This window comes from Rattus rattus, chromosome 4 (assembly GCF_011064425.1).
Source record: "Rattus rattus isolate New Zealand chromosome 4, Rrattus_CSIRO_v1, whole genome shotgun sequence".
NCBI classification, from domain to species: Eukaryota; Metazoa; Chordata; class Mammalia; order Rodentia; family Muridae; genus Rattus; species Rattus rattus.
This window is the reverse complement of record NC_046157.1, coordinates 48577044-48721222: the sequence shown is the minus strand read 5'-3', so window position 1 is coordinate 48721222 and position 144179 is coordinate 48577044. Positions and strand designations below refer to the sequence as shown.

The 144179-nt window shown below is 44.8% G+C and overlaps 2 protein-coding genes across 2 annotated transcripts; both read right to left on the bottom strand.

The window, feature by feature from the left end:
• Window positions 1-28905: 28905 nt before the first annotated feature.
• On the bottom strand, window positions 28906-38647 carry Psmg1 (proteasome assembly chaperone 1). Its single transcript, XM_032900372.1, has 7 exons — window positions 38459-38647; window positions 36913-37019; window positions 35386-35537; window positions 34742-34804; window positions 33054-33252; window positions 31484-31620; window positions 28906-29091 (listed from the first exon to the last, which is right to left on the bottom strand). The coding sequence occupies exons 1-7, from the start codon at window positions 38593-38595 to the stop codon at window positions 29017-29019; spliced, it is 870 nt and encodes a 289-aa protein (XP_032756263.1). The 5' UTR covers window positions 38596-38647; the 3' UTR covers window positions 28906-29016.
• A 703-nt stretch (window positions 38648-39350) lies between these two features.
• Window positions 39351-132625, bottom strand: Brwd1 (bromodomain and WD repeat domain containing 1). The gene is made up of 42 exons (XM_032900371.1): window positions 132470-132625; window positions 132338-132396; window positions 132210-132239; window positions 132053-132112; window positions 116322-116472; window positions 114359-114457; window positions 113885-114045; window positions 112484-112705; window positions 108651-108751; window positions 107618-107688; window positions 106717-106817; window positions 103026-103066; window positions 101890-101988; window positions 99285-99435; window positions 98030-98164; window positions 93015-93143; window positions 92624-92849; window positions 91029-91217; window positions 89321-89504; window positions 87031-87124; window positions 85590-85721; window positions 81796-81890; window positions 80122-80311; window positions 77648-77773; window positions 77457-77564; window positions 75391-75515; window positions 74512-74594; window positions 71794-71905; window positions 70755-70816; window positions 66210-66365; window positions 65586-65706; window positions 63755-63880; window positions 62236-62308; window positions 61965-62006; window positions 59966-60109; window positions 58819-58971; window positions 56359-56525; window positions 54748-54974; window positions 52060-52227; window positions 50956-51801; window positions 49524-50450; window positions 39351-41678 (listed from the first exon to the last, which is right to left on the bottom strand). Exons 1-42 carry the CDS (start codon window positions 132516-132518, stop codon window positions 41302-41304), a joined length of 6912 nt encoding a protein of 2303 aa, XP_032756262.1. The 5' UTR covers window positions 132519-132625; the 3' UTR covers window positions 39351-41301.
• Window positions 132626-144179: the final 11554 nt, after the last annotated feature.

Sequence of the window (144179 nt, the reverse complement as noted above, 5' to 3'; positions counted from 1 at the left end):
CAGTGTCAGATGTGTGTTGCTTGCTTTGTACACAGTATCTCCACCACTTTTCTTCTCAGACAAAAACTGAACCCAGCAACTGAGTCCCAAGTCCTGACTGTGGAGCTCTCAACACTGACACATGGGGCTGAAACATGAGCCAGCCTGTGCTAGGTGAGTGAAAAGGACTGAAGAAAACAGATTAAAGCCGCCCTGATGGCAGTTCATGAGTATAAACATTTACCTGAATGCTCTTCCTGTTTTAGTATGGCCGTCAGGTCTGGGGCAGGCATAAAGGTAGAGAAGGACAAACCCATTTCTAAATGTTTCAAAATGATAAATCAAGGTAACAAACTGTTAAGTTTTATCTAACCTACCCCTATTAACATGCCTTTTAACAACCTGACAGTGTCGCTGAGTTCTTAGAGTGTGTACACAGCATAAACCAGGCAAGGTGGCATATATAATCCCAGAACATAGAAGGCAAAGGCAGAAGGATCAGAAGTTTAAGGCCATCCTTGGCTACACAGGGAGTTTGTGGCTAGCCTGGGCTACAAGATCATGACACTATATGACACGTGACGTTAAAAAATAATAATTTAGAATTTTGGTCTCTCGGAACATAGAGACTACATAGGCATAGGAAGAGGTGGCCCTGCCCACTAGCCAGCAGGCCACTCCCTTCTCTTCTGTCCCCTTTCCATCCTATCTTTGTCCCACTTCCTGAGAAGCCTCATCACAGATAAACTCCAGCCACACTGCTGGATGGCACTCAGGACCAAGCCTGAGTCTCAGGCTTGTGACCCTCACAGTCTGCTCTTGGGAAACAGGGTCAGGAAGCAACAAGGGGGCGCTGTGAAAGTGGGGTTCCAGAGTGCTGAGTAACAAGAGCAGGTCTAGAAGGCAGGCAATACTAAGGGGGACCCTGTCCTGTGCTTAGGGTGAGGCAGCTTCAGTGAGGAGCTTTGCTGCTTTAACTGTAGCCTCCATGGCTGCAGCTGCTCTGCTCAGGTGCACCCTGCAGGCCAGATGTGCTCCCGTGTGCCCAAGGAGAGAAAGTGAATGCCAACCTCACTCCACATTTCAGCGATTGGGATATGGAGTCGGTAGAAATATTCAGAACAAGGAACTGGTGAGACACCTCGTGGGTGAAATCACTGTAGTCAAGCCTGAAACCTCACTTCAGTCTGGGACCCTCGTGATTCAAGAAGAGAACCAGTTCCTGCAAGTCGTCCTCTGACCTGCATATGTGCATGCACCCACACACACAGCACACATACACCACATACAACATACACATATGACACTCACCATACACACACCACACACACCATAGACACATACACCACCCATGCCACACACCATACCACACTCACCACATACAACACACACCACACACAAGACACACACAACACATACAACACACACATACCACACACCATACACACACAGTACACACATACACATAACACATAGAACACACACCACAATACCCACTGCACACATACACCACACCACACATACCACACACAACACCTACAACACACACACACAACACACTTACCACACACCACACCACATATAGCACATATACAATACACTTACATGCCACACACAATAACTATACCACACACACACACACACACACACACACACACACACACACACACATACACACACACACAACCACCACCACCACCATAGGGATATAATAAAATAAATAAATAAATAATCTTTTTTATTAAACATAGTCAGAGGCTGAAGACATAGCTCAGTGGTTAGTAGCACTTGCTGGTCTTACAGAGGACCAGAGTTCAGTCCCCAGCACCCACGTCAGGTGGCTCAAAAGCATCTGCAGCTCCAATTCTTGTGGCCTCTGTCAGTACCTGTGCCCGTGTGCTCATATGCACAAGCACACACATGTACACATCATTAAAAATAAATTTAAAACACGTATACCTATCCTGGAGTGTACATTAGCCTCTTAGAACATTTGAGCCAATGATCAGCACTCCCGACAAGAAGAAGGGCAGACTCTGAGACCCCAATTCAATGCCACTCTTCAGCCGAGGAAAGAAGGAGAAGGGAGGGGGAGGGGCTGTGCAGCATGATCCGGAGTCTGAGGAAGTGCCCAGGCGGGCCTGAGTGCAGCGTGAAGGGACCCAGGGCCTCTGACAGGCAGAAGCAGCCCTCTTTGAGCCAGAGGACACTGCAGAGCAGGGCCATCCCACAGAGAGAGCAGAAGTAAGGAAGAAGCCCCAGACTCTGAAGTCTGCAGGACTGCTTCCGGGACCCGCATGATGAGTCGCGCAGGGTGAGGGATGTGCTGCTCTGCCGTGCTATTTAAACCTTTTTGGTTGGGCGTCCTCATGGCTTACAGTCTGAAGCATCCCAGTGAATACCAACCCTCACCTGCTCGGACGGAAACTTCCTGTCTGCACCTGCACTGCTCACCTCTGCCTTCCCTGCCCTAGCGTCTGATGAAGCCTCCCATGGTTTATAGATGGGCACCTTCTCTGTGTTCTCATGGTTGTCCCCTGTGTGGGTCCAGATCCTGCCTTCTCCTAAAGGGACAAATGACTGTCATGGCTGATAGGAGACTCCGGACAGCCTCATCTTAACCACTCTTTTCATGTTCCTGAGAAGTGTGAGTGTGTGTGTCTGTGTGTGTGTGGTGTACATGGTGTGTGTGGTATGTGTGTGTGGTGTGTGATATATGTGTACATGGTGTGTGATCTGTGTGTAGTATGTGCATGTAGTATGGTGTGTAGGTGTGGGTCTGCGATATATGATATATGTGTGTGTGGTGTTTGTGGTGTGTGTTGTATATATGGTGTGTGTGGTATGTGTGGTGAGGCGTGTGATCTCTGTGTGTTGTATGTGTGTGTGGTATGGTGTGTAGGTGTATGTGATCTGTTTGTATGGTGTGTGTGTGTGTGTTTGTGTGTATTGGAGGGGGGTGCAAGTAGGCATGTGCCACAGCATGTACGTGGTCTGTAAAGCCAGGGAACAACCTCAGATATCTCAGATATTGGTCCTTATCTTCTGCCTTGTTAGAGACTTGTCTCTTATATGCTGTTCTATGTACACGCCAGGCTAGCAGGCCTCCAAGCTTCCTGCATATGTCTCTGCCTCCCGTCTCACTGTAGGAGCATTGGGATTAGAGATGCAGGCTACCTCATTGGGCTTTACATGATTCTGGGGATCTGAAGTCCTCACCCTTGCGCGGCAAGTCCTTTACCCACTGAGCCCTCTTCCCAGTCCCCGACCCATGCATCCTCATTTCGTGTACAATTTATAAAGCAGGGCTGGCTTTGTGAGGGACGGAGGGACTTGCATAGGGTCACACAGCTAATGTAGCACAAAGTGGAGCATCCTGCTGACCTGGATGCCACAAGGGCCAGCACCGGGATCCCACAGTGCGCCGTCCACCAGCCGTGACCGTCACCGTCAGGTACCTACAGTGACACCAGCCTCCACAGGTGCTCCCTCTGGGTAAGGGGCCCAGGGCTGTGTGTGGTCACAGGTTCCCCAGCAACAGGCATGTGTTCCGGGTAGAGAGCCTCCTTCCTAAACTGGGACCTAATCTATGGGGCAGCGTCTCCTGAACCAGCAACCAACCACCCAGAACACGGCCGTTTCAAGGACGCTGAGGAAAACTCTGTGGGTAATTGCTTGCTGCAGTTCACAGCTCTACTGCCCAGGTAAGAGCCAGGCACAGTTAGGTGTGACTGAAATCCGCCCCGCCCCCACCCACCCCCGGGAACTGGGAGGTCGGAGCTAGAGACAGACAGACTCAGATTGCGGTGGTCAGCCAGGCTATCAAATAAATAAATAAATAAATAAATAAATAAATAAATAAATAAATATTAAAATTAAAATTAAGCGCAAGGCCCTGGGTTCGGTCCCCAGCTCCGAAAAAAAGAAAAGGGAAAAAAAATTGAAAAAAAAAAACTGTTATGTTCAGTGGGAGCCCCTATCTCAAAAACCCGTGTGGAGCGTGATGGAAGAAACACCTGAGGAGCTCTGGCCTCCGTGTGTTCACCAGAACACACACTCACAGACACAGAAAAGGGAGGGAGAGAGAGAGAACACACAAGCAGGGACCACCGGCTGCAGCCTGTTCTTGGTGTGTTTACTATAAACACTGTAAACAGAGATCGTTGAAGTAAACATGGGTATACTCTGGAACTTTATTTTTAACTTTGCCGGGAAGGTGGCCATGAGCTCGGTGACTCACTGCAGCGTTCAAACAGAACGTTTCCTCACATCCCCCAAATTATACCCTCTATGTGGAATCAGAAATCACGGGCCCAGAAAACATCCATAATGCCTCACACCTCGAAGCTCGTCAAGAAAGGGGGCCAATGGGCTGGAGAGATGGCTCAGCGGTTAAGAGCACTGACTGCTCTTCCAGAGGTCGCGAGTTCAATTCCCAGCAACCACATGGTGGCTCACAACCATCTGTAATGAGATCCGATGCCCTCTTCCGTCAGACAGTGACAGTGTATTGTAGGACAGTGTATTCATATAAATAATAAAATAAATAAATAAATAAATCTTTAAAAAAAAAAAAAAAAAAAAAAAGAAAGGGGGGCAAGACCTGTATTGCAACGCACAACTAGTGCCACCTTGTGGACAAGAGGTGTAAGTGACACTGGAGGCCCAGAACGCAAGTCAACTGACACAGCCAGCTGAGGTCACCACTGTCTCAAGGCTCCCATGAAGAAACAACAGTGCTGACTCAGTTTGTCCTGAGCCTCTCTTGGATTGTCTATCCAAGAAATACACGCTGTGTTTGCAAGTTGCACCAGAGCTTGGCTGGTGAAGTGGGGGACGGTGCACCCATGAACAGGGGCTCGGGCGGCCAAGTGGAGATGCTAAACCCTGTGCATGCCTTCGTGTGGGCTGAGATCCGTTTTCAGTGGATTACTACAGCACCCAACACCATCCAAGAAATGTCAGACAAGTTGACCGCAGCAATTAAGTTGTCTGCCATCTGTGAGGGGCTTGGCTTACGGCTTGCTGAAGTTAAATATATTTTGAAAAGAAAAAAAAGCCAAGTTTCTCAATGTTTTGCCTATCTGTCAATCTCAGCCACGTTAGCCTTGGAGTGTCTGAAGGGAGGATTGTTCTCCCTCAAGGAATCGTTTAGCATTGGCGTGCTGAAATTTCAGAATCCAGGGAGCACTCCAAAAATGAATTACTCCTTGAGAAACCCCGATTCTAATCTTGGGGTTGGCAGAGCCAAAACCCCGCTAGAAAGTGAGCCAGGCTGCAGGACGAAGGTCTTCTATCATCACCCCAGATGGCAAGTTCTTTTCCAGAGGAGCCAGCCCTGCGTGCAAACCCAAGCTCACATTCCTGCCTCCGTTTCCTCAAGCCGTGAGTACCTAAAGGTGACAGTCAAACCCACAGTGCCACACGCACAAAAACCTTTACCTTCTGAGCTGCATCTCCAGGCTGAAATGTAGAAGGGGAGGGAAGACGAATCATCTGTAATCCTACTATGTGCCTGCTTAGAACAGATCAGATTCTTTCCAGTAACCCAGCTTTGACCAGAGCGACTTTCCATTCTTCTTGGAAACAAAGTATCACAGGACCAAGAAAAGCTTTGATGAATGTTGGATGTTTCCACTCTGCACAAGGCTGGGAAGACAATGTGTCTTCCTCGGGTGGTAGACGGTTCTTCTCATCTCAAGACAATGGGAAGCTAAACCCGGTGGCTCCCATTTGCAATCCCAGCACTCCAGGGATAGGAACAGAGAGTTGAGAGTTCAAGACCTGGATTACATAGAGAAACTCTGTCTCGTAGAATAAGAATAGAAGAAAGTTGATGAGGCTGGGGAGCAGTGGGGAGAATAATGGCAGAATGCTGATACGCTGGTTCCCTAGGAAGAAAGTCAAACCCCGATGTGAAGCTGTTTCAGTCTCCATGATGTAAATATGTCTACACTGGCCGACGTTGAGCCATCGATAGTCTAACAGGCGGTGGCAACACTCCTAAACCTCAGTAATTATTTCCCAGAAGCTGCAGGAGCCAGCCTTCGCTCAGAAGTGCCTCTGCAGATTGGAGAATGCCCGCCGCTGCCCGTGTGCATTAGTCATTTATGCATGTACGCCATTAGGTCAGCCAGTATTGATCGGATGCCAACAGAGGAGCTGGAGAAGAGAAGAGGGTCTGTCACTAGGACCCTCGAGGGTAGTGGCTGGCTCTATTGTTTGTTTGATCTGTTCAGAATATTCTCTCCCCTTCTGGATACAAACTTTGTTTAAAATATCAGACGGTGGGAGGAAGACGGTGCCAGGTGTTGACACAGCGTGACCCTGGGATGCAGTGTGGACTGGAGTGGACACTGATGGGCAGGAAAGCAATGTGAATGTGAGGACAGCCACTTGGAATAGGGAGTCACTTCCTTTGATTAAAAAAGACTAGGCCTAAAGGAGAGAGGGAGGGGAATATCAAGCTGTGGAGCAAACTGAAACCTGAATTGTACACACACAGAAGAAGAGAGAGAAAAAGAGAGACAGGGAGAAAATGTGGAGCAAACTGAAACCTGGATCAGAGAGAGAGAGAGAGAGAAGAGAGAGAGAGAGAGAGAGAGAGAGAGAGAGAGAGAGAGAGAGAGAGAGAGAATATCAATCTGTGGGGCAAACCAAACCTGGATCACACACACAGAGAGAGAGACAGAGACAGAGACAGAGACAGAGACAGTCAGAGAGAGACAGAGAATATCAAATCATCTGTGGAAGAAACTGAAACCTGAACCACACACATAAGCACACAGAGAAAGGGAGAAAAAGAGATAGAAAAAGAGAGAAAATCTGTGGAGCAAACTGAACCTGTATCCCATGTTTACACAGCAAGCACTTTAATGACCGAGATGTCTCCCTGCCTCCTCCTGTCAGGCCTAGTCTTCAATTTTACAGCTCATGAAAGTGATTTCTACTTTTTTTTTTTTTTAAAGATTTCATTTATTTTCTAGTGTTTTGCCTGCATATATGCTTGCATGCCAGAAGAGGGCATCAGATCTCATTACATGGTGGTTGTGAGCCACCATGTGGTTGCTGGGAATTGAACTCAGAACTTCTGGAAGATCAATCAGTGCTCTCAACCTCTGAGCCATCTCTCCAGTCCCTGATTTCTATTCTAAGTGAGAGTCCAGACAGATTTAGTTTTCTTGCTCATTCTGTATGTCAACTAGTCCACTACATGCGCATATAACACACACACATACATACATACATACACTCACACATACAAATATATGCACACACATACATACACACACATACATACACACACTCACACATACAAACATATGCACACACATACATATACACACACACATACATACATACATACATACACACACATACAAATATATGCACATACATACACACACTTACATACACACAGTAACACACACATACATGCACATTCACATGCATACACACAGCACAGCACAAAGAAGCCAATTTTCTGTTCTACGTAAGGAACAACATACTACCTGCACTATCAAAGGAGATGGACCCAAAATATTATCAACAGCCCCTTCCTAATTATGTAACTGTCCAGACACTATTTCATATGCATTCTCTGATTTCGCCCAGTGTCCTGACACAGGCAAGGGTGGCCCTTTATAGATGGGGCCGTTGAGGCTGAGGGACACCTGTAACTTTTCTGAGATCCCCGTAGGAGAAGCAGAGCCAACACCAGCTCCTGACAGGAGTGCAGTGACTGCTTTTCTGGCCTTAGAATGCGCCGCATTGAAAGGCAAGGAACTGGCTCACTGCTGAATATAAAAACACCACTCATGCAAGGAGCCGCAGGCTGGAGCATGACTCCGCTCACGTGGGAACCCGCTCTGCATCTCTGGACTTCTGGAAACAGATGGAGGATAGGTAGAAGAAGAGTTTTCCTCAGATTGACCATGTGGACCTTAGGGAAAGTTTAGTCAGTAAGAACTGAGAACTGAGGTGCATTCTAGAGCGCGCAGTTGACAGGCACAGGCACTGGATCAGTCAGCGGTAACAGAGGACTGAGTGTTTCATTCAGACTAGAGTAGGTCCTCAGCACACCCAAGGCCCTGGCTCCATCCCCGACCCCACAACAAGCTATCACCGTCTAACTGATGAAGGGAGTCCAGACCGCCGCAGACATGCACCCTCGGGCACGGGCAGCACAGATGCCTTTTTCAGGGATTGGCCCTTTGAGGAGTGGCCTTTGCAGGCAGCCAATCGTGCCCCTATAGATGTTGACGCTCATCTGAGTTGACCCCAACAGTGCCAGCAATGCCACGCTGGCTCAGTCGCACGGGGTTCCTTCTCCTCTCTCACAACCACTCTGTGCATGTGCCAACAGGAGTTTACCTTTCTATCCAGAATATAGGAGCCAAACTGGCCATCTCACAGCCCCCAGGAAGAATGCTGTGAGGTACCACAGCTGTGTGGTATCACTAGGTACCACATAAAAAAGGGAGCCCTCTTTCCTCTGAAGGGATCGGTCATCCTCCAAGTTGCACAGCAGAGCCAAACAACCATAACTCACTCCCAAGGCAGGAGACCTCTGCCTGGAGCTGTCCATTTCTCTGCATTCCACCTCTGCAGATGTCCCTCATGCCTGGCCACTCAGACAGGGCATGCTGTCCTTTTGCATATTATCCCAAACTCCACTCCACTTGGTGGGACATGCTCTACCACTCAAAACAAGAGAGCTACTAGGAATGCTTGGGCTCTGGGGAGCTGGGCAGGTGTCCAAGCCCCATTGGACTTTATGCTGCAATTGAGAGGCGTGCAGTTCCCCAAAAGATGCCCTAGATGACATCTGTGAGCTTCACCCCGAATCTTAGTCTATTTTCTACTGCTACAGCAGAATGCCCGAGGTTGAGAAATGTTATAAGGAAAAGAGGGGTGCTGGCTGGGTGTAGTGGCACACCTTATAATCCCTGCACTTGGGAGACACAGGCAAAAAGATTACAGGTTCAAGACCAGTATGGGGCGGCTACAGAGACACCGTGCTACAAGAAACAAAGGTGAAGAGGGAGGGGAAGAAAATGAAATTTCCAATCTCCCAGAAGAAACAGTTGATTACTGCCACACCCATCCCCTGGGGTCACCCATGAAGGAGCAGAAACTGGCAGCTTAAAGGTGGAGTGTCCCACCTGTTCTAGAGGTTTGAGGGGGCAGACGTCCAAAGGCAGAGCAAATCAGTGTCCCTCCCACGGCTTCAGCCAGCAGTGCATCTGGAGTTACAAGTGGTCTTTGTAGATGGCTTGCTCCACTCTGTCACAACTGTCACCAGGATTTTCCCCTTGTGTCTGCACCCCATCTGGCCTCCAGTCAGATTGTACAAGACCCTGCTCCATGGTCTTCTCCTCATCTTAATGAGTTGCAGCTACAGCAACGTTACTTCCAAATAAGGCCACCTGCATGGTGCTAGGAACCAACACCTCAGCATAGCTCCTCGAGACACTGTTCTGTGCTGATAGATGCAAGGCTGGCCCTCCACCCACGCACACACCAGCAACACGAGATGTCCTCTGTGGGTGAGAAGGGAGAAGAGGAGGAGGGAGGGGCTGGGGACTGGGGGGAGATAAGGAGGAAGAGACTCGAGTGACATTGGGAGGGAATAATTGTTGCAGGATAGTTGATCACACGGTGAACCCCGAAATTGTATCAGTTACTGAAAACGGCATTATGATACACAACAAAAGACCAAACCTCAACAAAAGACAGAGTGAGGCAGAGAATGAGAAGCCAGAAGATTGGAACGATCGGCTAGAGTGAGCTTAAAGCCGAGCAGAGCCGTAGAGCAGAGGCTGGGAGAGAGGAGGCAGATGAATCGGTCGGCCTGGAGAGGAGGCAGCCAGAACAGCGGAGTTGAACCAGCCAGCAGCGCTCAGAAAGAAGTAGAAACGATGAGTTCATTCAGCAGAAAGTCTCGGAGGCTGAAAACCTTCCAGGCCCAGATTAGATTGTATGGGGGGTAGAAGCTTCCAGGACTGGGACTAGGTTAGCAGACAGAGGCAGTGAGCCTCAGAGATGACAATTACGTCACATGAGAAAAAGGAGACATTTACACCTGACACCCAGCAACGTTTATAAATAATATGAGGGCATGGGGATGAATTGGAAGGGGGGAGGTGGGCAAAAAGAAGGAAGGGAAAGGGCAGAGAGGGGATGAACTTGATCAAAACATATACACATGTGTGTATAAAATTATCAATTAAAAAAAAAAAAAGAATGAGGCAGGGCTGGCGAGATGGCTCAGTGGTTAAGAGCACTGACTGCTCTTCCAGAGGTCCTGAGTTCAGTTCCCACCAACCACATGGTGGCTCACAACCATCTGTAATGGGATCTGATGCCCTCTTCTGGTGTGTCTGAGGAGAATGAGAGTATGCTCATGTACATAAAATAAATAAATAAATCTTCAAAACATTATTTAAAAAAAGAATAAGGGGGGGTTGGGGACTTAGCTCAGTGGTAGGCGCTTGCCTAGGAAGCTAAGGCCCTGGGTTAGGTCCCCAGCTCCAAAAAAAAGAACCAAAAAAAAAAAAAAAAAAAAAGAATAAGGGAGCTTCAACATAGTTTGTCAAGGGAACTCAATTTAGCCCACATCACCTACAAAAGGCAAAAGGAAACAGAATCTCTGGTCCTCTCCATGGTAGCAGGACTTCTTTATAGAGAACTATAAAGAAATGCACATTTTAAAAGAAAAGCACTTTAAGCTAAAAGCATAAATCAAATTTTCCCCCACAGCACGGAGCGATGGCACCTTCTCACACATTTATCATTTCAAAGCATTTCCTCCACAAAGCTCTTCTGAGAAAAATCCTTGGGAGGTTTAATCTGGCCAGAAGAAAAAGAAACGAATTCAAGAAAGAGACTAAGTAAGTTAGGCTCTGTATACATCTCATCCAAAAATACGTTTGTTTGTTTGTTTGTTTGTTTGTTTGTTTGTTTTTTAATTAACAAGTCGAAAATATCAGATTTTCAGCCCCGGGATACATCTCAGTTGGCGGAGTGCTCCCCCAGCATGCCTCAAACTGCAGGTTCGATCCCCAGTACACGTAAACTGCGTGCGGTAGTACACGCCTGTGATCCTAGCACCTCGAAGGCAGAGGCTTGGAGATCAGAAGTTCAGCTACATGCGTGTCTCTCTCAAAAAAGAAAAAAGTTAGTTTTTTGCTGTCTTGGGTCCAGTCCCCACAGTAGACCCTGAGGTAGAGGCTTGGAAGAGAGGGATTCGAGACAGCATGCAGAAGTAGGGTCCAGCATGCAGAAGTAGGGTCCAGCATGCAGAAGTAGGGTCCTGCTGTCAGAAACCAGCCCAAGTGAAGATCGGGCAAACAGGTAGTGAGGTAGGAAGCAAAGGGAAAAAAAAATGATGCCAAGATTCTTGTGTTGTCTGAAAGTAAAACAAAACAAAAAAACAACGGAATGGGTTTTAAACCGTAAAATAATTCAAGGATGTAGAAATAGGGGACTTAGTGAGTTGGGATGTTAGGCGAGAGGGTCCAACTCTAGTCTTGCCTACAGCCAAGGGGCCAGGAGGGGCCCAAGGCAAAGTCAAAAACCTACCCAAAGCGTTATGAAGGGTGTGGTGGTTTGAAAGAAAATGGCCCCCATAGGTCCTTAGGGCGTGGCACTATTAGGAGGTGTGGCTTTGTTGGTAGAGGTGTGATCTTATTGGAGGAAGTGTGTCCACAGGGGTGGGCTTTGAGATCTCAGATGCAGACCCAATATCTCACTGTCTCCCTGCTCATCAGCTACCCTTTCAGTATCATGTCTGCTTACACACCATGCTTCTTGCCTTGATGATAATGGATAGAACTTCTGAACAGTAAGCCAGCCCCAATTAAATGTTTTCCTGTACAAGACTTGCCATAGTCATGGTGTCCCTTCATAGTAACGGAAACCCTAAGACAAGGGGGTTTAATGTTTTTTTGTTGTTGTTGTTGTTGGTTTTTTGTTTGTTTGTTTGTTTGGTAAAACCATTGTGTGGTTATCAGTTGTGGATTCTAGAGATGACATCATGAATGTTGGCCATCTCTAGATAACTTTCTAAGAAGCTGGACCCCCTCAGCCTATATCAGGTCTATCAGGGTTGTGTCCAAAGAAGGAATGAGGACCACGTGCCCGGTAGGAGACAGTTCTCCCCTGATGGTTCACATGGTGTGGTCTCCAGGGTATGTGCTTCCTGCTCAGGCCACCTCTGTTCACCAGCTCTCACGCCCTGAGGGACAGGTCACCAGAAGCTTATGCACACTGGGCTGAACTCTCCCTATGGTGGTTGGTTTTTTAATCCCAACCCTTAAATGTATTCATGGTCTTTGACTCAATGTTTCCACTTTCAGAAAGAAAATGCTCTGAGCTTTAATGATGGCTCTCCCAGCATCACTTCTCCCACATGTGCAGGGCACACACCCCTAGGGGAGCTGGGCTGCAGCATGTGCAGGGCCCTTATAAGCACACACTCCTGGAGGAACTGGCCCACGTATGCTGGTCTGTAATTAGACTTGTGACTGTATAAGGATGCTCTTTCTGAGGAATCAGCTCAAATCTGGAAATAGCCCTGGCATGAATGCCAAAGGGAAGAGTCACGTGTGCCCAAAGCCAGGGTCGCTGACCTTCTAATATGCCCATGCTTTATGGCAGCAAGTGGCATCTCTAACAGGAGAGAACTGCAGATCTGTCAGGAGTCCACCCAGCCCAGGAGGGCCGAAAGGGTCCAGAGAAAGCAAACTATGATAGCACCTGGCTTTGAAGCCTCCAAGCCTGCTCCTTCCTTCAGTAAGACTGCTCCTCTTAGACCTACCCTAACAACACTATCAGATGGGGACTAAGTATTCAAAACATCTGAGTCTATGGAGGAAATTCTTATTCAAACCACCAAGGTGCTGAATTTGGCAGCCGTGACTAATGCTGGAGTAATTAGTCTTATTTGTGTGTACGAACATTAATGTAAATGTAACACGGGCACACATCTACATATGTGTACATAAATTACCAGGTAGCTATTTGTTGTGGTGGTTCTTTTCTTCTTTTCTCTTTTTTTTTCAATAAAAGTTTACTGTAACAAAATTTAAATGGCCAAGAAAAGTGCTACATGAAAGGTAAAAACACCACCCAAGCCTCTGACACTCACTGGTTAACCGTTGTAATTTGCTGATTTACGGGGTAGGGGAGGGGATTACACATACTGTCTTAATTACTTTTCTATTGCTCTGAGGAGACATCATAACCAAGGCAGAATATAAAAGGTAGCATTTAACTGGGGATTTCAGTGATATTTGAGTGATAATGTTCCCTCCCCCGTTGGCTCATAGGGAGTGGCATTATTTGAAAGGCCTAGGAGGTGTGGCCTTGTTGAAGTAAGCGTGGCCTTATTGGAGGAACTGTGTCACTGGGGATAAGCGTTGAGGTTTAGAAGTTTCAGCCAGGAGGGCTGGTTTATAGTTTCAGAGGCTTAGTCCAGTCTCATCAGACCACGGAGCATGGCAGCACAATGGCAGGCCCTGAAGAAGTAGGTGAGAGCTACTTCCTGATCCAAAGGCAGAGCAAGAGAGCTGAGCCTGACGTGGGCTCTTGAAACCTCAAAGCCAACCCACAATGACACTTTATCGAAGGCCACACCTCCTAATCCTTCCACTCCTTAGAGACTAAGCATTCAACTATAGGAGCCTATGTGGGGTGGGGGTTTTCTCATTCAAACCATCCCAGAAGCCCTTGGGGGACTAGTGCTTTGGGGATGGGCAGCAGTGTTTTGAAAAGAACCTTCTGAGGAGATCTCCACAGTGGCCTTAATGTGTAACCAGGTTATAACAGATATTGGACAATTGCACAGGTGGAGTAGAGAGAGTTGAGTCCTGCAGGTCCCAGAACACTCAGAATGGTCGTAGCTCAGGTTTGACTGGAAGTCACTGCCTCTTTGCTCTGCACTCTGGTGGTTCAGGGTTTCCAGGCCAGGTAGGACTACACGGTGAGACCCTGTCTCAAAACAAACGAAAACGCACAAATAATAACACTAAAACTAAGATAGTGACTTAGGAAAGCTCAGACAGGAGTACAAATTGGACAACCTGGACAATTTAGGAAGGCTCTATTTTGTTAAAAGCCTGAGGTAACAGGAGGGAAACAGAGTAGCATAGAACACATGAGGTCCCAATTCCATGCCTAGCACCACACCAACAAGATAGACACTGATGACAGACACCATGTAAGTTAAAACATCATGATAACCATTAACGTGAAACCCAGAGGCTTGAAGGGAGCATGTGCTCTCAGACACTTGGTCACAGCAAGATTATCCTTCAGTTTCTAAGAACCACAGTCACTCTGAGATACAAGTCCCAGTCAAGTGGAGGAGGGGAGTCCTTCTACACATCCACCTTTCCTAGGTGCCACAGGGTGCAAGTCTACCACACACAAACACTCAAGGAGAGGAGCGTTCATGAGTGTGCAGTTTACAGGGGCCACAGGAGGTCCACCTCAGCCCCACTGGCAGTCCATCACAATTAATAATGCAGGGTTGCAACTGCAGCCTGGTGGTGGAGGCTCATGCCACTAAACCCAGCACTGGGAAGGCAGAGGCAGGCTGATCTCTTGTGAGTTCAAGGCTAGCCTGGTCTACAGAACAAGTTTCAGGACAGCCAGGGTTACATAGGGAAACCTTGTCTCAAAAAAAAAAAGACATTGTTTTGAGGAAAGCTAGCTGCCAGCTGCCACCTCACTGCGCTGTAGATATTTTTCTTAGCGGTCAGAAGTTGCTAAGCTGAAGGTTGACTTTGCCTTTTAATCTAAGAGGTTATCGCACAGCTGGTTTTTTAAACTTTCCTTAATAGTATCCTTGACATACAGAAGCTTTTTAATTATGTCAGGCTTATCAATAGCTCTCTTTAGCCTCTTATTTTGTTGTGTTGCCATAATCTACAGCATGGCACGAGAGAGCTTTCCCGTCCTAGATTAGCTAACGTCCCATCCTCGCTGCCTCCTGAGAGAATCCCATTATTATGGCCGTGCGTCCCATTTCCTAGAATGCTTTCTTCACCACCAGGGTAATTTGTTTATATAAACTATGTTGCTGCTGACTGGCTTAAAACCTATTTGTTCACAGTTTTGCTAATCGGTGACTTTTTTAAGGGGAAGAAGTGAGACTTCAGCAAGTTATTTCACCTTTCCATACGCACCTCGAAGCACAGCCGTAAGATAAGCAGTGAAATTTCACAGGAAGCTGCTTTTCCTGGGTGCCACATCAGCACCTTCCCTGTGTACCTAACCCACTGCATTCCGGCTCTCACCGCTTTCCTGACTCAGACCACCACTTTTGTGATCTCGGGTGTTAATTTCGGGGTCACTCTGAGGCTGACCATCTGGTTTCTCTTTAATAGAGAGCTATGATTGCGCCAACAATGTCTGTTCACTTACAGCCATCTCACCACAGGAGGAGAAATAAAAAAGCAAAGCATTGGCAAGTCCCCACGATACCCATAGCACCCTCTTCCTTCAGCTCACAGCCAAGGCGATCCACACTGAGCACAGCGCTGTGCAAACCTGGGGGCTGCTGGAGATATTACCCTGGACATCACAACCAACGCTGTAAAGGTCTCCATGTTTTATCTTCATATTTGTGACCACGGCATCTCACGCTAGTGTTCACATGACCAGCATTGGGCCTTTCAAACATGGCTGCCTACGGTCCTAGTAACCTATACCTCTTTGTAGGGGCAATGTCTCTGGAGTCTGCCACACTGGTGCTTTGCTCAAGCCCAGCACTGACACCCATTCACACATGCAGTGGACATGAACCTCTGAGTTAATATGATGTGTACAAAACGGAATCCAGCTGATTCCTCCATGGCCTCTACTCACGCCTAGCGCAGGCCTTGTCTTGTCTCCTAAGATAACACATTATTAATCCTCTACAACCCCCTTTTTAGAACAGTTTCTTCACCAGCAGTGTCGTTTCTACAAAGTGTTTCTGCTCACTGGCTTGAAAACTATGTGTTCACAATGTTGCAGACTAGTGACTTTTTTTTAAGGGGAAGAAGTGTTTTGCCCAAGTTATGAGCCAGCTCCCAAGGACTCGCAAGTTCATCCTGGAAGGAGACAAGAGAACTGAGAAGCCTCTATCTAAGCCAACCCCTCCACGGTGACCTCACTCCCTCTTGTTTCCCTGATACCTGCCTCCTGCCTCCACAGACAGGGGTCTGCCCTGAGCTGCCATCAAAGCCCCAAAAAACTGACTGGTTACTCTCCGTGTGTATCTCTCTGTCTCTGTCTCTGTCTCCATCTCTGTCTCTCCCTCCCATCTCCCACTTACCCTGAGACACCAAAAGCACGCTGATAAGTACGACCAAATGTGTCGATTTCTGATGCTACCCCGTCGTGCCTGTGTGAAAGGATGGAGGACTTGCACCAGGGAGATCCAGACTAGGGAACAAGCTTAACTGAAGGATGCACGAGTTTGGGTGCAAATGACTCAAGTAGCTTTACGGTATGCTAAAAGCTTATTCTTTTAATTATGATATAGACTCATAGTAGCAAGACTATAGCTGAAATACGATGACATGGTTAGACTAGAAAACCTTCATTTCTTTGACCTAACATCTGGGTTCTGTTTCCTTCTATCCCATCATCCCACCTGTCTTAGGACACTGGTTCCCATCACACTGGCTGTGGTGATGTAGGAAGGATGGAACTGTACCTCCCTCTGTAGGAGAGAACGACGCCTGCCATACTCTGTAGAGGGAACTATGCCTTCCATGTGCTGTACAACACCTCCCTCCCCACACCCTGCACTGTGCCTATGCAAGGGATAGAAAAAGGGCAGCCTTAGGCAATGCAGAACTAAAGTTTCAGTTATTGTGGAAGATGGAACAACGGACATTCAAGGACAACTAGCAATTTGTGACACTCCCGTGAAGTAGAATGGGTACTTCATTTTAAATTCTACCTACTCCCTGAAGCCTAGGTGCCAGCCAGCTCTTCAGTTATCAGAATACCCAGTGATGTCTCCCCTCCAACCACTCAGTAACAAGGTACTCTCACCTCCCAAAAACTGCCCCCTGAATCTCTTATCTATCCCAGTGTGGCTGGATCCTCTTCTGCTTCAACACCAACAGGGCAGGCAGGCCTGCCATTACGCATAATAAGAGCAGCTCCTATAAGAATTATTTGTGTTGACCTTTATGGCTAACAGCATCTCCCAAACACAGACCTCGCCTGCAGAGTCCCTCCTGTCTCTCCCTTCCACCTACCAAGTCTTTCTCATGCTAGAGGTCTGGGAAGACACCTGAGTCCTCACATTCACTGCCACTTCCTCAGAGCCTTGGACAGACTTGACTTTTGTGGAATTAGGAACCAGGTGGGCCTAACACAGACAACAGGACCAGGGGCCAAGAGTTCTGTGTCCCTGTGAATCTGAGACTGCATGGGAATCATTTCTCTCCAGGCCCAGCCGCCTTCTACCAAATCCAAACAAGGTCGGTTATGGTCATGTGTGTCCCAGAAGGCAAAGCCGGGGCTTCCTGGACCCCTGTGGGGCCTCAGAGAACCTCTTAAGAATTTCCCCCATATTTATTCAAAGTACGTACCACGAAAACACAAAGCTCTCCGACCCACCCTCAGTGCGTGGCGGGCACCCCGGTTTGCAGCTGGCTTTTTATCAAGACTATATACAGTATCTGCTGGAATCCAGCTCCCTGCCCCCCAGGGGAACTTCCTGGCCTCCTTCCAAAGAAGGGACACTGGAGAGAACAAGAACTCCAGCCTGTGGCAGCTATGCTGTGAAGAAAGTCGGCCTGGGTGGGCCTGAGACTAATGTCCCCGGTTGATAGCCCCCGGGAGCTTTTGTACTCTTGGGAGGTCTTGGTGCCTGGGATACAGTGTGGCAAGAACATTGCTTGTTGTGGGAGAGCCTGGAGGCTGGACTCAAACAACCCCAGGGCTCAGGGTCACAGCCATTTCTGGGCAGGAGAAGCCTGGCAGTGAGACGGGCCGGGGGGCTTAGCCATAAACCCAGAAGTGAGGCCTCCTTGCATGGCCACAACAGGTCAGGAGGGAGGGAGAGCCAGTGCTACCATGGCTAGGAAGAAAGACCTTAAAGAGAGACCACACAGCAATCCACCCAGGCGCATAGCCTGAAAGCCTTCTGTGATCCCTCTAACTGGGGAAACTGAGGCCGCAACCCTGCATGCCCCCACAGAGCAATGCTGCTCAGAGAGCAAGCCTTCTGTTTGCCATGGCTGCTAACGAAGTATGCTCCTTCCAGGAAAAGATACTCTTTCCTGGGCCTCAGAAAAGCTATGAGAAAAAGTGGGGTTTGGGGGGAGAGGGGGGGGAGGAGGAGGGAGGTGGAGAGGAGGGGGGGGGGAGGATGAAGGGTGGGAATAGGGGAGGGGAGGGGGGAGAGGGGTGGGAATGAGATAAGGTGGGAGACAGGGGGAGAGGGGAGGGGTGGGGAGGGTGGGGTTGAGGGGGAGAGGGGAGGGATGGTAGGAGTGTGTGGAGGGTGGGAGTAGTTGGAGGGGTGAGGGGTGGAGGGAGTGAGGGGTGGAGGGGATGGTGGAGAGGTGAGGGGGTAGGGGCTGAGGGTAGAGGGGTGAGGGTGGAGAGTGGGAGTGGGTGGAGGGTGGGAGTGGGTGGAGGGTGGGAGTGGGTGGAGGGGTGAGGGTGAAGGGTAGGGACAGCTTTTTATGTTTCAAAGTCAACATTCTTTTTTTAACATATGTTTGTTTCCTTCTTTATGAGAGTGTGTGTGCCATGTATGCATAGGAAGGTCAAAGGTTAACTTTCCAGCATCTGTTCTCCTTCCCCACAACATGAGTTCCTGGGATCAAACTCAGGCCGTCAGCTTTGCAGCAAGCACCCCTAACCCCTGAGCCATCTTACCAGCCCTCAGACTAGGCCTAGTGCATGCAGGTGCCTGTGCTGTGTTTTTAATTGCCTTTGGGTGGTTGTGGAACAATCCAGTATTAATACAGTCCGATATTTAGGGAATATAGGTTATAGACCCAGGTTAGCCAGGTCCTGGAAAAAAAAACTTTGTTGATCAATACTGCCCCCTTGTGACCGATCCTCACTCATAATTTCAGTAGGTTAGAGAGGGCCGACAATAACTTATGGCTTGTTCAACCGCTCTGCACGTTCTAGCGCTCTTGTGTACCCAGAGGGAACATTTATATGAAATAATCATTTCTAAGTGAGCAAGAGTTTGATTTAAGAACACTGTCATCAAATATTCACCAGAGTTCACAGTAGCACTTGAGAAAATGTAGGCTGCTGACGTGCTGACAACTTCACTCCTTCACAGCCCTCACACCAGCCCCAGCAGCCGGAGCGTGACAACGTCCAGGGGACTTCAAGCGTAAATGCCTTCCAGCCTGGAAAACCCACCTGATGGATTTGGTCTGCAGTAACAAGAGACAGTTTCCTCAAAGCATTTTCAGGGATTCTAAAAACTGTCCATATGCAGAAGTTGATAACATAACTCAGTTTAGGACGTGTCATTCTTGGACTGAATCTTCACAATCACCAAATTCCACCCAACCCAACAGCAATCAGTCTCCTATATAAGCCACATGTGGGGCTGGGGGTTCTAGCCTCTGACCACAAACCTGACCACACACCTGAGGTCTGCAACTGTCACACCTGTGCCTTTCTCAGCCCCGCTTCTGCCGTGCAGTTTGAATCTTCAGTTCATGAAGATCTCCACGTGATGCACATTCACGTGTCCTCAGACTCAGCCGGACAGTGTGTGCACGGGTAGCTTGCAGGATGCTAGCTGGTGTGTGAACCCTTGGGCCCCAGCTGAGATTTGAGTACTCTAACAAGTTGATTCTCAAACTTGGCCACATGTTGGCTTTACCAGAGGGTTGAAGAAATGCTGGATCGCATCTCCAGAAGTCGACTGAAGTTGTATGGCATTTGGGCTGGGCACTGAGCATTTGAAAGTTCTTACAGATGGTTTAATATCCAGCAGAATTTCAGGACCGCCATCTCTGAGAAAGGAAAAGATATTAGAGATCCTTTGTCTTTGATTCTCAATAAGTTGTGTGACCGCTCGATGTCAATCCTACAGGGGTGGCTCTGTGGAAACCTCCTCGTGCTGAGAGACCACAGTAAACAAAATAAGACACTAACAAAAGATAGTGTGGCCAGTAGAGGGACAATCACGTTCTCCACGATCTCTGAGAACTTATATTGATGGAGGTTGCCTTTCAGCCTGGATTCCAAGCTGTCTGGGATGCCCTAGGGCAGGTAGCAGGCTGACTTCCAGATCCCTTCAAACCTGGCAGCCACAAGCCAGGAGTTTTTCTTGAGAAAGCCAATGAAAGAGTTGTAGCCCTTGCCTGGAAACTGCATTGAAACCACTGCTCTGGACTTTTGACTTCTGAATATTAGCAAACTGCAGTCCTTGTCCTTTTAGGTGGCAGGCTTAGGATATATTCAGGAAAGAATCTGGTTTTCCTAGTGTGCCTTCCCCAGTGCTCCATGACCTGAGTGAGGGTAAACAAATGAACCGCGTCTCTTACTTAGAAGATGAAGATGCAGGCTGAAGAGACGGCTCAGTGGATTAAGACCACGGACGGGGCTGGACTTGGCACATACCTTCAATCCCAAACCTTGAGAAGCAGAGGTGGATCTCTGTGGGTGTCAGGCCAACCTGGCTTATATAGCAAGTTCCAGGCCAGCTGAGACACATCCTGAGATGCTGTCCCAGGAAAAATACAATAATAAAAAGAACATACACTGTTCTTCCTGGGAACCTGAGTCCAGTTCACAGCGCCTGTCTGGAGTAGCCTACAGCCAAGGAAGAGCATCCTCCTCAGCCTCCATGGGCATCTGTACGCATGCGTACACGTCCAGCCACAGACATAATACACGTGCTCATAAATAAAACAAATCCTTATTTTTAAAAAGGCAAAGAATCGATTTTTGAAGTCATATGCCACACTGTTTACAAAACACGTAGACTTGTATACCACTATAAGTCAGGCGTTTCCTACCATGCCTTTGTTGGGTTAGACAAATCACTATAACAACTTACAGCATTTAGGGAAACAAAACTGTCCACTTAACAGGTGGGGGATCCAACGCCCTCTTCTGGCCACTGTAGGTGTCTGCACTCACAAGCACACATAAATTAAAAAATAAATCTTTAGGGGTTGGGGACTTAGCTCAGTGGTAGAGCGCTTGCCTAGCAAGCATAAGGTCCTGGGTTCGGTCCCCAGCTCCAAAAAAAAAAATCTTTAAAGAGTTTTCCTTTATGCTAACTGTTTTGTGGCTCCCCCTGAAATCAGTCTGCCATGTTCACCTGGTAGCCCCACTGGTGAGTAAGATGAGAGTATCCAATGGGACAGCGTATCCATCTTTTCGAGTCACAAGCCTTGCTCACTCCGAGCCTGAGGATTTCTTCCCCACACCCAAGAATTCTCCCCTTCTTGGTGGACACCAATTGTGCATCTTATAATTTGTTCAGTCCTGTGACTGGCAGGATTAGTGCAGACCCCCCAGACCTACGGGGTACAGACCCCTACTTCAACCACAAGTCCAGAACTGCTGTATTTCTGGCCACCTAGTGAGGTTGGTTCCTACTGTGCCTGTCTTGGGTTAGATAAGTTACCATAACAGCTTACGACATTTAGGAAAACCTCTGTTTGTTTCCCATTTGATAACAGAGGATACAGCTCAAGAGGTGCCACACTGAAGAATTGGCAAGGGCCAGGAATAGGAAGAGGTGTACCTCCCAGTACCTCCTTGCTCACCCACTGACGTCTCCAAGAACCACAGTTTGAGTGCTCTGATGGAGGCTTCAAGAGGGCACGACAGATTATTAGCTCAATATCTACCTCTCTTCTCCCTGGAGGATGTCTTCCTGATGCTGGACCCCAAACCTGAAACTTCCTAAGAGTCCACCAAGAGGCCCTTCAGAAAGAAAAGAACAGGTTTAGGTGGTTTCTTCTTCCTTTTCTTCCTCTTCCTCCTCTTCTTCCTCCTCTTCCTCTTTCTCCTCCTCCTCTTCCTCCTCCTCCTCTTCTTCTTCTTCAGATTTATTTAGTTATTATGTATACAGAGTTCTGTCTATATGTATACCTACAGGCCAGAAGAGGGCACCAGATTCCATATAGATGATTACGAGCCACCATGTGGTTGCTGGGAATTGAACTCAGGATCTCTAGAAGAGTAGCCAATGCTCCTAACCTCTGAGCCATCCCTTTAGGGGATTTCAACATTTAGGGGGTTTCAAGTGACTTAAGAGTTTCTGCATCAAGAACCAGGGTAAAGAGCTGGAGAGATGACTCCAATGTGATGCCAGCAACCATGGCTCATAACCATCTATTATGGGATCCATGCCTTCTTCTGGCATTGTACACACACACACACACACTCACACACACACACACACACACACACACACACGTTATATATTATGTAATATATATATAATATATATTACATAAATAAATCGACCTTTCTGAAAAAAGAACCAGGTTGAAAACCAAATATATTTTTCTTCTTGAGTGTCCCATGGTATCTCCCACTAGGACACTTACAAACAGCACAGGCACAATAGTTCATTCTTCAAAACCTTATCCTTGGTCCCCCATTGGCATGAGAAGACTGTCTTTAAGAAATGAAGTATGGGGGTTTGGGGACTTAGCTCAGTGGTAGAGTGCTTGCCTAGCAAGTGCAAGGCCCTGGGTTTGGTCCCCAGCTCCGAAAAAAAAAAAAAAAAAAAAAAAAAAAAAAAATGAAGTATGGACTGCAGAGATGGCTCAGTGGTTAAGAGCACCAACTGCTCTTCCAGAGATCCTGAGTTCAAATCCCAGCAACCACATGGTGGCTCACAACCATCTGTAATGAGATCCGATGCCCTCTTCTGGTGTGTCTGAAGACAGCTACAGTGTACTCATATATAATAAACAATTTTTTTTAAATCATGTGACTTTCTCACAGCACTATCCCCTCTGGACTGAAGGCCTCAGGTAGGATGCTGTGCAGAACATAAAGCCACCAAATGACTCAGGCTGTGGAGTGGATGAGTCAGCTTCCTACTATGGGAAACCAGCTGACTGCTGCATGGGAGACAGTGGAGAGTTCCCAGCAGGCTGTCTTAGCAACAGATCACAGGAAACAACGATTCTCAAAGACAGTGAACAGGTTTTGTCATCAGGTAATGACACGGAGACATTCCACTTTGGAGTACTTGCCAAGCACTATGAGAAAACTCAGCACCCAGCCATGGTCAGCCTACGAAAGGACAGAGAGGCACATGCCTCGCCTGGACCATGGTCCTGCCATGAACTAGCTCAGGCACGGTACCCAGTGCTGGTGTGTGGGAGACAGAATGGGCCAGACGCCTGCTGGATCTGAGGACTTCACCCAGGCTCACATCTCCTGAACACAGAGGCATTCTGGAACCTAAAGTAGAAATCCAACCTCTGCTGGGCCAGCCCAGAAACCAGCCTGGCTGCCAGCCCACCAGAGAACAGTTCTTCCTGGCTGTGTAGGCCCACGGTGTGGTCAAATGTGCCAGCTCTAGCATCTGGAGCAGCTGGATTCTACCTTGCAGTGGGGGATACTGCATGCCCTGGGCCCGCCTCAGTGGCACTGCAGAAACCTCTGGCAAGGCCTCCACAGACTCTGTCGGGCAGGCTGAGCTCCCCGAGGGCAGGCCATTCTATTATAACATGCAGTTCTGCTGCCAGTTCTCTGACCTTCAGCCTTTCTGACTTTGCTGGAACATCTACCAGGAGTGTCAGCCTGACCTGGCCTGCTTCTGAACCAGAGACTGGAGAAATCCTTGCCAGGATGGCTTGAGGCTGGAACTTTGAACCAGCTTGGCAGAGCCTCCTACCACAGGCTAGAAGTTAGCAGAGCAGAGAACCAGTTCTGGAAACTTCTGAATTCAGGCAGGAAGAACGTATGTCTGGAGAGTCAACTACATAGCAATACCATAGAGTACACAGGATCCGTGACCGAACACGGAGCATCAGTAAACATTTCACTGGCCAAACTCAAACTGGTGCCGCTGAGTTCTAGGTTGTATGCCACGCTAGGGCAACGGTGGCCTGAGAGGCTGTGCCTCACATGGCAGAGAGCGACAGAGGCAAGGGATCTGGTTCTTCTTGGTGATCTTGCGACAACCACCTCAAGGAGGTTTCTCCTTTCTCAGGTCTCAGCTTTGAAGACCTAAGAACCCTGACATTCATAGGCCATCAGTCACGGTGGCTTTGTATGCACACAGGTGTCCCTACCATGTGCTGCCATGTCCCTTAGGGGTCAGGAAAGCCTTGGCAAAGACGTGTCCACCAGCCAGACCCACACACAAAGGCAAAGCAGCAGTGACCACACAGAGTGAGACTGACTCCATTCCATACGGGCAGTGTGGTGCTTGGATGTAATTTCCTGAGCTTTAATATCCTGGTTTGGAAAATGGGCATCTCCAGGCTTGGTTGTTCTCTGACCACCACATGTATACTGTGGTATACACATGCCAGGAGCCTGCCCAAGTACCAGTTTTCTCTGGATAGCAGCCATGGGGAAGCATTCATGGGAGGGAAAAACTTGTTTTTCAAAAGTAAAAGTTGCTTACTATTAAATAATGTTTACCTTTCTTGACTCTAAGTTATCCTGAAGCCCCCAGCTGCAGGCCTCTGGTGATTAACACCCAATTGTTAAACATCAGGGGATTAAGAAGTTCTTTGTTGGGGTTGGGGATTTGGCTCAGTGGTAGAGCCCTTGCCTAGGAAGCGCAAGGTCCTGGGTTCAATCCCCAGCCCTGAAAAAAAAAAAAAAAAAAAAAAAAAAAAAAGAAGTTCTTTGTTCTTTTCCCAACAGGTCCTTCACAACCCAGCCTGCCTGAGGCTTGGAATTTACTAACTCCTTGTCAGCTATAGAAAGTTACTCTTACAGGAAGAAAAAATTCACTTTGAGGTCCTGAGTTCCAATCCCAGCAACCACATGGTGGCTCACAACCATCTGTAATGGGATCTGATGCCCTCTTCTGGTGTCTGAAGACAGCGACAGTGTACTCACATAACAAAAATAAATAAATCTGTAGAAAGAAACAAAGAAAGGAAGGAAGAAAGACAGACCCCCGAAGGACAGGAGATGGGGGAGACTGCTGTTTTGAGTGTTATTTTGAGCCAACAACATATTGAAACCCAGCAATGAACAAGGCCCTGACTTGGTGGAAGGACCCATGCGTAAGTGTTCTCTGACCTCCACATGTATGCCATGGTATTTAAATGCTTGCACTCATACACACATGGACATAGTCATACATATCAGAGAAAAATTATTTTTAAAAAGAAAAAAAATGCAGGTCCAGCCAGGAGCCCCTGTCCTACATGGAGAGGCGGTTCTGCTTGCCCTGAGAGCTGACAGACCTAAGTACCTGGATGCTGTGTCCTTCCTACCACAGGCGTTTAGCAAGAGTCAGCTCCCTTCCTGTGGTTGTCACAGTAGCTTTCCCTGTGGTAGATGAGGCTTCTACAAGTGATGATGTAGTTGCAGGGGGGAGATTTAGTCATTATTTGTCCTTTTCTCAACTAACCAAGGCTGTCACCCACCCTTGGCGGTGAAAGTCAGGATTTCCCACAAGTAACTAGGCTGGGCTGTTGCATCCAACCTTCTCTCTGTCCTCTCACAGTCTGTGAGAGTGGAGTCAAAGCACACACTGATTGCCCCAGGCAGCCTTCAGGAAAGGCCATCAAAACGTTCCCACTACGGGGTTGGGGATTTAGCTCAGTGGTTAGAGCGCTTGCCTAGGAAGCGCAAGGCCCTGGGTTCGGTCCCCAGCTCCGGAAAAAAAAAAAAAAAAAAAAAAGTTCCCACTTGCCTCTTCTGGGTATCAAGGAGCGCCATTTCCCTGAGCTTTCACTAAAATCAAACCTGTGGAGAACACTGGTCAAGGCTTTAATTTGCAGTTATGACTATTTAAGCAGTGCCTGAGAGGTCTTAGATTAAATAGGTCATCAGAGAGGGCACTATTATGTCTCACATGCAAAGCATGTGTGGTTGACTATAGTTAGGATGCCAGGAATCAGTTCCAACATGGAGACCTAGTGACAAGGCATTCTAAAGTCAGATTTTTAAATGGAGAAGCTACACAGGATCAGGTGAGCCGGTGTGGTATGAGCGTTCTGCATCCTCCTCCTCAGGGCGTCTACTGCGCCCCAGGCTGGAAGGAAACTCTTACGTGACCTGAGCTAGTGTGCAGACACTTTATTCAGGCGAACCAGGGCTATATATGAACCTTGGAGAGTGGGAAAGGGGTTTTCTTAGGGCAGTTTCATTGGCTGGGGTTTAAGGTACTGTGAATGCCTCATTTGCATGGAGAGGTACTCCAGGAACCCCAGGTACTTCCTGAGGAGGTTCTTATGGGCAAAAAGGACGTTGAACTTGTAGGTCTGCCAGGGACTACTCAACCTTCCCCAGGTAGAGGTGTGGGGGCTCAGGCTCAGAGAGGGGAAGGCCTGCTGGTAATGGGAGTCCTCCATTTTGCACCAAGCTCAGAGGCATTATCTAGACATGGTAGACTGAAACCTTAACTAGCAGAGTTTCCCCACAGGACATGAGTCCCTTCTTTTCTAGGAGGCTCTTCACTCAGCTCATCTGATCGATTCTCAAAGCCTCGTTCATCAGGTGAGTCCAAACTGAAAATCTGCCACCTGTTCTCCATGAAGCCGGAGCGCCAGGGATCCTCCATGGTCTCTCACTTCCTCCTTCCATACCTGCCAGATCGAAGCTGTCAGACTTGAATGTGATTTAGGAACGACTGTCCACTGGCATAAAAGATTGAAATCTAAATTTGAATGTCCTCTCTGGCTGTTTACCTTGCTGGAACAGAATACCTGAAACTAGGAAATTTATAGCAAACAGAGGTTTACCTGGTTGTAATTCTGGAGGCGCTAGCAGATTTAGCATTTGGTAAGGGCCCAGACTCCACTTCCAGGATGGACCCTGAATACTGTGTTGTTCGGATTGGAGGGACACCACCCCTCACACAGCAGAGAACAGAAGGAGAACAAGAGGGGACAAGCTCACCAAGCCCAATCAGGGACGGAGCCCTCAGGGGCAAAGAGCTTTGAAAATGACTCACCTCACCATAGTTACAACAGTGACTAAATTTCCACAGCAGGGGACAAAACCTAGACCTGTATTTGAGTTTATCCTGCTTCTTTCTCTTCTTAGATAACCTGCATTCAAATTAGAAACCTACAGCAAAGTGCAGCAGCACACGCCTTTAATCCCAGCACTTGGGAGGCAGAGGTAGGTGGATCTCTGGGAGTTTGAGGTCAGTCTAGTCCACATAGTGAGTTCTAGGACAACCAATGCTACATGCTACCCTATCTCAGGGGCAGGGGAGACCAACAAATCAGCAACTTACTGGCAGAAGTAGGTCAAATCCTATAGTGTGCTCCATGCAGAGTGAGTCAGTCCTCACCATTCTTGGTTCTTCGGCCCCACTGAGCCCAGACGTACCCCTCTTGCTCTGTGAGCTCATTCCCTAGTCCTGTTTTCCATCTCACTCATTGCCTGGGGCATTACCAAGGCGAGGCCCACTGGACAGAGCAGTCTATCTGCAGATGTCCTATGTCATTAACCTCCGGCCGAGGCCTCCCACTGCCCTGAGCTCTGTGCTCACCTGCCGAGAGCTGACATCTCCAGCTTGACAAGGCCTGCAGCAAGCTCTACTTCAGCTGATGCAACTCCCCTTCAGCCGCTCATCACCTGCGACTCGGTTCCTTAATTTCTGCATTCCAAAGACTGGCAAATCCTATTGGCCAGATGATGAGTGGGGAAGGAAACAATGAACGGTCAAGGGTTGAGGATTTCTGGGGACAATGTGATCAACCCTTTCTAATTAGGGTTCTACTGTTCTGAAAAAGCACCATGACCGAGGCATCTTTTATAAGAACATTTAACTGGGGCTGGTTTACAGGTTCAGAGGTTCAGTCCATTATCATCAAGGCGGGAGCATGAGAGCATCCAGGCAGGCATGGTGCGGGAGGAGCTGAGAGTTCTACATCTTCATCTGAAGGCTGCTAGCAGAAGACTGGCTTCCAAGGAGCTAGGATGAGGGTCTTAAAGCCCACACACCCACAGTGACACACCTACCCCAACAAGGCCACACCCACTCCAACAAGGCCACACCTTCTAATAGTGCCACTCCCTGGGCCGAGCATATACAAACTAGCACCTGGCAAAGTCAGCCAGAGGAGCAACCTGTCAGCAGCACTCACTGAAGAAGAGACACATCTGTCAGCTGCACTCACTGAAGAAGAGACACATCTGTCAGCTGCACTCACTGAAGAAGAGACACATCTGTCAGCTGCACTGCCTAAAGAGAGGACACTTTTCTCTGGGTTTTACTTTGAGCAAATAAGACCTTGTTAAGTCAGCACCAATTGTTTTGTGCACAGAATAACCGAAATCTATATAATCTCACAGATGTCCAGAACCTCTCCTATCCAGGAACTAACTTTAACATATGCTGAATTTTTTGGACCTAACTATACTTTCCAGTGTTGATACAACCTGTTGATGTCTAGAGCTTTTCAAAAATTTGTATCACCTTTGGAAGAAAGGAAGGAAGGAAGGAAGGAAGGAAGGAAGGAGGGAGGGAGGGAGGGAGGGAGGGAGGGAGGGAGGGAGGAAGGAGCTGGAGAAAGACTCGGCAGCTAAAGCCCTCGCTGTTCTTGCAGAAGGCCAGGGTTCAGTCCTGGGACCCACATATTGGCTCACAACCATCAGTAAGTCCAGTCCCAGACACTGCACACACACATACACAGAAAATAAGAAGAATACTTTTTTAAAAAGAAAATGACCAAACACTAGTGAAATGAATGAAATAATGAAAATGACTGACTTGGTAATATTTCAGTTATAGACATGTCATCATTAAGAAAATAGTTACAGTTAATTTTAAATTTTTTATTACCCTCAAAACATCCCAGGCCAGAATAAAGTACAAAACAGCAGTGGCTGCCCCTGGACAGGCAGGTCATGGCTACATCTGTGGGGTCATGTGTAAATGTTGCTCTGAATCTCATTTGTAGTCATCAGCTTCTTCAGTATTTCTGTGCTTTCAGGGATGTTCTGGAAAGAGAAAACAGCTGTCACCAAATACCAGGCCCCACGTCACATACACTCATGTGAGCTGCCTTTTGCCTTCTTCAATGGAAAGGGCGCAGTGAAGTGGTTCAAGCTGAGGGCATGTCTGGGGGACTGTCCTGATTGATCATCCATGTAGGAGGCAGCCCACTGCGGGCAGCACCACTCCCTGGGCTCATAAGGAAGACAGCCGAGCACAAGCCTGCTAGCGAGCAACCACCAGCATAGCTCCATGGTTTCCGCTTCCATTCCTGACCTGATCTCCTTCCCTCAGTGATGGACAGTGACCCAAAGTGTGAGCCACGTAAGTCCTTCCTTCCTAAAGACGCTCCTGGTGAGAATATCTCATCACAGCAACAGAAACTGAACCAGAGCACACTCAACACATTCCTGCCCAAACCCTCCAAAGACTGTCGACTGCTCCACAGCTGCAGTCCCTCAGCACCTCATCTCTCACACAGACCCTCCAACCAACCCTCACACGGTGGCTCATGTCCTCCCCACATTCTGTATTCTGCTTCTCCGCTCACTTCTCCCCATTAACATCTGATGTCAGCTCCACTGGACCTCTCTCAGGTGCCTTTTCTAGGGTGACTTCTGGTTCCTTCCAAGCAAGCCACTCTCCATGCTTCCCAGCATGTGCCTGCCATCACGAGCCAGCACCTCCTCCTGTCTATGGAGCTTCCGAGGTGAGGCTCACATAGTAGGGTCCAAGATAACTCCTATTCCCAACCATAAACCATGCACTAACTCAGGCCTACTGTATTTAGTCCATAAGGCGATGGCACTGAGGCCAGGGACATGGCTCAGCTAAAGTGTCCCCAGAACATGAGGGCCTGAGTTGAGATCCCCTGAGCCTGTGTGAATGCCGTGCATACTGACTGACAAGTACCTCCATCCCCAGTGCTGAGAAAGAGAGGCAGCAGGACTCCTGGGACAGACAGGCCTATCAGCCTGGCCAGAGCCACAAGCTCCTGGTTTTAGAGAACAAGGTGAAGAGCGATAGAGGAGGACACCCAGCAATGACCAGACCTGACCCACACACACTCACCCAATGACCTACCACAAACACACACACACATTCACCCACACTCACATCCATATACTCACTCACTCACACATTCACCCACACTCAGACACACAGACACACATACACACCCACACTCACACACACACAGACACACACATACACACAGACACACACACACTCACACACACACATCACACACACACACACACACACTCACACACACTCACACCACACACTCACACACATATATAGACACACACACACACACACACACACACACACACACACACACACACACACACACACATACAGACACACACACAAACACACACACTCACCCACAATCACACACACACACACACACTCACTCACACATCCACCCACACTCACATACATACACAAAGACACAATTCACTCACACTCACACACAGACACACACAGACACACCCACACTCACATATACAGACACACACACACACACACACACACACACACACACACACACACACACACTGATGACCTAAACCATACCAACCCCCTCCCACACACACCGATGACCTACCATAAACACATACACGGCACTGAATTCCACCTCACACCCACACATACTCACTAATCATTTGTTAAAAAAGAGAACAGAACCAACAAGGCACAGGGCACACACCTCCAATCCCAGCACTGGGGGAGGCCAGTGTGGGCAGCATGGTGGACTGCTAACTCCAACAAGAGACAAGGCTCCAAGGGTTGTCATCCCACCTGCCACAGGTGTCATGTTACGGCAAAAGCAGGAAATCTATCTCAAGTTGATATGACACTTGATTTTTAATCTCAGAGCAAGTCCTGACACTTACTGAGAACACCAGCCATAGCTGAAACAGACAGCCCTGGCCAGCCCTGAGGGACACAGCCTCAGCCAAATGGGAGAATGCAATTTAGCTAGCCACACAAGCCCACTGGAAAAGGAGCTAAATCTGAAGTAGCTCAGGGATGAAGAGATGGCCCACAGGTAACAGCACTTCGGGCTCTGGCAGAGGACCTGGGTTCCTCTCCCTTCACCATGTCAGTGGCTAATAACGCCTATAACTTCCACTCCCAACAGGCACTTGCATGCCTGACCCACATGCATAAATAAAACTAGGGCACATGGGATGTCACTGTACTACTCTAATGCACACACAGAACCAAAGCCTCCACCTCAATGTGGAGGATCAGCAGGAGCACGGCAGGGAAACAATACGTTCTAAGTGGCTCACTGCGAAGCTCCAGCCATGCGTGCTGCTCAGGCATTTCCCATCATGCAGTTCACTGTGATAGCTCAGCTATTAATGGGGAGAGCAGCAACCTTACCTTCACCAAGCATTTCAAGCTCCTGGAAGAAAAGATGGGCTTAAAAGCTTCGACCGTGACAAGGTCCAACTTCATCACATCCGTGTAGCACACATACAGAACCGCAGGGATTTTCCACACTTGACAGAAGCTCAGAACTACAAACACACAAGGGAAAAAACTGCTCATTCTGTTTGGTTGGTTGGTTGGTTTTGCTTTTTAAGCAGGGTTTCTCTCTGTAGCTCTGGCTGTCCTGGAACTCACTCTGTAGACCAGGCCGGCCCTGAACTCACCAAGATCTGCCTGCTTCTGCTTCCCACGTGCTGGGATTAAAGGTGTGTGCAGGTACTGCCCAGCTCTATGACAAGATTTCTAAGTTAAATGTTTTAAATAATAAAAACTGTTCTGAGAAAGTCTACTTTTGCCTCTTTCAGTCAAGGTACCTACTATCACGTTGACCCAATTAACCAACTCAAAACCAACTCCCTCCCTAGTAATATGTTTTGTAAATATTATCTTTATTTTTCATTTTCTGAACATCCATCATAATTGTAAGAGCTGAAGTATTAGAATAGACTTCATGCTCTCTGTAAGGGGACACGGAGAGTAATAGATAAGGCATATGTGAACTAGTTTTCTCTTACTAGTAACTGTGACACAAACGGCAAAGCACTATGCTTGAAAGTGCATTTAGCAGAAACACAGCGCTGAGAGCAATGGCACCCTGTTCTGACATAATGTGTGAGCAGTACTGTGACGTCAGTAGTGTCAGCATGACAGGGTCACAACGACCTGGGAGACAAGGCTCTGGACATGCCTGCCGGGTCACCCAGGCAGACCCTCTAACTGTGGGTGCCACAGTGCCAAAGGCTGAGGGATAAAAGAGAAGGAGCTGAGTAAGCTTCACCTTACTCTACTTCCTGATGCAGATGCAATGTGCCCAATGGCCTCAGCGCTTACTGCCATGAGGGAACGTGTCCCCTTCAGCTGTAAGCCAGAATAACCCTTTCTCCCATAAACCACTTCTGCTGGATATTTTGTCACTAGAGAAGCAACTCATAAATAAGAAGGATGATGAAAATGTTAAGAATAACCAAGGGGCTGGAGGGATGGCTCCGCCGTTAAGAACTGCTCTTCCAGAGGTCATGAGTTCAATTCCCAGCAACCTTATGGTGGCTCACAATCACGTTTAAAGACAGCAACAATGCATTTGCATATATAAAATAAATAAATCTCCAAAAAAAGATTAACAATCAAGCGTCAACATCCAAAACTTTCTACTTTGACAATTTAAATTGCTAACTCTCACATACCAATAACCTACGTCTAACACTGGGTCCCACGCTGAGACTGAAGGATCTGAAACTGGAAAGAGGCACAGCAGCAGAGAACGCAAGCTGCTGTCAGACTGTAAGCCAGGGCACCCTGAGAAGCCGACTCTCACGTACATGCCAGCACAGACCCAAAGAGTCAACAGCAACGAGCCGCCAGCCGAGACCAGACAAAGCACTTCATAAAGTATTTACTTATAAAGCAACAGCCATCCATAAAGCCTGTGACACAGTGTGAAGGCTGTGACCTTCAGTCCCACCTGCTGCAGACAGGCCGTGCACAATGTTCGGCTGTTCCAGCAGTGGGCAGCAGACGATATCTTTGAATTTCTGAGTTTTTAGGGCTCTCAGGAAAGGAGAAGAAAGGTTGTAGGTAGACTCGGCGGTCTTATACTCTGTGATGTGTCGACACGTGAGAACTGTTACCTGCATGTTCTTTCTGGGTCGGAAGCCGAAAACCTAAGAGAACATGAATTTTATGTTAAATTGAATTTTTTCTCACAATATAAACATTGCAGCAGACAGCAACATTTCATGTTGCAGGCGTGCAGCGGACTGCTTGTGACCACGCTCTGAGGTCTAGCTTCGCTGCCTGTGACCACGCTCTGAAGTGCAGCTAAGCAATCTTCATTTCATTTTCTTATCTCTGACCTGAGTTGTGACTGCCACCCCGAGCGATGATGAGCTTTGTTTTGGTATCCACGTTCAAATGGACAGAGGTGGTGTTGGACACAACCTCCTCACTGAGGTGGGATAAGAGGTAAATGGTGAAGCTCTGGGCATGCACTCACCATCTGACTGCTGCCGCACCCTGTCCCCACACAAATATACACTTGCGCTTCTACGGAAAACAAGTCTGTGCCAGCCATGAGGAATGTATGCAGCAAAGTATGGACGCAGTGAGTATTCCTCAGTCGAACGCCAAAAACTTTGCCTGCCTAGGGACAAGGTCCCATGGGAAGCTTCGTACCATGAAACTTCACAGCTTTAAAATGTTATAGGCTCTGTTTAAGCTATATATGAAACATGAACTTTTGTTTAAACTTGAGTCAACTTATCCCTGAGACATGTCATTCCAAATATACAAATATTCCAAAACTTTAAAAAATATGAAATATAAAACATTTATATATGAAATATAAAACATTCAGGAGAAGGCATGTTCAATATGTAATAGATAACTGCCCAAATTATAGTTTTTCTCCTAAGTCCCTGAATTCAATTTTCCAAAATGAGGGCTTGTAACCACACCTAATGCTAAGAAACACGGGTGTGGTGTGCACTTGGGTGTGTGGTAGTGAACGGTGGCTGCCCTCAAGGCCCCTGACGCTTTCCTCTCCTCTGTGCAGGCGACAGCAGAGTCTGACATGATGACAGGTACCTTGCTGTGCTGCTCGTTTTAAACATGTTCTTTTATTTTTTTGCTTTTCTGAGATGATTTCTCTGTGTAGCTCTGTCTATTCTGGAACTTGTTCTGTAGACCAGGCTGGCCTTGAATTCCCAGAGATCCACCTGCCTCTGACTCTGAGTGCTGGGATTAAAGGTGTGCACCACCATCACTTGGCTACAAACTTTCCTTTAAAAAAAGGGGGTGGGGAACTGGAGAGATGGCTCAGTGGTTAAGAGCACTAACTGCTCTCCCAGAGGTCCTGAGTTCAATTCCCAGCAACCACATGGTGGCTCACAACCATCTGTAATGAGATCCGATGCCCTCTGCTGGTGTGTCTGAAGACAGCTGCAGTGTCCTCATCTATAATAAATAAATATTTTAAAAAACAAAACAAAAAACACCACTCCATAACAAAACTCCTACAATATTTTCTTAAAGAAACAAAGTTCTTATCTAATATTTGACTGCAAAGATCTAAGTGACAAGACCCCCGCCCGCAACGGCTGGTACACAGGACTAGCGAGTCAGGTCCTCTCCCTCAGGTCCTCTCCCTCTTACCTTCTCCAACCACTGGAACTGCTGATCCTCAGCAATGTAGCAGCTACACTGGCAGAGAAGAACCTGAAAGGAATTTCCAGAGTTCAGTGCACACACCCCCGGTCCTGCCATTATATGAGCACCTCCTAAACACTAGAAACGACGTCATCACCTATGGAGCAGAAAGCCCCCAGAGGCCCATGTGTTCACTCAGAGGGCCAACAGCCTTGAGGTCACTAGCTGTGTCGGTGAGAGGGTGTGGCATCCAGCTCCTTTGCTCCTGGCCCTGGCTTCGGCTGTCGGCCCCTGCAGACCTGCCATGGAGCCCCAGCTCTCCCCACCTCGGCAGGCCTTCGAGCAAAGGGTGGAAGGGTCCCCAGTCAAGCACTGGAACCTGCAGGCCAAATCAGCCTTTTCTCTCCGTAAGCTGACTGTCAGTAAGGCATCTGTTACAGCAATAGGAGGTAGCACAGCAGGTTGCTCGTCTGCTGAGCCTAACATTGAAGAATGAGGCCTGAATACCCATGAGACATTAGAAACGAATTATCAGGATAGAGAATACCCTGGGTGGCAGGGGAGAGGCCTGGCACGAGAACCTGCTTTGCTGTTGAGGGCTTGTGCCTACATGACTGTGTTTTAAGAATTTTAAGTCAAGTCTCACATACCGAGGGATCTGATTTCAGTTGATAAAACACACAGAAAACATCTGTAGGGGACAGGTGGACAGTGTCTGTAGTTCTGCACCATTCATTCCAGAGCTTAGCACAACCGACTTCTTCCCAGACTCCCGAGTTCATAACAAAGGATGAAAGGAACGCTGTGGAGAGAAATGTTCATGTGAACTGGCGTCTGCTGCGTGAGCTCTACTTCCTACTCAGACTGAAGCTCAGCCACCCCAGAGCTCACCACTGAAGCAATCATGAGACCGCCCGTCTGCCTGGGGGCTGGAGAGACCGTTCAGAGTTCACTCTGACGACTTCTCTTGCTGTGCCTCAGTTTGGTTCCCAGCACCCAGCCCTGGTGACTCACAACCGTCTGTAATTCTAACTCTGGGGATCTGGTGCCCTCCTCTGGCTTATGCTCTTGAGTAAGCCCACACACAAAAATATGCTCATAATTAAATTTTGTTGTTGGTGTTACACACAAAAATATGCTCATAATTAAATTTTGTTGTTGGTGTTTTGTTTTTCAAAACAAGGTTTCTCTATGTAGGCTTGGCTGTCCTAGAACTCCATCTGTAGACCAGGCTAGCCTTGAACTCATGAAGTCCACCCGTCCTGCCTCCCAAGGGCAGTATGGATTAAAGGAGTACACCACCATACCTGGCATAAATTTCTTTTTAAAACATTATAGACCATCCAACTGGGCCACTTTGGAGCAAACAAAATTTGAGGCTGAGGAGTGAAAGTCTACATTCTCCACACAAAACTACAAACAGGGACTGGAAAGCCAGGCGACAATGTCCACAGAGTTTGTACTAGTCTCACAATGGAACACTCCTCTAAAATAATTAGGCAAGCAGACCTTTATATAACGGGTGAGCCTACTGTTACTTACACAATCTCTAAAGTCCTAGGGCTCACTTACAGAGCAAGAACTCTTAACTAGAGTTCCCAAATGATCTCCTCAGAGCCTGTTAACCCACTGAAGTTATAAAGGTCTCCACGTGTACTGACATACAACACTGTTCCAAGCAAACTCACATTATTCCACCTTCAACCTACCAGGTCAATAAATGCATTCAAAGACCTTAGAACTGAAGTGTTCCAGATGCTTGCGATTACTGCTAGACGTGTGGACACAGCAGGCTGGAAAACGGGGCCTAGAACTGTAATTCTGAAGCTAAGCGTGTTTCCTTTAAATCTCATTACAAAGATGGAAAAACAGGCAATCTACCTTACTTGAAATAAAATGACTGTGGCTTTTTAAGACAGGGCCTTGTGGAGCCCGGCTCGGTCTTGGAACTTCTCCGTGCTCCCATCTGCCATCTCCCGCCTGCTGAGGGCTAGGGTTGCACAGCGCCCAGTTCATACAGTACTGGGATTCGAACTCAAGATCCTGTGCTTCATAGGCAAGCACTGTGCCACCTGAGCCACACGCCCAGGGCCTACTGTGATCCTTTTAAAATACATACGAGATGTAGGAAGAAACATTCTTCCAACAGGACGTCTACCCCTGACACTGGCGCTTACCCGTGGCGTTACTTCCTACTGCAAGGATGAACTTGGAGCAAGGGTGCTTCTCTAGGAGCACAGCCTCCAGACATGTTTTTGTCTGTCTTCGGAGAAGCTTCACCTCCCTGACAGCAAGAGACAAAAGTAAACAAATGTCACTCACTGTAACGACCGTCACACTGGGAGAGATGGTAATAGAATGACAGACAGACAGGTTAAGAGAAAAGTGACAGATGCTATATAGAGCTGGATGCACACATAGATGGAAGACAGATGAGATTGACGGTGGACAGACATGTGACTTATATAGATATGGTAGGCAGGTGCTATATACCAACATATATACACAGATGGGTAAATAGGTAGGTGACAGAAGAGAGATGAGTGGATAGCTGGATTGATAGATGGTATTAGATAAAAGAATCGGTGTCCTGGGTGGCCTGGCGAATGATGAAATACACTTTCTCTTTATGAAATACTGTAGGCTCAGGCAATGACTACTCACAGACTCAATGAGTAAAACTACTAACAAACTTCATACAAGCATCTCAAACACTCCTGCCAGCAAAATGCTTAACGTGGCCAAGTGTCCAAACAAACGTTGAAACATTTAGTTGTGGCAAAAGCAAGTGAAGCCTGACCATCGGACAAGTCGAGGCTCTCGGGAAGAGTTTGGAAAGGGAGAGGGGACCCAGAGCTAACCCTGTAGCACAGCTTTCAGTACCCAAATCCTGACAGGAGAGAGCTGGTCACCCAGGGGTGTTGACACAGAGGCTTAAAGGAGGATCAAGCCACAGTCAGAGATAGCAACACCAGCTAACACCAGAGAAAACCAGGTGAGAGGCAAGTGCAAGAACCAAAAATGAGGGGGGGGGAGGTGGTGAGGGGTTGTTGTAAATGAAACAAAGTGCCAAAAGTGTCTGTAGTTGACAGAAATCACCAGAAAGTATATTTTAAAAATCTAGGTGAATTTGATTGTGGACTGGTATGACACTGAAAACTTGTTATTAGCATATCTGGGGCAGGGAAGGTGCTAAGTTGCCACCACAAGCATGACAACCCAAGTTCTGATCCCAGAACCCACCTAAATGTCGAGAGTGAAGGTTCTGGGAAAACAGGATAATCTCTTATGGTCTGGAGGTCAGCCAGTGAAGCAGAAACAGTGAGGTCTGGGTTCAATTTAAGATTTCTCAAAAAGGTGGAAAGCGCCACCGGGCACCCAACTCCAACCTCTGGTCCAGCAACAAACAAACAAAATAAATGAATCCGCATAAAGACAGCATGCTTAGGAAGAGTTTCCTTACTGGAAACTAGTAGGGGTGGTGTGAGAAAAAAATGGATGTGGTAAAACCTTGGCCAAGGGGCCGGCATAACCTCATTTCTGTGTATTTAACAGTAGTTTTGCAAGAAATACGGCGGACACGCGGCGTAACCTAAAGCGTAAGGTGGAGGGAGGGCAAGCATTGCTGGGTTGTCAGCGTCCCAGCGTGAACGCAGGGCACTCGGCAGGCCAACACCGCCTGATGCTCGCCCCGCCGGTGGGGAGGCCTTCCCGGTGCCTGACCTCTTCCGCGCAAGCTTCCGCCGGACCTCCCGGTCCTCCGGCGTGTCCCGCCTGCTCTGGTCCTCCTCCTCTTCCTCCTCCTCAGTCCCAGCTCGGCATGGCCCCTTCACCACCTCACCAAAGAACGTAGCAGCCATGGCACCTCAGCCCCGCGCGGCCAGACGGCGCCTGCGCGCCGGCCCCAGCCACGCCCTTCAGACCACGCCCCCGACCCGCCTCTGAGCCAGGCCACGCCCTCAGCCTGGGTGAAGGTCTCAGAACTTCCGGTCCGCCGCGGGATCTGTTCCGCGGCGCGCTTCCGTCACCCTGCTGACCCGGGCACGCAGGGCCGGCTCCACATCCCGCCGCCCGCCTGCAAGGACCCACCCGTGGAGGAAACCCAGAGCTGCGGGTGAAGCACAGAGAGCTCCAGGGGTGATGACTGCAAGCGGATCCAGAGGACATGAGTGAGGCTGCAAGGCTAGGCTTTTTAAAAACCTGGCCATGTGTAACTCATATACACTGTTTTCTATTTTAATGACAGGAAGAATGTGTGTTTCTGGCTTGTGTGCTGGAAGACAAAAAAATTCTACCGAATACTGCTCCCACAAGAGGAAAGCAAACGACTACGAGGAAAAAGGAAACTGGAACCTCAGTGGGAAATAAAAACACATTCTAGATTTACTTGTGAGGAAATAGGGTCTACCTTGCCTAAATAGGGTCTGTTTAGTAAAATATAACTAAAGTAAGTAAATATTTGGGGATCGGGGACGTTTTAAAATCAAAACTCTTGGGAAGTTGTTTAAAATCTCTCATGATGTAGAAAAACGATTAAGTCTATTAGGGGGAACATATCAATTTTAACATAAATACTTTTTAAAAATAAACCTCAAACACTAATAAAAAGCAGATTAATACCAAATAGGACATTTTACATGTAGCTATAGCACACATTATAAAATTATAACTATGGTGTCTTAAGACTCAGACTCCAGGGTTAGTGGACATACGTGAGCTGAGAGACAAATGTACCTGGCTTTCTCTTTGTGTGGCTAAGCTGATATTTTGCTGATAAAGATACTTGATTGATCTCAGTCACACATGAAAAGAGCATTAACAGAAATCTGAAACATGATTCTAAACCATATGGAAGTGGTGGCTCATTGGCCAAGCTTTAAATTCCATACACATTTCCAGGAGAGGCTTTACAATAAAGAGACCAAACACTTTAGAGGGTAAGTAAAAATTATGTTCCAGTTAAAGGCTGAACCAGAAAGGGATTCCATTAGAAAAGGCTGGACAGGATCAGATGGTGACAGAAAGTAGCCCTATCGCGGCAAACCGTAAATTCAAACCTTCAGTTCACACTGCCAAAATTCACATGTCTTCATAAAACTGACATATTTTCATCTCATGGCATTTCTTGAGGATATAATTGCCCAAAAAGTAATTCTATGACATTTGGGATCAAATTTTTCATCAACGCTCAACAGAAAAAAATAATAAAAAAAAAAAAAAAATCAAACCATGCACCAAAAAAGAGAGCAGTAGTTCTTCCTGTGCTTGTAGCAAGATGCTGAAGAGTGAGTGACAAAAAGACACACACTGTGTTGGAATATTCTGACTTGTGTTTTTGTTTGTTTCAAGCAGGCAGGCAACCAAACACAAACAAGTTTCTCAAGTAATCTGGACCCTTCGGCCACACATGTCACTGGGAAATATGCATTACTGTTAATGAAGAAAGACACACCCCTAAGGTTCCATTTGTTTTTTTTGTTTTTTTTTTTTTTTTTGGTTTTTGTTTTTTTTTTTGATTTTACACATGCAGATTACCCCTAAAGTCACAGCTATGTTTAATGGGAAAGACAAACTATTGAGGAAAGATAAGTTTCTCCAGCAACATTAAAAGACTTGACAGTACATTCACAGGTCACGTCTGGTGACCTTAATGTCAACCAATAGCTATGAACAACAGACTAAAGTTCGCACACCCTCAGTAGGCAGAACATTTGTAGCACAATGACCAGATTCTGTGACAGTGGCAAAGGCCACACTGGAGGCCAGATTCCTGACACTTGGCTTGTTGGTGAGATTGGAATGAACCTGCAGTGTTCACACTTCTGACTTTTAAGGAGCAGTAGAGAAAAGGTGAGAAACGGGATTTAACTGCTAAAGAGATGAGTGCATCTTGTTCTATTTTCTGACTATAAGTCTGGCCTCTACATCTTTGCTGCTACATAGAAGAAATAAAAAGTGTAATAGTCACATTGAGAGCTTTCTTAGAAAGATACATTCCCTGAATTACTCATTACCAGGTGGCTATCATTCAGTATGAATTCAATGCTATAAATAAGACATTAATGACAGTCTTTCTCACACTCCTCTTCAGAAGTCAGTAACACCCCAGCATTGACTTCCCCAGTTCTTTCTGTGTTTAGTCCCTGAGGATGTGCACTACATGAATTGGATCCAGTTAAAATTCAGCAGTCATAGGCTCCCTGCCTCCCTCCTTTGGAAATGGCCGAGTTTTCAGACCGTGAGGGTAGACCATTGAAATTAGCATCGTTTCCCCATATATCCCGTACGCTTCTATTTCTCCTAGAGGACCACGCTGCTTCAAGCCTTTACTTTACATTAAGTGGGTTCTTAGGCCTCTCACCTGACTACACACAGTCCTTGCCTCCTACCTCCTTGCAACACCCTGTGCTGTACTGTGTAGGGCTGACTGGAAACCATCGTCCCATTTTGACCCAGAGTAATGGCTTTCAGAAAATTGTTCAGAAGGTCCTGGGATGGTTTAGGGTTGGGAATGGACTGCAGCTGCAGGTATCGGAGGCTCTGACACTTTTGGTACCCTTTCTACCTCAGGGTGATTGCTGGGCTTTTTCTTTCTGGGATCTGAACCGCCTAAGATATAGCTCCTTTTCATTCTCTGAATGTATGGGTGCATCATCCTCTTTATAAACACTCAGTAACTTTTTCTTAGCCGCAGCAGAGGCTTGTCGATAGGGCAGTTTTCTGCTGTTCGTCCTAATGCCGACATTCTCTGGTCCTGAGACCACTTCCTTTAGATTACACATCGTCTTTATTTTATTTGCAGCAATGGCAGCACATCTGCGGGGGATTTTCTCGGGCACCGTTTTTGGTTTCGGGGTGTCACTATGCATCTGTACTGCTTCCTTCTCATTAAACATACATGGCCTCGTTTTTGTATGGGGTTCTCTGTCTTTACGAACAGATTCTGAAAAATGAGTGAAAATTCAAGTAAATACAGAAATCTTGTCACAAGACTGTACTGTATACATTCCTCAACAACAGCCCTGAGCCAGTCTTAATTAAGTGAACGACTTAAAAGCTGATTTGACAGGCATACATTCCATTTGCTTCCCTGTGTGGACCAACCATTGCCATTTCCGGTAATGGCCAGCAAGAATGAGGTGAAAACCTTCAGCCTCATAAAGCTACTCACCTACAAGTACTTCTAAATGTTTGGATTTAAATGAGAGTGACAGCCTGGTGATGGTGGTGTCATCATCGGTGCATGCCTTTTAGTCTCAGCACTGGAGAGGCAGAGGAAGGCGGATCTGAGTTTGAGGCCAACCTGCTCTACAGAGTGAGTTTCAGGACAGCCAGGGCTACACAGAGAAACCCTGTCTAGAAAATCCAAGAGAGAAAAGGAGAGGAGAACAGAACCCTGTGTTCCTATTTCTGAGCTTCATTTCTAATCCTATTTTGAAATGTTACGTAGCACTCTGAAGTAACTTAGGAAAGGAACACTTCTGACAATGGACTCCAAGACCGGCATTTCCTTTATTCAAGTACTTAAATTACCAAGTTGGTACAAAACTACTGACTCGACAAAGTTTAGTAAGGCCTTAATCTTAACTTCTCTCCAATATTTAAAACACTACACAACTGGTAAGCCTGAACTTCAAACTTGTGGCAGAATCCTTCTGCCCACGTGGGAATGGTTGTCTTAGCAATCTACAAACACTATAGGCTCAAGGAAGGGTCCTTTAAGGAAGTAAGTCCTTTGATGAGCTACATATGGTGAAGGGGTTATCAGAACCTGAGCTAGGCAAAAGACCACTGAATAGGCAGATCGATCCCTTTCATAGATCGTGGCAGTGTTCAAGGATGGTTGGAAGTCAGAGTTGTCTGCCAGACATGGGAGCTCAAATCTTGTATTTCTGCAGAAGTCTCAAATTTCAAATGCTGCAACACTTCATGTGTCTGCTACCAGCTGAAGTCTGGGGACTTCTTAAAACTAGTCTTACAGTCCTAGAAAGTCAGACGTGAATGTGACGGCTGCATCAGTACAGACTGTAGAACACTAAAATGTCACTTAGGCATGTGGAGGACTTGGCAATGTCTGTCTCTGGTATACCAGAGTCCCAGGAAAAGGCAGCCTTTGGGTGAGCTATTAAGCTTGGCCTGACTGCTTGCCCGTATCACCTGACTATAAATAAATATATTTTTGCACCAGGTGTGGTGGCACACCACCTTTAATCCCAGCACTCCCACATGCAAGGAGGCAGGCAGATCTCTTAGTTCTAAGGCCAACCTGGTCTATAGTCAGTTCTAGGACAATCAGAGCTACAGAGAAACAGAAAGCAAAAGGTAGCAATGGCTGCTCTCCCAGAGCCCCAGCCTGTTCCCAGCTACCTGAAAGCTCAACCTGACGTCTACAACCTCTTCCAAACAGGAGACTATTCCCTCAAAAGGTCAAGGTTATGTAACTTCCATTGTTTTTGCTAGGCTGGTGTGACGTGACTCCAGAAGCATGCTCTTTCACTGGGCTCTGTAGGGACAAAGTGCCTTCCTGGTTTTACCTTCAGAGGACTTTCTTAAAAAGTTGAAAAATTATACGCTGGTGTCTCCATTAATACCAAATGTAAAATGAACAGTAAATCCATTTTGGGCAAATGGTAGGATATAAGTATGCTATAGAAGTGCATTTTTAAAATATAGCAAAATTAAGGGAAGCATGTACCCTCTTCTTAAGGAATTCTACTAATATTAGCTAAATAACATCCATACACTGCATATGAAGAAAACTAAGACAGTTGGTTCATTCCAAGTAATGTGTAGTAGATAAAACCCATCACAATTAAAAATCTTTCCCAAGAAATGATGTTTGCTGTAGTTATTTCAGATGTGATGGAAGAACCTGTGCTGGCCGCTTACCAATCCGGGTAAAGACAAACTCTTAAAGAGACATTTTAATGCTCGTTTCCAATTGACAAAGGGGAAAAGCTAACGATCTGCAGAAAAGAAAAAATTTAAAGTAACCTGGTAAAGAACTTCAATTAACTTCTGTCCTAAGTAGGAAAAGTCTAGAATTCCATCTACAGGAACTCCAGGTGATGAAAATCTCAAGTTCAAAGGTTAACAAATGGGAATTCCACAGAAAACATGAGGGAGGCTGGAGGCTGCATGGGGACTCAGCACTAGCCAAGCTGCTGAGAGCACTGCTGGGTAGTCCTGAGAGAAACAGACAGGGCTGGCAAGATGGCTGGCTTCAGGGGTAAAGGCTTGCTGCAGAGGCCTGGAGCAACCCGGGCAAGCCGTGCAAAGGTGGAATAGTGAACCCGCTCACAAGCCATCCTCTGGCCTCCACATCATGGCATGCATGAGCAAGCACACACACATCGTAGACACACAAGTACAACAAAAACTTGTTAAGCTGCCAGTCCATGAGTGCGTTAGCAACAACAGATTAATGTAAGGTTAGTCACACTCACGGCCAGCTCAGAAGACCTTGAGACATTGCTGTCTCCTGAACGGGTTTCCCTCAGCAGTTTCAAGTTTGCATTTAAAACAGTTAATCAAAGATCTGTGTTCTAGAACAGACTGGTAAGGACAAACACTGATATGGGCAGGACTGTTTTGCTTAAAATGTTACTCCCCACTTTCGAAGGACTATTCATGTTCCAAATGTACTCCGACACCTCCCCAAGTGTAAAGTAGAAGTCAATAGTGTGGAAGCATTTAATAATGTTAAACGGGTCGGCATCTCGTAAATATTTAGATCAAACCTGACAAAAGATGTGCAACCCAAAATGGGAGTTATCCTATTCCTGTGATACATGTTACTGCTATTACTGGTGGCTGTGGCTGGTGGACAGTGAATCAAGGGGGTGCCCTACAGTTGTAAATGTCTAGAAACTAAAGAGATGGCTTAGTGGTTAAGAGCACTGGGTGCTCTTCCAGAGAGGTCCTGAGTTCAATTCCCAGCAACCATGTGCTGTCTCACAACCATCTGTAATGAGATCTGATGCCTTCTTCTGGTATGTGTGAAGACAGAAAAAGTGAGTGTACGCTATACATAAATATTTAAAAATACATATATAAAGTAAAGGTCCTTTCAACTTAAAAACACTGATGAAAATGGACAAATGTCTAAACTCCCTGTGTGACTGAAGGATGGAGGTGAGCCGCCATAGTCCATGCAGTCTGTAACAGACCCTGTTAAAATTAGGAAGTTAAAGTTGGCCAATTCAAAGGCTTTAATAAACCGCTTGTGGTAGCTCTGCCTTTAATCCGATAGTGAGGGGGCAAAGGCAACTGGATTTCTTTGAGTTCCAAGCCAGCCAAGGCTACATATTCTCTTGAAGACAACTGTGTCTCAAAAATGGCTCAGCAGTTAAGAGCACTGGTTGCTCTTCTAGAGAACCTAGATTCGGTTCCCAGCACCCACCCAACCATCTGTAATAACCCCACTCCCAGGGGATCTGATACCTACACCTCTCTGCTGGCCTCTGTGGGCAGTGCACACACATGGCACAGACATGTATGCAGGGAAACACATAAAATGAAATTTTTAAATACTAATACAGGTCAAAAGCCTTAATTAAAAAAACCAGCCAACCAAATAAGAAAAAAAACCACACCCCCTAGTCTTTAGCATGCATTCAGGAAGCACAGCAAGCCCAGCTATAAAAAGCTTCAGTGGAGCCTAGAGAGTCTTGTCACACTCACAATCAAGTCAACGAGAGGCAGGGAGTCTGTAGCACCCAGACTTTGAGGCTCAACCAACAATGTCATGAATGAAGCCTTGATCAAGAAGACTCCAAGTAAGGAGGTAATTTTCTAATCAATGTGATATTAGATACAGGCTTTGCAGATTATACAAAAGACTGTTGTGTTTTGTGGGTTTTTTTTTTCCCCCCGGAGCTGGGGACCGAACCCAGGGCCTTGTGCTTGCTAGGCAAGCACTCTACTGCTGAGTTAAATCCCCAACCCCTTTAATGTTGAGAATTCCCAGGTGTCCTTAGAATACTTGTAAGAATTTAAAAATGTTAAGATGTAAGAACAACACAGCCCCAGCATTAGACTCTTTACTTCAGTCCTCCTTAGTGACAATGACTGCATGTGGACTCACAACTAACCTAGTTTAGTTAACCAGCATTAGACCCTTTCAGTCCTCCCTTAGTGACAATGACTGCATGTGGACCCACAACTAACCAAGTTAAATTAACCAGCATTATACTCAGTCCTCTTAGTGACAATTATGAGCTGCACTTGGGACTCACAACTAGCCTAGTTAAGAGTCCACACTGCCTCGTTTTCCCTCTGCTTTGGTGGACTTGGTTTGGTCAGTGTATTCTGGAACACTGGGTGGACTATGGTGCTGACTAGTTTCTGCTTTATTACTCCCGGCTCTCCACAGCCAAAGCTGAGGGTCTAAATAAACCTCAGCAGATCTCTGCAATATGCTGGCTTAATGATCAAAGAATGGAGCTGGTCACTTCAATCACTGAAGGACAAGGCCAAGCCCTCCTCGAGCCTGTGGGTTGTTCCTGGCAGAATCAGGACACTGAAGGGAGAGGAAAACAGCACCTCGTGCATCTTTAATGTTCTGCATTCTACTCCATTACAAACCTCAGATGTCTTTTTCCAGTTGACACAATCACATTGAACTTGCAGTGGCGCGAAAGTAAAATCCAGGTCAATTTTCGTATCATACAGTACAGTGACTTAAGAAAAAGACCACCACAGAAACTGGGACTGTGGTGTGAGCCCATCCTTCCCCTAAAAGCCATATAAGAGGGCAAAGGCTTAGTGACATCGGACTGTGGACAGTGTAGCTGGCGGTATCTACCATATGGACCTCTCTGCAATGTAACCCTCTGGTAGTGATGAATGGATCTATTTATAAACCTGATGCATTGTTGCTCTAGGTCTTGAAGTGCTTTTTAAAAACATGTCTTATTCAAAACCAACTTCTCTAGGTGCAAACTCCATTACAGAAGAGACCTGTGTCACAATTTCCAAGATCACACTAACTTCAGACATTATTTGATCAGAGGTTTTCCACTTTAAAAATAACAACAATGACCACCCTAGGAATTACCTGGAAACGAGATACATTTTCTTTTTATTCATAAATTACTACACATTGTGAGTACACCTTTTAAAATAAGATATAGGGGAGAAATCCTTTTAAATCTTTTTTTCTTAATATGCTTGGTAATAGTAATCTTTCAACGGAAGTAAAAAAAAAAATCAAACCTGAATACTTCAAACTTCTTTTAAAAGTTATGAATGAATAAAATCACAGGACTTTGGACATACAAAACTAGAGTGGGAAAAGGCTCCTTTTACATACACACCACTAACTACTTCAAGTGCAACAGAAGCTAGAGCACTTATTTCTGGACCAGTTCATATTCACCTTATAGCTTTCTCAAAAAGACTGATCCTAACATTAAAGTACATCTGTGCATTAAATCCCTGCGCATTTCAAACACCTAGTGCTCAATGTAAACATTATAACTATTGTTAATCATCCTTAATGGTACAGGAGTGTGTCACATATTCAAAGTTAATGTTAGAAATAGCACCACAACCAAAAAGAAAAAAAAAGAAAAAAAAAGCAAAACCCCACACATAACTTCCTCACAGGCCCACATCTTGACTTCACAAGCTGAAAGCCGCTGTCAACACTCTCAAGATCACCAGGTCCACTTGTGCTCTCTGACAGACCCTAATCTGACGAAACCAAACATGCTTCTACACAACTGGACCAAAGGTTCAGAAAGGAGTGTTTGACTAGACAATCAATAACCAGTTAACACTTCGTCCCCAAATGAGAACAGCTCTGTGAATAAAACCCAAGCGTGGTGAAAGAGTGCACATCATCTACACCTGTGGACTCTGGGTGCCTTTTTGCAGATAATGATAACCATGGAGGTAAATCCTGAGGGCCATAGGGAAATCAGGTGCATTCCATCAATAGTCAGATAGCTGACCCAGTCTGTCCCTTACATCTGTCTAGCGAGACATGGAAAGCAGCTTCACAGAGGTCTCTATATGAGAGAGAGGCACCTATCAGCTATAGCTGGGAATGCCCAAAACCATCTTACCTCTTGCATGAGAACAAAGAATACTGCCTACCATGCCCAATGAAATCCATGAGACATGACAACAAAGAGGACACTGGAGAGCAGCACATGCTTTCCTATCTGTCACCTCAAGAAACGGGAGAAAAGAGTGGCTTGTATATGAACCAAACACAACTAAGTCAGAGAGCACTTCAAAATGTGCATACTGCAGCATCCCTTTCACTCATGGGAAGCTCTGCAAGGAGAAGCCCACTGGGAAGAGCAACACACCAGTAGACCAAAGATAATCAGTCCATTAAAGACAAGACCCTGGCTAAAAAGTAAGTGTTCTGTGGTATCTGGGAGGAGGTGACGCTTCACTTCCAAAGGACTTCAGAATCGCTTTGTTTCTTCCATTAGAGGTCACTAAACTAAGATTCACTGAGTGTCCCAATCTCAGGATGCTCAGGGTGCAGTGGGCAGCAAGGCTCAGGGATGGAGAGGACACTCAGCTGTTTCCCTACAGATAGGATTTGCAATTGCACTCTCAACTCTATAGTTTTGACAAAGGGAAATCTACATAGAATTGAAATATCGTTAGCCCTACGCACTCTTATTAAAGAACACTTCCCCTAAATCTAAGGCACACAAACTTCTCTACTTCAGAGTAAGATTATGGAAGAGCAAGAATTTGGTGAATCCTAATGAAAAGTAGATCTTGGACAAAACCCAACAATTTGTTAGTAAACAATCTAAAAGAAAATATTATAACTATGTTCTCACCTTAGACCTTTAAAATATGCACTCCAAACGTGTAAAATAATTTATAAGCACTTTATAAATTCAAGTTTATAAACATGAAAGTCATCAGATTTGCCTTAAAAGAAAAAAAGACAAGAACTTGGGGGGGGGGAGTAGAAGCCACGTCAATAAAAATGACCAGATATAATGTATAATGTATACTGTATCTACTCAAGTCTCCAGGGAAAGGATTTGCTTTTAAAAAAAAAAAGAAAAGAAAAGAAAAAAGAAAAAAAAAAGTGGTAGGTGCCTTGCCTACTTAATCATGGTCACACTTGCCATGATTATAACGTCAGTATGCACATAATATTCATCAAGATTCTGTAAACATAGGTCATGTGGATTTTTCTCCTACTACATGGCAGGGGTTTAGAAACTACCACCTCGGGATAAATTCAGAAATAACTGTGTGACACTGCTACCACAAAAGTAATGCTCACTGGTTTGGATAACCCAGCTGTCTAGTGTTTAACGTGTCTCCCAACTCTTGCTGTGTGTAGTCAATACTGTCAAAGTAGATCTGCCCCCAGAATGAAGCATATTTTGGCACCTGTGCTGAATGCTGCTTCAAAAACCAGCAAGTGCAAATAAAAGTAACAGTCATGATTTAGTCACATTCACAACTTTTCATAGAAAAATATAAATATATTCCCTGAATTGTAAGCCAGCTTTCACAGTACATTCCAGTCAGTCTACTGAGCACACTGGCTCTCAAGGTCGTAAGGTGCGGTCAGTGAGCTCTAATGTGCTCTCTATGCTTCTATCGTCTTCCCCATCATGGTATCTCACCGTTCTCCTACCCTGATTTCTCGTTTTTATTTTTGAGCGCCGAACAACTCTTTTAGCTTTTGCATAGTCCAAATCCTCCCAGTCATTGTCATCCACATTTAACCTAGGACATTTACTCTGTCTTTGATGTCTTGCAGGTTTGGGTGGGTTAGATGTGGAGGGTGGTTTACCTTGGCTAAGCACTCTTGTTTTCCCTTTCCTTTTCTTCCTCCTTTGGGTTTTTGTGTTATCAGTACAGTCAACATCAGATTCAGTTACTGATCCCAAGTCTGATGACTTGGGACTGGTGTCAGGTCCACATCCTGAACTCCCCATTTGTCCAGGCATGTCCTCACCATCTACCTCAGGATGCACTCTCCTCCTCTTCACCCCGACCTCTGCTGCGGCCTGTAGACTGGGAGTAACTGGTGCTGTCCTACTGAGTGGGGCTTTCCCATATGTCCTGAGCCTTCTGCCGTTCCACCTTCTTAACCCATAGTTCAGTTCTTCTTCAAAGTTATTCTCTCCAATAGCTTTCTGGGCCAAAACTGACTCAGAAGACAAGCTAATATCACTATCCTGGGTGTGGCTTTTGGGATCTTCCTGAGAAGGCCCAGCAGAGGAGTTTTGGGTTTTAGAAGGTGGCCTTATGCAGACACTGTCCATTTGCCTCTTCTGAATGCTTTTTGTTTGTTCAAAACTGGAACTCCCTTCAAAATCCAAGTCTGCACTTGCAGCCTGACTGGCATTCTCTGCACTCCCGTGGTGTTCAGGCTCAGCGAGCTTGCTCCTGCAGGCAGACTGTTCTTCTGGCACTCCACAGCGTGCGTGTTTCTCCTCACTGCTCGGGACAGACTTTGCTGTGGTACAAGCAAATCGAACAGGCTTTTTCCTTCTCCTTTTGCTTCGAGTGCACACACTTTCTAAGCTGACATCTTCTGCATCACTTGTGAGCTTCGTTTTATCAGTAACCATACTAGCACTTCGAGTAATCCTGGAGGGACTGGTATGGTCTATGGGTGACTTCTGGATTACCTGTAGATTACTTTCTGAGTCACTGGAACAGAACCTTTTCCGGGAAACTTTCTTTCTTTGTCCATTCTCTCGTGATACAGAATCTAAAAATTAAGAGTATTCTTTTAATATTTGATATAAGAATTTCTGAAGTAATAATTAAATGTTTAACATTTAAGACACTTTGAATGCAGATTTCTTACCAACACAGTGAGGTTATATTATTAGCTGGCAAGAAATAAGCTGTTCCTTAGTAGTGATTCCCCCACTAATGACTCTCACAGTCCTCGCCAAAGACAATGTGAACAGGTAGGCTGAAGAAAATTGTTCTATCACTACCATGGTGCGCCTAAGTGTTCATTGCTATACAATGTCCATTACCAATATTCAAAGTAGAATCTTTAATGGAACAGTTAAGGCTAAGACTGACTATTCCATGACTGATGGTGATTAGGCACTAAGCGTGAGAACAGAAAGGGCAAACAAGGATAATGTTCAACAAGAAAGAACAGTTGGTCAAATGAAGTCTACAGGAGGGAAGTCTATGGTTTTATCCAGGGGAAGAGGAGAAAGAGGTAAATTAGTGACCAGGGAAGGGTCTGAAATTACCATTCACATTGCTGTGTGATTTCTCTTTCACTGCACTGCCATCGGAATCTACATCAGTCTCAGGTCCATGATGTGAGAGACACTGGGGGACAAGAACGGCTTCCCTCAAGGCTTCAGAAACTGGGCTTCCTTCCACTTCGGGACCTCTCCTCTCTCCATACTTTTCTTCACAGTCTTCTGAATCACTCAAGATCTTGGTTTTCTTAGACAAATGTGTATTCTTGCATAACGCACTGCTTCCTGGTTCAGAATCGGCTTCCTCAGAGATGCTATCTGCCCCAAGTTTCTGCCCGGATGTTAAAGGGTCAACAGTGCTGCTGGGTCCATGATCCGATTCATGACATCTGGAGTCCTCCTCAGAAGACTCTATTGGACGAGATTTGGCTTTGCATGCTGCTGCAGGGTGGGATGTGCAGCCATTAGCATGCCAGGTCTTCCGGGCTGCTTGCAAGTCACTGTCTGACTCAGAGTCACTGATGCAGTTCTGGACAGCATGGGGACTGGACATCAACAGTGCTTGGTTCCGGTCTCTCACTTCTTCAGTCTCTGACTTAAGACTCTGATCATCAGAGTTGTGTAGCAACTTTTTCCTGGCCACTGCTGATGCGTTTCGATGTGGCAGCTTCCGTCCAGAGCAGGGGCTCTCCGAGCTCGAGTCTTCTGCGTCACTCATCAGCTTTATCTTGCTGGCGGCAACAGCAGCACATTTCCGCAGAACCTTCCGGCTGCTTCCAGCCTTACTTTTCAGATTTTCATCTGTTTCCACTGAATGGTTATCAGAATCACTTAAATAGACTCTCTTTCGAGTGGCTTTCCTGCCACATCCATTTTCTAAAGAAACAGAACCTGGAAATAAAAGTAATATGATTAAAGAAGTTTTTCTTAGTGCAGTCACGCTATGCTACACATACAGGTCACACTGGCCTCTTTCCTACTATCTGTCCTGCCTCAGCTTCCTAAAGTGACACCAGGCCTACAAAGTCTTCAAATGCTTCTGTAGGGATCACCACATGTTGAGCTTAAGAGACACTACCCTATCTAGATGAATTCAATTATGCCAATCAACAACGCCAAGTGAAACCCAGACCACTCGCTCACACTGACCAGCTTTTCTCCGAGCAGCTCTTGTTCTGGTCACCCTGAGATTGCTGCTTCTCAACACGCCACTGCGCAAGGAGCACTCTTGAGCTCCAGAGCTCTCTTTGCTTTCATCTGAACTATTTGAAGCTGAAGAAGATGAAGAGGTAGCTAAGAAATCTTCCATTTCACTTCCTAAAAAAAAAATAAATAAATAAAAAGAAAGAGATATGTGGACTCCTGTCTGTACCCACATGAGCAAACATTGCCTTATAACCCAAATATTTGATAATTTAATTTATATACTTGGTGTTCAAGAGATGGCTCAGTAAGAGAGCACTTGCTATTCTTACAGAAGAAAGACCCAGGTTCAGTACCCACTACCCTCATGGCAGCTGCCCATAACTGCCTGTTCCAGGGGATAAAATGACCTTTTCTGGTCTCTGTGGGCACCAGGCATCAGATTTATTTATTTACTATGTATACAATGTTCTGTCTACATGTATGCCTGCAGGCCAGAAGAGAGCACCAGACTTCATTATAGATGGGGATTTGAACTCAGGACCCCTGGAAGAACAGTCAGTGCTCTTAACCTCTGAGCCATCTCTCCAGGCCCATAATGCTGTGAAGAAAAGCTGACTTTAACAACAACAACAACAACAAAAGCAAACAAACAAAAACCTTTGGATTAAAAAGTACACAATCAGTATTCCAAATTAAGTCATGCTTGTGTATTTAAAAAATGACCACATTCTGAGCTAGATTCAGAAAACACTCATTCATGAGTAAACCTCCATTTCAAACCTAATTAGCCCCACTAATTATTTTACTTTCTACAACATCAAGAGAGGGTTCCATGCTGGAAGGTACAATCAGGGCCCTTGTCTCAGGAGGCAGTTTCAGATCTACAGCAATTTCCTAACAATATAGCTAGCTGTGGCACATAAATGGCATTGGGGGAAGAAGGGGTGGCAAACAGTGAGAGAATGGAACACTTTAAACCAGGAATAATAATTGTTTTCATTGCCATACTGGGTGTAATGAGCATCAGACTGGTTTTCTATCAACTTGATACACATTTGGGAAATTTCTCAATTGAGAAAATTCTCCCTCCCACCAAACTGCCCCGTGGACAAGACTGGGGAATTTTCTTAATTGATGACTGATGGGGGCGGGGGGGTCTTGAGAAAGCAGGCTGGCATTGTCAGGAAGGGCCAGCCAGTAAGCAGGGCTCCTCCATCGGCTCCTAAACTAGCCCCATCAGTGATGGAGGATGCCTGAGTACTCCACACCAAACACCTTTTCTTCCTGGCAGAGGCAGAGGCAGAGGCAGAGGCAGGGCAGGACGAGGGAGCTCAAGAGAGGCCACTGGTGAAAGTGTAGCCCAACTATAGTTTAAGCGACAGTGCCATGCATGGAAAACCACCAAAAGCAGCAGTGGCTGTGCAGTGGACCTAGTCAGAGCCTAGGAAGACAGGCTCTGTACTGCAGAGGCGTCTTTGGTGTTCTCTGGGGTCCCAGACATAAAGCACTAAACCGTTCACACCGGGAGTTTTAGTTCTGCTTTGGCCTGAGCGTGAAGGCATGTCACTGACTTTTGACTTTACAGGAGCCCACAGTTCAGCGACTCTACATATTTTAGACTCTGAACTTTGAAAGAGACTTTGGATGTTTTAAGAAACTTAACATTCAAAGTATTTGAATGCTTAAACATTGAGAATTTTTACAAGTTGGGTTGTTTTACACCATAAAATTAATATTCATATGCCATCTCAGGAACAAATGAGAAAAAACAAAAAAGTTTTACTTGAACACTGATATATCTGTGTAACAAGCAAACAAGGAATGAAGAGTGCTAGTTAGACACAAGCTAGAGTTACCAAAGCAGAGAGCCTTAACTGAGAACATGCCCCAACCAGACTTGTCTGTATATCACAGCAAAATAAATCCTCAGACAGACAGAAGGCCTCCCAGCCCCCTATCCCTGCATACTTGGGGACTCTGTCCTACAACTGCATCCACAGCATCCTGTAATGTAAAGTGCATCAGCGTGACCTTTCCTCAGGCCATGTTAGTCCCAACCTATGCAACTGTCTCTCAACAGCACACAGCACTAAATGTAGTATGTATACTCCATACCTGAAAAGCCATAAACTAGGACATCATGGGAGTCACACCCTCACTGCACAAAGCTATGCAGGGTTGCATCTTTTCAGTGGTCAAGACAGTAACAGCCAAAGAGGTGACAATGTACTACTGGGTATCACCTCTCAAATGACTATCTGTATTGTGACTTTTTTTGTCATTTAAAATATACTTTGTAGCTGGGCAGCAATGCACATGCCTTTAAACCCAGCACCTGGGATGCAGGTGAGTTCAAGGCTAGCCTCATCTACAGAGCATATTTTAGGACAGCCAAAGACAGAAACCCTGCTAAAAAACAAACGAGAGAGAGAGAGAGAGAGAGAGAGAGAGAGAGAGAGAGAGAGAGAGAGAGAGACAGAGACACAGAGAGAGACAGAGACACAGAGAGACAGAGAGAGAGAGAGAAGAAAGAAAATATACTTTGTGAAATACAAACCTTAGCAAAAACATGTAAATCTTCCAACTATGTTAACTCTGTCTAGACCTCAGTGCCAAGGCTGCTTCTAACCCAACAGCATTTAGCAGCCTACAAACAAGGATGCTTAAAGATGAGTGCATTCAATTCCTCACCAAACAGCACAGAGCCACTCCTCAATGTTTCAGCTCTGTGTCTTCTCACTCTTTCTAAAGATCCTGCAGAATCTGAAGAGTCCCCAGAAGTACAGCCCGAAGAGACACCAGCACTTGTCTTGCGGGTTGCAGACAAAGGTACCTTACTTGAGGTAGACTGAGAAGGAGAACACATCAACTGTGGAATTACTTTTGTCTGAGATCTGAACTGCTTCTGTTTGACACTTCTGGAGAAAGATGTAAACAAGAGAAACAATGATTAATAAAACAGAAAAGTAAATAGCTAGAGAATACCAGGACAAAAGAATGCTACATTGTTTCTTAATGAGAGAAGACACCACCACATGAACCAAGTATTAAACTATGCACTACCATTCTGCCGTGGGTTGTTACTGCAAGCATTTCCTTATTCTACACTTGACAGTTACAGTCAATTTTGAAGAAATGAACAAATGATCCAACTAAACAGAGAATCTGGTCCCAAGAAAAAGACAGGAAAAAAAATGTTTCAAGAAACAAGACATTAAAACCTTTCCAAAATTGACAAATTACACTTAATACCCACAGAAATGGATAAATTCCCAAGCAATATAAACTCAGTAACTCCCAACCTGCTCCTCTGGTGGGAGGGAGGGATGGATTTGGGGGAGAAGGGAAGGAAGGAGTGCTCTTGGAGGAAAACAACATACACATAAGAAGAGCAGTTCAGCAAAGTCAGGAGGTAGCATAATAGGTACAAGAATTCACTATGCATCAACATTATTTTTCAGGGCTGTAGAAAAGACACAATGGTTAAGAGTATGGCCTGCTCTCCCAGAGGACCCAGGTTCAACTCTCAGCACCCACATGGCAGGTCACAACTCTCTGCAACCCAAGGCCTCCCAGGGGATCTGACGCCATCCTAGTTTCCAAGGGCACCAGACACACATACACATATACATCTGATACACATATTTACATGCAGGCAAAGTCACCAAATGCATAAAGTAAAAAGTAAAATTTTAAAACATTTTAAAAATTACCGAGAACATTTTAAAAATTAACTTCAGCCAGATGGAGTGGTGCATGCCTTTAATACCAGCACCTGAGGGGCAGAGGCAGAGGCAGAGGCAGAGGCAGAGGCAGAGGCAGGAGGATCTGTGAGTTCAAGGTCAGCCTGGTGTACAGAATGAGTTCCAGGATAACCGGGGTTACACAAAGAAACTCTGTCTTGAAAAACAACAAAACAACAGAAAAACAAAAAAACCCTTCAATAATGAAAGTAAAGTTAATAGCACCACGGAGGACACAAAGACAGAGAAGTCCACTGTGGGTGCATCTGCCTGGTTTAAAGGGATTCTTCAGACTGGACCAAGAACAAACCCATAACATCAAAGACGGAACATGCAGACAAGTGTATAACTGGACATTGAAATATAGAGAGGACATATAAAACATATCATAACAGGGTTTCTATTAAAAACAACAAAAAAAAGTTACAGGTTAAAGAATATGAAGTTAAAGATATGTATATAAAAGTTCAGAGTATAGATAGAGCAGTACTCCAAAACTATGAGTTTTATAAAAAACACCTTAAACTAAAAGCCAGTTATGTTCAATCCCATGACTCACCTCATGCTCCTGTCAACTGGAACAGCACCATTACACTTTTGTCGTTGCTTGAATCTTTGGCTTCGACGAAGTTTCTCCTTGAATTTTTGACCAATTTTAAAATCAAAGGAGATTTTCTTCATTTTTTCTTCAAACAAAGCAGACAATCTCAAGGTCATACTATAAATCTACAAGGATACAAAAAGAAAACCAGAATTACAAACTCAGTCTGTTGCAGGTTTTCAGAAACAGTGGTCAACAATGCTACTCTACACTCTGCACCACTCAGGAGTCCAGGGGTTCCCTCCACTGTAACACGGGTCCCGACCAGCTCCACAGTACACACCTCTCCTCAAGCTGACCTGGAAGTTAGCTCTAACACTGCTATTTAGGAAGCAAAACAGCAGTGCGTGCCTGGATCAGGGGAACAAAGCGTTTTTACATTAATCTGCTTACAATCTGGTATACCACACCTCAATCCAAAATAACACAGGCTTCCACCATACACAGGAAAGTGTGCCCTCGACTTCACGTACCTCATGCAGCCCAGTCACTAAGAAGGCAAAGATGACCTTCAATTCAATCCCCCATCTTCCCGCCATTACTTTTTAAGTACTGGGCCTGTAAGCCTGTGCCCCCACGCAGTTCATCACATACAATATGGGGAATTAACCCATGCTGTCATGCATGCCAGGCCAGCAAGCTACCAACTGAGTTATATCCCCAGCTCAACAATTCAATAATTATCAGATCATTAAAATAACACCAAGCTATATGATTTACAGAAGGATCCACATTAAATCCAGAAATGAGTGCACAGGTTTAATACTCAAAAGTTCAGTGTCAGGCAGAGCAATCTCCCAGCCAATCCTTTGAAAGCATGAGGACCTCAAGTTCAAAGCCCACAATCCACATTTAGAAGCTGGGGAGGAGGACATAGCAGGGACAAGCTTGGTGGTCAAGCTTATAATAATAGGGAGACAGGCACAAGTCCCTGAGGCCAGCTGGCTAAAAAGCCTGGACAACCTGTAGTAACTGGCTTCTCTCCTCCCACTCTGCGGCTTCTGGGAATCAAACTCAGGTTGCCAGACTTGACAGCTAACCAGCACAAGAACGCAACAGCAGAGAATTGGGCATATGTGGTTATTAGGAGGACCTACTGTCCCAGAAACTTATCAACATAAAGGACTGCGCTCTAGGGGTTGGGGATTTAGCCCAGTGGTAGAGCGCTTGCCTAGAAAGCGCAAGGCCCTGGGTTCGGTCCCCAGCTCCGAAAAAAAGAAAAAAAAGGAAAAAAAAAAAAAAAAGACTGCACTCTAGTAGGCTCCTACATGTCTGCCCTGCGACTCATGAGTGCTCGCTTCCTCGTTCTGTCTTGGAAAAGTACAACAGCCATCTCTAGTACTTCATAAACTTGTCACTCAACAAGTTAACAGGGTCATGTGAGCCACTGTATGTCTGAAATATGATGGTCTTGAGCATCCTCACTTTCTGTCTCCTCACTAGCTGTCACTGGAAATTTAGTAACCTATTGGAACTAAAAGTGACAAGAAGGGAAAGTGTCAGCACACAATACATAGTAAACACTAAAAAAATTCTCTTGAAATTCAAAATGAGATGGATGCTTTCAGTATTACTGTTCAACATTATAAAGCACCATCCTGGGTCTCACTTATCCATGGTCCAGTAATATTTGTGGTCACTTTCAGAAACAGGCTACACTTAAAAGTCTGAATAGCATGATCTAATCTCATGCTATCGTCCCACAATTCATTTGGGACATGAATCATCTTTTTTTTTTTTTAAAGATTTATTTATTTATGTTACATATACACTGTCAATCTCTTCAGACACCAGAAGAGGGCACATCAGATCCCATTACAGATGGCTGTGAACCACCACGTGGTTGCTGGGAATTGAACTCAGAACCTCTGGAAGAGCAGCAGCCTGTGCTCTTAACCACTGAGCCATCTCTCCAGTTCATGCATCAGCTTATGTCCACAGCATCCATATGGACATCACTCAGCTCACAGCAATAAAGACTGTACTCATACAACCTCACTCTAATTGTTTACTTACTGGTACATATGTAAGCAATCTCTTACCATGTCTAACCTATACATTTAAGTTCACTAACTTCACCAGCTACTTCTGGTCACACTTAACATCGTGTACACACAAGTGCATTGAGGAAAAATACTACTGGGGTTGGGGATTTAGCTCAGCGGTAGAGCGCTTGCCTAGTGAGCGCAAGGCCCTGGGTTCGGTCCCCAGCTCCGAAAAAAAGAAAAAAAGAAAAAAAAAAGAAAAAATACTACAAATACTACTTATGTGCACTGGCGGCAGCTCTGTTCATCCCAGACGTGTTGTGTTTACCCAGTTTACTCAGTTATCGTTCATGTTCTGTCAGCTACTAGCAACTAGAAAAATACACAGGTCATACATACTTTGTTAAAATGAGGCACAGAAAAGGCTACCTACCTTTGATCTTTTGTTGGGTGTATATGCCTTTGCATTGCTAAATATCAACCGAATGTCTTTGCAAAACTCCACAGGGCTATCGTAATTCCCGGCCTCTAGAGTTTCCCTTACTGTTCCAAAATCCATCGGAGTGTCTATAATATCTCGGTAATCCTGTTTTTAAAATGATGAGTCACATATGAACTTCATGTTCTCCAAAAGTAAACACATAAAGGGCTAGAAAGATGGCTCAGCCATTAAGTGTAAGTCCCAGAACACCCATACAGTGGCACACAAGTATCTGTAACCTCCAATCGCAGGGACTCAACAACTCCTCTGGCTTCCATGGGCAGTACAAACATGGTACACAGATACACAAGCAAATAAAACACACATAAAATACCCATACACACAAATGTTATTAAAGTAAACTATGTTATCTTAGAGCTCTAAGACATTCAAAACAACAGAAGAGGGAAAGAATTGAAAGACTTAAGGATTGATGTTTAAAGTCGATTATATTTTTTTTTTCTTTTTTCTTTTTTTCGGAGCTGAGGACCGAACCCAGGGCCTTGCGCTTGCTAGGCAAGCGCTCTACCACTGAGCTAAATCCCCAACCCCAGGATTGATGTTTAAAAGATCTATAAATGCAGCAAAGAATAGTAGGATAGGAAGTATCAAATATTAAGATTTTATTTTATCTTAATTTATATGTTAGGATATGTGTACAATGCCCAAAGAAGGTTTTAGACCATTCTGGAGAGACAGGTTACTCATGACCTGCCTGACATGATACAGGGAACCAGACTCCAGTCCTGTGCAAGCACTCCTAACTGTTGAGCCATCTCTGCAGCCACGGTAAATTAGTTGTAGTAACACCTGTGCCTACAGCAATGCTTGTGTATATATCTCCCATTTCACACTACACTGTGCAACTATGTCTGAATTCTTAAGTGAGTTACTATGTCTACACTACAACTAGCCTAGTGGGGTAAGGGACATACATTAGCCTAAGTAAAGGATAGTCCTCTTACTCAGTTAGTTAAGGTTTAACCTAAGTAAAAGCTAGTCCTCTTACTCTGTTAGTTAGTTAAGGTTTAACCTAACTCTGCAATACCACTGTTTTACCCACATAAAAATCACCAATATTCGGTGCAAGGATGCTTACTGGGTACTCAACCAAGTCCACGGGCTGTCTGAAGGGCTCCGAGTCCTCACACTGGAAGATCAGAATAAGCAAGGCCTTGCACTGCCTCCTCCAGTCGCTCTCTATACAGCTGCTGGCTCTACTCCTCCTTTTCCAGTTGTGGACCTGAAAACATATTTATTTGTAGTTATTTCAGCCTAGGTAGGCAATGGGGAGAGGACATACACTTTATGGTGTTTGATGTTGGCTTTAAAAAAAAGAAAAGAAAAAAAAGAATTGGGCCTTTTTGTTTTCCGTATTGTAGATTAAGTTGTAGCAGTTTTCACCTTGTTATCTAGCTGGGAAAAAAAAGATTTCTATAAAATTCAGGCCTGTCTTATGATGTGCTCCATACACTTCCGTAAAATGGAAATTACACCGAGATCAGTTCCTAGAACAAGATGCCACAGCAGCAGCAGGTGCTAGCTAGACATCTAACAAGAAGTTCTGCCAAGGCTCACATCTGTACATCTTGTTCACAAAATTGAAAATGGGGCAGAAAACTGCCTAGGACTACAGCTTCTTCAGATGGATAAGGTCCATTGTAGACAGCAATTAAAGATAGTAGCCCTGATGCAGTGCCTCAGATACTAGGATTAGCTATATGGACCAATGTAACCACAAAGAAGACAGAAGAGTGTGTGTGTCAGAGATGGCAAAAGCTATGATCTTGTTTGAATCAAAGTAAACAGAAAGTATGCGTTGGGAGAGGGCTTTACAATGTGGGCAAGGCAAGAGCGCGCGCTCTCCCCCCCACCCCCTTAGAATTCCTATCATGGAGTCAGCATAACTTTAGGGAGAGTCATATCACACTTCTACTTGAAGCACATGCACCTCTGACTAGTGGAGCAGCTGTGTCACTGGCAACAGCGGACACTGCCAAAGGAACACAGAGGAAAGCGTGGCAGTTCTGTTGGAAATGAAGCAACACGGAAATGGAAATCAGACAACACAAATGCATGTCTAACTCTTCGATGTTAATTAAGACAATCACTGTATAAGAGATTGCGTGTTTGGCTGCTTGACTTGCTTTTTGAGATTCTTACTACACAGTCCTGGCTGGCCTGGAACTAGGTATGCAAATCAGGTTGGCCTCAAAAAGACCTGCCTGCCTCTCCTGAGTTCTGAGATTAAAAGGTATGTGCCCTAGAATATAAATGTAGAGTTAAATATATATTTACTTAACTCTAAATTGAAGGAGCATCTGGGTGAACTTCTGAGTGATGTGTTAATATATTTTACCCATTCTGGTATGAATAGTCTACTCATTCATTTATTGCATTAGTGCTAAAGCTTCTGGTGACAAGCCACATTAGAGTTCTCGGTTTCCTAAGTGTAGTTCCATGCTCTGTCCCTTCTCCCACAGAGCCTCATCTTTTCAACAAATCTCTATTTTAAATAAATAATTCAGTTATCAAATCCTACTCAACATCCTCCTGAAAAGATCTCACCATTTTCCTTCACTGTTCCCAGAAAACCGTCTCTGAGCCTGACGGCATGCCACTGAAGAATGCTCTCATGCTCTCGCCAGCACTCCCTTCACTAACATGCAGCCATGAGGGGCCACCTTGTCCTGAAAGCCGTAATCACCCACTGTGGGGACAGCTGCTGCTCTACCTGACAGTTGTATACACTGCTTGGATTCTGTGCTCTGCTGCACAGGTCAGGTCAATGCCCGGCCCTACTTGCCTTTACTGGGTTTTTTTGTTTGTTTGTTTGTTTGTTTGTTTTTTGCGGCTGGAGTGGGGGTTGGAGGGTCCATTATTTTACTTCATCTGTGAGAGCTCCATTCCAACAGCAACTATCAACTCAACATTTTTCAAGTAACCAGAACTTAGTGATTTCTATTTCTCTTATAAACCAAACTAAAATACCCAGAATCATCACATAGTTTTTCAAGACCAGAAACTGTAATCCAGATAAATATTTGGTTTTGAACAGAGAACACAGAATCCAAAGTTAGCCATGCACAGCAACTTACCCTCCTCCTTCCAGAAGACGTTTTAGGAAGATCACTATCGTCCTAGGATAAATCAGAGAACCTTACTATGGAAGTCTCACCAGAGATCATCATCAGAGCAAATGTGTGTCAGAGACATTGCTTAACCATGGGAATTTTTAATCAATTCCTACCTTCATAGCAAACTGCAATATATCACAAAATCTGAGGTTGGATGCCCTACGTTTCTCTATTCTCATTTTTAAGTCAGTGTCTGATCAACATGCCACTATAAAGTTAACTCCATACATACCAAGTCATCAGCACTGTCGCCATCACTGTCAGATGTGTTACAGAGTTCCAATATGTTTGTACAATCTTGATTCCTACAAGTGAAATTTCCAGTTAATCATTTGAAGCAGGCACTTCACATGAAAATACAAATAGTTCCTGCCTATGAACACCGAACTTCACCAAAAGAAGGACGATTTTAACCAGACCTCTGTGAAAATACTACATTAGTACCCTAGTTTAGAATAACAACAAAGTCAAGTTGATAGTACAAAAACAATGACACTCCAAGCAGCCTGTCTAGGTTGAGCACACACAGCTTTTCCTAGGCATTACCACACAGTAATGCTGATACTGCAAATACCAGAAGAGGAGGAGATTTCAGATAGAGGGTAAGAGACAAAGCAAACCCTCACAAGTCAGCAAGTGGGCAAAGGGGAGGTGCTAAGGATGCCTACACAGAAATGACAGAATAGGCAAGAGTGGTATACGTTAATCAGGCTTGCTGGAGAGGTGGCTCCTAGGTTAAGAGCACGCACTGCTCTTATAGAGGAACTGGGTCCAGCACCCATACAGTGGGCTCACAACCATTTCTAACTCCCAATCTAAGGGATCCAATAACCTCCCTCTGCTGGCCTCATTAAGCACCAAGTATACACGATGCATAAAATACATGTAAATAAAACACTATACACATCAAATTAATTTAAATGCTTTGCTTTAAATTTTTAAAAAATATAAAAGTTAGGGATAAAGAGATGGATCAGCTGACCAGCTCAGCCAGGCTATGATCCAGGGTGTGGGCTGGCCCGCCCCACTGTACATCACTGTGGACTGCTGGGGCACCGAAAGGATGGTCCTGCTGATCCACAGCTGTAGATCTCTGTAGATCTCTAGGACACGCGGCACCATAGGAGAACTGAGGAGGGCCGGTGAAGAGCCAGTATTGATGGTGTGGCTCACTGCAGGACAATGGGAAGACGGACAGATGTACAGTGGGACACACCGTGTACACACTACAGCTCCCACAGCAAAATGTTCTCTATGCTTTCTGTTTGCTTTTTATGTTCTTTTGGGTCAGAGGTTGCGAGGGCCAAGGATGACAAGGGGACAAAGGAGAAGTGGACTGGAGTACATGACTCAATTAAAAGTTAGAGGGGAAAAGAGAGAAATGGCTCAGTGGTTAAGAGCACTGGCTGCTCTTCCCGAGAATCTGGGTTTGAGTCCCAGGAACCACATGGTGGGTAACAATTATCTGTAACTCTCGTCTCAGAAATCCAACGCTCTCTTTTAGTCTCCATAGGGAGTTGGCAAGTAAGTACACAAACAGACGAGCAGGCAAAATACCCATATATGTAATAAAGAATTAAAAAACGCAACTGAATTGGTCACACTCCTTTAATGAAATTATAATCACAAGTATGCAAAGAAATGCTGCTTCAAGTATAACATGCGAAGAATTCAGGCAGTAAAAATGGGAAGCTGGATGGCTATTAACGCACAATGTCAGTCACATTTGTGCCGTGCATGAGGTCACTTACTTGATAAACTTCAGAAGCTGCTCGGTTATTTTTTTAGCTGATCTTGCAATTACACTTTCAGGTTCATTAAATGTTCTTGCATTATGCTCTATATATCGGACTTCCCAAATTAATGCAGATAACCGCCTTAAACAGAAAAGTAACTTATTTTAAAAATGAAAATAACCAACATCTAGCAATGTGAGCCTATTCAGTGAGTGACAGCACACCTTCAAGAAATCATTAGTGCAAGGGTAATAAATAACTTAATGTTATCATCAGAGCATTACATTAGACAGTGAATTACAGAAACTAATTAACTACTTAAATCATGCACGTGTGTGCAGTCTGTCTCTGTGTGTGTGTGTGTGTGTGTGTGTGTGTGTGTGTGTGTGTCTACACGAGTGTGCGCACACCTGTCTGTCTGTCTCTCTCTCAACAAAACAGCCTTTCTATTTTTCTACCATGCCTATCAGCACCTTTTGAAGCTGTTAAAACTTAACAAATGGGGCTGGGGAAATTACTCAGTACATACAATTGCTTCTTGCTGTACAACCATGAAGTCCTGATTGGATCCTACAACACCCATGTAAAACTGAGGTAAGCACGGCTGCGACTGTCTCTAACTCCAGCACTGGAGATAAGAGACAGGCAGATCCCAAGAGCTCACTACAGTCAGGTGGCCCCAGTGTCTTATGGAAGAGACCCAATATCAAGGGAGTAGGGAGAGTGCACCAGAGAAGTCCGCAGAGCAGTCTCCCCGTGCTCACCCATTCCTCACTACAGAACAAGTGTGCACTGTCAACTTTTGAGTCAGTTTTATTACAAATAGGTTTCTAATTCAAACACACATATGACTACATATATAGATATAGATATACATGCTATAATTGTGGATTAGTATTTATATGTACTACAAAAATTTCATCAAGTAACAGAAGTATAAAAACTGAAATACCATCAATTACTATAAAAACCATTACAAATAAGTGACTTTTAAAATTACTGATGATGTAGAAGTCAACAACAAAAAGCCAATCCATCTGGGAAATAATCCTGACTCAGAAAGGGCAGGTACAATTATTAACTCAGGAAATCTTTTAAATGTAGCAGCTAAGATTTTAAATCAGAGAAAGAGGGCAAGATTCTAACCATCCCAATCTTGGCTACAACTCAAGATAAGCATTAAAGATTTGGATCACATTTCTTTTACTTCAAAAAAAGGCATTTACATCACAAAGTAGTATATACCTAGATCTCTACATACAGTATCAAAAAAATGAATTATATTGTTTCCTAAGTTTTTTTCCATTTTTCCTGAGTAATAATATAAAAGTTGTAATTAAACTAGAAAGTTCAATGGTTAAGAGCACTTGTTGCTCTTGCAGGAGTTCATTTGCAGAACCCACATGGGGGATAATCACACCATCCCTAAGTACCTTCCAGGAAGTGCGACTCCCTCTTGGAACCTGCATACACAGAGACAAATAAAAAAAAATTTTTTTTTTCCTTTTTCTTTTTTTTGGAGCTGGGGACCGAACCCAGGGCCTTGCGCTTGCTAGGCAAGTGCTCTACTGCTGAGCTAAATCCCCAACCCCGACAAATAAAAATCTTAAGAAGTAAAGTTCTAGTCCACACACCCAAACAACTGAGGAACAAAGTTTGGTGTGTCACCTTATGTCTGACTACCCACACCTATTCAAAGACATGGAACAAGCACCACCCAACAGAAAAGTATATTCGCCAGCACCCAAAGCTTACACGCTAATTACCAGCAACCTGCACATCTGCTACATTAGTGACTGTGGCCTCACAGCTTTCTGTGGCACTTTTGCAATGATTCACTACGAACCTGTAAAATCGATGAACAAGCCTCATTCGGATTGTATAGAGATCGGTAGGATAGGCCACCACTGTGCAGTACTTTGGATATGTACACAGGTCCACCGGGCCTGCAAAAGCTGCTGCTATATCTGGAAGAGAAAGGAACAGTCCAAGATTCTTTTTTTTTTTAAAGATTTATTCATTTAGTACACTGTAGCTGTCTTCAGACACACCAGAAGAGGGCATCGGATCTCTTTACAGATGGTTGTGAGCCACCATGTGGTTGCTGGGAATTGAACTCAGGACCTCTGGAAGAGCAGTCGATGCTCTTAACCGCTGAGCCATCTCTCCAGCCCCAGTCCAAGATTCTTTTTTTTTTTTTTTTTTGGTTTTTTTTTTTTCCGGGCTGTGGGCCGAACCCAGGGCCTTGCACTTCCTAGGCAAGCGCTCTACCACTGAGCTAAATCCCAACCCCCAGTCCAAGATTCTTAACAATGAATTCCTCACCTATAGGTGATATTTAGGTACAAACTATTTCAGAGTTCCACTTAATGTAGCCCCTGAACCAAGAAGAATCAAGTAAAGGACGGAGCCTCAATTAATTCTTTTATGGAAAACTTAAAACTTGGGCTTTCAGCCTGAGGAAACTCACCAAGGTTTAAGAGCTGGTCTATGCCACTGATGATCCGCTCACACTCCTCATCTCTTGACCTCTGGCCCCATTCACCATCTTGTGGTTTGTAGAGCAATTTCTCTAGCTCATCTGAAGTGACAGAGATGCTTGCTCCCAATTCTTCTGGAGGATCGACTATGAATTTCATTTTAAAGACAATGAAAGAAGAAACAGATGAGCAGGTAGAGTCAACTTTTTTTTTTTTTAGAATTATTTATTCATTTTACACGCATGAGTGCACTGTAGCTGTCTGTCTTCAGACACAGAAGAGGGCATCAGTTCCCATTACAGATAGTTGTGAGCCACCATGTGGTTGCTGGGAATTGAACTCAGGACCTCTGGAAGAGCAGTCCGTGCTCTTAACCGCTGAGCCTCTCCAGCCTGAGTCAACTTCTAAATTCAATGAATACTACACTCAGTCCATCGGAAAAGCTCTCAAACTTGGCTGCCTCTGCTGTTGAAAGCAGACTCAAGCTGGGTGGTAATGGATCACACCTTTAATTCCAGCACTTGGGAGGGCAGAGGCAGGTGGATCCTCTGTGAGTTCCACAACAGCCTAGTCTACACAGAGTAAGTCTCAAAACACTGGAGAAAAGAAAAAGCAGATCTTCAACTTTCTAATTTCTTCACTGATGTTGCAAACTTTACGTGAAGCAAGCACAAATTATCGCCCAGTGAAATCTGAAAAGAACCACCACCACCAAGGCAACCTTAGCCCAGAGAGTTCAGAAAGCAAATCTCTGCAGACAACTTAAAGTTCAAAGAGTAATTCCTAAAAGCTCAAGACATGGTCTAGAGATGCAGCTCAACGGATACAGAGCCTGCCTAGCTCTTTGTGGGTTTCACCTCAAACCCTCATAATACCAGGTGTGATGGTGCATACCTACAATGCTAGTGTGTGTGTGGGGGGGGGGGGGGTTTCAGAAGCCAAAGGCCGCCCACAACCATGCACGCATGCACTCATACATGCATGCATGCACGCACGCATACATGCATGCATGCACGCACGCACGCCTCAATACATAAATGGCTAAAATATACACACACTCTCTCTCTCTCTCATGACAAAATGGATAAAATAATTCCACCAACATAAAGGGCTAATTCCTTTAACTGAAGGAAGCACATAAATAGAGACTGAAATAGTAGGGGTGGAGATAAGACCTCTTAGGGAGAAACTCAAACATAATTCAAAATATTTATTTTCATTAAATGCAAGTTCTAAAACACAGACAAGTAGTGGCATCTAGCCAGATGTGGTAGGCATACCTTCAACCCCAGGACAGCCAGGGCTACCCTCTGTATAGGTAATGATGGTTTTGGAATACTAATTGACAGGAGTGGATCATGGTCTTATGAAAAACATTCCAACAGATTCTAATCTAAAGGCTTAATGCAACAGTGCTCATGGCAACTCTCAAAATATTTAAAATTCCAGGAATATGCTTTATAGAACATCAGCTGCTGATTTCTTTGTGTGATCTTTGAAGTTGTGATCAGGTAGAGTGAAATCTCACTCTTGTTCCAATTTTGGAAGGAAAAGCCTTAAGGTATAAACGGTAAACGAACCTATAACGATTTCTGATTTCCATGCTGCCATCTTCGAGCAACAGAAAAAGATGAGAAGATCCAGCTCTCTCCTCCAGTCGAGCAAGATGCCCAAAGAAAAGAAGGCCAAGGGGAAGGAGGCGGCCCCAGCCCCCACCGTCGTCATCAAGAAATAGGAGGCCAAAAAGGTGGTCAATCCTTTGAGAAAAGGTCCAAGAAAACGCAGGACATCCAGTCCAAAAGAGATCTCACACGCTTTGTCAAATGGCCCCGCTACATCAGGCTGCATTGGCAAAGAGCCATCCTCTATAGGCGGCTCACAGTACCTCCTGCCATTAACCAGTTCCCCCAGGCCCTGGACAGGCAAACAGCGACTCAGCTGCTTAAGCTTGCCCACAAGTACAAGCCAGAGACAAGGTAGGAGAAGAGGCAAAGGCTACTGGCCCGTGCTGAGAAGATGGCCCACGCTGAGAAGAAAGCTGCTGGCAAAGGGGACGTCCCAACTAAGAGACCACCTGTCCTCCGAGCAGGGGTCAATACAGTCACCACCTTGGAGGAGAACAAGAAGGCTCAACTGGTGGTGATTGCCCATGATGTAGACCCCATTGAGCTGGTGGTTTCCCTGCCTGCCCTGTGTCGAAAGATGGGGGTGCCCTACTGCATCATCAAGGGAAAGGCCAGGCTGGGGCACCTGGTCCACAGGAAGACGTGCACCACTGTTGTGTTCACACAGGTGAACTCGGAAGACAAGGGTGCTCTGGCTAAGCTGGTGGAAGCTGTTAGGACCAATCATAATGACAGATGTGACGAGATCCGCTGCCACTGGGTCCTAAGCCTGTGGCTCACATTGCCAAACTGGAAAGGGCAAAGGCTAAAGAACTCACCAGTGAACTGGGTTAAATGGACACTAAGTTTTCTGTACATAAATATAATTACAAAATTATCTTCCCCCTCCCCCCCCAAAATACAACAGCAAGATTTAGCACTTCTGTAATCTACTTCACAGTTATGTTCAGTAAGAAAAGCAGAGGATCTAGGAGAGGCACCGATAGAGAGGACTTCAGTAACACTCATTTAGAAGCCACGGATGGCACTCCGCAGTCACTGTCACTTCCTGATCTTCCCAACAGCCCCAGTTTAACTCCTAGGACCTACCCTCAGTGGCTTGTAAATGCTTTTATGTCTAGGTACCGAAAATCTGACACCCTCTTGTGGCTTGACGATGCCAGCACTAGGATGGCATATTCACATCATGCAACCACACAATAAATATTAAAATATCACCCACACACACACACAGGGGGGGGGGAAGGAGGGAGGGGGAGGAGGGGAGGGAGGGTGAGAGAGAGAGAGAGAGAGAGAGAGAGAGAGAGAGAGAGAGAGAGGAGGTGTGTGTAATTATAAGAAAAGCTCAAAGGAAAACTGAGGGACATGCCAGGAAATACCTGATAACTGCCCTGTAGCGAGAAGAGTCAGGCCACAAAAGGCAGAGGAAGACTAGGAGAGCAAAGACTAAAGGCTATGGCTTGAACAATTGCAGCCAGCACCGTCCAGGAACAACAGTAAGACAGGACAAATGGAAGCAGGCCCTACATTAGTGCTGTGAAAGTGATGACTGTCTGACTAACAACAGACCTGACCAAGCAGATAAAACGGCTGAACAGTTCTTCCTAATACTTGTGCGTCTGAAATTATTTAAAAACAAAGGTTTTATAAGTACATTAAGACAGTGATAACAAAAGTATATATTGAGAAAACTCTGACACATTGTGGACATGGGGAGACACTCTTGAACATGACAATGGAGGAAAACATGTCTGTGACTAGAAGATGGTCATAAGGTACTACTAGCTACACGCCTATAACTATTAATATTATGTACGCTAACAAGCGTCAAAGTTAGCTAGACTAGTCTACACAGCATGGTCACTGGCTCTGAATATACATACCTTACTAAAAGCAGGCACAAACAGCACTTAAGGAGACTGGCCACAGACTGAGAACCCAATCACTTTAGACAGGTTATATAAAATCTTCAGCATTAAACATCTCCTTTGCAGAAGTGTCACTAAAGCCATTGCCATCAGGGCAAGAGGGACACAGCTGACACGGGACACTAAGTGCTGGAAGGGACATGGTTTACTGATCTTGCTGTCTTTACATACAGTAAAATGTTTTTTCAGACCAGTACATACTAGCCTAAGTTATAAACAATATCATATCACAAACCAGGTGTGGTGGTGCATGCCTTTAATCCCAGCACTCAGAAGACAGAGGCAGACAGACCTCTGTGAGGTCGAGGCCAGCCTGGTCTACAAAGCCAAGTCCAGGATAGCCAGGGCTCTGTTACAGAGACAAATCCTGCCTTGAAAAACAAAACAAAAAGGGTATATCACAAGGATCATCACTGGTGATTTCACGTTATTAAAAAAATGGAGAGGTTTTGGAATAACAGGTGTCCTTGTTAAATTATGTAAGTATAAATGATAATTAAAGTAGTGAAAAAATGTTAACAGTTGCTATTCTGAAAGGCAGAGCAGGAACAACTCAATACAGCCTTCACAAGGGGCAACAGACATCAGCAAACCTGACCACCCCAAAGAAAATGAACTCCAGCTACTACCATGTCCTTGCAGAGTAGGGGTCAGTCAGTCAGTGCTGGAGAAGGGACCGCACTTCAAGATACAGTTCAAGAGCACAGATGGGCGGGCAGAGAGTGAGTTAGATCTGCTCCTCTTAAGGAAAGCAGGACAAGACAGGATGAGTGAGTAAAGAAGGGACACATGTGCCCAGGCAAAATGGTCATGTGACAATCGATGCTAAAACACCCATAACACAGATGCCAAGACCAAAAGGAACAAGAAAATAGGCAAACTGTTTTCTTCTAGCCAAGTTCTAAGACTGTGACAGCTTCAGGAAATTTATAGACAGTCACAAACATGTCCTACTATGTACACTGTTATGACAATTACATACCATTGTCAGGAATTGGTTCCATGTCCCATGGGCTAAGCTTTTCAATCTCGGTATTGTCCCACCTGTTTAACAAAGAACAAACAAAGCACCGGTTAGCCTTTCCCCAAAACAACTACAGAATAGCAAGGCACCAGATACAGAGGAAATATGGAAGTCAGCGGTCTCACTGCAGTAAGTACATCTCTAACATCGATGTCAAAAGAGTTGAGAAAGGGGTTGGGAATTTAGCTCAGTGGTAGAGCGCTTGCCTAGGAAGCGCAAGGCCCTGGGTTCAGTCCCCAGGTCCGGGAGGGGAAGGAAAAAAAAAAAAAAAAAACACAGAACCAAAAAAAGAGTTGAGAAAGATACAACAAAAGCAAAGTACTGCCACTGTGGTGGTTCACAGCGTGAGCGGCAGCACAGGGGGAGAGTGCCAGGACAGCCAGGTCGACATAAGTAAAACCCTATCTCCAAAACACAAAGGCCAAGACCCAAACCCACAAACAAAGTGCAAAGCCTGATGCAAGGGCTAAAAAGATAAGCCAACAGTTAGGGACACTGGCTGCTCTTCCAGTGGACAAAGACTTAATTCCCAGCCCCCACATGGCAGCTCACAACTCTCTGTAATGTAACTCCAAGTGGCCTCCAAGGGAACCAAGCAAAATGGTGTGTACATACGGTGCACACAGGCAAAATATCCACCCACATAAAAATAAATTATGACAATTTTTGTAAGGTTTACAAAAACATCAGAATCTCTATGAGACCTTTCTCAGAGTGAGGTAAAAATACACAAGACACTGTGGAAGCATGAATGTCAGGTTTTGATCTATACAGTCAGCAGAACGGTGAAGGCCTTCTGTATTTTACTAATGATACAGTATCAATGCTGAACTGTGACTGACTCAGAAATATTAGACACTCTGGAGCTCAGACTGAATCAATGGCTTAAAATGACACTGGCCTAAAGCATGTTAGTTACCTGTGATCTGAGATGTTTTCTGTAAACAAACCTAACACCGTAACACTGGAAATGACTGTCAGGATTCTGTATACCAACCTAACACTGTAACACTGGAAATGACTGTCAGGATACTGTGGTTGATATGGCTCTTGACTCAACACAGTTCCAAACCACCAAGCATCATCAATTATAGATCGAAATCTGTCGCCTGTAAAAGAAATGATCAAGTCTGAGGCATGCATTTGCAAACACTATGTACACCTTTTACCTATGAAATACCGCAATACACAAAGAACAGAGATCAAGCATAAAGTTTAAGAAAATTCAAAATCCTCAGGGTTAAGGGCACATCACAGAGGGTGCTGAAGCTCTGTATTCCACCAGCACACGAGGAGAGGGACAAGACTAACGTCACCTCACTACTGTGTGCGGAGGATTACGGCCCCCTTATGCTTACTTGTCGCTACAAACACAGCATAAAGTGTGCTCTAAAACCTATCAAAAACACAGGAGCAACTGGAGTTTGGGAGCAGTGAGACAGGTTAATGGATGAAGGAAGCACCTGGCTCCATCCTGAAACCCTGAGCTCAATCTCCAGGTACTCGGGAATGGCCTTCCTAAAATCCTGACCTCACTGGAGCCTACTTACAAGCATAAAATAAGTAAATTTTAAAAGAAAAAGTTAAAAATCAAGTCTGAAAGTACTCTGAACCATTAAAAATGCATTATGATTATTATTTAAAAGAACTACATAGCCATTAATCAATCCTACCATTTTATAGTAATTCAACAGTAAGAAAGCCAATCCTTCTAACAGGCTTTTGCAGAGGATCCTCTACAAATCAAACAAAGGGTAGAATGGGTCTGGGGTAGAGCTGTGTCCTATCCCTATTATCCCTATCCCCTCCCCCCGACACACACCCACACCCACACACAATGTAGTTATTAACCTGCAGGAGTGGCTTAAGACTAAAGGATTTAAATGTATCCTACAACTACAGTGAATCCTGATTGGACTTCATTCAGTCAATTAAAATTCCACCCATTTCATCTATGCCTTGTACACATAAGCTAGCAGAGTGTTTTATAAACAGCAAATTAAGTCACCCACATCCAGCTCTCTGACCACTCTTGTGAGTTCCAGGCCAGCTATAGCCACAGTGAGACCCTGTCTCAAAGGACAACTTTGAAGAGATAGATGGCTCAGTGGTTAAGAGCACTGAGTGCTTTTCCAGAGGTCCAGAGTTCAATTCCCAGCACCCACATGGTGGCTCATAACCATCTGTAATGGGATCTGATGCCCTCTGCTGGTGTCTGAAGAGAGCTACAAGATAATCGTGAACTGTAAAGCTGACAGCAGAGCAAGCAACTTCCTCTAAACACAAGGACTATGTGGGGCTTGGGGGAAGGTGTGATGTGGGGGTCAGGACAACTTCCAGGTGTCACTGGCTCTACATACCATGTGGATTCTAGAGACCAGACTCCAGCTATCAGGCTGGGATACAGGGGGACCATCTAAGCCATCCTACTGATCCAAATGTCTGCATTTCTTTTTGTTTCCAAGATTTAAAAAAAAAAAAAAAAAAAAAAAAAAAAAACAGGGTAGAGGTGGCAAGTGGGGTAAATCCATAAACAAAGAACATGCATGCATGTAGAAAGGAGAGTGTGGGTGTCAAATCCCCTGGAGATGAAGTTACAGACAGTTATGAGCTGCCTGGCATGGGCGTTTGGAATTCAACTCCGTTCCTATGGAAGAGGAACAAGTGTCCGTTAACAGTTGAGTCGTCTTTCTGGCTTGTCTACTTACTAAAGGACCAGTTCCTCAAGTCCTATCACTTAACTCACATTCAGTTTGTCTTATCAAAAGTAAAATACTGTGAGCACTCCATAACATGTTTTCTTTTTTTTCTTTCTTTTTTGAGCTGGGGACCAAACCCAAGGCCTTGCGCTTGCTAGGCAAGTGCTCTACACTGAGCTAAATCCCCAACCTCCCACAACATGTCTTCAAGACAAGGTCTCTCTGTGTAGCCCTGACTGTTCAGGAACTTGCTCTGTAGACCAAGCTGACCTCAGACGCAGACCCACCTGTCCCTGCCTCCCGAGTGCTGAGACTAAGGGTGTGCTCCACCACCACTCAGCTTGCACCACAATATATTTTGTGTTAAATTAGGAATTATTTTTTTAACCATCAGATTAAATGGTTTATAAATATTTTAAATTTAAGGTAGTTCTAAACCTTCCAAATGCTGCATCCTTTAATACAGTTCTTCAAGTTGTGGAGATCCCAGCCATAAGGTTATTTCTGTTACTACTTCATAATTTTTTGCTACTGTTAAAAATTGTAAATACCTGATATGCAACCCCAATGAAAAGACCATTCATCCCCCAGAGGGGTCTCAACCACAGGTTGAGAAGCAGTTTTAAATCCTATTGAAGTACAAAATAAACAAGTACTATATTAAAGATAACTGCATACAGCTAAATGTGAGGCACATGCCTTTACCACAGTACTCGGGAGGTAGAAGCAAAGGCGGGTGGTTCTGGGAGTTCCAGGTGAGCCAAAGCTACCCTGCCTCTAAAATGAGAACAAGATAGTCTTTTCCAATCATGCACAAAATAAGCAGAAGCAATGTCATTAGCTAAGAAGTATATAAGGAATAGGTACCAGTTAGCGCAAGCACTAAGCAGACACATTTCAAGGTCACTTATGCTTCTAGAAATTGTTTATATAAACCATAAATCAAAGTACTCTGTGCGAGCAGCAGCTCGAAGGCTGTGAAGACTTTGTAACTCAGTAAGGACAGACAGACTTACTAGGCTGCCAGTTTCTCTGTCTTGCTTCATCATAAAATTGGCGCAACACAAGAAAATCAATAACATCTGGCATATCATGATATCTAAAAGAAAATTAAAAATTACCACAGTGGAAAGCAGCAATATTCAAAAGACTCAGGTACTATCTTATCTGTCATCTCAAACTTCTGGGTACATGTGCACAGAAAGGGTAGATTTCAGGGGACCATCTTGAGTATCATTTCCTAAATGCCACCCACCTCGTTCTTTAAGACTGGTCTGGAGCTTGCCTGGCAAGCCAGTGAGTACCAGGTATCCACCTATCTCTTCCTGCCCAGCTTGGTGGAACTTGGGCTTTTCTCGGCTGAGCCATCTTCCCAGGCATATCTAACCATAGCTGATAAAGGGTACTAGACATGACTCCTTTAATAAGTGCTTTTAGGGCAATATAAGGACTAAGTTCAGATTGCCAAGGTCCACACAGAAGTCAGAGGTAAATGCTAGGAAGGCAGAGAAAGCCAGAAAGGTAGATCCCTAGCTGGCTAGCCTAACCAAACAGTGAGCTCCAGGTTTAGTGAGGGACCCTGTCTTCATTTTCAGTCTCCAGAACAGCAACGTGCAATGTATACTCAACTGAGATCAGCACATCCAATCCTCAATCATGTGTGACTAGGAGCCACCATGTGACAAATTTCCTGCAGAGCCTCTCATCTTCTACCTGTGTGAGCACTGTGAAAAACCACCCAAGCAGCAGATTCCCTGCCTAACTGCTGCCTGGATGGCCTTTGCACAGTGATCCACATGCCTAAGGCAGCTAAAAGGGAAAAGCCTATGGATGTAAAACTCTACATCTAACTAATTCAGTGGAAATTATACCCACCTATATGTAGAAATACATACCTAATAGAGAAAGATTTATCTGTCAGTCTGCCAGTTGCTGGATCTATAAATGCTAGTTTGAGGCAACAGAGCGTAGGTGGTCCAACCTCATACCTTAGTCCAACTATTTTGACCAATTCTTGATCCTGTAATAGACGTGTACTTAGAAATGGCTCTCAAAGGCAGTTTGTCAATACTGTAATTCTCTATGTACTACTACTAGACTAAGCCAATTCTTACCTTTGCTTCCAAACGCTACATGTAATCTGCCACTGGCTGCTAATCTGCAGGGCAGTATCTTACGCAGAAACATGCTCACTAAGCAGTCACTGTACTCACTCAAAAATGTCACAGGTGTGAGGAGAGGAATTTCAAAGAGGTGCAGAATCAGTACAATAAGCAGTTACCAATATGACATTTTATTGTCTGTTTTTCTACTTATTTATGTGTGTGTATGCATGTACCAAAGCATCCATGTAAAGGCCAAAGCAGTGCGTGTAGGAGTGGGCTCCCTCATGCAACCACATGAGAAGTGGGAACTGAACTCATATCTGCAAGCTCTCTTACCTGCGCTTCTAAAGATTTTAATTCCTCCTTAGAATAAACATCTTTATGTAATTTTGTGTTACACAATAGGATTTTGCTTATAAGTTGTTTTTTTCAAGTTTTAGCTTATGTGTTTTGCCTGCATGTATCTGTGTGTCACATGTATGCCTGGTGACAGCAGGACAGAAGGGCATCAAATTTCACAACAGCCTACTTCAGAATTGCTTGAGCATACTTGCCATCCAAGCAATTTAGAGGGTGCAGGAAGGGGAAGTTCAAGGCCAGCCTGAGCTACAAGAATGGTAGACATAGAAAAGGACAGAGAGAAAGAAAGCACAGTTGGAAAATATATAAACAGATCTCAATCAGTAACATTTAGCTCGCAGCTAACTTAGGCATTATCTAAGTGAAAGTTTCTCTAAACCCCCTCTTTCCCCCTAAAACATGCACATCACAGGATTCTTATACTAAGGAACATGAAGTCACCAATTAAAAAATCTGTACTTAAGAGGCTGTTATCAAAAGCAGCTGCCTCAAAAACCACACACATGAGAAACACGCTCAAAAGGCACGAGTGACACTCGGGGACTCTTCCCCTTCAGCAACACACTCGCAGGTAACGCAAACACCACTGACAGTCCTGCAACCGTCCCAGTGTGAACTTCATGCTTTAAAATGACATAATCATGAATATGCAAATACTAAACCCATGTATGAGAATGTATTTGTATTGCATAGTAAAGTAGACATAAAGCCAAAAATCACAGAAACCAGGCCACAAAATTCAATACTTAAAGTATGTTTTCAGGACTGGAAATTGGCTCAGTGGTTAAGAGCACTGACTTCTCTTCCACAGGATCCAGGTTCAATTCCCAGCAACTACATGGTAGCTCACAACTGTCCATAACTCCAAGATCTAATAACACCCTCACATAGACATACATGCAGGCAAACATAATAAACTTAATTTTCTTTTATTTTCTACCTCACTATATATAAAAGCATCAGTAAACACTGCTGACATTCTAGTGCTACTCTGTCCTAAGCAACAAAACAGACTGCAGAATGCATTTCCTCCATCACTCCGAGTTCTACGCTTCAGCAACAGGCAGTGCAAGAACACAGCGCAGCTCAACGTGGCCACGATGATGAGCACGTGGCTCCCATGCCACTGTGTGTGCATGGCCACAGGAACTGCCTTCTTCATGCATTTATGAGCTTTCTACTTCTTGTCTAGGATACCAGGAATAAGACTGGCTATAAAGGCCTGAAAGCCATTTACCTTCAACTCTGATGCCAATTACTCCACCAGGAAGCAGGCAGGGGCCACACGACCACCTTATCAAGTGTCTGAATGACTGATTAAAATCTTTGCCATTTGCTAAAATGGACACTTTCAACAAGAAGATATTACGAACAGATTGGAAAAGCAGCATTCCCTCTGTTTATGACAGGGAATTCTCTCCTTTCCAGCTCTTGCTACCATCTGTCCCCACATTCATATTCTACTGCACGTGCTCTGGACCTTAACAGTGACCTACCCTAAGATCCATTTTTCTCCACGGCTCCTTATTAGGGTTCAGTTCATAAATGTTATTTCTTCTGACAGCTTCAATGTAAGCTTCATGACCCTGACGAAAGTACATCACCTGCAAAGGGAAGTGTATGTTTACGGCAACCACAGAACTTTCACGAGCACCTCCCCACACACACACAAAGGTTTCTGTCTCACCTCATCACCCATCTGAGGAACAAAAGGGGACTTGCGAAGTGTAGTGTCAGTTATCCACACAGGAGGGTGAAACTCATACAAGTGTTCCATACTGGCAAGTTCTGCTGGCGCCGTCCTCCGCAGACTCTGCAAGAAGAAGAGAGTAAAGCTTGGTAGAAAAGAGGACATTTAACCATTTAATTAGAAACTAGTACTTCACCATCCACAGTAGGGTTTTTGAATCAATACACACAGAATTTATTGCTTTTTTAAAAAAATTATGTCTGGATCCCACCCTCCTGTTACCTGCAGCTTCTACAATCACCATGGAGCTATCTAGACCCAGTCCAGCACTCTCTCACCCCGGTGGCCTGTCCCACTAGAGGAGCTTCCTTGTACGTGTCTTCTAGGCATAAGCCACTCTGCCAAGACTGCACTGAGTTTGAACACAGCCTAGTAATAATTAGGAAATCTCCTTTTGTGACTGTTTTTTACTTTAATTTGTGTACTGCATGTGTGCATGCACACACCTCCAAGTTCCAAGGATCAAACTCAAGCTGTCAGACTATGTACTTTGTGGCTAGCACTCTTATCTGTTTATTTTAGTATTCTGAAACAGGTTTTGTTTATCCCAAAATGGCCTCCAGCTCAGCATGTGCCCAAGCATGACTAGTGCTGTTTGCCTGCCTTCACCCCTGGCTGCGGAGATTACAAATAAGCAAAAGCATGCCTGCCCTACGGTGCCAGAAATGGAACCTGAACTTCACGAATGCTGGGTAGACCAGAAACCAACTGAACAACATCCCCAGCCCTACGGACAGGTCATCTCTTCAGTTAAGGTTTTCGAGATGGTACACTTTCAACACATGTTCTCCATACTTGTTCCTTACTCCTCTTAGGCTCAGGGAAATCCAATGAGTCACTGCAAGTAAGATGAAACAGAATCAACAGTACACGGCTGGAGCCATACAGGAAGCACTAGGGTGTACCCCTCGACTTACTGTTGGACCCACAGCTCTACACATGATATAAGAACAGTGAAGGAGGGCTGGAGGGATGGCTCAGTGGTTAAGAGCACCGACTGCTCTTCCAGAGGTCCTGAGTTCAATTCCCAGCAACCACATGGTGGCTCACAACCATCCATAATGGGATCCGATGTCCCCTTCAGGTGTATCTGAAGACAGCAACAGTGTACTTACATACATACATAAATAAAATAAATCTTTAAAAAAAAAAAAAAACAGTGAAGGAGCTAACTGCAGGGAAAGGCACATGAAACAAGAAGAGTCATGGCCACGGCCACAGGACTAGGCTTGGGGGGAGTCCCTGAATATTCCCACCATCAGACCTGTGACTCAGGAACCAGAGCACCTACATTTCTGACCCACCCAAGCAAGAAATGAGAAATGCTTCTTCTTACACCTAAGTTGTCAGGGAACCTGTTACCCAGAAACAGTACCTACTGACACATAAGAAAGAAAGCAGGGCTGCACTCACAGGAAAACATTTAAGATAAAAATAGAAACAAATATGGCAATGAGAGGCAAGCGGGGGTGGGGCACAGCCTTAACCCAGCACTCTGAGTTAGAGGCCAGCTGAGTGCCACTCAAGAGGCCAGCCAAGTGCCAAGATGGCCAAAGCTACACAGAGACAAGAACCATGTTGTTGCTGCTGATGTTGGTTTGACTGCTGTCCTAAAACCCCTCAAGTCTGTCTTGGCAGCAAACTCAGTTCAGATCTAAAGCTACATCAACACTACTCAGAACAATAGGAACTTCCTTCCTCTAACTCCTTTGCAACAAACCCCTAAAACCCCGCTTCTGAGAGAGACCGACAATTATGAAAAGGAAAATCTTAGGAACATCTGTTTACATAAATAAAACTCAAGGAAAGTTGAACTGGCGGACACTGAGCCAGGCTGGAGCAGTGCAGCAGTGGAGGGCATAGCTTCATGGACACAGTAAGGGGCTCTGAAGAGAACACCCACAAAGTCATGGGGCTTATGCACCATCACACACTCTACTGAAGATCTGTGTGCACAGTGTGAGGTGTGAGGCCCCGAATTCAATCTTAAACTAAGAGAAGAGGGCTGGAGAGATGGCTCAGTGGTTAAGAGCACTGATGGCTCTTCTCAAGGTCCTGAGTTCAATTCCCAGCAACCACATGGTGGCTCACAACCATCTGTAATGGGATCCAGTGCCCTCTTCTGGCCTGCAGTCACATATGCAGGCAGAATGCTGTATATAAAATAAATAAATAAATCTTTAAAAAAAAAAAGAGAAGAAACAAGAGAAAACTAGAAAGAAGGCAAGAAATGCACGCACACATACATACATACGTACATACATACATACATATATACGTACATATATATGCCCATGAATGAGTGAATGGATGAATCAGGAAAAAAAAAAAACAAAAACCCCTAGATGTAGAAAAGAACACTGTATAGAAGTAGAGGTTCACATTCTTTTTTCTCAGTTTGTTTTTCTTACCTCCCGTTTAGGCTTGCTTTCTTTCCTTCTTTTCCGCCTTCGTTTAGGAGGAGATATGTTCTCCATGGACATTTCGTCCTCTGAAGTACTGCAGAATCGAGTTACTCGACGTCGACATGATGTTCTTAAAGGAGGCTCCAAGTGGACCCCCGTGTCGGCTGTCCAATCAGAGTACTGAGATGAAGATTCGCTGCAAGAGGAGAAAGCTTTAAATCTCATGGGACCAGGATTTAAGCACTAACAGCAAGTTCATAACAGAACCCCTGAGGAATAAGGAGATGAACATGGAGAGAGGGAGATGAGAGCCTAGGTTTAACTTGAACATCCTGCTTAACACTACCAGCTAAGAACCATAGACTACAGCTATGACAAAGACAGAGGAAGAAATGTCAACAGGGCTGAACAGGTGGCTCAAGTGAGAGCACCAGCTGCTCCTCCAGGCCTGGGTTTAATTCCCAGAACCTTCTTGGTGGATCCAAGGCATCTGCTGTCTTCTGGCCCTGGGTACAGACTACATTCAGGCAAAACACTCATACACATAACACGAACAAAGAAACAAAGAGCTCTTCACCAACACTGGAAAGAAGATAATGTGGAATATTTTTGTTTAACCCAAGATAAAGTAAGGAGCTTATTACGTTCTGTGGCACTGGAGGTCTAAGCCACAGCCCTGTGTGCACCAGGCAAGTGTTCTACTCTCAGCCACATGTCCAGCACCTTCTTCTGTCAAGTACCCTCTAAATGACAGCTGATCAAAGGTAGGCCTGTAGCCAAGCAGTAACTTCCCTCTCAGAAAGCACACACAGTTACTAAAAAGTACCACAGAGAACCCTACCTAAGAAGAGCCTCATCACCTCCATGACACTGGCAGATACAGATTCATTAATCCACCTGCATCACAGAACACCAATGCAAACACCAGGTGAGCCAGCCCAAGGGAAGCAACTCACCCCAAACGGAGCTTAAAGTGAGTGCAGGAAAGGAGCACCAGACACAAGTCACGGTAAGGACGGCTGTGCAGGAAGTTCTCGCCCACAACCAAGCTTCACCATACAGCAAGGGATCAGGTCCCAACAGTCAGGTACCAGTTACAACACAGCAAAGGAGAAAAGCTGAGGCAGAGAGCACCACAGAGAGAGACGGCAAAGACTAGATGGCCTGGGGCTGGAGAGATGGCTCAGTGGTTAAGAGCACTGACTGCTCTTCCAGAGGTCCTGAGTTCAAATCCCAGCAACCACATGATGGCTCACAACCATCTGTAATGAGATCTGAGGCCCTCTTCTAGTGTGTCTGTAGACAGCTACAGTGTAATTATATATAATAAATCTTAAAAAAAAAAAGAAAGAAAAAGAAAAAAGAAAAGACTAGATGGCCTGTGTACTACGGGAATAGAGAAGCTTCAGGGACGGTTGTGTAGTTTTGTAGAGGGAAGCAGTATGAAAAAGATGCAAGTTTTCATTCTCCTCACTCTGAAACCTGGTTCCTAAAGACATTTAGAACAGTTAATAATAAATACATGGAAGGCTGCCCACACATTTAAATGGCCTAAGAATACTTAGTATCAGCATGCTTTACTAAGAATTGGTAAAGCATTGTAGGGTGTGGTGTCCTATCCAGTCCAGAGCTAGTCAAGCACTTGTCTTTGTCAGAGGCAGGGACAGACACTCACGGTACCTCGGGCTATCGCTGTCACTCCCACTTCTTCTGTCACTTCTCCATTCATCATCCTCTGAAGAACAAGAACCTTCACTCTGATCACAAGATGTTTCCTAGATGGTCAAAGGGAAAAAAAAAATCTTGATCTTACAGGTTGCATAACACACAAGACTGCTACATCATGCCAACAAGACTAGCAGGCTTAAGGAACACAAGATATTAGTAGAAATGCAATTAAACAAGACCTACAAAGCAAGGCACTGTTAATAAACAAACCCATAAAGGGCTTTTGAGAGAAAGTAACATTCATCAGGCTAGCCTCCACCTAACTCTGTACTGAAGAAAGGCTTTGAACTCCTGATCTTCCTCGAATCACAGATATCAACACCAAGCCCAGCTCCTAAATCCTTCTATTTGTCAAGGTATTTCCAAAGAGGACTTGTGAGGCTGACAGCCACCATGCTCAGGACAGACTCTGGCTTTGGATGTTAGTACTGAGGTACACAGGAGCATCTCTGCATTGGACTGCTGTTTTGCTTTGGACCACAGAGATGAGATGGCCAGTACCTTTCAAAAGTGTGATTTCCTACTATGTCTTTACTAATGATGCGACTGGCAGATGCTTTCCCATTGAAAAAAGGATTATTTTTCTATTACTCCATTTCAACAGCTCTTTATATACAGTGACTGCAAGCTTTTCAAGTATTTTTTTCACTTTGTTGTTTTTTTCTATTTATCTAATAACTAATAGTTATCTTTTCTGGTGCAATTTTGTCAATTTCCAACTTGACACCTGCACATAAAATAACATTGCTATATGAGAACGCCTATGTATTCTATCTTCAGGCTCTACAAATGTTAAACTCTTAGATTTACATTCAGTTTGTGACTCACTCTGAGCTGTTATTTCCTCTTTCTTCACAGACAGGGCCTCGGCCTCAGTGATCCAGGCATGGACCACCAGAGCTAGACTGAGCAAACTCATGTCAAAGGTGGCTACAGATGTTTGTGCAGTGTGTGCCCAGCAAGCACTGAGTTGTCCTGTGGTCAGCTGTCCACTGGTCTGTTTGGGACCAACTATGTCATTGCCATGACCTTTCTGTCTGTTTTTCCACCAATACCACTTTCTTGAAAACCACACTTTTTTTTTTTTTTTTACTTTTTTTTTTTTTTGGAGCTGGGGACCGAACCCAGGGCCTTGCGCTAGCTAGGCAAGCGCTCTACCGATGAGCTAAATCCCCAACCCCAAAACCACACTTTAACAAACCACAATAACAGCCAATTAACAAGCCACAATGACAGCCACAGTCTGTCCTTAGTACATTCTGCAATCCTAGCTTAGCTGTCCTGGACTTTTCTTCTCTCCATGTAACTTTTTTTTTTTTTTTTTAATTTATTTATATGAGTACACTGTAGCTGTCTTCAGACACCAGAAGAGGGCATCTGATCTCATTACAGATGGTTGTGAGCCACCATATAGTTGCTGGGAATTGAACTCAGGACCTCTGGAAGAGCAGTCAGTGCTCTTAACCACTGAGCCATCTCTCCAGCTCCCGTGTAACTTATTTTATAAGTTTGCCAACATCTTCAAAAGCAACTGTAGTGGATTTTAGCTGGCATCACACTGAACACACAGATGATGGAGGACACAAACATCTTGAAAAGGATGTGAGCCAACAGTGCTCCTTTGTTGCTGATGAGAGCGCAAATGGTGTAGGCGCACTGAAAGACTGTCTGTCTCAGCGCCAAACAAGCCCCTCACCCAATCTTTGTTTTTCAGAAAGCTCCTGAGGTAACAGTTTATGTTCACAACAATGTGCACACCAGTGCTTCTCATCTCCATGTATACTTGTCAAAACTCAAACACTGAAGTATTTATTATGCTCAAACAGTGACTACTGAGGGTACACTGAATGGAATATGGTAAAAGTAAATGAGCTATCAAGCCAGAGAAGTCATAGAGAATATGTCAGTGTGTGGTACAAAGGCAAGGGGCCAACCTGAAACACAATACAATCTAGCATTCTTTTAAATGATTTCCTAGAAAGGCAAGTTAAGGAGAAACAAAAGTGCTGTGGTAACCATACGTGGGGTACATGCTCCAGAGTCCCAGGTGCTGAAAAGCTGAGGCAGAGAGAAATACATGGTTGAACCAGCCTGGGCAGTTCTGGTTTTGCTGCTGCTGTTTTAATTAAAGTGCTGGAAGAGGACTTGCCTAGCCTAGCAACAGGCCCGCCTGGGTACCATCCTCAGCACCACATAAGCCAAGAGAGAACCCAGCAGCAGAGAGACCAGGAAATGTCAGCTAAGCTACACAGTGAGCATGGGGCAAGCCTGGAGTACAAGAGATGCTGTCTTTAATCTAAAAATAAATAAAAGTAAAATTGAACAGGGCTGGCAAACAGCTCAATAAGTAAAAGAACTCACCAACACAGCTGATAACCTAACTCTGGTCTCTGTGCCCAAGCTGTGGCACACATTAATTCATATACAGACACATATGAAAATAAATACATAAATGTAATGCTTTAAAAAAAAAGAAAAAAGGCAAGTGCCCAGTGAGGGTGGTGCACATCTTTGATCCCAGCACTGCAGAGGCAGACAAGCAGATGCAAGTTAAGGCCAGTCTGGACCACAGAAATGAGCTCCAGGGGGACAGCCAGGGCCACACAAAGAAACTATCTCAAAAATCAACAACAAAAGATGAGGCAAAATGAGGTTCACTGGATAAAAACACTCCTCGGAACCTGACACACAGCAACTCACAACCTTCTATAAACACAACTCACAACCTTCTATAAACTACTGTTCCAAGCAATCCCAAAACCCTCTTCAGGCCTCCAGAAGCACTTTTTAAAAGAACAACATGATGTACACATATACTTGCAGGTAAACCACCCACAGCCATAAAATAAATAATCTTTATTAAAAAAAAAAAAAAAGAATTAAGACAGGGTCTTGAACTCACTACGTAGAACAGTCTGGCTTGGGACTTACAAAAATCCCCTTGCTATTCTCTCCTTGCTATTGCTGACATTAAAGGCAAGAGTGATCACACTCGGCCTAATTATTGGAACATAACAGCATATATAACACATATATATGCCACAAATTCTAAATACATTTCCACTCAATGACTGTCTGTAGAAAATCATATGATCACCACCTCAGGACACCAGGAAGCCTTGCAGGCACAACAAAACCGTTTCTTTCTCCAACAACTGACCCAGGGTCAAAACCAAACTGGTACCACGTCATTTTCATCTTAAAGTAAAGAATTAATTCAGGGTCAGTGAAATTGCTCAAGGGATAAAGGTGCTTGCTGTCTGGCCTACTGACTCAGCTGGATCCCAGAGACCACAGGCAGTCAGCAGAGCACCTTGACCCCAGCTATCGGGTGATTCCACCAACATACCATGGCATGCCTAGACCTCAAAATAAGTAAATGTAAGTTTTTATATATATATAAAAATATTACATTAATGAATTAAGACAAACTCAGCAGAACTTGTCAGCACAGGCTGCAAGCATGTGGGAGACAGGAAACTCCCTCAAAGTCTCCCCTACTTTAGGATATAGGAACTCTCTTCCTTAAGGTCAAGAGGTCAAAAGGGCTGAGGGGTAATCTCCCACAATCTGCCTTCCATGCCTAGCCTCTTTAATCCCTAACATCTCTCTCACACACACACACACACACACACAGAGAGAGAGAGAGAGAGAGAGAGAGAGAGAGAGAGAGAGAGAGAGAGAGCGCACTGACTAAAAAAGTCAAACAAATCCATATCAGGTAACCCCAGTGTCTGGCTACTCACATGTCGGACAGAGCCGGAAGATTCATTTCCAGAAGATAATTCACACTGGCCAGCATTTCTTCTACTATAATTTGCATATTTACGCCTACATGTCCGTTGTCTAGACTGGGACACCAAAACCATCGAATTTGACTAAAACATAAAGAAACATAAGCATCATTATAGCAAAGTAGACATTGTATGGGGTGAACTATAAATGACTTTAAAGGAGACACAGATTAAAAATAACTTTGGCTGGGGCTGGAGAGATGGCTCAGAGGTTAAGAGCACTGACTGCTCTTCCAGAGGTCCTGAGTTCAATTCCCAGCAACCACATGGTGGCTCACGACCACCTATAATCAGGTCTGGTGCCCTCTTCTGGCCTGTAGTTGCATACATGCAGGCAGAAAACTGTATGATGTATACATAATAAATAAATAATTAACTTTGGCACATACTGTTAACTCCAGTTGGGATTTTTTACTTTTGGTTCCTTGGAAAGCTTGAAAAGGCCCCAGCAGCTCACGTTCACCACACTGTCTGATACACTAGTGTTAGCGTGAATGGCATAAAGCCACAATGAACAGGGTGTCAAGGGCTGGAGTGTACTCAGCTGGTAAATGCCCAAAACCAAGTACAACCCTTAGAGTAAGGCTGGATTCCCAGAATGCCACAGACCTGCATGCTGGCACATGCTGTGCAATCCCACCACTCTAAAGAGAGAAGCTTACTGTATCGTTGGCTATGCGGCCATTATTTTAAAAAAAAAAAAAAAAAAAAAGATAAAACTCAGAAGCTTAAAATATGGCTGGGTGAACATGTACAGCTCTTCCCAGCACACATGTCTAAGTAATCCAACGCCTTCTAGCCTTCAGAGGCAAACACACACACACACAGTAAAACTTGAAAGAAAAAAGTTTTCCAGGCAGTATTGGCACATGACTTCAATGCCAGCATCCAGAGCTCAGCTACCTGGGATGCTATGGCCTCTACTATGCTCACCAAAGAGTAAATCTCCAACACCTGAGCCTTAGAGGGCACAAACCACCCTAACCCGAGGGCAGGGCAAGGCAGGACTGACACTGTCGGAACTTTAAGTGTGAAGGAACCTCCATGGCAGCTCTGACAATGGCTACCTCACGAAGTCAGTCAGCAGCTGTCATTAAACCTTAATTGACAAGGGTCCTTTAATGCCACAAGAACTTATACTAAGAACTCAACAGTTCAGCAAGGCGGTGGTGACAGAGGTGCTCCCAGGAGGCACAAGGCAATCTCACAAAGAAACCATTAAAAAAAAAAAAAAAAAAAAGAACAGTTCTATGTTGGCTTTAAATGCCCAACAAAAGACTTTAAGCAATAAATACTACACTTTAGAAACCTATTGGTATTTTTATAAATCACAAAAGCCACTGAATTTTGATTGTATAATATCCTCATTCCCAAGAAAGGAGACTCGAGTTACCTTTTGTGGGAGCTGGAAAGTCTTCTTTTTCCTCCCTATAACATACAGATTTCGCTCCTCCTCGCCTCTCTCTATGCGAATGTCTTCCAACCTCCTACAAAATGAAGTATTGCGTGACAGAGGCTCTTGGACATAGTAAATCACTGCAGCTTCAAGGCCGTTCTGTTCACAGCACACGTTAAAGGATCTCAGTCATTAAAAGGAGAACGAGCTCCAGCTGCCCGAGCTCCAGCTGCCCGAGCTCCAGCTGCCCGAGCTCCAGCTGCCCGAGCTCCAGCTGCCCCAGCTCCAGCTGCCCCAGCTCCAGCTGCCCCAGCTCCAGCTGCCCCAGCTCCGTCTCAGGAGGCTGAAGCCAGAGCGGCACCTCACCATGGTCAGGCTCGCCCCAGCCACTGCTGAAGACTTACAAGGAACCCATCCCCCAGAAACAGTGCCTACAAGTTTAGATTTTAAATATTTATCGTCTATGTTTTTATTTATTAAAAACAAAACATCAGTTTATGTGAAGACCTATTCATATTAAATACAAAATATTCATTAATCTGCATTAAGTATAGTCCTATTAGAACCAACACCTGATAGCCCATTTCATTGCTCCCAAGTGTCTCCCATGATTTTCCAAGTTTATATTTCCTCTCTGCAAATAAAATTAAAAGCAGCATTTTCCTTATGCAAAGAATTCAACTCCATGTTTTAGACCTCTCATTTCAACAAAAATAGCAGTGCTATTCATTTCTGTCTCTACATCAGTCATTAACACTGTCCAGGAATGATTAGAATAGGGTGAATTTCAAACCTAGAACCATGTCACCGTAAGAACAGCCTTTGTATTCATTGTGGAAAAGACTCCTAGAAACACCTGACTTGATATAAAATCTCGATGTAGCCATGATATGTAAGACTGTACAAAGAACAAAAACTAAGCAACATTTAAAAAAAATAGACAGGCTGGGTAATGGCGACACATGCCTTTTAACTGCAGCATTTGGGAGGCAGTGGCAGGATGTTTGAGGCCTGCCTGGTTTACCTATCTCAGGGAAAGCCTACAGTTTTTGCTGGGGGCGCTTTCTTCTTTCTATGGATAGGAGTGTTTGCCTATGCTTATACATGTACAGCACATCTAATGCCTGAGAACTAGAGTTACAGGTGGGTGTGGGCCACCATGGGGGTGTTGAGAATCTAACCCAAGTCCTTTGGAAGAGCAGCCAGTATTCTTAATCAATGAGCAATCTCACCATCCCAAGTTTTGTATTATTTTTTAAAAATATCTCAAAACAAAGCTGATGTAAGAAAGAAAATAAATTATTTTAAAGCTAAAGAAAAAAATTGAGATTTGTCCAGTTTTTTACAAATCTAGGTCACTAAATGATCAAGAATATTAAGGGTAAACCTCTCTTTCAGAAGTACCCATAAAGAGTAAAGAGCACCCCGCATTGCCATGTAGCCATAATAGCCACAAACATCGTAATGACAAACCACACTAGATGCTGTATGCTCCCTATGACAATTTACAGCAGCCTTGCAAAACATCAAAACGGTGCAGCTGAGCTATCTGCCAATTTCAGCACTGACTACATCTTTGGTTACATGGAACAACTGTTTGTTTATTTAGCAAATAATATTTTTATTGGCTATTTTATTTATTTACATTTCAAATGTTATCTCCTTTCCTAGTTTCTCCTCCAGAAACCCCTTATCCCATCCCTCACCCCTCCCCTGCTTCTATGAGAGTGCTCCCCACCCCCCACCCACCTACCCAGTCCCAAGAACTGTTTATTTTAAAAGATGTGATAAAGAAAATAATTCTTGGGCTGGAGAGATGGCTCAGTGGTTAAGAGCATTGACTGCTCTTCCAGAGGTCCTGAGTTCAAATCCCAGCAACTACATGGTGGCTCACAACCATCTGTAATGGGATCTGGTGCCCTCTTCTAGTGTCTGAAGACAGCTACAGTGTACTCATATAAATAAAACAAATAATTTCCTTTAAAAAAAGAAGAGAAGTGTAGGGAACACATGCTAAATTACCTAAATAAGGCATCATCGTCTGGGAATTTCCAAATGACCCTGAAGGAAGGAGTCTTCACATATGAGACAGAGCAGGCAATGACTGACAAAGTTCACTGCGGGTACCAATGCTAGCTAGTGAGTCTGAAACCTCTCTCCAGTTAAAACATTCGTCCACTCCTGAAATATACCTACAGTTTATTCCTACAACAAATGAGACCAATCATGTGTGTAGACACCTCGTTAAAGCATTCTCCTAACAGTTCACAACGGATCCTTCACAGACCTGAACACGCCTGGTGGTGCCTCTGGAACCACTACTCTCCGCTTCCAGGCCTGGAGGTCACGCTCTGTAGCGATCTGACTCCGGGGAGCATTCTGATGCATCTGACGAACACCCTCAACCTGCCCACTCCGACGAAGACCGATGTTTGGAGGAGACTGAATGTCTAAACTCAGTCTTCTAAAACCTAGGGAAAATTATCAGTTAGTAGTTTAAAAACATTTCAAATTATTACGTTCATTTAACATACAGTAACAGCGCATTCCTCCTACTAGGACACACTCCAAACCAGAAAGGGGACATACTAAAAATAGCTTGTAAGAAGGAAATTTTAACACAACTAAAGCCACAATGTAGGACTCTTATTATTAATTGATAAACTGCCACTTGAACTTTTTCTACACATTCTGAAATTATAAAATAAACAAATGTATCCCATCGCATCTTTATTTCAAAACAGTTGCCATTTGGGAAAACCTTTGTTAAGGACAGAAGCCCACCTAAATTGGAACAGCTATATAACAAGATCAATGTTATGGTCTAGGCTACCAAACAGGCAACTAGCAAACCACCTGAATTCTGGTTTCATGGGATCCTAGTTTCTGTGCACACACATACGCTATACAACACAAACACGTACACACTCTCACACAGACAATAAAAAAATTTTAATTACCACAAAGGGCTGGAGATGCCTCAGAAGTTAAAGAGCATTTCCTGTTGGTACAAAGGACCTGAGTTCAGTTCCCAGTACCTCCAATCAAGTGGAACAAACTCCATTAAGGCTACCTAACTCTCAGCACCCTCTTCGGGCCCCTCAAGTACTTGGACACAAATGGCAGACACTCAAAATAGGCAGGCGGGCGGGCGGGCGAGCGCACACGCACGCACGCACGCACACACAAATAGAAATAATATGGGCTGGAGAGATGGCTCAGCCATTAAAAGCACTTGCTGCTCTTGTAAATGACCCAGATCAGATCCCAGCTCACAACTACCTGTGACTATAGCCCTCTTTTGACCTAAATGGGTAGTCACACACATGTGCACATAGGCCGTTGTTTCCTGCCATGTCGATAATGGACTAGACCTCTGAAACTAAATGTTAGACTCCATTAAATGCTTTTCTTTATAAAGTCGTGGTGATCGTAGTATCTCTTCACAGAAATGAAACCCTCAGACACTCCATCAGGGTGCCATTGTGCAGCAGTAACTGAGTGCTCTGGAGTCTCTAAGCACACAAGATAAAGGAGTATGTCCTAGCTCACCCTCAAACACTGACTTAGTAAGAAAAGTCTCCTACTCAACTACACTGCACAGAGGATATGAATGTCAAAGCAAGAGAAAGCTAAAAGTAATTTTCCTTTAAAAATAATGTTGTCTGCTCTTTTTAATATACTCTGAAAACCTACAGCTAAGACAGCTGACAGCCTTTCAGAGTGCTTCAAAACCTTCCATGCATTTATCACTCCGTTTTTTGAGTAACAAAGCAATTTTCAGAACACTGCACAGCTGTGCTTGGGTTGTGAGGTGCATGTGCCTGGCAATGAAGCCACACCTCTATTTTTTTTTTTTTTTAATTCTTTTTTTCGGAGCTGGGGACCGAACCCAGGGCCTTGCGCTTCCTAGGCAAGCACTCTACCACTGAGCCAAATCCCCAACCCCTATTTTATTACTCTCATGTGAAATACAGGACTTTACTTGTACTCACTCCCTCTTCGGGGTGTTCCTTCCTCATTGGGAAGTCCATTTGCAGTCACATCCTGGTCCACTCCCAGTCTCAGGTCTTGCTGCTGCTGCAGCTGCCGAATCATGCCATCAAGGACGCTGGACTCTGGGCTTGCATCTCCACTGTCATTTGTGTGCAGGCTTATGACCTGTTCAATCACCTCTCCGTCACCTACAAACCACACACTCATCTGTCATCATGATACCCAGAGAGCAGCAGACACTACACACCAACAGGTGGGCCTGAAGCTCGGTGGTGGAGTGCCTGCCCAGCATGAACAAGGCTCAGGCACCCTGAGCAAAGGGAAACACAAACAAAGCACTATTGCAAGTAGTTTTCAAAAACTACCCTACTAGGAAGATACCGCACACAACAGGGGAGTGACTGATCCGCAAAGAGACTGCAGTACTAAGTCACAAAAAACCCTCAAGCTACCTGTGGAGTCCTCTAACTCTGCTGCACACTGTGGCCCTTCATTTGTTCATCGGTGCTACACTGAAAGCTGCTATCCAGAGCTTGTGTCTGGGGGAACAGCCTACCATCTGGGTGGCCCACGGAATAGAAGCAGGGACCTTTCTTCCAGCTCAAGGAAAAAGAATATGGCTTTTGTTGTCCAGCAAAAGACAAGCAACCAGTCTCCACTTGCCCAGAGGTCCTAAGAGGTAGACGCCTGAGGCAGTGGAAAACTGGGGGTCTTTTCTTCTGAGTGCTATTATCAAACCTAGGGTCTTCTGAAGGCCAAACAAATGCTCAAATCGCTATGGCACGCAGAGCTTTGGGTACTACAGCATAGGCAGTGCTAGGCTTACATCAAGCACACAAGCACTGGACTCTTGAAGTCACTGTACTTTATACAGGGATTAGCAGCTCACACCTTTAATCCCAGCACTCGGGAGGCAGAGGCAGGTGCATCTGAGACAAAAAACAAAAACAACAAGAAGCAAACAAAAACGTCCCACAAACAACAAAAGACAGAAGTCACAAAGAACAGAAAAGACTAACAATTCGAGGAATAGGACAATCCCAAACTAAGTCATATAACATACACATAAATAGATAAATCCTGAAAACTAATACTAATGATGCTGAAATGTAATGGTCACACATTAATACAAATACATAAATACATCTTTAAAAGATATCCTGCAAAATACTAATGTTTGGTGACCTAAGAGCATCAGAACGGCTTGTGTTACTCTTTACATTTATTTATGCACACTAGCAAGCAGATGCCTACAGAGGCCAGAGGTATCAGCTCTCTGGAGCACAGCACATACACCACAGAGTACACACAGAAATAAGGATAACTGCTGGTTCTCTTCCCATCCAGCTTTATCAGGCTTCATAGCCAGTGAGTACCTTTAACCACTGAACAACACCAAACCACGGCTCCAGCCCTCACTAATCACTAGGTAGAGTGAATACACACCCGTGACCTCACTTCTGCTACAGAGCTCCAATTTCAAGGCCAGCCTACTCTGCACAGGGAATTACAGAAAAACCAGAAATACATGGCAGAATCCAAAAGACAGACAGACACACAGATGCACTCAGAAAAAAAGGGAATTTGCACTTACTTGTGGCCACATAGCCTAGCTGTGGAACCAAATGTTCATCCGCTGAGTTTTCTCGACCTGGTACTAATCTCTGGAACTTGGTTGGATGAGGGTTTCCATCCACATCTACCAAGAATGGTGGAGGCATAAGATGAGGTGCCTGTTGTGTCTGCTCATCTAGGACATAGTTATTGGAATCTCTTATCAGTGGTCGATAGTCAGTATGGAAAAACATCTGATCAGGAATCTGTAAAAGTACAGATCAAAAATGACAGTTTGAGATCTGTAGTTGTTAAAGACAACAATATTAAAGGTACTTAAAAATTAGAAATGCCAGGAAATTAAATAACTATTTCCAAACTTCCTCTCCCAACTATTCATTTTATACACTACAAGAAAGTATTAAAATGACCTTTTCATATGGCTTGCTGCATCCAAAACCAAATATCAGAAGATGCCCATGAGAATCTGTACAGGCAAAATGCTGTCCGTCCTGTGAAAACTTACAGTCAAACACAGCTCCGTGTCCTTGTCCTTCGATCTAGGGAAGCAGGGGAAGAACATTAGGCGCATTAATAAGTAGCTTGTGTTAGCTCCATGTGTATGACTGCCAGCTTAAGTGCATGCACTTGTTCACAGGAGCCCATAGGCTAAAAGGACACGAGACCACCTAGAGCTGGAGGTGCAGGCAGCTGTCAGCACAGCCTCCACACTGGTAAACAGCACACCCAGTTCCTGTGCAGCTCTCTCTAGCTGTTCGGCCACTATGCAAACACTATAAACTAGTCTAGATCACTTATGTACATGTGAGTGAGTGCTCCTGTTAATGCCTGACTTGTCAGAGGTGAGACGACACCAAATCTCTAAGAATTAACCGATGTTGTGAGCCGCCATGTGGGTGCTGGGACCCACACCTAAGGCTAGAGCATCAAGTTCTTAACCGTGAGCCATTACTTATTGAGCAAGAAAACTGTGCTATAGAGATATCTTTAAAATGGACAAAGTAACTGTCTAGGAGATGTCCATGTTTTATTCTTTTTGAACTTTTTATTTACGAAGAGTTAAGGTTTGCATCCAGGGCTCTGCACATGCCAGAAAAGCACTCTGTCAAATTGACCACAGGCCTCTAAATAAAAAATTAAACCAATTAAAGTAGGAAAATCCTCAAAGATCTAATCATTCACTCTCAAAATGATCAAATGAACACACAAAACACAAAAATAAAGGTTTCCTTCATTTCACGGGTGAATGGTATTTACTTTTTAAAATTATCTTAATAGGTAAGAGGCCAATAGCGTCTTATATATTGGTAAATAATTAGAGAAGCAAAATTTAGTATCTGAAAATGGAAATTAAACCAAGTTCTAATGAACAAGACTGACACTAATAGCTCTATGTGTGTCAAGAATGAGAATTCTTTCAAACTCTCTCCTATTTCACCCGTGAAATACATAAATGTAAGCATCTCCAAGTTACACTTAATTGGGGAATGGACCAGCATAGCACAATGCAGTAGCTTTCTAGATCTAGTTCTCCAGTAACAAAACTTTAAGACAAGTATGTATGCTCAGTGTTGACGGTTTAAAAACAGAAAGAGGGAGGAGGAGGCAGTCAGATATGGTGGCACACGCCTTTAATCCCAGCACTCTGGGACAAAGAGGCAGGCAGATCTGTGTTGAGACCAACCTGGTCTACAAAGTGACTTTCAGGACAGCAAGGGTTAAACAGAGAAAACCCTGGGGAGATGGGGGTAGGGGAGGGTAGTGTGGCCCCCCAATTATCGGCACAACTGTATATCCATGACCAGGTGAGCAGAAAAGGTGACATTCTTTCTGCTATGCTGCATGTTAATTAGTACAGGCTAGCAAACACGAAATAAGATCATTAAAGGGATGGTAAGACCACTCAGCCAGTAAAGACACCATTTACCAAAGCTGACAACCTGAGTTTTATGCCTGGAACCACACAGTAGAAGAGAAGCCCTGACCTCCATGTTCTCTCACCTCCATGTGGACACAGTCAAAAGCATGCTCATGTACATACACAAAACATAAACATGTTTATTGCCTGACAACCTTCCAACACCCACTGTTAAAACATGGGAATGCAATACAGCCCCACAAGCTTTCCTTCCAGTAACCACCGGGCACAATCTGCCTCTTGTGTCTATTCCTGGCTGAGAACTCTGATCATCGATCAAGAGAGGGACGTGGATGAGGGCAGAGTGTCTCAGAATGGCAGGGTCCTATCACACACACTGGCCACACTACACCGTAAGTATTCCCAAAGAGGTTTTCCGAAATGAGAAAACCAGCCTAATCAAAGCAAAGCAAACCTGAGTTCTCCTGAGTTGCATATATCCTATCCTATACTGAATCCTGGTGAGATACAAGCTGCGGTTCCTCTACAGAACTTGGTAATTTGGTGTCCTCCCCAACCCTCAGGTATATTATGTATTTAGGAAATCTGTTCTGTCACTAAGGAACAGCTCATAGTGTTCAGTAGTAGAAAATCCTTGAGGAGTAGAAAGGCCTTGAGGCTGGCTGGGGAAATGGAGCACTGTTTAAGAGCATATGCTGCTCTTCCACAGCACCTAAGTCAGTTTCTCAGAGCCCTGCTCTTCAGAGAAGTCAAGTTCAGGCACCAACACCTACATCCAGCTACTCACAACTGCCTATAACTCCAGCTCCAGGCAAACTGACAGTGTCTCTGACCTATCCATGGGTATCCAAACCTACATGACCAACATGAAGGCATATAAAACCAAAGACATCTGCAGCCCCTCAGGTGGGCAATGCGAGAGGCCGAGAGGCCTTGTCAGACATAGTCAATTATGCAGAGGATCTCATGGATTTCAGGCCAACCAGGCCCACATAGCTAGTTCCATGTCAGCCAAGGCTACAGGAGACCCTGTTTCCAACAGCAATGTTCTTATTCTTACTAAGTCACTATAGTCTACCTAAACATTGCATTGCTGTGGTTTTCTTGTATGGTAACTTCAAATATAACCCTTGTTTGTTCTGAGACAGGGTCTCATAGCCCAGTCCAGGCTCAGATGAAGTGCACTATTAAAGTCAGGCTGACCTCACAGTCCTGTCTCAGCTCCCCCAAATGTTTTTGCACTGTAAATCTTATTACAGGTGTAAGCTACTATGCCTGGCTCACATGTTAAAAGTCCTTACTGAGTTTTAAAGATTTATTTTTTAGTGTTTGCAATTTTATGTGTATGAGAGGGGGTGGCTGTACACATGAGTACGGCCAGGTAGAGGGCAGTCAACCTAGGTTCACATCAAGAAGAGTATGAACTGAGCCACCTCTCCAGCTCCACCCACCCTTACTGTGTAGGTCTAAGTGTCCTGGAACTTATGGTGTGATCGAGCTGGCCAGGAACTCAACCCAGATCTGCCTGACTCTCCCTCCTAAGTGCCAGCATTAAAAGGGGTGCGCCTGGCCAGTTTCATACATTACTGAAGAGATGGGTATCCCTGTGACTTAAGACCACACAGAAATTGTCCACGGTTTAGGTGTTTTTCCTAATAACTAGAATACAGTTTCCAGAGATGCCTAAACACTGTGGTTTAACTGAGCTATCTGAAATTTTTAGCTGCATTTAATGCTAATGAATAAATTATTCCAAATTAAGGTATTGAACTATAAAAAAAAAAAAAGTATTCAACTATTCACAGGGCCAGGAATGATGGTGGAGAGTTATAATCCCAGCACTGAAGAGGCAGAGGCAGGTGAGTCTCTGTGAGTTGAAGGCCTTCCTGACCTATAGTGTTACAGGACAGGCAAGACTACATAGGGAGACCCTGTCTCTAAAAACAACCAACATATCCAACACATACAACAGGACAAACTAGCCTACTTTGTGAGCTCTAGACCAGCAAAACACCTGGTCTCATAGAGAGAAGATGGCCAGTGCTCTGAGGAACACTCCTGAGATTGTCTTCTAGTCTATACATGCATGCAAATGTGCACACACACAGAATCTCTTGACTTCACTATCAATAATATACAAAGATTCAAAGCAATATGATGGAACACAGTTTAAAAGCCTAAGACTCCAAGAAGAGAAAATTAAGTAAGTTATTTTCATTCCTGATAATCTGAATTCACATTTACAAGTAAGTATGGGAAGGTATCAAGAGAATGAAAAATAAAAACCACCAAACTCTACAGACATGGACAACAAATGAATTAAGAGCCAGACATGACACACGTGTGACCCTATGTAATACAGGGAGAGGCAGGGAGATGAGGAGGAACCAGACATGACACACGTGTGACCCTATGTAATACAGGGAGAGGCAGGGAGATGAGGAAGGAGCATCTGTAGGAACAAAATAAACACACTAGCTTAAAAACTCAAGAATGAAAAATATTTTATATTGGATAAATCTGGTAAGTACCATTTTAACCAAATATTTCAAATTATTTTATGTACACCAAGTGACACTAGTATGTATCAGGTGCCTAAGACAATGTATGAGAAAACTGTCACTTGCTTTTTTGCAAACAGTAAAACAAAATAAAATAAATCCGTGTAGAGAGATTCTAAGCACCACTTGTCAATAAAAAAGTCAGTGGCCAACGAGCTGAGGCAGAAAAATAGGAGGCGGGACACTGGTTGGCAGAAGAAAGAGGATTCTGGTAAACACTGAAAGGCATGGGAGATTCGCTCAGGAGTGAGAAGGAGAGAGGCATAAATGAACAGGTAGCTAAACTCACAACAGAATAAAGAGCTTTGTTCCCAACTTGGAGTATGAACTTTGAATGGGTTAAGTAGGTGACATACTAGTCAGGGAATGACGTGTGGTCATAGTTATGGCTCTGAAAGGTATTAGAACAACTCATCTAAGTGACCTGGATTGCGCCCCTTCTTTCGCTCCTACCATGGATGTGTCATAAATCCTACAGTAGGATCCTAATTGGTCCTGGTATCTAATAACGGACTCATTTTATACAGGGTTCTAGACTGACAGGGCTGGAGATGGCAGAGAGCCCAAGCTCCTCTTCTAGGTGCCCACTGTTCAATTCCCAGCAGCACCCACAGGGTGGCACACAACCATCTGAAACTCCAATCCCAGTAGACAACCATCTAAATCCCAGTTCCAAAAATCTGTTCCTGCTGTTTTCTAGACTCTGTGGGCACTACAGACACACCCTACACAAGCAAATCATCTACACATAACATAAACTTTAAAAAATAAAAAACTAACACACTGAAATACAGAAACAAAGAGCTCTCTAGGTAACTTCTGTGCATCCACCGCACATAAAGACTGCCATGTGCATGTGCTTGCAGTCACTCTCATTTTTGTGCATGAGCTTCAATCACCCTCCCTGTACAACGGTCGCCATGTCAGCTAACTTCCGATCACTCTCATCATGCACAAAAGCACAAGTGAAAGCTCACTCACTTACCATGTTAAAGTAATGCTTCATCTTGATGCCTTTTGTAATATCCCATATAAATATGCTGCCATCGTGTCCTGCAGATAACATAATTCTGGAATCAAAGGGATGTGTCTCCAAAACAAACACTTCATCAGCATGTCCCTTTATTCAACAAAGTCATAATATTAAGGACAGTCTGCAAGTTATATGTCGGAAATTTTTTTAAAGTCATTGTACATAAGGGTTTAACAGCACAACAGTGATTTACACATGTATATAAAATTTCCCAGTCATTTGACTCACTCAAATAAAACAGTTTATTCATTATATTCCTAACATCTGTTATAGTTTGAAAGAAGAGAGTAAGAACTCTGGTGCTAGGGCAATGGCTCAGCGCGTGAGCTGCTCCCCCAGAGTTCAAGTCCCAGGACCACTGTCCACTCCCTAACTCTAGCACCAGGCAGAACCTCTGCAAAGCTACACACAACTGAAAATAATAATAAATGAATACATATTTTTTAAAAAAGGTTCAGGACCACCAACCAACCCTGTTGAGTTTGAGCACCAAGACAACCAAGGTATAGAGAGAGATCCTGTCTCAAAAACCAAAACATAAGTTTAAGGTCCTCCTGAGATGCATACCAAGTTAAAGCCACGCCAGGACTTACTGTTTCAAAAATGCTTTAAACTTCTAAGCCAGAAATGGTACCACATGCACACAGCAGGCAGAGACAGGTCGATCTTCTGAGTTCACAACCAGTCTGGTCTACAAGTTCCAGCTAGTGCTACACAGACCCCCACATCCCCTCCAAAAAAAAAAAATATTTAATTAACTTAAATAAATTAAATTTTCTGGGACTAAGGGCTAGAAAGATGGCTCAACACTGCCTGCTCCTCTCCAGAGGTCCTGAGTTCAAATCCCAGCACCCACGTGGTGGCTCACAACCATCTGTAATGGGATCTGATGCCCTCTTCTGGTGTGTCTGAAGACAGCGACAGTGTACTCACATGCATTAAATAAATAAATCCTTAGAAAAAGAAATTCTGAGGCTAAAGAAGAGATGACTCCGTGGTTGAGAGCACTTGTTCTCAATCCAGATTTGATTCCCAGAACCCACACAGCAGCTCACAACTGTCTAACTCTAGTTCCAGAGTGATCTGGTGCCCTCTTCTGACCTTTGTGAGCATGAGGCACATACAAGGCACACATACATAGTACGAAACATACATGCAGACAGAACACCAACGTTTAAATGTCTGAATTATCATGTAAAGTACCCACCAGTAAGTTATGAAGCAGCTGCCCAGTGTAAGAACTCCACACCTTGAGGACATGATCGTTCACAGCTGTGACCACGGTGCTGTCGTCCTGATTCCAAGCTATCATTGTAACTTTGGGTTTCATAAACCTCTCTTCTTCCGCTGATGTGTCTCTAACAAAGCAAAGACACTGTAAACTCGCTGAGCAAACGGATACACAGTACATAGTTCCTCATCAATATAATACATCAATACAAAGAGAAGCTAAGACCAGACGGAGCTCAGCTGACCAAGTGCTTCTCACACTCAAGGACTGGGTTTGATCACAGTGGTGAAAAGCCTCTAATTCCAGCAGGTAGACGTGTAGAAAGGAGACTCTTCTAGGTCATCCTCAACTACATGAGCTCAAAGGTCAGTCTGTCCTACATGAGACCAGAAAGAAAGGGGAAACAGAGCAGGGATGAATTCATCTGTCTGTTTATCATCCTGTAACAAATTTCTTTGAAACAGGTTATGGAACCTGCTTCTCCAGAGACGACAGGGCAGAGAATCTTAAACTGGTAATCGTGTAAAAGGTGAGTTGAGCCATCACTCTCTGGTCTCACAATGAGTAATGGACTTCCCTCCTTCAAGACTGCCATCTCAGACTATAATCTAACCTGTGAACCAAATAAAGCCTCGCGCACTTTGGTTGGTTCTGTTGGGTATTTTATCACAGTGGCACAAGGAGACTAATGATAAGTCCTTTACAACAGGTACCTACATGAGAACAACATCAACAAAATTACACAGACAGAGGAACAAATAAAAGAGGCCTTTCAAAGTGATCTGGTTCTTTGGTTTGGTTTGGTTTGGTTTGGTTTGGGGGTTGGGGCGCGGCAGGGTCTTCTCTATTTATTTGGATGCTCTGGAACATGCTATGTAGACCAGACTGGCCACAAACTTAATGAAGTTCCACCCGCTTCCTTGGTGCTAGGATTAAAGGTGTGTGCTAACACATCCAGCATCAAAGCCACTTCCTAAGCCACAATTTTACCACGTAGTTTCCAAGTAAGTCCAAATTTCTTAAAAATTAGTTTTTAAATATAGTTTATATACATTTAGTTATTATTAGTTTATAAATAAAACTATATTTGCGTATTATGCTATCCAACCTCCAAGAAAGCATCTACTCTTATTTACTTATGTATATCCAGAGGGATATACAGGCAGGCAGCAGTAGCAGCAGATCTGTCTCCTTGACAAAATCTACAATCACTTGCAAGAGTCTCACTGAGGGACTGTTTGGATCAGGTGAACATGAGAGCAGTAAGGATTGTCTGTACTATCTTAAGGCAGGATCATCTGCCCACCGTGGATAGCACCATTCCCTAGGCAAGACGTTAGCTCAGAGAAGGTTCTGAGGTTGAGCTACATGCAGCCATGCATTCCTTCATCTTCCCTGCTCTTGACAATGGATGTGAATAGCTGGGTAGAGTTCCTGCCACATTTTCCCCACAATGGAATTAGTTATACAGGTATTTTATCCAACAATAGAAAGAAAACTACCCAGAAATATACACTCTACCCAGCACCCGAGGTAAACATAATGGTCCTGTAATCCCAGTGCCCAGGAAGTGGAGATAAGAGGATGAGCAGTTCAGCGCCAGCCTCAGCCAGACACCTCATCTTCAAAAAACAAAGGAAAAAAAGAGGAAGGGTGTGGCTGAAGAGACAGCTCAACAGAGTACATGCAGACTTCTCTTACAGAGGAGGGGTCACCTGAGGTCTGTTCCAAGCACTTACAATGGGCCTTCACTCCACTCCAGGTCCAGGAGCTCAATGGTCTCCCAGAAATGCATATGCAGAAGCACACCCCTCTACCCCTCCAACTCCACACACAAAAATACTTTTTTTTTTTTTTGGGGGGGGGGGGGGGCTGAGGACGGAACCCAGGGCCTTGCCTAGCGCTCTACCACTGAGCTAAATCCCCAGCCCCATAAATTCTTTTTAAAATCCTGTCCTTAGAAATGTAAATTTGAAGCACTGGAAATACTTAATTTGGTTGGGGTTTTACCCCCTCTACACTGGAGATTTTAGATGCAAATCCTGACAACAATGTAAGAGTAAAACTACAATGTGAGGGCTAATTCTGATGTGCCTGTGACTTATAGACAAGGAGACCATGAGGACTCCCGCCTAATCACAATAGGTTAATTGCAGAACAGATGGGTTCATGGAAGGGTGGCAGGCAGGCCTAGCAAGAAGCAGCAGGTCACAGGGTGCAGGTCACAGGGCCTACATCCTATCCTAGGCTGGTCCCTTGTCCTCTGTTTTCTGCTTGCTCTGCTCTGCCACATCCTCCTTCCATAATGGACTGAGCCCTTCAAACTGTGAGCCAATTTAAGTCCTTTCTACCTTACTCTATTTTCTGGTAAATTTGGTCAAAGTAATAAATATACAGGTGCACTTTCCTTCATCAATTCAGTTATGACTGAAGTATTTAAACACACAAGTTAATACACTTAGATAATAGTTATTCATCATATATAGGAGGCATATTAAACTCTTCCATCAAAATTAACAATGTATGTTTGAGTAACACACCAAAGACTCACCTATGTATAAGAAACAGTTCAATGACTTACCCTGAGATCCTGGCAGCCATGTCCAGTAAAATGCTTTTCCATTCCAACTGCTCAAACCTCCAGATCCGTGCTGTTCCATCTCGGCTACCACTGAGGAACCTGGAAATGTTCAGAAAAGTCTACTCACATGCTAGCTACCAAGTGCTATAGCTAACATCAGGTGAAACACAAACTTTAAAGAACCTATCCTGATGGACATCTACAGTTGTTACTCAAAGGTCAGGTTATTCAGAACAAGGCTACGTGGGGGGAAACCCTGACTTACTATTGTTTGCCTGGCCCTACAGAACAACACTACAAACTCAGTTGTTTCACAATCACAATGAACTTTAGGAAAACAATGTAATACAAGAGGAGAAAATGTCCCTAAGGGGCGGATGGGGACTTAAAAGATGTAAGAAGATTAGCAGTAGCACAAACTCCATCTTAAGCGTGTCCATTTTAAATTCTAGCTCAAAAGATACTGAAATATAAATTATGAAAATCAAGGTTTAAAACTGCACTATGAGAAAAAAAAAAAGCCATATCCTACAGGCCAAAAGGTAGCTGTAATATAGATTACCAAATGCTTGCTCCAAAATGCTTTAAGATTTTTCTTAACATACTCAGCAGAAAACTGTCTTTCTTGACTTCCTTTTTTCAGGAAATCAGCCTCTGGTTAGGAGGTACTCCTGATTACAGAAGCAGCAGGCTCATGGCTCTAACATCTCAGTCTCTGGTTAGGAGGTATTCCTGATTACAGAAGCAGCAGGTACACAGCTCTAAGATCTCACACAGCACGTGTCATCAATTACTGTCTGCTGATGAGCACTGCAATGCCCAAAGTCAAAGCAATGTAATTCACAGTAAGGCATGATGGTTTCAAAATTACTGAGATTCAACGTCAGAAACGAATGGAGGCTTTAGTGCTCAATGGCAGAACACCTGCCTACCATGCACAAGATAGGTTCAAGCCCCAGGACCAACCAGCACCAAGCCTGAAAGGTGTCCAGTCCATTCAAGTGCCAAGACATGTAATTATACACAAATAAAAATTCAACTGTAGAGAACAACATGAAAATAGAAAACTATTTAATAATAGCCGTAAATAGTGTTTTGTTTGCCTAAAAACATACATAAATGAAGTGAACACTTACCGGTCACCATTGTTACAAAACTGGATACTATCAACTTTATCCTAAAGGGAAAAAGCAAATATGAATACTATCATCTCTGTTATTATATATGTATTATATATGTATTAATTCACTGAACAAGTCTGTGTTCAAAGAAGTACATTTGGGGGCCAGTAAGGTAGTAGCACATGCCTTTAATCCCAGCACTTGGGAAACAGAGACAAGTGGATCTCTATGAGTTCAAAGCCAGGACTCAGAGTGAGTTCCAGGACAGCCAAGGCTATATAGTCTCTGCTGAGTCCTGTATGGCCTTGGGGGGAACAAAATGACATGGTTTCTTCCCTGGGGACAGGGCCAGCAGACGTGGGCCTCTGTGAGTATCGATGGCTGACATAAGCACAAAGCTTGTCTGTGTAATAATATACGAATTTTCATGTTCCTCCAAGGACCGCCCTCCCTATTAACGTTAATGACTCCATGACAAAATATTCAGAGACAGCATGAGTCCAGGAGGAGAATGTGTGGCTAGTATCTTAGCAAAATGGTAAACACTGGGACAGTCCTTAAGGCTATGGAAAGAACTCTAAAAACACAAGTTCAAAAACATATAATTTCTCAACTATGCAAAATATGGGGATGCAATATGAATTGAGAGGCTTAGCTTGTCAGATACGAAGGCAGGCAGATTACTAAATTCAAGGTCAGCCTGGGACACAGCAAGGCTAGGTCCAGGTGTGGTAGAACAGGACTGGGCCCCACCCAGCTACCAGCTATCTAAGCTTCTCTGCTTGAGAGAGGCAGGCAGATCTCTGAATCCTTTTGTGATGTTGAAAGAAAATGTGCTTGCTGTTTTCTAAGAATCAAGGGGCTGGGGTCACAGGATGCAGATTCTTAGGATAATCAAAAGAAAACCTAAAGAAAAGACTGGGCTATGATCTGCAGGAGATGGGCTGTCCAGAGAATTTTTTTGACTAGCAAGAGAGAACTGCTTGGAGAGCTGTCTGGAGCAGAATAAAAAGAGTGCTGTCTTAGAGATCTCCAGAGAAAGTAGATCAGAGAAAAAGCAGAGCAGAGAAAGGGCCGTCTGTAAAGCTGTCAGCAGCAGAACACAGGCCACCAGCTTGGACTCTCGCCACTCCAGAACCCTCTCCAAGCCAAGGTTGGTCCTTGGCAAGTCTCTGTCTCCAAAATAATAAATGCATTGGTGTAACAGCAAGAAATTGACTTGGCTGATCATTCTATCTATGTGAATCACATCTATGGAAAATCTTTACTAAGAGTACCTTTCAAGAGAACCACACTTATAGAAAAAGATGTACAAAACCATAGCCATGTTTAAAACTACACCATGACAAGATGGCAAGCAAAGTTAACGCATGCAAACTGATCAAAACAGAAAGAATATAGCATCTTATGTACAAAACATGCTCTCCTTTAGCATGACCTGAACAATTATTATTTTTATTATTTATATTTATTTTTATATTTATATTTATTTTATATATATTATTATTACTATTATTATTTATTAAATAAACTCCCTAATACAGACTATCTTCCATAAAACCTTAGGACTGGTATCTGATTCCCAAAGCACTCACGGTGTCTCACAACCATGTGGGTAACTCCAGTTCCAGGGACTTCAGTCCTCAAAGAGCACTACCCACACAAGTAACTCATAAAAACTCATACTTAGAGGTCTAAATTTAAGGTAAAAATGTTTCTTACTGTGTGTGTAGCATGTGTGAATGTGTATGTACATAGCCATTCCTGTGCAATACTGGGTGCCTTCCCTACCCGTCTCTACCTTACATTTTTGAGTCAAGTTTTTCTAAGCATATTAAATCTGACTACACAAGGGAACCCCCCACCCAAGAATGGCCTGTGTCTCTTCATCCTCCAGCAGGGGTTGTACGGGATCCAAACTCAGGTCACCACGCTCAGACAATAAGCACTTTACCCATACACCCTAGGAGAACTGCCCATTAAAGATAATCTAGTCCTTGATAAATGTTCTAGGGGTTGGGGATTTAGCTCAGTGGTAGAGCGCTTGCCTAGCAAGCGCGAGGCCCTGGGTTCGGTCCCCAGCTCCGAAAAAAAGAAAAAAGAAAAAAGAAAAAAAAAAATTCTAAAATACTGACAGCTTACTAGACATTCACAAAACAGCATTCTGACTACAAGAACTTGGTTAGCATAAGAGATTTGCTTTAATATAAATCATCGCAATTGTCATATCCAAGAATGGGGCTAAAGCAAGAGCAGTGTTTCCAGGCCAGGCTGTTTTACAAAGTGAGGACAGGCAGGGTCATAGACAAGTCTGGGGACCGGAGACTAAAGCTAAAGGAACGTACATTTACAATGTCCATCTGAGCTGTCAATCATCTCCCTCCATTCAAATGTCACTGTTCTATACAATCTGAGTACACTATAAATAAAAATCTTGTACCTGAACACTGTCATTCTTACTTGTTCTGAGGCTGAGATGCATATAGCACAGGGTAGCCTCCAGCTGCTCCCTTTGCAGTTAAGCATGACCCTGCAGTCCTTATCCTATTGCCTCTACTCCGCCAAGAGCCAGGACTACAGGTACAAACCACCATATATCTATCCAGCTTTGCATTTATAAACATGCAAATTCTCTACATTTTAGTGTTTTAGCTGTGCAGTGTGATTCAGTAAAAGCTAATCAGACTCTCACTGGGGGTGAGGGGGAGTAGTGAAGCATTAGTCAGCATGTGTGTCACCCTGGGTTCAATCCCCAGCACTGCGCAGAAAAAAAAATGCAATGACTTCATACTTCAGCATGTAACTACTCTGTAGATGACTGCACCCGTGAGCACACAGCAGGTAACAGTATGCACAAGACCTGTCTAGTCCAGTCAGACCAAACTCCAGCACAGAGGGGAGTCCCCCACAAAGCCCCACCCCTAGCAGAGGAGCAGTCAGCAACTGTTAGCAGACAGGAAGAAGGTCAGTTTTCTCCACGAGGCACACCCTGGTAGGTTGGCCATGCTCCAGTAGAAGGCCATACATCTAAGAATATTTGAGCAGCATAAACTGGCCTTGACTGGGGGTTAGAAGATGCCAAAAGGCTGGGTGAGTAGAGAGAGTAGGGCTAAGAACAGCCCCTCAGTTAACAGCACACACTGTTCTTTGAGAGAGCCCACCCACGTGGAGCATGTTCACAGCTGCCTGCAACTCCAGCTCCAGAGGATCTAATAATACCTCCCTCCCTCTGGCCTTCTCTGACACCTGCACTCAAATGGACTGCACTCCACCCACCCTACAGACCCACAGACCCCTACACACACACACACACACACACACACACACACACACTCACACCCTCACCCATACATGTGCACCACACACCCCACAGACTCACACACACACCACCCACCACACACTAACACCTACACACACCATTTTTAAAGAGAAGGAAAACAAGCAGGGCAGAGAGCAGACAGCTGTGATCCTGAGAGTGGCAGGCAGACAGCTATGATCCTAGCACTCAACAGGCTGAGGCAGGAGTTTGACAGTTCCATGAAGTACAACAAAGGGAGACTAGATCCTGTCTCAGAAAACCCAAGGGAAAAACATTACTTAAAATAAAATAATGTTCAGCAACAACCGCCCAGTTAAATTAGTAAAATTGGGCTTAGAAGTAAAAGAATTATCAATCAACTACAGAATTTTAAGAATGAATGCTTACAGTGTGGCTTTCAAGTTCGGCGATTTTTTCAGGAGCTTCGAATCCCAGAAAGTACATCCTGATTACATGGTCAGTACTCCCTGTGGCTAAAAACATACCGCCTGAAATAAAGATGTCCAAGTTTAAATATGCAGCTTGCAACAAATATACCAACAAAACACACTTCCTCTATACATGGAGCAGAAAGTCCTCTTCCTGGAAATCAGAGCTGTCTCTACGAATCCATCCTCAGTGCCCCAGGTAAGTTCATAAAGCTGCGCTTTGTTCTGTTCCCACCAGGCACCCCTATCTCTCTCAGCTCAGCCTTACTGAGCAAGACAGGCAGCACCACACTGAGCATCGGTGCCCTAAAGACCAGGGACAAAGCAGATGCTTCAGGGTAGAGCTCACCTGTGACAGTGTCACTTCCTGAGGAAAACGCATCAGGCCTAGTCTACAAAATTTGCCAATCAAGTCCACTGGACAAGAAAATAAGGGTTATAATTTTCCAAGATTCTGTGTTAAATATAAATAAATTTAAAGTCAGACAGAATATAAAAACAATGTCCTATACATGACATTAGAACAGTTTATCTTATACCATGAGCCTCCTTGCTGGGAATTATCTCTTACAGATTAATGACCCTGAACACTGTTAAGATAGGAAAGGGGAAGAAAGTGAGTGGGAAGACCCCACATCAACTCCTTGTCAAGCCTGCCTCTATGGTCAAGTTTGTCTTTGTTCCTTTAAACCCAGTACTTAAAAATCTAATGAAAATCTACATTAAGTACAAAAAAAAAAATAAAATGGTAATTGTAGGTTACAGCTAATAATATAAAGAACAGAAGTCATCAACTACCTTTCTGACTGAGTAAATGTTAAATTAAACTAAGGAAAAGCAAGCATCAAGTCTGATCTTACCAACACTAAATGAAGAACACAGCATCTGAACACCAGGCCTGGGCTTTTCCGTGAACTTCAGGGGGCGTGGACTTTAAAAGAAGATGATATGCCTTTAGAATACATGATGACACACATTAGAGCACGGGAGGTTTGTCTAGGAGTACGGACTCAGTCACTGGGTTTCTAAGGAGCTTTTACCAAGAGCCGTTTCACTGGCCCTACACCATTGCTTCAGGCCCAGCACAGTAACATTATCAACAGCTCTTTGTGCTAGAGATCTAACTCAACTAGTGTGCTGACTGCTTGCTTGCCTTAGACAAACCTGAGTTCAGTCATGAACACCACATAAATGTAACAGACTCAGTGGGCCATGTCAACATGCTTCTCTGAGAGTGCCTTGTCAGTGAAGGATTTTAGTCTAGCTCCTCCTCACCTGTGACAAAATACATCTCAGTATCAATCCTTAATTTTCGTCAAAAAATACTGAAGTCAGAGTCTGGGGTACATTACAAATTCAGATAAAAACATTTGCTACATGCCTATAATCTCAAGAGTTATTCATCAACATGGTAACAAAAATGAAGATACATAAAATCTCCCAATTGAGTTCAAGACATACTCATAAATTTCTGCTCCAATGTCACAAACTTGTAACCCCAGAGGGGAAAGTGCATCTGTGAACTAGAGGCCAGCCTGATCTGCACAGTAAGTTTTAGGTTCTGAATTATGTTACAGGTTCTACAGTATCAGCCTTTAAACATAAACAAGCACGCTAATCCATCCCTCAAGCCCATCACTAGACTAGGTACTGAGCATTCACAAGCAGCTTGGAGCCACTCCTCTCCAGCAGTAAAGGCTCTTGAAGGCCATGCCTCTGTCTCAATTTCTGATTCCACACCTAACTCTCCATTTCTCTCTATTCTAAATCCACATCCACTACTTGAATCTGCTTACAGAGAGAAAGGTGAGCTATAAAGTCCTTTAACTTCTGTCCCATAAAGCACATGCAGTAACAAGTTCAGGAAGAAACTGCCCCATGTAGATCACTCACCTGAATTTCAAGGACTCTAAATCCCACTGCCAAAAGCAAACAGTGCCATCAGCACCAGTAGAAACCATGTACCGCTGAGGTCCTTTGGCCATTGGGCTAAACTGAAAGTCAAAAAAAATATGAATCATCTTCCAGAGTTTCTCCTTGGTTTCTAACTTAGCAGTTGCCTCAAGCTCATGTCAATCAACATGCTAAGAAAATAAAGTACAAATTCAAGCTGTAGTGACATCAGTGAGAACTCTTAAGAGTACACGTTTACTCACATGTGGTTCTGATGAATTTTCAATATTAAATAAACAAGAACCAGAAACCGTGCCTTTATCTGACGCGGTGAAGATCCAGTTTTAGGATCCTAGAAGCATACCAGATCTGAACTTCAACATCCCATACTAGTCATTGGGAAAACCAGGCCCTAGCCCATGAAAAGTACATGACATAATGACATGCATAATGACAAGCGGAAAAACATAAACTAATCCCAAGTACAAGACCAAGGGACTTCTTGGATCTGGGAGGAAGCCATGGGTGCTATGGAAGGTGGCATATGCTTGAGGCTGCAACACAAGAGCACACTCCAAATAACACCAGTGACTGACAGATCTTACAGAATAAACGGAGCTAAAGAAAACACCAAGCGGGGCTGGAGAGATGGCTCAGCGGTTAAGAGCTCCGACTGCTCTTCCAGAGGTCCTGAGTTCAATTCCCAGCAACCACATGGTGGCTCACAACCATCTGTAAAGGGATGTTCTGGTGTATCTGAAGACAGCTACAGTGTACTTATATATAATAAATGAGTAAACCTTTAAAAAAAAAAAAAAGAAAACACCAAGCTCTACTGAAATGGCAGAATAAGAAAGTCATTTGTATTTGGCAAGTACAGTGTGCTAATCAACTAGCTGGCTAGGGGCAGTGGTGGCACACACCTTTAATCCCCAGCACTGCAGAAGCAGGTGATCTCTGTGAGTTCAAGACCAGCCTGGTGTAGGAGTTCTAGAGTTACATAGAGAAATTCCCATCTCAAAAACAAACCAAGAAAGAAAACCTGAAACTGGGCTAAGGAGAGAGAACACAAAGACAGAAGGCTTCCTAGGCCCTGAGCCCAATAAAATCAAGAATACTGACACTGTGGTGTCTACAAAAAATGTTCTTACGTCACAGGGGTTCTGCACCAAACCTCCAGATATACAGTCTGCTGCTCCATTCCCCTCCACTACAGCTTTGCTAATCTGGCCTGGACTGATACACTGGTTTCTAAAAGCTCTACAGCAGTGCTGCAGCTACAACCAACACAGTGATCCTCCTGCCTCAGCTTCCTGAACACTGGGCTTATTAGCAAGCATTGCCCACCACACCCACCCAATCTGCACTTTCAAATGTGTTAATAACTGTGTGGGCAGTCCACACGCAATCTGCGCTCTCTAATGTGTTAACTATGTGTGAACTGTGGGGGGCTGAGGGAAGGGAGTCCATACCCAATCTGCACCTTCAAATGTGTTAACTGTGTGTGTGTGTGTGTGTGTGTGTGTGTGTGTGTGTGTGTGTGTGTGTGTGTGTTCTAACATGTTGGCTTCATTCTATGCATCACTGAAGTAATTTCAATTACAGAGTGGCTACCTGAGCAAAACCTATCTCTTATACTGCCTCTTCTGTCTTCTGACCTTCCAACTCACTAGTTCTTTCTCCACTTCCTTGTTGTATCCATATTATGTTAAACTACTGAATTTCTGAATCTACCTGAATTTGTTTTGAGGGTTGGGGCCCTGTTTTTTAGGAAGCAGGATCTTGCTATATAGGCCAGAACTGGCTTTGAACTCATGACTCTCCTATTGGCATTAAAGGCCTAGCTACTACACAAAGCTTCAGCCACTGAGCTTTTAAATCAGCTATAGATTCAACTGCAGAGTTTGCCTCTGCTTCTGGTTCAATGGTGGAATTGCTTCTGTGTAAGCACAAGCCAAGCCAATGCAGACCTAGAACATGTATTTCTTGTTCTCGGTTCTGTTGTACTACTCACCATTGCATAGTTCCTGTCCAGTGAAGCTTGGATCTTATTATTAGTATTTATTTGCATTTTCCTCTAATATTCCTTTTTTTATCCCTTATGTGTGCTTGTCTCTAAATGAAGCAACTTATGATTTTAGCCTGTGGCAGATTGGTGATTACTGATCCGGGAAAACTGAGATTCTTTGAAGCCGGGCTCTGGTTTCTGTAAAGGTATCGATATATTTCTAGACCATCCTCACTTCTAGGATGAAACTCTTCTGATTGTGACAGGGTTGTCCTTATTTTTTACCAAAGCCCTGCACCACAAGTCATACTTTCTATCCTTATCTGCCCTTAACCCATGAATCCACATCAGACATTCAACTAAACATCCCAACCCCTAAATACGAGCCTCGTCTATACTCGAGTTTTTTACTACATCTTAGCCAACTAGTATCCCATTACAAAGCATCAGCTCTTTAATGTCTGTGCAGTGTTCCTAGCAATTTTAAGGTAAGTCCTACTGAGCCAATGGTTGTAAGGTGGTAATCATTGGATTCTAACATAGAATGTCAGATATGCTGTGCCTTCTGACAGGAGAGTTGGCATCTCAACCTGATACTCTCCATGCAACAGCAGAACTGTAACAAGAATTCCCAAGGCCTGCCACAGATATCAAACACAATTCTCACTGCCCCAAAGCTGCACACGAAAATGGAGCCAACTCTGTACTTCACACCAAATGCAATCAAAGGCAGCAACAGGTCAACAAAAGCTTCACACATCAGCTATCGATGGAAATCAACCCAAGAAATGTGATTAGAAACATATCAATCAAAGGCTGGGTGGGCATGCTGGTGCACCCCTTAAATCCCAGCACTCAGGCAGAAGCAGAGTTCAGAACCCACAGTTCCTGAAGGTCCCTTCATGAATATCAGAGTATACTGCTCTGACAGAGCACACTGATTTAGGGGAAACACAAAGCAAAGTGGGAAGCCACCCAAGATACCACCTGCTATTCCCTAGACCGCAGCTGAGATGCCCAGGTCCCTCCACCATGGAGAATTGACAGTGGAGAACAGGGACTGGAGTGTCTTTCAGCTCTACACCAACCAACCATAAAATGTGCAAGCTGTTTTATTTCCAATTCGAACTATTCAAATAAATTTACTCTATTTGCATGACAACTGCCAATTTTAACATTACCACATAGGTTGTTTTTAAAAGAATTATGCTTTAGAATTATGAGCTGAAACAGTTACAAAAGAACCTAACACTGGCAGAGTTTGCTGTAGACACAACCTGGTCAGGAAGGCTGGCCAGCTGACAGGCCACAGGGACCCACTACGCTTTTCCTCACTTCCGTGTTGAAAACTACTTTCCACTTATACTATAGAAAGATTTTTAAAAAATAAATTTAATCTACTCAATTTCACAAGTTTTAAACAGAAACATAACATTGCCAGTTTGTAACAGGCTCTCAGCCAATTCACCCACTGAGCAGTCAGTCCCTCAGAGAGCAAGTCCCCCCTCCTTATGTGTTCTTTTTCCCTAATTTGTTGGGAAATCACCAGACTTAGAGATGGCTCAGGGGTCAAGAGCACTCATTAACTCACACTACTCTTACAGAAGATGTGGGTTCAATTCTCAGCACGAATAGGGCTGCTTTCTAGCCTCCATGGGCAATGCATACACAATGGTATACAAACACAGATATAAGCAAAACACCCATAAAATAAAAATAAATTTAAAAAATACATATCCAAGTTTTTAAAACACCATATAATCACATTATCTCGCCATTTTTCAATTGAAAAGTCAAGTTTTGTTGTCACTAGGCTACAAGTTACCTGCAAAGATGTAATTGACCCCGTGTGTCCTTGCAGCACAGCAACCGGGGCGCACGTCCTCAAGCACCACACCCTAATGATCTTATCACAGCTTCCTGCGGCAATCAGTGTGTTCTCGTAGTTCACAGCCATGTCTGAAATCTCTGCAGAATGGCCTCTTAACGTAGACAACAAGCGGCCATTGTGTGTTGACCAAATCTTTACCAAACAATCATCTGAACCCTAAGAAAAAGCAATACCCCAATACACATGTTAACACAGCATACATTAAACACAAAGAGAGAGCCCACTATTAACCCAGCCCCTTCCAAACAAACACTGAAATAGTACAATCACCAGAACACATCTGAGATAGATAGTATTTCTCAAGCAAAAGTTCTACATAAAACAGTGTCTGTGGATCAGATTCTCCATATGCTATTTTCACAAAGTCTTTTTCCAAGAATGCAGTGGGTACCACCCTAAGCTCCTGTTCTCAATACCAGCTGAAGGAATAAGTTAGATCACCAAGCTACAAAATCAACTTTGACGCATCCAGATTCCCGGGACCAGAGTACACACAGTAGTGGGGAAAGTACCCTCCTTTCAGATAAGCAAACACAAGTCTCAAACTTGCAGTCCCCAAACCAGATAGTACTCATCATTTAACACAGCCGAGTATGTTTTCTGTCCACTTTAAAAAAACTTATTTTTCTCCTAAAAACACTGGAAATATCACTATATAGTTTTCAAATATGCACTTGAACACAGAAAGGTTCTTTTATAATGAATCTGTTTTCCTAAATCAGGGATTAATCTATGTAACCCTAAGTCATCACTAACAAGTTAAGAATTCTGTTGGGGGGTGAGGAGGAATTTTTTTATATTTAAGATTAATTTTGGGGTTGGGGATTTAGCTCAGTGGTAGAGCACTTGCCTAGCAAGCACAAGGCCCTGGGTTGGGTCCTCAGCTCTGGGGAAAAAAAAAAAAAAGATTTAAAAAAAAAAAAAGATTAATTTTGATATAACTTAACTCCTTAAATCTCAAACAGGCTAGAGAACAAATTTTTATTTAGTTATGTAATTTCTATTATTTGGAAACAGAGTATATATCCCAACAGAGCTGGAGAGACAGCTCCGCAGTTATTCTGAAGCTGAGTAGACCCAACAGCCCTCAAACGCACTGTCACCTCCCCATCAGCTATATAAGAGTCTTCAACATTTAGAACCACCATTCTCAAAACAGCCCAGACCTGACTATGCTCCTTGGTCACCTGAAATACATATTGAAACTACAAAACGTCAGGCCCTGCAGCAGATCTAGCAGACCTCCCATGTTCTTTCTGATGCACCAAAGAGTCCTAAGGAAGGGGGCCACAGCACTCCAGGTGGAACCAAATTGAAGTTAAGAAGTTAACTCACTGTAAAGATTCTATGTCCTGTCCTATCAAATGCTACACAGTATACAGCAGACAGATGTCCGAGAATCCTCCTGTGCATCTTTATATGCTGGTACATAGTTCCTGGGAACGCTGTGCTAAAAGTGGAACACCCTGTGAGCTGCTTTCCTCGATGTATGTCCACTAGAAATAAAAACAACAGAAATGGTTAAGGGGCCATAGGTAAAAACTAAAAAGATCCCTAAACAGACCCTGGAGGGTAAGGAAAGGACATCTACTTGAGAAGCCCGAAGGACTCAGTCCTAATTCTACTGTAGTGACAGAGCCACTATGGTCTTTCTCAGTTACTTTTAATTATCTTACATCAAGGAATGGACATTTGGTATGTATTACTACTTTACTAACAGAATTCTACCAGCATTTCCACAGCATGTATAAAGTCTGCAGGATAACTCAACAAACAATTTTGGGTACCTCATAGGCCAACCTCACTCACCCAGACTCGGTGGGGGGCCATAATTCACGGGCATTTCAGGAGGTCTTCCTCTGTGAAGAGCAGCAAAGGCAGAGCCCTTCCACACTGTGTGCCTGCAGTCTTTAAAATGAATTTTAGATACACATAAAATCTTGAAAGTTAACCCAAAGAAAGATTTTATACAATACTTACGTATATTTAATAAACTCTTTATTCAAGTTTTACCAACTAATATACTAATATACAACAGAAAAGCCTGGGAGGTTTATTATACTATTTCTGAGGGGAAACTTGAAACATCTCAGATACAGCAGTAACACAGCACAGCACTTTACAATCCACCAAGTGCTTTCCACATACATCAGCTCATGGAATCCTCACAACAACCCTGTGAGGTAGGTGTTTCTGCTAATCACAAATGAGGTAAAGGAGGCTCACAGGTTCCAGGACCTTTAAAGAGATCCATGTAAATCATTACTTGTAGGGACTGTAATACTGAGTCAACTTTATTTTTCAATGCAAAATACCATACAACATTAAAAATGAGCAGTCTTATCACAACTGACCCCAGTGTTCAAAAGTGAAGAATTTTTAGAAGATATTTTGATGTATCTAAAAATCTTTGACTTGACTCATTTGTTTTGAAATCTGTTGGCTTGCCTTGAGCTCATTAGGAAGAATTGACCAGTTCAAGTTAAATAGCTTCCTACTTTAGGGTGAAGGCAGCTCTTACACAGGTTTGCGTTGAGCCTTCTAAAGCTGCAATCCCACTGGATGTAAAGGAACCACACTAAGGGTACCTGCCCCACTTGAGGTCACAGAAGAACAGAGGCCAACACACAGACCTTGTGCTCCATCCTGCTTCACAACTCTGGAACAAGGGAGAGGCATCACGCCACACCTCCACTGAGCGGAGCTCAGGTGCCCCTAACTGACAGGTAGGCATGCTGTGTTTCACACGAACAGAAAGCGTTCTCTGGCACTAGCACAAAACACGAGCAGAAACAGAGCCTCGCTGAGGTCTCTTCTGACAGTTCTCACACAGGCAGGCCTCATCACAGAACAACTGAGCTTTAGCTTGACACAGGAGAAAGGAAATGCACTACCGGAGCAACCGCGGTAAGACAACTAACTATGGAGGATTACAAAGTGAACAGGGCAGGGTAATCTCCTGATGAGAGCCAGGGGGGCAAGGCTACCTGTCAGGCACTAAGAAACAACTAAGGCTGGTAGGCTGGTCTGGCAGGAAACCAAGCAGGGTGCTCTTTCTCAGTCAGGCTTTGTACTACTGGAGCATCTAAGAGGTAGCATCACGTCAGCAACAGCTCATAACAAAATAGTCATGGTGAAATTGAAGTATGCTAACATCAGAACCAACACACGTGCCCATTAGCATTTATCCACATGTATACATACAGCATATCACACATAGTGCTTAGTCTACGTCAGGTATATGAAGCTAACAGAAAAAATAGAGCAGTTCCAAACATTTTGCTAGCACATAACTTAGCAAAAAAAAAAAAAAGTTAGTAAAAAAATGAAAGAAATCATGCAAGTTTACATTTTTGGTGCATGTTTTTCAAGCTGCTACTGTATTTATAAAAAAAAGTCATTTCTCCTTATTATGACAAAAGACTTTCAGAATCTAAATATCAAAAGAAATAATCTATTATTTAAAGAGTTTATTAGACATATACAATTACATCCATTGAAGTTATGAGTGAGCTACAAAAATGGAAAACCTAAGAACTCACATTGATAAAACCTCAAGCACATCTTAAATTCAAGCTTTTTACCTTAACATCTGCATCTTTGTAAGTTTTTGAAATGGAGAAGGACCCACTAAACACATGATGAATTCAAAGCTCTAACTGATGTCGGAATGTATAGTCCATGGCATTACATTACCTTCCACAGCTTCCACAGCTTCACAATCATAACGTAAGCTACCAATACAAAGCAGAACGTCTTCAAATTAAGGTACCTTTTGCTGTTCGTAGCAGAGACTGCCTTCCTGCACCAAGCAAAGATGTGACTCTTGAGATACTGGGCGGGGCCTCTTTGTCCAGCATCGGGCCGATGCGCTGGCAGATCTGCAGCAGGTGGTCAGGGGCCACATGCTTATTGGACAACACCTGGGTGGAGAGCTAAGTTTTAATAACACTGCATACAACAGTACTCAAACATTTTATTTAATTTATGATAGCCAGTTAAAATGTGAAAATCACACTGAAAACTATAAAACATAGTAAGAAAAATTAAAAAAAAAACTTAAACAGTAAACTGTTTAATGACTAACCAAAATTTCATAATTTTTCTTTACAGAAATTGACAATTTTTGGTGTGTGTGTCTCTGTTCTGTCTGTCTGTCTGTCTCTCCCTCTCCCTCTGTTGTTTTGTTTTTTTGAGGTTTCTCTGTATTCACTCTGCATATCGACCTGGCTTCAAACTCAAAAGATCTTCCAGCCTCTGCCTCCCAAGTACTGGGATTAAATATGTGTGCCTAGGGCATTATTTTATTCTTAAACTTAATGCAAATGACATAGAAAAGGCACACCAACTTTGAAAAGGGGCAAACAATATTCCACGTCAAGACTTGCTGTAGAGGTGCAGTACCATAACCAGACAGTGTTAGAAGACAGACAAGTCCATGGAAGGAGCTGTACATGCAACAGAAAAGAGACTGTTTCTAAGGTACTCATCTCTGACAAAGGTGGAAACTACAGACAGTGCAGAAATATGTCTCCTAATAAATGCACTAGAACAAAAGCTGGTTAACATACTCTTTGCTGTGGTTGCATGTGTGGGAAGGTACAAGGGCCAGCTGAGCAGCAACACTGACTACTACAAATGAAAACTTTAGACCTATCCTAACAAAATGTACATGGAGATATAACCACCGTATATGATCTGAACTCAATCACTGAGTAAATTACGGACAACTTTCACACTGGTAAGAGAATTGAAACATAACAGACAAGAAAAACACTCAAAGTACACATCAGATTAAGAGCTTGTATCTAGGGCAAATGAAAAGGGCTCAGGCCAGAGTTTGCAGCAGAACTCAAGCAACACAGCATCCGAATACTCATCTGTAAGAGCCCAATTGTGCAGACATCACCAAAAGAAGGTGGTCCAGGGGCAAATGGGTGTGAAGACACCGGAAGAGCAAAGCACTGAGCCAAGCACAAGCCACTAGGAACCACTGCTATTATCAAGCAGGCTGGCCTGGTTAGCACTAAAAACTGGCCAGAAGCAAAAGCTGGTCAAACATTGTAATCCTAGCACTTGGAGGAAGAGGCAGAAATTCAATCCCATACTCAGGCACAAAGTCAATCCAAGACCACCTTGCACTGCTGTCAGACTCCAGCTCAAAGAGCAGAGGCAAAACAAAACTGAGAAAGAGCACATGGAGAAGCTTCAGATGGGCACTTAAGAAACCAGAGCTTGGGGTTGGGGATTTAGCTCAGTGGTAGAGTGCTTGCCTAGCAAGCGCAAGGAGGCCCTGGGTTCGGTCCCCAGCTACGAAAAAAAAGAAAAGAAAAAAAAAAGAAACCAGAGGTTTTGAAAACCGTACAGCCACCCCTCCTAGGTATCTGATAGTATGTAAAACACACTCATGGAAGTAGGCCCACTAATGCTTTAAGATATCTGTGTATAACGGTTTTGCCTGCACCTGTGCAGTATGTGCATACCTTCAGACCAAAAGAGAGATTTCCCTAGAACTGGAGTTAAGGATGACTGTGACTTACCAAATGGGTGCTGGGAACCAAACCCCAAGACCTTCACAAAAGCATCAAGTGCTGTTAACCACTGAGTCACCCTCTGCAGGCCGTACATGAATAAAAAAACTTCTTTTCAATTAAGGTAAAAACTAACTTCTAGTAACAAATGAATAAGTAAACACACAGCACCAATATAATATTTAGCAATAAAAACAAATTCTTCTATTTTTGGTTGTGAGCCTAGCCTTTAACAGCTGAGCCATCTCTTTAGCCCTAAAAACAAATTCTTAAGCCAAGCACAGAGCCTTACACCTATCACACTGGGAAGGCAGAGCTCATGCTCAGCTCAGTCTACATACCTAGTTCCAGGACAGCCAGGGTTACAATAGACTTTTTAAAAGACCAGAAAAGGGGTTGGGGATTTAGCTCAGTGGTAGAGCGCTTGCCTAGAAAGCTCAAGGCCCTGGATTTGGTCCCCAGCTCCAAAAAAAAAAAATGAAAAAAAAAAAAAAAAAGACCAGAAAAGATGATTTCACACTGCACATGTGAGCAGCACTAAGTAAACAGACATTCCTAATGCCACAGCTCCAACCATAAAGCTATTTCTGTTGCTACTTTATAACTATCATTTTGCTCCTGTTATGAATCATACTGTAAATACCCGATATGTGATTCCCCAAAAGGGGTTAAAAACCCATGAATTAAGACTCAGTAGATCACTAAAAAGGAAAGAGGTGATCAAGGTGGTCATGAAGATGTGGGAGAAGGATCTAGGGAAGCTGAGACATACATACATTCATTAACATACCAAAGGACAAACTCTTATACTGATAAGATACAACAGAGACCACCTAGTGCAGTCAGAGAATATCAGAGAATGCATGAAGGTACCAGGGAACTCTTAACTGTTTTCACTGTGCTAACAACACTCTGCTTTTATCAAAGTCAACACTTAAATAGAATCAAGAGGCAGAATGTTAACTGTACTTCAATAAAGAGAAGCCACAGGAACAAACCACGGAAAGAACTGTAACTTTAACTTAAGAGAGACACCAACCATTAAATGACATGAATGCATCTCAAATAAAACTGAAGGATATGTGTGCATGTACATACAAACACAAACACACAAACACACAAACAAACACACACACACACACACACACACACACACACACCCCAAATACCAAATAACAGGCCTTGAACTCAAGAGATCCAACTGCCTCAGGGATTAAAGGCATGTGCCACCACACCCAGCTCCTTTAAAAAAAAAAAAAATAATAATAATAATAATAATAATAATTTCACTTTGGGCCCACTGGCCTGGAACCTGTTAGGCATATATCAGGCTGGCCCTGAATTTGTAAGCTTTCCTCAACCTCAGCCTTCAGGATGCAGGGACTGTAGGTGTGGCTGTCTGCGGCTGCAGACTGGTTTGCTGTTTGGGTAGGTATTGTTTACAGCTCTGAGGATTTAACCAGAGCTTCACACACAAAGAGAAGCGATCTACAACCAAGCTCCATCTTTAGCACCATGGCTACTCAATGACACAAGTTTTGTTTCTGTTTTTGACACGGGCTTATGCTATGTATGGCAGGCCAGGCTGGCCTCCTCCATATGTGACCCTCCTCCTCAGCTGTCTAAATGGGATTGCAGCACCTACAATCTATGCACAGGCACCTGACCTGACACCTCCCTAAGAAGCTGGCTAGATGAAGCTCAAGAAATGAGAACAGAACTACTTCTCACAGGAATCAATACCAAAAGACACCAAATCTAAAAGCCAAATACATACACTAGTTTTTCATGCTAGGTTGTACAACAGTAATGATGGCTTTTCAATGTGGAAATACGTTGTACTGGAATACATTTTTAATAAATGTGTTATATTGGGCCGAAGAGATGGCTGAGTGGTTAAGCGCACTGACTGCTGCTCTTTCAGAAATCCTGAGTTCAATTCCCAGAAAACACACAGTGGCTCACAACCATATGTAATGGAGATCTAATGCCCTCTTCTGGTGTGTCTGAAGACAGCTACAGTGTATTTCTTTATAATAAATAAATAAACCTTTAAAAAATAAATGTGTTATGTTATATAGGGCGTTAGTGAGTAGTTGTTATCTTCTTTGCTAGTGGTTTATTGCTTGCTATTCTATATTTGCTCTATAATATGGAACAGGGATTAGATAAAAGCCCCGGTCACACACCCAATTCAGAATGGGCCATAAAGCAGAGAAGACCACCCATAGCATCCACCTTACACCTGGACCAGAAATGCTAAGAGTGCAGGTGCTGTGGGTAGCAGAGCTAACACACTTTGCAGGGCTAGAGATGGGTCAGCTAGAGAGATGGGTCAGCTCTTGCTGAGGACTGACATTCAGTTCCCAGTACTCATGATGCGCTCAACTGTCTACTCCAGTTCCAAGGGACCTGACTCTTCTGACCTCTAAAGACTCCAGGTTTGTTCATGCACATACATTCAGGCAAACCAATCATACATACAAAATAAAAGTTAATTTCAAAAAGACGTTTTGTTTTGCAAAGGGAGCAAGAACCTTGACCCCTGAAGACGAGAAGCAGAGTTTGGCCAGTAAGTGGACAATAACCAACTGAGAACACTGGACAGCTATGACGTTCAAACTATAACAGCAGTTGGCAGAACTCTTTAGGAACCTTCAAAGGCCACCGAACATTTGAAACGAGTTGAAAAAGGGAAAATGTTCCAAAAAACAAACAAAGCAGAAACCTTTGGGCCACTGCCACCCTGAGGACAAATGAACCATTTCTCAATGACTTGTGATAAAAAGTGGACTGGCAGCAAGAACTTCAAACCAAGCCTGCACTAGTCTGGTCTCATCCACAACTACCTTCTCAACAGTGAAACTCACATCTGAGAAGCCCAGAAAATACATGAGATGCAACAAAAATTCTCCACGCTAATAAACCCCACACCTACAGCAGCATTTGCAAGTTATGTTACACTAAGCTATGAATGTGGCCTTGTCAACCACAATCACCCAACTTCCTGCCAACCAACCACCGCTTGCCAAGCATCTTAACTCGGCAGTAAGAGCACCGCTGCTCTCCCAGGCTCAAGACATGGCGTCCACAGACGCTCCCAACCATCTGTGACTACAGTCCCAGGGCATCTCACACCTTCTTCCCAACTCTGTGGGCACCAGGTATACATGTAGTGCAGACATACATGGAGAAAAACACCCAACACATAAACCACAATGGTCAATCTAGCTGGGTTTGGTGGCACACACCTTTTAACCCCAGTGCTCAGAGGCTGAGGCAGAAGATCTGAGAGTTCCAGTCTAGTCTACATAGCAGAACCTTATCTCAAAGTAAATATAAATATAAAATTAAGTTTTTAATGCTTTGAGCATGACGGTTCCTGCTTTGACTAATATAGGTATGTCTGCTAGAATCTATCTATGATCTACAATTCGTGGTCAATCCATTCTTAGTTCTTTTTGCACCAACCTGATAATTCAAAGGCTCTATAGGTTACAGCTTTTGGTTTTGTTTTTCCACAGTACTTGACAATAAAAATAAATAAAAATGACCCACACACTACTTAATAATATCTCACCCATTATATCATCAGGAGGCCCTGGGTTTGACCTCGACATCACACAGAATACACCTGGCATCAGTGTAGGTTGATGTCAAGGTGATACATGATTAGACAGCAGAGTGGGGCAGGGACAAAGCTTTTGTTTAAGGTGGGAGGAGGAGAGAGGAGAGGAATCAAGATGGAGACAACGCAGCAGAGGAAGATGATTCCGATCCGGGTGGTCTATATCTTTATTAATTGGCAGTGAATTTATTGTGTGGATGTATTGTGGATGAGTATTTAACATATAAATCTAATTGCTAAATTACAAGTTTCTGGAACTTTGATTCTACTGGGCTAAAGAGGACAGCGTGTGAAAGAAATGGCTGAAAGGCAGTTGGAGCATGGGAATCGGTTTTTTTGCCTATAGAGAATGAGAACACACAAGAGCCCACTGAATGAGGTTGTGTGTGTGTGTGTGTGTGTGGGTTGTGTGTGTGTGTGTGTGTGTGTGTGTGTGTGTGTGTGTGTGTGTGCGCGCACGCGCGCACTCACCAGGCATGGTAACTACCACCTAGAGGACCACTCAGAGTAACAGCCAGAGCAAGCGGATCCAGCTTGCCGGAACTGATAGAAAAATGTTCCTTTTTAAAATTTTTACCGCAACACATCAGCAATTGAAAGGCACAGCAGATAGCATCAAAAGTGGGAGCTCTTCTTCAGCTGCACAACCAGTTTGAGGTCAGCTTGGTTTACTTGAGACCATGTCTCAAAAGTGAAAATGAAGATAAAAATAAAGCATTAACTGAGATTGAAAAAGACAAACTTCATTTTTTAAATAAATAAATAAATAAATGCATTGCAATTTATTGTAATGAAGAATAACTGTGCAGGGTATGGTAATGCAGGCGCTCAGGAGGCAAAAATAAATATCTGTTGAGTTCAAGGGCAGCTGGTCAGAGCTACAGTGAGACCAGTGAGACGCTGTTGTCCTGCCTGATAAAGGGGTCAATCCCCTTGTCGCACACAAAGGGATATGTGCCATGAAATGCACACACACGTGAGTGTAGATACAGGCAGTAAATGGATAAAGTTAAGTGTTAAAAAGGCGAGAGAGGCTGCTCACCAACAACATCATTTGGGGGTCTCGCAGAGGACCCAGGTTTGGTTCCCAGCACCCACATGGTAGCTCACAATCACCCGTGACTCCAATGCCCTCCGTGACATGTGCTGCATAGTTGTTAGCACATACATATACATAAATACATAAATCTAAATGTCTTTATCATTTTTTTTTTAAGATTTATTCATTTATTATATATAAGTACACTGTAGCTGTCTTCAGATACACCAGAAGAGGGCATCAGATCCCATTACAGATGGTTGTGAGCCACCATGTGGTTGCTGGGAATTGAACTCATGACCTCTGGAAGAGCAGTCGGGTGCTCTTAACTGCTGAGCCATCTCTCCAGCCCGTCTTTATCATTTTTTTAAGAATATAAACTGGGGGTTGGGGATTTAGCTCAGTGGTAGAGCGGAGCGATTGCCTAGGATCGCAAGGCCCTGGGTTGGTCCCCAGCTCCGAAAAAAAAAAAAAAAAAAAAAAAAAAAAAAAAAAAAAGAATATCAACTGGGCCAGCCAAAATGTCTCAGCCGGTTTAGAGTACTCACCACCAACCCTCACACCCCAAGTCCCATCCCTGGATCCCACATGGTCAGAGGAGAATACTAACACTAACTTGTATGTGCACACTGACACTAAGTACATGTACACATACCAATAAAAGTGTATACACACATAAAAGTGTTTGCTGGTAAATAGTGGCACACCTTTAATTCCAGCAGTCAGGAAGCAAAGCCCAGCCAAGTTACAGAGCAAGTTCCAGGACTACCCAGTGAAAATAAATAAAATAGTATTTACAGACATACAGGCCAGATGTGGGAACACATGCATTTAATCCTAGCACTTCGGAGGCAGAGGACAGATCTCTAGAGTTCAAGGCCAGCCAGGTCTACATAATGAGTTCCAGGACAGGTAAAACCTCACGGTGAGACCTGCCTTCAAATAAATATATGCATACATACACGCATGTATGTAGAACCTTTTAGTAGAAGTAACTACATTAGAAAGGTCACAAGGGCCGAAATCCTAAAGTCTTTAAAAGGAAGTCTTGCTCTTGCCCTCAAAGCATTCAAAGTCAGCAGTGAACAAAACAGTACCCAGGGACCATCAACTACAAATACAAAGGTCCAGCCACCACTTACAGCCAGTGAGGAAACCGTATATTCTTACTGGGGTGAACCGATCATCAGACCATGTCTGTCCCCTTTTATACAACAAAGCTCAGTGCAAACTGAAGTACCCAAACATAGCCACACTATATTCAACACAGTACAAGGCCAACGGACCCTTAGAACCTGTTTCCAGAGCTGGAGTGGTACAAGTCCAGAACCAAACCATCTTGGGCTGTCTCTGGGCCCCTAACTAGACCCACCTGTATTTCACCTGTCTTCTTCATGGTGTTAGGTAAAATCCTTTCTGGAATGCTCAAGCAGACTCCACCTTTCTGTTTCTTTTTGCTTTTGGGATTTTGGTTTGGTTTTTTTGTTTGGTCTGGTTTTTTCAAGACATGGTTTCTGTGTAACCCTGGCTGTCCTGGACCAGACTGTAACCACCTACGTTTCCACCCATGTACTAGAGAATTGCCTTTATGCCTTTACTCTATTGCTATAAAAATTTCCTGCAACTGTCAACAAATCTGGAAACATGGTACTTAGGATAACCTAAGTCTGAGCTCCCAGGCTGCAAAATGGGGGGGCGACACCAGCTGGGCTGTTTCTTTCTGCCATCAAGAACTGGTGAGGGGCTGGGGATTTAGCTCAGCGGTAGAGCGCTTACCTAGGAAGCGCAAGCCCCTGGGTTCGGTCCCCAGCTCCGAAAAAAAAAACCAAAAAAAAAAAAAAAAAGAACTGGTGAAACAATCCTATTCATATGGCCATGGTAAAGATGCAGAACTGTGAACTGGGGCTGTAGCTCAGTGGGAGAGCACTTGTGTAGAATGCACAAGGCCCAGGAGGTCAAAAGAAACAACCTCAAGACACTCAGCTGCTACAAAGCATCATCCTTTGGGGCTGAAGACATAACTCAAATGTTAAGGGCACTTCTTTTTTTTTATTTTTAAAGATTTATTTATTTATTATATATAAGTACACTGTAGCTGTCCTCAGACACACAGAAGAGGGCATCAGATCCCATTACAGATGGTTGTGAGCCCCCATGTGGTTGCTGGGATTTGAACTCAGGACCTCTGGAAGAACAGTCAGTGCTCTTAACCTCTGAGCCACCTCTCCAGCCCAAGGGCACTTCTTACTGCTCTCACAGACTTGGGTTCAGTTCATGGAAACCACATGGTGGCTCACAACCATCTGCTAGATCCAAAGAATTTCATGTCCTTTTCTGACATCCATGGGTTAACAGGAACATATGTTACACACACACACACACACACACACACACACACACACCCTATGCAGGCAAAGCACTCATACACATGAAAATAGATCTTTTTAATGACTTTTTTTTTTTTTTCGGAGCTGGGGACCCGAACCCAGGGCCTTGCGCTTCCTAGGCAAGCGCTCTACCACTGAGCTAAATCCCCATCCCCTTAATGACTTTTTTTATGAGTGTCATCTAAATGACGATCATTTTCTAATTTTAAAATATTAGGTCTATTCAACAATAAGACTTAAATCCTAATGTATCTTTTACTTAAAAACTAAAGAAATTAGAAGGAAAACACATAAATTCACAACCCTACTTTATAGAAAGCAACAGAACAAAAAAAATCATATGCAAAGAAACAAAAGGACCTTTATCCTGAAGTCACAGACCTCAGTGACCGGTGAGCCTGTGCAAACGAAGCAGCCCAGCCAAGGCCAAGTGACTCAGGACTGTCATGCCTTTCTCAGCACCAGGCACAAACGCAGCTTGGTTCTTATCCATGTTTTAGTGATCCAATCGGGTACCCTTCCTTGATTCAGATAATACATTCATAAACATTTGTTATCTTAAGACCCTACGAATGTAAACTAAAATGATACCATGTCTAGCTGCAACTACAAATACTGATGACTTTAATCAACATTCAGGAGTCAAAAGCAGACAGATCCTGGAGTTCCAGGCCAGCCAGAGCTACAAAGTAAGCTGTATTGACTACACATGCACATCTTTTTAAAAAAGATTTACTCATACTTTATGGGCATTGGTATTTTGCATGCAGGTATGTCTGTGTAAAGATATCAGATCCCCTGTAACTGAAATTAGACAGTTGTGAGCTGCCACATGGGTGTTGAGAATTTAACCCAGACCCTTTGGAAAGAGCAGCTAGTACTCCCATATGCTGAGCCTCTCCCCAGGCCCTACATGCACATCTTAAAGCTGCTTCTTTGGCGTAAGTTATTACAAGACCTGTTACACAGAACAAACCTGGTAGGGGCCTGGCAAAGTGGCACACACCTAAAATGCCAACATGCAAGGACAAATCAAAGTTTCAAGGCTAGCCTGGTCTACATCTAGAGCTCCAAATGAGCCAGGACTACTGAGAGACAGGAAGAAGATGAGATGGGAAAACACGAAGAAAGGATGGTGAATAAAGGAAAAGAAAAGCAAGTCAGAACGGGACACCATTGAACTAATGTGCCAAAGAGTAAAAGAGGACTGGAAAGATGGCTCACTAGTTAAGAGCATATGATACTCTTGCAAAAGACCAAAGTTCAATACCCAGCACCTACACTGGACAAGATCATACCTGCCAATAACTCCAGCTCCAGGAGATCCAGTATCTCTGGCCTCAGAGGGACGTGAACTCGTGGGCATATACAGACGTATACATAATATTTAAAACTTTTGTTTCTATATATAGGTGTTCTATCTGCATACTCTATGCACATGTGTCAGGTGCCCTTGAAAGACAGAAGACGACATGGGATCCTAAGACTGGAGATAAAGACAGTAACAAGGGGGCTGGATAGATGGCTCAGCGGTTAACAGCACTGACTGCTCTTCCAAAGGTCCAGGGTTCAATTCTCAGCAACCACCTGGTGGCTCACAACCATCTGTAATGGGATCTGACGCCCTCTTCTGGTGTGTCTGAAGACAGCTGCAGTGTATTCACATACATGAAATAAATCTTTAATTAAAAAAAAAAAAGTTATGAACTGCTAGGTGGGTCCTGGGAATGGAACCCATGTCCTACTGAAAAAGCAGCCAATTCTCTTAACCACTGAATCATCACCCAAAGATATACTTTTTTTCTTAAAAAGAATTACTAGACAGATAAAACATTTCTAATTTGGGGTTGGGGATTTAGCTCAGTGGTAGAGCGCTTGCCTAGAAAGCGCAAGGCCCTGGGTTCAGTCCTCAGCTCCGAAAAAAAGAAAGAAAAAAAAAAGATTTCTAATTTAAGGTGTAAGAAAAACTGCAATGAGCCAGCCTATCACGATAATACACTCTTCTAATCTAAGGACTGGCAGGCGAGCCAGAGCTGCCCGGGCTCAGGCGTGTTACACTGCAGTTACACCGTAAGGATCAACTGCTTCCTCTTACTGGTTAAGGAAGATGCCACCTTATATAAAAATGCTGTTTGAGGCCATGAGATGGGTCAACAAGGAAGGAGCTAGGAACACACATGGAAGAAGACAGACTCTTAACAAGTTGTCCTCTGATCTGCATTTGCACTGTGGCATGCACACCCATTCGCATACACAAAAGAGGTGTGTCAACATTCAACCTGATCTGCAGCACAGGGAGAGACAGACAGACAGATCTCCTAACCCTCTCCCCTCTCCCCTCTCCCCTCTCCCCTCTCCACGTTGATTGGTTCCAAAACAGACTCTAGCTCATATTGGCCAACCAATCACCTCTGCCTACAGACAAGACGAACTCTGTTCCTTTCCTCAGTGAAGCCCTCACCTTTACACACCTAGCCATTCTCAAGTCTCATGTTCAGCTCCAGAATTCTATTCCCTCTCCCTTACTATTTATAGATCATGAAGAGTCAATTAAATTCTATGAATTCCCAGGCCTGTTAACAAAGAGCTTTACACTGACAGAAATCTACACTCAGTTCCTGAAAGAGTACTCTTCCTCCTAAGTACAAGTCAGACAAACAGCACAGGCACAAATGTCAACTGCAGGGCAGTATCATAAAGCTAGGCTAGAACCAACTGGAAAGCCTTTTAATTTCTAGTGCCCACACGCACTGTAACAGACTGTAACTTGGTGACCACTGTGGACATCCAGAATGTTTAAGTCCCACCAAATGATTCTTATCAAAGGATTAGAACCACCAAGGAAAAGGAACACGAGAAATATGTATGAGCAAACAATTAGACAGTACAGAAAAAAAAACTATTAAAGTTTTTACACTGGGGGACCTGCAGTTGGGTAATGAATATTTTAAAAAGGCTTTTAAGATTATACTCAAACCAAGTATTGTGTAAGCCCAACAGTTTTTGAACTGGGGGCAAGAAGATCAAGAGCTTGACAGAGGTCATCCTCAGCTACATATTTCGAAGTCAGGTAGCCTGGGCTACATGAGACCCTGCCTTAAGCCTGCAAAAATGTTATGAAGGCATTTGGGGAACCAGAAGAAAACATCCACACAGAATCTGTGATACAGGCACTCAGGAAGTTCCACTTTGGCTGTGCTAAGCTGAACCTGCACTGTACCCCTTGAAAAGAAATGGTCCTTTTATCGAGGCATGGGGGCATACCCGTTAACCTCAGCACATTAGGGCAGAAGTAGGAGCTCAAGGCTAGCCTGAGCTTCGTGAAACATCTCAACACAAAGAACAGTAAGAACTTAGGATACACATAAATGTGTAGAGTCTGCTTCAAATATTCCAGGTGGGGCTAACAAAGAGGGCTCAGGGAGTAAAGAGGACTACTATGAAGCCTATAATGCCCCAAGTTCAATCCCTGAGACCCAATGGTGGAGTTGCCCTCACCCACTCAAACACCTTCCCACCACACACCAAATGAATGTAATTTAAATTTATTTATTTATTATATATAAGTACACTGTAGCTGTCTTCAGAAACCAGAAGAGGGCATCAGATCGAATTACAGATTGTTGTGAGCCACCATGTGTTTGCTGGGATTTGAACTCAGGACCTCTGGAAGAGCAGTCAGTGCTCTTAACCACTGAGCCATCTCTCCAGCCCCAAATGAATGTAATTTACACAATATAACTAACAGGAGGGGTAGAGACGACTCGAAGTAAAAGCACCAGGACCCACCCTGGAAGAACCACCGACTCTGAACTGCCCTCTGACCACCACATTAACTCCCAGGGCATTCGCTCTAGTGTCTACCACACACACAACTCCAGCAGTTACAAGAAATACTTTATGGACCATGCTTAAAAAGGAACTCAATGGGGTCAGAGAACACTAGCCAACAGGAGCCTCAATGGATGAGAACCAACAAAGCTCTTGAGTAATCACTGGGTAACGGTAGCTGGTGCGTGGGTCAGCGTTCCACTCACCTGTGGGAAATTTTTTCTGATGGGAATTAGAATGTCTCAAATGGAAACGTAAACACAGCAAATGGTAAACTGCAATCTATGACTGTAGGGGCAACTCCCATTTTGTGTATGCTTCAAATAACACACTCTAAATACTAAAGAAAACTAATGGGCTGGAGAGATGGCTCAGAGGTTAAGAGCACTGACTGCTCTTCCAGAGGTCCTGAGTTCAATTCCCAGCAACCACATGGTGGCTCACAACCATCTGTAATTGGATCTGATGCCCTCTTCTGGTGTGTGTGAAGACAGCTACAGTGTACTCACATAAATAAAATAAATAAATCTTTATTAAAAAAAAAAAAAAAGAAAGAAAGAAAACTAATATTTGAAGTCTAGAAGCTATACATACATTCTCGAAAGAAACCAGTAATACTTCAGGGCCAGTGAGATGGCTCAGTGAGTAAAGGCACTTGCTGGAGACCCACCTGGGCCACCCCCATAAGTGCACCTTATCCTCAACCATCAGGGGAAAGGAAGGGGGTGAGGAAATGATACCCTAGCAGTGACCAGCCAGGTGACAAGCAGTGTGAGCTGTTCAGTCATGACAGAAGACAGTTCTTCAGACCTATGCGGCTGGCCATCCTCAGGAACAGAATCCTATCTATGTGTGTCTTAACTTCTCCCCAGTAGGACAGCCATGTCCTCAACAGCTTCGGCATTCTTCCTTCAAAGGCTGTTTTTATATCAACAGAAGTAAAACTGAGACAAACTACTTACAGGTTCCCTAGGTTTTCAAAAGGAGCACCAGGAGGTAGACTGGAAGGAGGTGTGGCTACAAAGTTTATCTCTGCCTCATCAGGCTCCAACTCAGTAGCTGAGCTTTCCTGGAGCTTTTCCTCTGTAAATCAGAGTCTCTGTGCAGTAGAAAAGGTGTGTGGTTAACCCTACTGTGGGTACAGCACTAGGAGACACCTTGGACTCACACTCCAGCATGCCCCCATCCTACAAGCCTTTTAAAAGTTCAAACCTAAGAAAACAAATTTAGCTGGGCACACATTTAATCTCAGCACTTGGGAAGCAGAGGCAGGTGGATCTCTGTGAATTTGAGGCCAGCCTGGTCTACAAAACAAGTTCCAGAACAGCCAGGGCTACAAAGAGAAACACTGGGAAAAAAAAATCGGGGGGGAGGGGGGGTCAGAGAGAGGGAAAAGAAAAACTACACAAAGGAAACCCTGTCTCAAAAAACCAAACAAGAAAAAATAAAAAGGCACTGCATGCCTGGACATCTATGCCATGGCCTGAGGGTGGGTGGCAGAGGCTCCCCTGTGGAAGTTCTCTCCCTCCTCCACTCAGGGTCCCCAGGAGTAAGCGCACATGTTAGGGGTAACAGGAAATAGTTTCATAGATGGTAAGTCATCTTACCAGCCTGAGCATTTGCTCCTTAAAAATAACTCAAAAGACAAATAAACCAGCAACCCTGCTCTACTCAGCAGCTGGACCTGTCATAGCCAGCACCTGGCTGAGGAAAGAACAGTCGTCCTCAGCCTCCCTGGGGCTGCGGGGCTGCGACCCTGAGGCCCTTTATACAGTTAATGTTGTGGTGACCCTAAACCACAAAATTATTTTCATTGCTACTTCACTGTAGTTTTACTACTGTTATGAACTGCAATGTAAATATCTGATATGCAACCCCCTAAAGGGGTGGCGACCACTGCTGTGGGGCTCTTGGCCTGCACTATTGAGCACTCTAGTTAAATCCCTAGTCCTGAAACAAGGTGTCTAGACTTAACTACTCCCATACATGACAGACCCCCCTGGCTAACGTTTTGTTCACAGCAGGTCTTAGACACATGGTAAGGCCAGTGAGATGGAGCTCTCCTGTAATCCCAGCCCAGCATCAGTGTTAAATGAAGCAGGACTGCAAGTCAAAGCCAAACGGGTCTCTGTAATCAGAAACCAATAGCACACCGTTCTCAACCTCTGCAGTGAGCATGCTCAGTGTGGGTTAGCAAGTCTTCTGTTTCATCTTAAAGTCGTCAACTATGTGTTCCTAGAACATTTGTGCCCCATTAACGAGAAACAAGTCCCCAAAACCTCTGTTCACTGGATAAAACTGAATTATACACAAGAACCTCTAAGCAAGCATAGGGAGAAGGCAGCAAAGGGAAACAAACGTAACCCACATGTTAACCACTCTTCAAGAAAAGAAAGGTAAGCACACACCTTTAGCCCAAGCTCTCAGAAGCAGGATCTTGAGTTCAAGGCCAGCCTGCTCTAAGCTCAAGGCAAGCCAGAGATACGTAATGACACCCTGTCTCAAAAAATAAGTACATGGACTGACTGATGGACGTCAACCTAAAGTCTGAACCGCTACCTGCATACAGCAAGATCAAGTGTGAGCCAACATTTAGAAACATACAGGCTGGGGAAGCAGAGGTGCCGCACTGCCATATTCATCAAGCAGAACTTTGTGCGAGCCTACAGTGGGGGGGCACAGTGAGGAGCCATTTCTCCACCTTAGAAGACTAAGGACTCCTCTATTCCTAGGAAACAAGTGGTCTGAAGGTCTGGGCGGGGCAGAAGAGAGACCAATGAGAGCTCGAGTTACAAGTCGGAACGGAGAGCGATGAGAGCGCCCCTCTGAGTGGCTGGCGGCTGTACCTGGAGCCCCAGCCCGGCCGCGAGCCAGGGGCGCCCCCGCCTGCGCCCGGCGCCGCCCCCAGGACCGTTTTCAGCCAAATCCGCCCCCGCCCCGCCAGCGCGAGCCCTCGGGGGGTCGGGCCCGTCGCCCCGGGCCGCCCGGCCACCGTGGGCCCCCCCGGGCGCGGCCCCGTGGCGCCCGCACGGGAGCAGAGATGCCCAGCTGGGGGCGCGGGCGCGCAGGAGGACGCGGGCTGCTCACCAATTCCTCGTAGCTCCTGTTGTGCTCGTTGCCCTCCCAGTCCAACCTCTTCGGCAACAGCTGGAAAGAGACATGAAAGGCGTCCGGGTGACCACCGCGGCCGGGAGGCCGGGCGGGACCGGGACGCGGGGACGGGGACGCGGGGCGGCGGACCGACCTGGTACTGCTCCAGCTCCTGCACCAGCACCTGCGGCAGAGAAGACGCGCGGTCAGACCCCGTCCGCTGCCCCGCTCAACCCCAGTTCACTCGCCCGCTCGCCCGCCACCCAGCTGGCCCGCACTCACCTGCGCCGCTCGGCGACACGGGCCAGCTGAGAGGTAGCGGGCGATGAGGAAGTACAGCTCTGCGGGGAGAAGACAGGGACGGTCAGCGGCGGCCGCGCGACACCGGGCAGGGGACGCGCGGCCGCGTCTTACCCGACTCGATGAGAGGCACCGGACGTCGGGCTGGCGAAGGCTCCGCCATGGCGGGGCGCCGGGCGGGAGCGAGCGAGCGACCGAGGGAGCGGAGCGTGTAGGCCGCGCCGAGGCCTGACCGGGCCGGCGTACCCCCAGATCTCAGGCGCGCGCCGCCGCCGCCATGCCGTGCGCGCCGCGCACCGACGCGTCCGCGGCAGGAAGTAGCGCGGAGCGGAGGGGCGGGGAGCGAAGTAGTCCCCCCGCGGGGAGCCGGCGGCGTGGCACGACGCGGATGTGGCTGGCGCCCTTGCGGGGAGGCGGGCCTCGCCTCGGCGTCCTGCGCGTCGGGGACGTGAAGCGCAAGGGGTGGCGAGCTAGTCGGGGCTGCTGCGTCCGCGGAGCGGGGCGGGGGTCTGGGACGCGCGTGGCTGGATTCCTGCGCGCGGTGAGGCGGCCGCCGGCCTTTGTGCGGCGGCGGCGGTGGCGCCCGGGCGAGCCAGTTCCGAAGGCGCAGGGGGCGGGACGGGGCGGAGCCTAAGGGGACGGTCACCTGGGCTCGCCCTGAAGACCCCGGGGCTGGGGAGGAGCTCGGATGGCGGCGCCCAGAGCGGAGCAGCAGAGGCTACGTCACCACCTGCCCCGCGCCCCGCGGAGGGTTAAAGGCGTCCCGTGCGGGTGACGGAATCGGAGGGGCCGTGGGAAGCGGGCTGCGGCCACAAGTGTTGGTGGTTGTGTTGGAGAGGTGGTGGAAGAGTTCCAGAAAAATCCCCCTCATTACCCCGCTAGGCTTCCAACCCAACCGGATCTGTTTCACCGCGTCCACCGTGCACTGACAAGCTCTGACGTAGAGAGCTGAACAGAACTAAACATGGCCATTGTTAGATTTATTAGGCAGCATAGAGGCAGAAAGAGGCCTGACCGCAAACGACCGACTGTTTATTCCAAAACACCAAAGGACAGTCAGTCTACCAACGGGAAGGCGAGCGCCTGTCGTGGGGCTAGGGAGTGACCAGACTGTTGTTTGTATCTGTAAAGAGCCTGGGGTGGTTCCTCAGGCTTAGGACGCAGTACTTGGGTGGCTCCGCATTCTTTCCTTCCTCCCTGCGATGGGTTGACCGAGAAAGGTCATTTGTAAGAGTCCTGTCTTGTGACCAAGTCTTCCTATCAGCCAGCCCTTATGCCTGCGTGCGAGCATAACCTCAGCAGCGTGTGGAGGCGGAACGAGGTGTCCCAGTCACGCCTGGGCAGTGGACCTTAGACTGACTCCAACTAGCAGGTGTATGATGTTAGGCAAATCACTTAACCTCTGTGTCTTAATTGGCCTTATCTGTAAACTGTAGCCACAGTGCTGCTGCTTCCATAGCGAAAGGATTTTATGAGCTAAAAGGCATTTCCAGCATCTAAGTTGACTTTTTCATTAATTACGTGGAGAAAGTTCATGTGAATAGGTAGGTGGCCTACACCTGTTCAGAGTAATGCAAACTCAGCAAACACCAAGTGGTAAGATAAAATAAAACAGCAGTAAACACCGTTCCCATCAAAACAGTTTGGTGCCCTTTAGGGGAAATGTGAACTGTAATGGTAAGATTTAGGGCACTGGTATAAAAACTTGCCTGAGGGAAAGGTACGGAACTGTCACTCCTCTGGGGACTTCGTGCAACTGAAGGAGAAAGCCAAAGAACTCTAGCTTCCGGCTGAGGAGGTGGCTTGCCTGAGTTTGATCTGAGGCAGCACAGAAACAGCACCAACTAATCCCAGCAGAGGCGGGCGGTTCATAAGTTCAAGGACATACTTCTCTGCACTGCAGATTTGAAGAGAGCCCAGGATACATGAGATCCTTTAAAACAGGTTTAGTCCAAGTATTGGGATGACTGGTGGACAGAGCCAGAAAGTCACCAACTAAAATTGGGAAAACTGGAAAGTTCCAGTCGAGAAGTTGCAAGTGGAGACCAAGATGCAGGAAAAAAAATTAGTCAACTGAGAGAGTAAATGAAAGAGGACCCACTAGACCTGTAGCTGTAAGGATAAAGAGATGGGCTTGGTGCAGCACAAGGAATACTATTGCATACAAGCCATAGTTAAAGCCCTAAAGATAGGGACTGGAGAGATGGCTTGGCGGTTAAGAGCACTGGCTGCTCTTCCAGAGGTCCTGAGTTCAATTCCCAGCAACCACATGGTGGCTCACAACCATCTATAGACCCGATACCCTCTTCTGACCTTTCCAGGTGATGCACATACACAAGCTGGCAAAACAGACATTCACATAAATCAAAAAATTAAATTGTTAAAGATGTATAACCGGAACACCTTACTTGTCATTCTTAGGACAGACTTATTGGGTCCTCTGGAAGATTGACCACTAAGCCATCCCTCTAGTTCCTTTAAATGTTTAGATAGACCAAGGAGTTTTGTACTCCTTTTTCTCACACTATCATAAAGTAAAATGTAGTTCCCAAACAGATGTAAGAATCTTTATCCCAAATGCTGGTCAATTGTCTGCAATTAAAGTTCTAATCCTGGGTAGGTAGTATGTATGGTAACCTTTACATGAGGTCAGAGATGAGGACATGAGACGTGTGACTCTGGTACAGCACTTATGCACAAAGGAGGGCCTGGGGCTGGTGCCAGCCCCGGCTGAGGAAGGAACGAAGGGAAGGAGGAAGGGTAGATGGATGGATGGATGGATGGATGGATGGATGGATGGATGGATGGATAAAACAGCCCAGGCAGGAGTACAACTTAAACAGCAGCATAAGATAGCTTTCAGGAGTTGGTTCTCCCCTTACTCCTGGTCCTAGAAACTGAACTCGGACCATCAGGCTAAGTGGCAGCAACAACTTCATCTTCTGAGCTCCTCTCCTCACACAGACAACACACACACAAGGTGGGTGACAAGGTGGACCATGATCTCCATTCAACTCAGTCCAGAGACCCTGATCAATCATACCTGCCAGAAAGAAGAAAAAGGAATGCACTACATCCAGTAACGTAGTAGTAGCTGCTTGCCCGACAGAACTCTCCAAACAAGACCAGAATTGTGTGTGTTCCTAACACAAGTGAACACAAGCCATGCTGGAATTGCACCAAAGAGATTAGACAACTGATTTATCAAAAAATAAAATTAAATTTAAAAAAAGCTTAGTGAGTGTAGAAAAGTCTCAACAGCAGGTGACCTGGGGAGACTACTGTCACCATCTCCAGCCTGTGATACGTCTTGGAGCCTGTTCCTTCGTTAGTTGAACACTCAGGGCCCAACAGCTGCATCACATGGAGTCATGCCCCAAACTCACAGAGGGAGCGCACAAAGAAGCCAGAGACCTGGAGAACCACCCCAGCCAGGGCAGACAGCCCAGTCAGTGGCAAGCAGGAAGCAGGCGCAGGTGAACCAGCACCACCCCAGCTGGAGTCAGGCCCTTCCCTCTACCACGCAGGGAAACGGGTCTGAAGAATAGGTTACAAATGATTGCTCAGCCAGGCAGGAGACCAAAAAATTGGAAAGGCCAAGGGACAACTGCAAACAGTTATCCCATATTTTTAAGAATGAGGAGGTTGGGGGTTGGGGATTTAGCTTAGTGGTAGAGCGCTTGCCTAGCAAGCGCAAGACCCTGGGTTCGGTCCCCAGCTCCGGAAAAAAAGAAAAGAAAAAAAAAAAAAAAAAGAATGAGGAGGTTGGGGCTGGAGAGATGGCTCAGCGGTTAAGAGCACTGACTGCTCTTCTAGAGGTCCTGAGTTCAATTCCCAGCAACCACATGGTGGCTCACAACCATCTGTAAAGAGATCCGATGCCCTCTTCTGGTGTATCTGAAGACAGCTACAGGTGTACTTATATATAATAAATCTTTAAAAAAAAAAAAAATGAGGAGGTTGAGGCCTAAGGAGTTTGGGAGTTTAAGAATTACCCTAAAGAGTCAGTAAGACAGCTAAGTGGGTAACAATGACTGCTACCAAGCCTGACAACCCACGTTCAATTCTCAGGACCCACAGGTAGAAAGTGGAAGAGAAAACCAGCTCCTGAAAGTTGTCCTCTGACCCACACTCTATATACACACACACAGACAGTTTTTTCTTTGTTTGTTTTAATTTCCCTAGAACAAGAGATCAGTAGTTAATCGTGCTGTGCAATCATGTCGCCCCTCTGGATCCCAGGACCCACAGGGCAAGCTAAGCATCATAACTCCAAAAGATCCATCAGGTAACAGGCTACCTAACCTAGCCAGGGAAAAAAAAAGTGCCCCAGGTAGAGACTCCACCTTAAAGGAGCAGTCAGGGAGATGACAGACACTTCTCTGCCTTCCACGTGCATGCATGGAACCACGTACACAATTTCCCTAGACATGCCAAAGTGGACTGGGAAAGCCCACAAGACCTCAGCTCTACACAACTACAGACAACTCAGAGAGTGGGAGAAATAGTCTTCCCCAGGGAAGAGCACACGAGGCAGGTGTCCAATACCAAATTCTCGGCCATAACGTATGCACTCAAATAACAGTACACAGAGTGAGTAGATTATATTTACAAACACATATGTACATGCATGTCACAACAATGAAAAAGCCATGAATTTGAAAAAGAACAAGGAGGGGTATATTGGGGGGGGTAGAGAACAATGTAACCATATAATCTCAAAAAATCAGTGGAAAGCTGGGAGCTCCATCACTCAGTTGGAGTGCCTAGCATGCAGAGCCCCTGGGTTGGATCACTTGCATCTCACAAAACCACTTATGATAGTGCATGCCTATAACCCCAGCACCCAGGAGGTGGATATAGAAGATGAGAAATTCAAGGGCATGCTTTGCTACACAGTGTGGGATAAGTAAGGCCTCATCTCAATTTACAAAACAAAACCAAGAAGCCACCTCAATGTAGTCAAATCAGTCTGACCACAGAGACCACACAAGAGAGAGTGTTCAGGAAATGAAGGTTCAATGGCAGAGCACTTGCCCAGCACGTGTGAAGTCTTTAAACTCCACCCCCAGAGACACACAGTAGGTTGGGGGCTGGATATCCTGCTACACATCGTAGTCAAAAGTTCCAAACCAGGGAACTTGGTTCAATTGATACATGCCCAAATGCATACACAAAGTCTGGAATTCAGTTCCCAGGACTGGCATAAACCAGATATGGTCACACACACCCAGAGGAAGGAGGATCAGAAGTTCAAAGTAATTCTCAGCAGGTAAAAGCGTTTAGCATGCAAGCCCCACAACCTGAGTTCAAGCCCAGGATCCGGAATCCCCAGTAGAAGGGAATCAACTCCTAAAAGTTGCCCTCTAACATCTGTATATTCACAATGGCATAAGCACACCCAGATATGTGCACACACAGTGGTAAATTTCCTTTTTACATTCTTATGTATGAGTGCACACTAGAAGAGGGCATCAGATCCCACAACAGATGGTTGTGAGCCACTATGTGGTTGCTGGGAATTGAACTCAGGACCTTTGGAAGAGCATCCAGTGCTCTCAACCACTGAGCCATCTCCCCAGCCCCGGTAATTTAATTTTTTTATTTATTCCATGTATATGAGTACTCTGTCACTGTCTTTGGACAGACCAGAAGAGGGCATCAGATTCCATTACAGATGGGTGTGAGCCACCATGTGGTTGCTGGGATTTGAACTCAGGACCTTTGGAAGAGCAGTCAGTGCTCTTACCCACTGAGTCATCTCTCCAGCCCAGGTAATTTAATTTTTAAGGAAGAGTTTCAGGCTAGCCTGGACTTCCTCACAGGACCAGAAAGGAGAAGTCAATTTTTGAGATTCCAAAAAACAAGATAGGGAAGTCTGTAGAAATTCAATGTCTAATAATAGGTTAATGAAAAAACAATTGGTTTGGTTTGCTTTGCCTCAGGGTCTCCTTATGTAGCCCTTGCTGTCCTAGAACTTGTTGTACTCAAACTCACAGAGATCCTGCCTCTGCCTCCTGCATACAGGAATTAAATGCCAACCAGACATTGATGTTAACTGAATTCATTTTTTGATTTTTGATACAGGGTGTCACTCTTTAGCTAGCCTAAGCTCTCCGTAGACCACACTTGGCCTTGAACTCACAAAAATTCCACCTCTTCCTTTAGGAGTGCTGAGATTAAAGGCATGCACCCCCATGACTAGCTTTATTAACTGAATTTAGATTTATGTGGCAGGTACTGGTGATGAGCCCAGGTCAGTGTAGTTGGGAGGGCCACAAAGTGGGAAGGTCTTTATCCAGAACCTAATCAGCCCCCAGAGGAGAAATCAAATACCAAAAACCCTGGATCATTATTCATTCTACAACCACTGCCTCATCCAAAGTCGGCACTCTGTGGTCAATGCAGGTTCCAGATTTGTCTATTGTATAAATTAATTCCCCTAGAAATGGGAGGTAATGTCTTAACAGATACACAGAAGACTGAAACAATGGTAGTATCTTGAGATGATAGTGTCTCACTTATACAGTTCTGGATCTCTCAGTGTGAAGCTCAGGCGGACCTTAAACTCACAAAGCTCTGTCTTCTTAGAGCATAGGAATGCACACCACACACAACCTTCCTGATCCTATAAGGCCCTCAGCTGCCCTCACAGGCCTTGCAGCCACCCCAGAGGCCCCTCACCCACCCACCAGTGGTAGTATCATCTTTCCCTTCAAGGCCAACCCAGCCAGCTGTCCCTTCAGGCTATTTGTCCCTGCCTCCCTCAGCAAATTGTTTCCACATTTAATCTCCCCCTCTGACTCCTGCCTCTCCCCAGTCACTGGCTTCTGTCCCCGTTTGTTCCCACTTGTAGGCGTTGGCCCACGTTCATCCCTGAGCCTTTGGGATACTCTTCCCAGCGTCAGAACCCAGTGTGGTAGGACAAGACCTTGGAATGGAGGAGCTGGTCTGTGTTTGGATGTCAGAGCAGAATAACTTCTCTATGGGCTTGGCTGCTTTTCGGTGTTGCTGGAGATCAAACCCACTCTCCCGCCCAGCAACCTGTCACCTCATCCATGGAGGAGCTGCTTCTGACGAGTTGTTCAGTGTTGCTTACATTCATTTATGGAACCCTTGCATATGATTTTCAGTCTCTTTCCCCTTCCAACACGAGGGTCTCAGGGATCAAACTCAAGTCATTAGGCTTGGCAGAGAATGTCTCGACCAGTTGAGCAATCTCACCATTTCCATCTAGTGATCTTCAAACGAGGGTAGCAACTAGGAAATGATTTAATGTTTTTATATTCTGGGCACTGCCGAGCCATCCATACACAGGTATAATTTAGTGCTCATGGCATGGCTAGCTAGGCTGTGCATACAGAGAGAATGCCTATACAGACATTATGCAACGCCCAGCTCATTCAGGAGGCTAAAGCAGGATAGAGAGCTTGAGGCTATAGAGCAAGACCTCGCCTCAAAGCAAACAAGCAAGCAGGGCTGAAGAGAAGAATGAGCAGTAAAACACACACACACACACACACACACACACACACACACACACAAAATGTTTTCAAGAAAATGTAGCAACCTACTTTCGGCACAATACTCATAGATCTAAATAATTATCAGCACCTCAGGATTTAGCACAGTTGCTAGAGTGCTTGTATAGCACGCACAGGCCCTGGGTCCCTCTCGAGCACCCCAAGAAGTTAGGCATAGTAGAAAATGGAATCCCAGAAGTTAGGCAAGAGAATCAGAAGTTCGGAATCATCTTCAACTACACAGGAGTTAGAGGCCAGCCTGGGCTTCATGAAACCCTGTCCTAAGAATATAGAGTGGGGGGGGACCCAAACCCATTCTCCCCATTCCCCTTCACTTTAGTCCCTAAGTCCTCAGAGCCTCCCCAACTCTGAACCCCATCTGGGCACTGTGCATCTCCTGAAGAATAGCTGGACATGTTTCCTGTCTGTGCAGGCCCTTCTCATTTCCCTCAACTTCAAAAACCAAATTCACCGGCTTTATCTTAAGCTCTGTCAGCTCTCCCATGCAATACACTTTGGAAAGCGGCACTATGGAATGGCTCAGACTCTCTTGCCCTCTGGTTTCTTCCCAGGTGATCCTGGGACGAACGCCCTTCACCCAGAGCCTAATCAACCCTTGGAAGTGAAATCAAGAACCCAGGAAACTAATGCTACGTATAGAGACCTCATCTGGAGACAGAAGGCAGGCTGGGGGCAGAGCCAAGGTTTCCTGCACCTACATAGCTGTAGCAGGTCACTGCTCCTTTCCCGGACTTCACATGGTATAAGTGGCAGCCTCCCTCTGGCCCTTAGGGACTTTGGCCTCTTCACCTGGGTCAGCTAGCAGGCTTTGAGGGAACCCTGCGTACAGCCCACTAGCCATTGCTGAGGGAAGGTTGCCCACACCCTTGTCAGTAGCCTTCAACAGCTCTCCAGTTATGCTCAGTTAGGCCTTCGTGCTCCTTTGGGACTGTTACTCATACAGTAGGTCTCTGTCAGTGATGCCTGCAACCATCCACTGCAGCCACCAGAGCTGCATGTTCCGCAAATCCCCAGTTTCAAAGGAGCCACCCAGACCCCAAACTCCCTCCATAAAGCCTTCCCTGAGTCATCTGCGCCACCCCCACCCCCCAGTTAAGTTCTAAAACCCTAAGCTCTCTCCCTCCTCACACACACACCCATCAAACATCACATATGCAGGTCATTCTAAAACCAGCCAAAGCTTCCTGCCAGAGGATTCCTGGACGGTAAGCCCTTCACACCAGGATGGGTATTCTCTATGTGCAATCCTGCTCCTACCTCCAACAGCTTCCTGGTGAGACCTAAGCTCACTGCACCCCTCTCAGAATCCTTCAGCGACCACAATTCGACCCAGAGCGGAGGCCCAGTCCACAAGACTCCTCAGCCTGGCCTGTCTTGCTTCTCTGGCCCCTCCTTGTTTCTGCCCTTCTCACCCTCTGCTTTGGTAGCAGCAGAGGCACACGGCTGCCTTCAGGCCTTTGTACTTGGCTATTCTTTTCTCCAGAAAAGTCATTTGTAATATGTCATTATTTACGGCAATATCCTCCCTAACATCTTCAGATGGGGCCCAACCTCACCCTACACCCTGTTTCCTTTTTTTATTTTTTTTTAAAGGTTTAGTTATTCTGTATAAGTACACTGTCGCTGTCTTCAGACACACCAGCAGAGGGCATCGGATCCCGTTACAGATGGCTGTGAGCCACCATGTGGTTGCTGGGAATTGAACTCAGGACCTCTGGAAGAGCAGTCAATGCTGTTAACCACTGACCCATCTCTCCAGCCCTCCTTTTTTTTTTTTTTTTTTTTGTTTTTTCTTCCTCCTCTTCTCCTCCTTCCTCTTCTTCCTCTCCCTCCTCTTCATTTTCTTCTTATCTGCTTTCTTTTTTTATTATTTTGTGGAGGCTTGGGGTTTTTGGGGGGAGGGAACCAATTGCTGAGCTTACCTGTCTGTACCAGTCATGTCCAGATCCTACATGCTTGTCCGTTCTTCTACAGCTCTTGTGTCCTCACCGCTCTCTTCTCTTGCACCTCTCTCTAACCAACAGTCCCTCTCTTTCCATACTCTGAAGGCACATATACATTGCCCGAAGTGTCCTTGTCGTTCACCAGGACCACTCTCGGGCTATCCCAGAGCCAGACACACAGTAGGTACACAGTAAATGTGCGTAAACTGATGACACGACCACTCTGTGGTATGGGAAGGAGTTTTGTTTTGGTTTTTGGTGTTTTGATTGTTTTTATTCTGGTTGATTGGTTGGTTTAGTTTTTCCAGACAGGGTTTCCAGACCATGTACCTTGGCTGTCCTGTTCTGTAGACCTGCCGGCCTTGAACTCACAGAGATCTGCCTGTCGATGCCCCCTGAGTACAGGGTGTGTACTACCAGCATCCAGTTTTATTATAGATAAGAGAGGAGCCAGGCTACCTTTGAGACTAGCAGGGGCTAGAGAATGGATGGGAGAGGTGCTGAGGTGAGGAGCAGGGGCTGAGGAGAGAGAGAAGCCAGACTCGAAGGTGAACTGCTAGGGGAAGGGAAAGGCTGGATGACTGGGGTATGGGGTCTTTGAAATTCCTAACATTTCCTTGCCTGTGAGTAGGTATTCCTTACCTAGAGGTTAGCGAGGACCTTGATATGCTGATAGACACCATAAGTGTATGTCACCTGGAGTGCCAAATGCCCTTTCTACCAGAGGTAAGGGAAATGTCTCCTTTTAGCAGAGGGGAACAGGCTCTCAAGTTCCTGAGGAATTCTGGCTTTTATGTAGCTTCCAGAAATCCTTCTGTACTCCAGACGGAGCTCGTTTCTGGATATTTGGACAGCCTTTCGGAGTTTCCTCTGGCCTGATGAAATAAGTGCCAGATAGTGAACGTCTGAGTCACCGTCTCAACCTTCACTCAAGTCTTCAGGCCAAGTTAGTAGCTAGATCCAGTGAGAACCTGTTGGCCAATGATATACCTGTGACCCTTCCCCTGGCAGGGTCATGAAACTGACCCTGTCCTGCAGGGAGTCACAGCTGCTATCTGGGAAGCCTTAGAAGCAGCAGTGGAAACCCCAGAGGGATAGGATGTCAGAGCTGTCGGGAACCTGTGTCCCCAAGAGCTGGCCAGCAGCTTCATCGTCAGACTTCCACCCTCCTGAGCCCCCACAGAAGAGAGTGCACACTGCTGGCCTCCCTTCAGCCTCTGCACCCAAGGAGGCACAGCGCTGTCTAGTTTTATGTTGCCTAAAAGCAGACCTACCCTCACCCAAGCTGGTCACCAGGGAGCTTCAGCCTCAGGCATCCCAGCAGAACCAAAGCTTTTTGTTTTGTATGATTCCAGTTGTTTGGGTTCACAGGCATGAAATCCAGAGAGCAAACCTCATTGTCCTTCCACTACACGCGCCCTGGAAGTAACTCAGAACATCAGGCTTGGCAGCAAGCACCTTCACCCAGGGAACATCTTGCCAACTCTAAAAGAAAGAACAAAAGGAAGAAGGAAGATGCTTAAGGGGGAGAGGATGGGAGTTTCCCCAGGGAGCTCCCTGTGTGAGGATGGGTTTCTGCAATGGTTGCCTCAAGGGGCATGCCCCAAGGCAGGACTTGGTCACATCTGGTGAGAGTGACTTAATTCTTCAGGGCCTTTGATTGCTATGGGAACACACACACACACACACACACACACACACACATACACTGTAACCAGCAGAAAGCTTTCTGCCCCCTCTTCTGGCACAGTTCTGGCAGCGTCCAAGCACAAAGCTGCTGTAATATCAGCTCCACGGAGGGTTTGCAATGTGGATACCTGAAGCCTGGTGGTGACAAACACCTTTAATCCCAGCAATCAGAGACAGAGGCTAGTTCAAGGCCAGCCTGGTCAACATGGAGAGTTCCAGGGCTACATAGACTCTGTCTCAAAAAAAAAAAAAAAAAAAAAAAAAAGGATTGATAATGATATGAAGTTATTTTTTTTAATCAAGAATACAGAATCGGGCTGGAGAGATGGCCCAGTGGTTAAGAGCACTGACTGCTCTTCCAGAGGTCCTGAGTTCAAATCCCAGCAACCACATGGTGGCTGACAACCATCTGTAATGAGATCTGACGCCTTCTTCTGGTGTGTCTGAAGACAGCTACAGTGTACTCATATATAATAAATAAATCTTAAAAAAATACAGAATAAAAAAAGAATTCAGAATCTTGGACTGTGGAGATAGTTTAGTCAGCAAAGTCCTGGCCATGCCGGACTTTGACCTTGAATTTGATCACCAGAGGCCAGGGGGAAAACAAACAGGGTGTGGTGGGGAAACCCAGTGCTGGGGAAGATC

Bases quoted from the DNA above. Each gene is read 5' to 3' on its own strand.
- Psmg1 (XM_032900372.1), bottom strand. From the start codon at position 38,595: ATGGCTGCTACGTTCTTTGGTGAGGTGGTGAAGGGGCCATGCCGAGCT. The intron at 37,020-38,458 runs GTCAGGCACCGG...TCTTGCTGTCAG, and splicing joins CGGAAGCTTGCGCGGAAGAG to GGAGGTGAAGCTTCTCCGAA. The intron at 31,621-33,053 runs GTGGGACTGAAG...GTGTGTTTGTAG, and splicing joins GCACGGCCTGTCTGCAGCAG to TTCTGAGCTTCTGTCAAGTG.
- Brwd1 (XM_032900371.1), bottom strand. From the start codon at position 132,518: ATGGCGGAGCCTTCGCCAGCCCGACGTCCGGTGCCTCTCATCGAGTCG. The intron at 103,067-106,716 runs GTAAGCATTCAT...TTTTCCCTTTAG, and splicing joins CCGAACTTGAAAGCCACACT to GATAAAGTTGATAGTATCCA. The intron at 93,144-98,029 runs GTAAGTGAGTGA...CTGCTTCCCTAG, and splicing joins TGAAGCATTACTTTAACATG to ATCGAAGGACAAGGACACGG.